Below are 144,179 nucleotides of genomic sequence, written 5' to 3'. Positions count from 1 at the left end.
GCTTTAAAAATAAATGACCACCTACCAAAATTCGTACCTAACTGCAGCCTGTTGAAAATGGCACAATGGTATGAATAAAATTAACAGTATAATACGTGCACAAATGTACACTACTTAAAAGTACTACAAAACGGTTTTTTAAATACATGTACATTTGTTCAATTATTAAACTACAATGTACTTTAGTAATATCCATTTCTATGTACTTTCCATTCTTAACTACTAAATAGTTGTAAATTGTTATACTTGGTAAGAACCTCGTAAGTTTTAAGAACTTGTGTTCAAACCTTTTGTAGGCCTATATGTTTATGCAATAAAATATGATCCAACAAAACAGGTTATGCTGAAGAACACCCTTTCCGCTCTTTTCTGCTTTTTTTTACTTGTCAAGATTTCGGATATAAGTCTGCGACCAGTTATGTTCTATAATTTATTTGTTAGAATAAATAACTTCAGAAATGACAATAGTTTTTGGCTGAATAAATCATATCTAAATTCTCAAGTACAGTCATGTAGATCTGACGGTTAACTTGTCGACCAACCAACATCCTTTAATCCTTTGATACTTCAGAATAGTGTATCAAAACAGTATCTAACGCTCAGCTAATTAACTCTTACCATTTTATTCTAAATAATTGCAAAACACGGATCTTTGATTAATCGTACACGTATATAGATTTTGTAGGTCCCTTTTCATTAAGTTATTGTTCCTCGTAGACGCATTCTAGGTGTTTAATTGATAGAAGCAAAAATCAAACGTGCAATTTTAGCATGTTTTTTCCTGCTTCTTAACTGCTTCAAAGACTTGGTGTTTATAGTCTATATGTAAGCAATCCACAAACGTTTAAGTTGAAGAAACTTGGACTATATGATCTTCATTACATTCAGGAAAATGAAAAATTACCATTTGAAGGATAAAATCTTTTTTGGAATATTTTTCCCATTTTAAACTAGTGTTTTCGTGCGTGTCTGTTTAAAGCATTATGAGCTGCAAATTTCATGCTGAATCTGTTTTTTACGAAAGTGTTAGTTTCTACTAAAATGACAAAAATATCATGATTTTTAAGATTTTGTTAGCTTTAATTTTTTGGGGAGAGCCGTTAAGAAGCCTTAATTGAAGTTGAATTATTGTCGTCCTGTACAAAAATTAAACTGCTATATATTCCGTAGAAGATAAATCTTTCCTCTGACAAAAAATAGTGATTTTTTAAATCTTATTTATCATAAAAGTTTAGGTTATATGCAGACTAAGTATACTAGCAGATTTTTGCAGCAAAATAAAATTCATAATAATACAGGTCATTTTGCTTTAAACCAACAGATACATGTATAGGGTTAAGCATTACATTTGTAACACTATCAGACAACAATTAGTCAAAAGAATACAGTGCTTAACCTACTAATATGTATTTCATTAAAGCAAACAATAAATTTTGCCAAGTAAACTAACTCAGATTTTTATTCTAATTTGCAATTGTATGTTTTTATTGCCGCTGATTCAAATATAAAGTAATGATGTATTTTCGATAAAACTTAACATTTTATTAAGAAAAAGTTGATAATGTTTATCGAAATATAAAACCTCGTTTAAACAGTCAAGTTTTATACTGTATTATTATAACTTTACTCATTATACTTGTTTTCAAAAACTTTCATATTGCCAATGAAGTTTTAAGTTACGATTTTTTTTCATTAAAAAAACCTGCTCAAAAAAGAAAAAAAGAATGAAATGCACAATTCATTAATTTATTGTTTTACTCATTTATCAAACCTTTTGTCCTGGGGTTCTAAAAACTAAAGAAATATTTAATGGAAAATACAGATTGGTTGACACGACTAAACAGTGCACCTGGTTAGCCTAGTGCTGAATGATACCAGGTAGTGTGACATGAAACAAAATCCCGAAAAACTTGCATAGATTTTGGGTGACGACAGAAACACGCCCCATTAAAAATATCTATGACTGACTTGTGTTTACAAAAAAAAAAATATTACATTGGAGAAAATCGAAGAATAGTTCTAAAACTAGAGTCAAGCTCGTTGCAAACAACGAGGAGGTCTTCCGTTACAGCTTCAAGTCAACAAAGGATTGTCAATCAGTCTTAGTAAAACCATCCCCCTTCTTCTTACACTTGTCAGGGTCTGACCATCTGCGCGAGCCAAGGGTGAGGATGAACTCTGCTACTCTTTTCAGTCTTGACAGATCGAGTCGACTTTTGTTAGTATCGATGAGCGCCCTCTAATGGAAATCGAATTTAGCTTCCGTCAACTTCAGCCAATCAAAGTTTACGTAACATGAGGAGCAATAATCAAAGATGGCTTCGCCCATAGAAAATAATATTGAAGGAGAATTTTTGCAAAAGATTTAGTATTCCTGCTTTCAGACATAATAAAAAGAAAGCTATTTATTCTGTCAGTGATAGAAAAGATGTTTTCGTCGGAACGAAAACAGGCAGTGGAAAATCTATGACCTACAAGTGCGTTCCAATACTTTTTACAGGAGCGTGTATCGTTATAATAACGCCGCTAATTTCTATTATGTAAAAAATAGACTGCTTAAGGTTTCAAGGCCACCTACAGAGGAAAAGACTCGGCTGAAACTAATGACATAATAAATGGGGAAAATGACTTTATTTATGCAAGTCTCGAACAGCTGGTTGGTGATATGAAATGGCGAGATATCCTTAAATCTGATGTCTACCAGCGAAAGCTAAGAGCAATTGTAGTTGATGAAGCACACACAGTCATACAATGGTAAGTGACTTAATTTTTTTAAAGTTAGACAAACAGTTAACAAGATAGCTGAAATTGTAAGAAATTATAACTATTGATCTATGCTGTATATAATAGATAATTTGGTTTAGAATTGAAGTTGCTCGCTAAAAAAAAGTTTACAAACATATAGTTATATAATGTTGTAAGGGAGAATCTCAAGACAAGAAAACAGAACCATTTTGAGAATGGTTTTTTTTAATCGGAGAACTTCGTTCACTGTGTTCCAGCGCTCAAATGGCGGCACTTACAGTAACAGCAGGGTCAAACAACAGAAGAATAATATTGAATCGATTAAGCTTTTCTTCCAATGTAGAAATTGTTGTTAAATCTCCTGACAGATTGAATATAAAAATATCATCTAAATGTATTCCTAATAATGCCCAATTCGAGAAATATGTTTTCACGGTTAATTTCTGACTTGACAGCACTAAAAGAAAAGATGTCGTGTCATGATATATTTGTGAATTGATTAACATGTATTATAATAAAACTAATAAAAAGTTGAAAGAAAAAATTCAGAGCTGACATGGCTGTTGATGGGAAAATTCGAATTCTTATCTGCAATAGTTCTGCTGGGATGGGCGTTAATTTTTTTGGTCTGAATAATATTGTTCATTATGGATCGCCCAGAAAATTGACACTATTGTGCAACAAATGGGGCGATGTGGTAGAGTTGGAATGCTGTCAAATGAACCCATACTATTAAAAAACCACAAGGGACACTTAAAGAAGGTTAAATGTGAACTCGTAAAATTGGCAAAAGACAGCAATGAATGCATGCAAAACAATTTGTGCAAAGCATATGCGATGGAAAAAGCTAATATCATTCCCATTCATAATTGCTGTGATGTTTGTGAGAAGAAATATAGTTGTGGTGATGACACTTGTCCCAACACCCACAAAGTTAACCAAGAGACAGAACAGGAAGAAGAAGCAGAGGAAGAAATGAGTCGAGAGGTGTCTGAAGAAGCAAATTTCTCAAACAAAAGTTATTAGCTTTGAAATATCAAATGTCGGTTGAATTTGACAGTGCTTTGCAATTTGAGTTAATTTATGGTTTAACAGATAAAGTTATTGATAGTGTTGTTGAAATCTGTCGTCTAATATTTAATCCAGATGATGTCATGAAGTGTTGTCAAATATGGTCATATGTATCAGCTGTAATTGTAAGTAATATTGTCAATGAAGTATTTGGAGGCATAGAATTTTATCAGATAGACACCGACTCTGAATAATAAAATATTGTATATAAATGTGCCCCACAACAGCTCGATATGCCAATCAATTATTGTCAAATTATAATAATTTTGAGATCAAGAGATTAGTCAACCATTTCAATGTTTGATGTACATGTACATACATCTCCTGTGGTTTAGGTATTATTATAACAAGTGATACATGCAGCTTTTGTTTATTGCATGGTTGATTAACAATGATACATCCGAGCAGATTATGTTTATTCTTTTCTTATCTTAGTAAAACATGACACTGTTCAATTCATGTAAAGATATCAAATTTATATGAAATAAAATAGACTTGCTGATGTATTTATTAATCTTTTTGAAAAAAAAAATGGCATTTTACAAATGTTGGGCTGAATGTGAATTGAAAAAAAAATTCATGGATAATTTTGTCTAAAATATAAGTGAAATACATGTACATGTATTACATATTTTAAAATATCATTCACAATTACAATAGGGACACATATTCATTTCTCTTTATAAAAAGTCTTATAAAAAATAAAACATCATAATCCAATTTTTTAAGAAGATAATATAAGAACACTGTTACAATAATTGAGACACATAAATATGACAAATAAATGCAACACTCTTACGGTACATAAATTCAAATTGTTGAACTATAATAAAATTGGAAAGGTCTGTAATTCATTTAATCCATCAACTGTTTCACTTTCTATAAACTTTTAAGTTTAAATACATTCATAGGATAGTCGCTCCTTGTTTTCGGAAAGCCATTTATGTAGCTCAGCCACTTTCACACGCGAATATACATCTTTAAATCCAGGAAAATTTGAAAAATTCTCTGCCAAGAGTTCTCTCAAAAATGTTGCTGATATAAGATCATTCACCATAGCAACAATGTCATTTAGTTTTGATGGTGGGGGTCTTTTGTGTCCAGTCTTCTTTTTTTTATTTTTTTCTGCATATTGATCAGTATTTCCTCTTGAATTTGCACGGACAATGCTGCGTTTCTAGCACTTTTGTAAGTTCCATTAGATCCTTGAGCATGGATCTTTTTCTTGACTGCCTGAACTAACAGTTCAACTAGGTTGTCATTTGGTATATTGTGACCTGTATTTCCTTGTATGTTAGCTGTACAGTTCCATAAGTATTCGTAAGCCATTTTTGGTGTTAGCAAAGCATAGCAGTAAGTCATAGACCTGAACAACTACAACTGGTACTTGCTATGGTTCCCCCCACGTGACAGTAACATCTGCAATGTGGAGTTTAGCAAAATTCGATTGCCATCCCCCATCTGGTTTGTATCCCTTAAAAGCAGGACACACTTCATAAATAAGGCAGAGTACACAGGAATATGATCATAGTCTTCTTGAGGTATATTCACCCCTGAGTTTTGTGTAATGTTCCACTGATGCTGGTCTTTCAGATGCCGTTGAAGGCCATTTTCAGTCTTGTATTGCCTGTCACAAACTTCACACACATAGCGCTGTTTCCGGTTGTCAAACATTGCCTCAATCTGTCGTTTCTGTGTGTCCATCGCAGCAGCTTCTGTTGATAATGTTGGCAAGTCTGAAAATTACATGAAAAATACATTTTTTTAAATTTTGTACTGCTGAGGCCTTAAATTTCATATAACTGCAAGTATTGTTTTTTAAAATTACAAATTAGTGCAAACACATGCAACAAACGCCATGCTTATAATTGATTAAATAAATCATCCATAAATGCTAAAGATACCCCACTACACCTAGACTTATAATATTTAAGACACTACGTCTCACAAGGTGGCGATTTAAATGTTGTTAAAATGTATATATCAGTCTATTGGGTTGCTTATGATCGTAGCTCAGTGGTTAAAGGTTAAAGTATTGGGCTTCTGAACCGCAGATCATGATTTCGAATCCGCGCGGTGTAATTTTTCTTGCCTTTTAGACTTACTTCTTACCTATTATGATATCTATAATAATCCAGTGGTTTTCTGCTGATTTGAGAAAATATTTCACGGTGTAGTGAGCCACCTTAACTTTGAAAATGATGTAAATACAATATACAAATTTGAAAGAAAAACAATTTTAACCTTAAAAGACTAGGGGTTTAGGAAATTTGCTATTTGAACAAGTGCCCCCCCCCCCCCCCTTTCCATGTTTCACAAATTCCGTTATTTAGTTAAATGTGTAAATTGTAAAATAAAATAAAATCAATGACACAATTTAACTCCTTGATTATAAAGATTTGTGTTATCCTAAAATTTTCTTATATAACGATCTCATATGTTGCTCCCCCTTTATCTAAAATCTGAGCTACTATATGGTGTAATGCTGACAACTGGTTGTTGTGAAATTCCAGGGCCACTGCTGCAGTGACAACAGTTCCCAAAATGGATCCTTTCACAGAGTTTTGCATAACTCCATGCAACCATGGAGCTTCCTTTGTATTTCAGTGTTTAATTTGTCCAAGTAGAAAGTTGCCACATTTTCGCCACTGAAATCTCTTATTACTGAAGGCAACTTTTTGGAACACATGGCAGCACAACCCTTCTCCACTTCAGAGAAAACGGCTTTGTTCAATGCTGCCTTTAGTTGTGTTTTGTAGATGATTCTTTCAATTCTGTCACATGAACTGTTGTTTGTTAATGTTTTGACAATTTTCTGGCAATGACCTAATGGAATAATTCTACTTTCACTTTTTTACTCTTGGTAGTTCTGTACAGCACCTAAAATCAACAGTTTATAAATTTTGAATACATATCATATTCACTTGTTCAAGTTATCAACATATTGTCAGCTCATCATATCATAAAATGAAAGTGTGTTCTGGTATTGAGAAAATAATAATAGTAATAATATAAAATGCCAAAATACCTTGAGTTCACAATGTATGAACGACTAAATGGTAATAGACATGGCTTTCTGATTTTTTGGAGTTGATTTAAATGTTTCTACACATGGTATCTCCATCTGATTTGCCTTTTGTAAACTGATTTTGCCATGACTTTCTCTGAGGTCGTTTTTCTGGGGGTGGACATTAACGTTCTTTTACTTTTCCTTGGAGTTGGTGAATGCACTAATGTCCGTTTATCTTTGGACCTTGGGGCTCTTACTTTGATCATTTCTAACGTTTTAGAATGTTTCTCCCTTAAAATCCCTAATACTTCACTCTTTTCCCCCTCCTGAGAGAGTCCATTTTGTGAATCTAATCAGTATCGATACTGCACAGTTTATTAAGCTTCGTAAAGCAAAACTCACATACGTATTTCGAAAGTCCATCGTTTGGACAGGCTCTATAATCTAAAACTTGTGTCAACTGTTGAAAAACGCCAAAGATTTCACCCAAAAATCACGTGTCTGTGTTTGATAGGCAGACAGTCATTACAAACATGACATACGTCCATGGGCGTAGCCATATTTGTTTACGAGGTGGTGATACAAGCGTTGCGTTTGGATCAGCTATGCATAGCTGCGTCCAATCAAAGAACAGATCGTATCACCTTCAAAGCGATTTGCCAAGGGCGAAAAGAGTAGCAGAGTGGATCGTCACCCTTGGTTAGCGAAGAAAGGGTCTGACCTGAATTGATAGGAGGTCATTTTCTCACTACCTTAACTTCTGAAAAATCAGGGTTTAAGAAAATCAATTTAAACTCTTAAAAAATTAGTTGATGCCTATTTTTTATGTATTAAATAAATGTAACCTCCAGACTACAGAGTAGTTAAGAGTTAGACCTCTCGTAAAACAGATAAAGGCATGTCTGTAATTTTATATTTAAAGTTGGGGATTTATTTAGACAAGAAAAATATTAACTGCGATTTAAAACACTATTACGCACAGTGTGATCCTTATGTTGTTATTCTTTAGACTTTTGAAATCATAAGTCAGTTCATGTTTATGATATTTATTAAGCACACTAATAGTATAATGGTATAACATCAATCTACAATTTCTTAATCAAATCATAAGCATAAAATTCAGTATATAGAATAAGCAATTGTTAATACATCCTTTCGGGTCACAGTTTATAAATGACTTATAAACAAAGTCCATTGTTAAAGGTTAATTACAATTAAGGGTCATGCATCCGTTGACCGCTTTCCAAAGTCCAATCATTATCGAGAGTTTTATTCTTTTTGATCATTCCAATGACTCCAATGACTCCACGAATTCTAACTACGCAGTTGTTCTTTTCGGTCAATGACTTTTAACATTTTACACCATACACTTATCTTGTATCGAGTGCACAACAAGCTAAATAACGTTAAGCAGAATACAATCACAAAATATATTTCATAGATATATGGCCATCTGGTTACAATAGGGAGCTATTCACCATAAGCAAAATGAAAGCGTGTATGTTCTGCCAATGTCTTCATGTGAAGCTGTCAACTCTCATATTACGCAATATTCAAGCAATACTATATTTCAATTAGATTGATAAGATAACGAAGAATAACTTATCCAGTGATATCAATATCGTAGCATGTATCGTTTTTTCTGGTTATACAGCAAAGACATAACGGGCGCCTAGATCCCTTATTTAAGGGGCAAGTCCCTTTTCTTTTGGTCTCATGATAGCCCTTTGATTTATGCACAACTTTTGTTCTACATGCATTTAGAAAATATTTTAAGCTAAAGTAAAAAAAAGCAATTTTTAAAACATAGATTTCGATTATATAATTCAAGCGGTATAATTAAAAAAATCTAAAATACAAAAATCAGAAGACAACATTCAAAGTGTCAATTTTGAAAATTTCTATCTTTTAATTATCAGTTACGGACCATTTCGGAGCCTTTGTCCGGAAACGAATGCCTTTAAAAATTTTAAGAAAGGGGAATAACTCGAACCAAGAAGTTACGATTTTTCATCCTTTTGTTTATAATTTCCAATATACCTTGCAAATCTGAATGAAATCGGATGACAAACAAAAACGTTATTAAGGTTTAAAAACCGTCTAGAAGAAGAATAACAATAATGAAGAATTACCATCATTTGATTATTATGAGGTGATAATTTCGGTCGGGGCGTGATGATAAATAGAGAATAATAAATACCTTTTTTCATATCACAGCCAGTATCAGCCCGAGATTCCAATATCATCCTGAGGGTCCAAGGCCTAAGGTATGATATTGGTCGAGGGCTGATATATACAGGCTGTGATATGGAAAAGGGTATTTATTATTGTATGTTATTATATATTTAGTAATAAAATTCTAAAAAAGTATCAAGTAGACCAAATTGATTTCAAATATTATTTGAAAGTAGTCTTAACATGTATTTAATGGAAATATGAGATCTTATTGTTTTACCAAACATGAAGCTTCAAAACCGGATTTTTTTTTTGTGGTTTAAAATTAACTTGAATTAAAATTGACTGTATAAAATGTTTTATTTTTCGTCTGTTAACATCAAAAATTCAGAAACGTAAAAAGGCAGAGGACTTCCGCACCAAATGTGATACGGATCCGTACTAGCACAGGGCTCGTACATGTAACATGGATCAGCCCCGGAGGCCGATACTAGCACAGGGCTCGTACATGTAACATGGATCAGCCCCGGAGGCCGATATGAGTTTTGCGGTGTCATCTGTATCACATATGCAAAAAAATACAATTATTACTAAGTATGTAATAAAATCCAAAGAAACCCGAAGGACTTTATGATAGATTATTATGAAAGCTCTTTTTTGTAAGGGAGATCAATACAGATCAATACAGTATAAAAATGACCATGACCATGAAGGCCTCTTACGATGCCATTAGTTGATTTTTTTTTCAAACATTTATTTAGTTATATATATGTAACAAAACAGAAGGCAGTGGGCCTTCGCAGAGGCTTAGTTCAACATACATTTTGAAACTTTTTTGTACTACAGTCTAGCACGAAAAAAAAGAAAATATTAATTTACAAGTAAATTTCCGCATTTGAAATGTTTTATGCTAAATATGTGATTTTTAAAAAATAAGAGAACATGAAAAGAAAACCTATGAGACATAATAACACAACAATTTAGTGAACAACACTGTAATTGTTTTTTACTTCAGCAGTATAAATTGAAGAGGCATTATATTAAAATAGTAAATAAATAAAAAAACACACACCCCCCTCCCAGAAAAAAAAAACAGAAAACAAAAACACCATACCACACCACAAAAACCCAACATACTGCACATTTCAAAGGATGAAGCTATGCTATTCAGCCATTTTTCAGTTACCTTTCAGTCACATATCAGTTGACTAAATGGCAGAGATTCATCCTGTGTTTAAAGATTTCTATTCAATATAAATCTTTGGGCTATCACTAAAACTGTAATCACGTAAATTATTTATCTAATGTAATGCAAACGAACGACTTATTTTGCAACATACCGGTAAAAACACGTAGCCCTTTTTTTCTCTTTAAAAATCTTAAGCGTTTGCGTAAGATTTTTACGGAAGAATATCTTACTAGAAATCGTTAGTGCTTATGACGATCCCATTTGTAACATGTTTCACTTAAATTTCACTTACGAGTTTTTCTTTCCCTAGCAACGATCTCTATTCATTTTGTTTGTTCTCATAAAAGAGTAGAAAAATACAAGTAAAGCAAAATTTTCATAAAAAAGACATAAAAACTGATACTATACATGACTAACATTCAATGAAATTAATGTGGTTTAGTATGAATCAAAAATGACCCACAATCACAATATGTCTTTGGTGTGATGTAGGACATTTTTTAAAGAAAATGATATTGCTGTAAAAATTTTTTGGGAATTAATTTCTTTGTTTTTCTGTCAATGACTGCTATATAATGCAGAATAATGGTGTAGTGTGTCTAAACGTTCTGTTTAGCTGTTTATTTTTGTATTTCACATCGCGTGATGAATTTTATTTTGTAACAGTTCTGAAATACTTACATGCCAGAGGATTCATTGTATACATGTGCTATAGAATTTTACGACAAATTTTACCTGTAAGAATCTCTTTAGAATTTTTAAGTTTTCACTTCAGAAACAAATTAATGGAATTTTACACGTAAGAATATCATAGGATTTTTTTTTTAAATAACCAAAAACATAACTTTTCACTTACGATAAAAATTAATCGTAATATTTTTTGTGAAAAGGGCAGCAATAAATATTTGCGAAGACGATGGTCCCGGTAGCCTCGCAAACTGTTCGCACGAAAACAAAAGTCAGTTGACAGTATTTCATTTCATTATGTGTCTATGTCGGTTTAATCATCATTCTGACTTCCGCTATGTTGCTGACAGTTGTTATGGTCGGTACCCATGGTTCTTTCCAATATTCCGGGGGCCAGGGTCCGTTAAGGAAGGCGTTAGAACAGGCATTGAACCACCATCCTCCTTTATAAGAAGTGGAGCAGTGACCACTTAACTGATCGTTGTCTCTGTCCACGGTACTGAACGACGTTCCATTCACATTGTCGGTTGGGAGGGGGTTGCTGATCATACTGTCTCCTGAAATCAAAAATAAGTACTGTAATCTGTAAACTTTAATGAGCGAATTGCAACTAAAAGAAAAACCCAATGAATTGGGTATGTTTAGCTAGTATTCCGTTCTGATATAAGATTACTGTATGGTCTTGGCCAATTTTGACATTATTGATTTATGGATTCCCTCTAAAAGTGGACTTTGTACAATGATATAATGGGAAAATTTTAAGAACTAATCTATCAAATTTCAAAGTGAATCTAATTAGTTATTTATTGTGAATTAAGCCTTACGGTTTAAGTGAATAATATTTAACAGTAATGAAAATGAGTTTCAAGGATTATGAACCAGTTTATCAAAAATATTTAGGATAACGTGAACTTCGCTTTTTCTCAATATCGGCAATTAAACCCAAAGAGAAAAATCAACAATATACATTGATTTAAATAAATATTGCATGGAAACAGAAAACTAATGCATGAGATGGCAAACGTTGTGAGAACTTTTAAGGGCCTCTAGGGCCAACACAGATTTATATTTTCGATTCGAATTTGATGCAAAGTAAGTATTCTGCATCAAATTTGAATCAAAAATGTAATTTTCCGAAAGATATATACACTATACATTTAGCCAAAAAAGCGAAATAAGTAGTTTGAATAAGCAATTTTAATTTCGTACCTAGATTTCCGGTGTTTGGTCCTCCCAGGTGGAGCGTGTAGTTTGTAGATTCATCACCGATGGAAAAGTTTTCGTATTTCTGGTGAAATATGCTTCCATTGTTCAATTTGAAAAGCACATACAAGAAATGCGGCTGTCGATTTGTTAGATGATGAATGACGTCGTTTCCTATTTGTAGAATGAGAACAAAATATTTTCATTTCCAACATAGGCATCATGAAATAAATTAATTAATCTCCTGACTTATTTTGAACGTTGTTTACATTATGTTAATTCTCTTAAAAAAAATTATCGATCATTCATTTTTTGAAATCAGAAATAAGAAAGGTATGTGACAAATATGTTTATTTACTTTATACAAAGTATACATTTTCGACATATAACATAAAGTTTACTTTATCAAAAAAAACAAAAAACAAAAACAAAAAACCCCAAAAACTACAAGCTGCTTTTAATAGTTGCATCGTTTAAATAAATCATTAGATAATTCATCATCTATTAAAAGTCATCTAAAAGCTTTGGCGTTAATTATTCTCAATTATCTGAAATCCATGTCAAGTATTACTTACAGATTGAAGAGAGATGCAGTAACTTATTAACTTTTGAATTGTTCCCACGATTATACATGTATTACGCAGTATCAAGTTTTTATACTTCCGCTTGCAGAAAAGTTCGTGAATAAAAAAATTCAATTGCGTTCTCACTAACGTACTAACACAGGCGTTGTATATCTAATTAGGATGGGGAATAATGAACGATCACGGGGATAGCAAACGTCCACTGTGTGAGACCAAAGTAAGTAAGCATGTTGAATACGGCCACAAACATACTGAAAAAATATGCTATTTACGCTGGTGGTTTTCTATGGTCTAACAATACGCCTGGGTGTCAAAAAAGCAGATGCATTTTTAACACACCAATGTTTTCAATTTTTAGAACGCGTGTGTTTAGGCTTACCGAAGAACTAGCATTAATCCCCCAACATTCCGCATAAATAACCACTTTTACTGACGTATAATAATTGTATGTACTCTTTGACATACTAGTATCAAACTGAGTCATATATTGATTGATGTTTTATTTACCCATTGAAAAAAATAATTCAATAAATTGTATTGGGTAATATTACTGACCAATCCAGTAAGCGTTTGGGGGATCGCCAAAGCCGTTCTTGAATTCCGTCCAAGTTTTGTCAAATTTCATGGTACCTCTTAAGCGGCGCTGAATGGCCTGTGGAAAATAAAGATATCATAATACACAACTGAATCAATATTATGTTTACTTTGAAAGGTAATCATTTTTTTTTAAAATAATGACTCTTCTTTGTCTGCAATGAGCAGTAAAAGCAATAATTCTATCGCTTTTCTTTATAAAGTATCAGCAAGAGATTACAGGTTTGAAAATGATAAAAAAAAAAGTCGACATAGATAGATAGATAGATCGATCGATCGATCGATAGATAGATGGATGACTTTTACCGTCCAGCCCCCATCGTCTGTTTCCATATCACAGTAGACAGTTGCAGGTTGCTGTCGACCCCCAAAAGGATCAATGACGTACAATCCTGAAGTGCGCTCTCCGGTTTCCATGACACCATGACAGTCTGGTGGCGCTTAAAGTTTTAATTTATAGAAATGAATTTGATATCTTTACATGTCATAAGAAATAATAAACAAAATATGAAAAAGTTTAAGAAAAAAATACAAATCATAAAATTAAAAAAAGTATTTCAACGTCCCCAGTTTCAACAAAATGAATTATTACATGTTATTTTTCCTAAACCGTTCTCTCAAGGTATCTCACTACTGACGTGCAGATTTCCTTGCGCAGATGATCATTATATTTTGATGAATATGATTTTATATTTATTGAATCATCTCAAAAAGATTACTTTTTCATTACTAAATAGCATTCATTTTTGTTTTGTTATTATTACATATTTTTCTTTTCTTTCTCATTTTTTCTCTACACTATATATACTTTTTTATTTTCAACCTTAGCAATTAACCATCATTTTTTTTTCTTTTTTTTTAATTTTCATTTTCCTATCATAAGCTATTTGTTTTGTTTTGTTTATTTTTTTGCACTGTACCTCCTTACAATGCTATTTATAATATCAATCTATTATACAAAATTCAGTTGCAATATATATGTATATATATCTTATATAAAACTATATAATTACTTATATTATACCTTGACTACAGGAGAGAAAATAAATAGGCATTATGCCTGCTGTTCAATCCATTTCAATGTATCTATATACTTGAATAAGATACTTCTTAAATTAAATAGCATTCATAATGAAAATTCTTTTGAATTGAAAAACCAAACAAACATAAACATTTTTCGAAATACCTTAATTTTCATACGGAAGGTTTTTAAGACAAAATTAAAATGACAAAACAAAAAATTGTATGAACTGTCAATGTAACTTTTTATTATACTTTATTCATTATTCATTTTTTTTAGAATTTGATAGGTTTGTAACGTATTATATAGTTTCTGTGTGAAATGTTCAAATTAAAATCTTGAGAAAGTTAGAGACGTTAAGCATAAAATCATGGCTATATATATAAATTGTCTAATTTTTTATAGCCAAATTTTGTTAAAATTTTACTTTTGAAGCCAAATATATCAAATTCGATATCACTAAATCCCTATGTTAAATTATGTCAATGGAAATCTAAATAACTATTTAGGCATACTGGATTAATCTGATGAAATTCATGTTATTCAAAAAGTCTTTATTCTTAATCAACTTGTAACTATTATGGAAACTGTCAATTTTTAGTGCAAAAATGTAAAAAAAAGTATGCAACTTCTTACATTTTCCCCACCAAATTCGTCTTTTCGGTGTGACCTTTGTGCATACTTTAAAACAATAAATGAGGAAATAAGTTTGCTTAATCAAAAATACAGAACACAAATCCTACTCAGGCTGAAATTGCATTTAAATTAGGTTCAGGAAGAACAAATTAAATTGGCTATAACTCATGATCAGAGGAATGACATCTCCCCCCCCCCCCCCCCATTATCTTTGATTTAAGTATGTTTGTCTGCATTTTGTAATGAAATACCTTCTTTAATAAATTCTTGATTAAAAAACAATTAAGTGTGGGATTACTTAAGAAAAAAAGTTTTAGTAATCAGAAATAGCTGTGATATCTATGAAGTGAAATTGCGTGCAAATCAAAAGTTTTTTTATTTTTCATTGTAATCTAAGTTATACAGTATCTAAATCATTTACTGTTATATTTAAGGCGAACGTTTACCGTTTACTTAACGAAATAACCCAATTTTAGAGTACAGTGAGAAATTTTTTTTGGTTATATTTATAAATTAAAATCTATCATCAGGCGGATTTATATATTTCCTTCTCTCTGACATAGAATGCTGTTTAAAAATTTCAATCTGTGCCAGGACATATATGTTTAACTAAAATTGCATTTTATCTACCTAATTTTAGGCCGGAAAAAGTACGATTGTCAGACTATCTTTAAAAAAAATCAGCTTGCAATCTCCAAGCTGAAGATTGTTAAAAGTTTTGCTTTTAATTGTTAAAGTACTTACCGCTTATTTGGTAATATCTCCAGCCATCTTCAGTTGAGATCATGTTCACGAAAACACATGACCGATGGATCCGACACTTTTTTACCAGTGAGTTAAACCCAAAACATCCACAATTAATGTCACACATAGCAGCGCACGAATGGCGCGATGGAGCTTGATGTTCTGCTACAAACTCTATGTTTGAGATTCTATCGTCACAGCTCGGTTTCGCTAAAAAAGATCGCTTCTTAACCGATTGTAGAGTTACTGGCATCCAAAGAATGGCGAAAACAACAAAATAAAGTAACATTCTCTTGCACGGGTCTATCAACAAAGAGTTAATGGGTTACAGTCACGATATTTTATGCTTTTGGAGATTGCAGTTTTTTCTAGTCCATATTCAATACGATATTACAAGTAATGGGAAGGCAATTGTTCTCTCTGTTTTTCACAAAGAAATTTCTCTTAGCACTTAAGAAAAGGATACAACAATCACTTTTCTAAAATAGAACCGTAACCACACATAAACGTCGTGTGTTTCGAAAGAGATATAAGGATTTGAAATGATTAACAGATAAGCATTGATTAACAACGGATGCGCATTTGATAATGACACTTATCAAAAGTTTTCACTGACTGATTATCTTTTAATGATATGTATTCACTCTGTGTAGTCATGTATGCGGTGAAACGTTTGCGTTTTGTTGTTAAATGTTGGTAGAACCAATCAGGATTGAAATGTTTTCTAACTTATCCCAGTCAATTATAAATAATATTCATTATTGAAAATACAAAGAACCAGCCAGCGACATTTACAGATCGATGTTTTGGAAAAATCAATTTTTTAACAAAGAACAGACAGGAAGATTTGAAAATAAATTTACAGCAAACTATCAAATTTTGATAAATATTTATTCCTTTTTGGAAAGTATGATAATAGGTTTATTCATAGGCGAAAAAATAATTATTCTATTCATGCATTTAAAAAAATGCATCCAGAAACTGTATTAAATATCTGCCGGTGTTTGATACTTTTTGGAAAGTTATATTTCAACGTTTGGAACATTGGAAAATCGCCATTTGTTTTTCCCCCTAATGTCCCTGTCCCATATTTCATGTATTGTTTTAATTTGCACTTTTGATTTTTTCTCTCCATCTAAGAAAATGTATACCACCACTTGCTTAGATTACCATGTAACATTTTTAGGGAGTAATATGTATACCAATATGTACATTTACATTATATTTAAATATCAAATATCACAGGCAAACAAATACTCTTATAAGATTTGCTATAAACAATAAATTTTGTGTGAATAATGACAAAACGATATAACAAATGACTACAGTAAAATTGAACGAGAAATTAACGTAACAATAGTGACCGAAAAAGGGCTCAAAATACTGAATTAAGCACAGTCAACCTGTGACACAGTGATATTGTGTGTGATTGCTTTGATTGTGCAGATCTATATGTTAATGTGTTTTATTGATATTTGACTGGATAACAATACTGACTGAACCAGTTGGTGTCCTAATGAATGCCAAACTTGTTCCTAAAATCCGTCTAAAGTTTGTCACGTTACCGTCAAAGCGTCGCTGAATGACATAGTCAAAAATTAAAGAAACACAAAAAACCAACACAAACAAAACAAAAAATATAACAAAAACATAAAGATGAATATTAAATGAATGGCTGAATGATGTGATCAACTGATAGTTAGATAGATAGATAGATAGATAGATAGATAGCTATATAGCTAGATAAATAGATAGATAGATAGATAGATAGATAGATAGATAGATAGATAGATAGATAGATAGATAGATATTCTATCATAAATGTCAGAATAGTTTAAAACAACATGGTCCTTGGCGCTTTGCTTCTGGGTTAAGAAACAAAAAAAGTTTTTAACGATCGTTTTCAATTGGTAACCATGAAATTTATTTTCTAATATTGATATTTGCGAAATTTTATGTTTAAGGTGTAAAATCCCTCTGCTATTAATTTGACCATATATTTTTCGAAAAAATTCATATTCATTTTTATCAAATTCAAAAGTGAAAAAGCGCTGCTAGATTTTTCAAAAAATGATAAATAAATGTGTTTAATCATGATATGAATAAAACTAAACATATTGATTAGAAAAAGGCAAATTTCACTATCGCAGCATAAAGTTAAAATATTAATTGTATCTGAAAATAATATATAGTTATATACATTGCCAATTCATATTACAAAACATAATGAAACGCTGCTTTTTTATTCAGAATTGCACTTTGTTGTTCAGGTTTGTAACAAAAATTGCTTCGATCAGCAAGAGTTATGTTTCTTTGCCAGAGACTATAGAAGGTTTTACATACATATTCTACATACAGTACATAATTAATTGCCACAGTTTCTAATTTTTCAAAAATGTTTTCTGTTTTTAAATTTGGATAAGATATTAATAAAAGGATCAATATATTTTAGAAATGCTACAAATGTAAACCATAACATTTTATTAAAACAAAAACGGATATCAAATAAATGATCTTCTAGTAATTGATATGTTCTCAATGCAACACTGTTAAGGTTTACTTTGTGGTCGCGCCGAAGTTTAGAACATAATAGTACATACTCTTGAGACTTGAATGTATACGGATAGTGTGTAATTTGAATTCTGCTAAAATTTAATGAAATAATTGATTATTACACCTGTTTTGTGTTGTGCATATATATATATATATATATATATATATATATATATATATATATATATATATATATATATATATATATATATATATATATATATAAAAAGCACTGAATAGAATCAACAACACTAGGCATCTTTAAGGTGTGGGACCTAATATATAGATACTAAGCCAGTAAACTGAATATATAAAGCACTAAAAATGGCTAACGACACGAACAATAGAAATTTCTATTGTTCGTGTCGTTAGCCATTTTTAGTGCTTTATATATATATATATATATATATATATATATATATATATATATATATATATATATATATATATATATATATATATATATATACTCAATTTATTACAGATTTATTAAATGGTCAGCTAGTTTTTTGCTTAACAGCTTAACATGTACCAGAATTTGTCGAATATAAAATATATGCACATTTTTTTCTAGAAAATTTCTTTCTGAGAGAGGGATCCAATAATACACAATTTTTGATACTTTTTTTAACAGGCAAAAAAAAAAAATGATGAATGTTGGGTACATATGATAGTTATATAGAAACGCTACCTGTGTTTGTTTACCGCATTTAAAGAATTCAAAATTATTGTTTGCCAGTGGGCAAATTTAGCAAAACATGTTTTGCTCTTAATCCATTGATAGATAAATTGAATCGGCCATTTAGAATTAATAAAACGATGTGTTCAAAAATCAAAACTGTGCATTGACCATCTCCGTGTACGTTGCCATTACATATGTTATTTATAAATTTGTGCAATAGAGCCAAAATGAATATACTCAGTGTTTTTTCTTCATTAATTTGAAACCTGGAATAAGAGGCCTAAACGGCTAGTTTGTCATTGTCCCACAAGTGTGGTCTCTTAATACAGGTGCATTTGTAATTTGCATACGATTTAAGTAGTTTGAATAGGCAATTATGACTACGTACCGAGATTTCCGGTGGTTGATCTCGTCAGGTTGAGCTGGTAGTTTGTAGCTGGTATATAATTGATAATTTGAATTTCATTCAAAATATGAAAATAAATACGCATATCAAAATACATACCTAAATTTCCGGTGTTTAGCGCAGCCAAATTGAGATGGAAGTTCGAAGATTCGTTTCCAATGAAAAAGTCATTGTATTTCTGGTGTAATATTCTTTAATTGTTCAATTAAAAAATCACACACAAGAAATGCGGCTGTCGTGATGTTAGATGAATAATATGTGTGAAATGATAAAAAAGTATTTTCATTTCTGACATAGTCATAATGAAATAAAAATATTAATCTTCTGTCTTATTCTGAAAATTGTATACATAATGTTCATTTTTTTTCATAGAAAAATCATTGAATTATATTTTTTAAATCTAAAAATAGAAATAGTATGTGACAAATTTCCTTATCTACGTCATCTATATTTTTATTATCTATTTAGATTTGACAGCGCAAAGTCTACTTGAAAAAAAACCCACTTTATTTTTAATTCTCACATCTTGATTAATCATTATGTGTGACGCTATCTATGTACATTTATCTGAAAGGTGTGGCGCTATCTTTTTGTATTTAAAATTTGGTGTATCTGAAACCCACTCCAGTATCGCATAGTGGCCGTTGAGTGTCTTCCCATTGTCGTTTCATTGATTTATCACGCAGTATAACATTTTTGTGAATAATCTCTTTTCAACTGCGTTCAGACTAACGCAGTACAGTACCTGCAAAGTGTTTTTTTTTTACAATTCTATCGTGTCGTGTATCAACCTATCGTATCGTGCATATATATTTTTCTATCATGCGTTAAACCTATCCTTTCGTGCGTGTATACTATTTTAGCGTGCGTTTATCATATCCTATCGTGCTTTAATCCTATCAGGTTTATCGTTCAATGTTAACAGTTTTCCCTTTTATCCTATCGTGTAAATCGTTTCGTACCTTTTCAAAAGCAAATTGATTTATTTCAAAGTTGCAAGTTGTTCAGTGCACCGTATACGAATATTTTTCGAACAAGAATTGTAAAATAATATTTAGCATTTTCCGTGTGATTTGATCTAAGGCTGAAATATTTGCAGCGATCGGCTAGGGTGTTCATTAATGAAAACAATGTTACAATTACAAATACAGAAAATCTATTTATCATTTTAACTCATAAATTTAGTCAGTATTTGTTTTTGTGATTGGTTATCATTTATTCAATAAAGTTTAAATTTTTTAATAATAATCCCCTTAGATCTGCAATATAAACTTTACTTTTATGGGTTTTCTGTTCAAGGAATCGGCAAGTGATTACAAATTAATAAAAAATAATTAAAAGAAAAATTGAGGTAAAGGAGCCAAATATTATAAACTCAAAACCTAATACAATGGCAAATTCAAAGATGGTAAGAGAGGAAGAAAGAAAGAAAGAAATAAAGAAAGGGTAAAAAGGTATTGAGGACGGAGGGTGGATAAAAGTAGAGAGAAAAGAGAGATAGATAGAGAGAGAGATTACAATTTGTACCGTCCAGCCTTAATTTTCTGTTTCCATATCATAGTAGACAGTTACCAGTTGCTGTCGATCTCCAAAAGGGTCAATGACGTATGATCCCGATGTGCTCTCTCAGGACTCCATGAAACCCTGATACTCTGGGTGTGCTGAAAGTTTTAAAATGATGGAAATAAACGGTTCATTTGTATAATTATCAGAATAATTATATAGAAAATAGAAATAAATGCAACTATACATTTATGATATCCCGCGCAAGCGCGGAAATTAACACTTTACACATTAATGTTAACAATGTTTATATGTTAACCATAATTTGTGTTCATTGTTGTACTGTGTGTTAGCAGTAACTCTAGTGTAAGCATTGTATAGTTTATTTGCAAAATATCTCGATTTAAAAGTAGATGTATAAATACGTCATAATGATTGACATTACTTCGTAAAGTTCAAAACGCAATACGGTCACGATGTATAAAAATAGTAAAATGTCTTAAAATAATACAATTTTAAAAATACTAGAAGAACATTTGTTAAGAATCTTTTTTATTTAACTAAACGTGATAGTCGATTTGATACTATTTAATATTTTTTTAGTTATAATTTCATTTAGAAATATAAAGTTACTATTATCATACTAAATACTAAAATTATAGATAAAAACAAAAATTGAAAAAAGATAAAAATAATATCTATGCTGTTCAATTTTAACATAATATACATTTACATGCTTTTTTAGAGTAGAAGGTTTTCTCAAGTTAACTCCGTCATATGCAATGTCATATGCTGTGTAGTTTTATGTTTTTCAGTCTTTATGACAGATTAAATTTGTCTCGCAAAATACCACGTATTCAGCATGGAATAAAAAGGTTTTTTGTTTGCTCAAAATTCAAAGGTTACTTTATACTTAATACCATTGGCATCCTACTCACATCGTTTAATTTTAAATCTCTTTAACTTAAACTTTCTAAAACTTTGCATTCAACTTCACATCGTTCTTTTAATTGAAATCGCAATCGAAAACCTTCAGCGTACAGATCCAAGATTGTTAAAAATATTATTCATATTTTATAAAATACTTATTGTCAATCTGGTAATATTTCCAGCCATCATATGTTTAGTTCATATTAGTAAGGTAACATGATCGTTGGATCAGACATTTTTTCAGAAAGAATTTGAACCCAAAACATCCACAGATAATGTCACACATAGCAGCGCATAAACAGCGCAATAGAGCTTGGTGCTCTGCTACAAACTCTATGTTGGAGATTCTATCGTTACAGCTCAGTGGCGCTAAAAAAGACCGCATCTTAACCGATTGTAGAGTTACTGACATCCAAAGAAAAACGACAAAGTGGACTAACATTTCTTCAGCATTGGTAAAGCGTTTTGAGAAAAAATTTATTTGTTACAGTCACAATATGTTATGCTTATAGAAGTAATAGTTAAGTCGAGTCTATTTCAAATTCAATTTTTTTGTTGAAACCAGTTGCTGTCTTATTTTTAAATGCAATCCACTAGAGCAAAACCATCGGAACGCTTCTTGCTTGTAGCATTGAGTACCAAACAATTTTCACCTATATCTAAGCGGTTTTTATATTTTTAAGAAGTTTCGATGGTTTATGGGTAAACGAATCATATATTATAATTTTGGATAGATCTAATGGTTAATTTGTTGACCATGCAGCCTCATTAAAGAGGTATAACAGTAAACAGTCTTCTAAAATGAAAGCCACATTTAATTTTTTTTAAGGAAAGGTTAATGACTTAAAACGATATACAAGAATTGATATCCCACGGATGCTCACTGAAAGGCAACTACTTAGTACACTTTTGATAAATTGTTTATCTTTCAGAAATATAAATTTACTTTGTGTGACCATATAAACGCTAAAGTATTCAAAGCAATTTTAGTGTTAAGAGGGCATGATATAATATCTGACTTTAGTGTTAACAGCGCTTCAGTAAGGCGTTTTTAATAGGCAATCCAACTTTGAAGTCTTTCTTTGAGTTAGAAGCGAGTTCCGTAGTTTACAATTTTTTGCAATGTAACCAAATCGTTTTAAATTTAAAATGCTATAGTGAAAATTCAAGTTTTAAACCTAAAATGAATGTTTTAACCATTGGAAACTGTTTACTTACGCTTAAAATTAATAGGAAGATAGACAAGTTAGATTAAAATAGATTCGTTACTGGTATATCGAACCTATGTAAACAAAAACACGACCCATGGGGAACCTTGTTTACATGATAAAGAAATGTGAGCTATGTATATCTCGCATATAACTTAACTGACTCTCAAATCTCTTTGATCATCTGGATTGAATTCCTGACGCATTGTAAAAAATAAACACCAAACAATAGAATTTGATCAAAATCAATTGATATCGATATTTGTTTGTAACAATGTTTTTCTGTGTTTTTAAAACATCTTTTCACTTCATGTATTGAAGTTTGTTAAGATATGTTCGCAATCACAAAACTTCAGTAAACGTAATCATTAAAATTTATTAGTTGTTAATATGTCGAAACACTGATAAACTCTATTAACAAATCAGGGTTCGCCATGTACTATTCTAACTATGAAATAAAGAAAAACAAATTCATTTCTTTTCTTGATTTTTTTCTCCAAATAAAGGTAAGAATGATGTAGAACCATTTATTGTTTTAAATAAACAAGTCAATTAGGTTATACATGTAATAAGCAATACTTATTAAACACGTTTAAAGACACTCTTCATTATAAGAAAAAAATATGTTCTTTAAAATAAAACCAACTTCTGATTTACAGAGTATAGACAATTTTATGATTAAGCATTTGCTGGAATTTGTATGTGTATGCCAATACAATTGAGCGTAAGTTTAACTAGTCTATTTGCCACCGTTTTATAGCAAACCCCTATTCAATATAATCCAGCGAATGACCAAACAAGACTTATTCCAAATCAAATTACATTCAGAGTACTTATAAAAGGTATACCCTTGACAATTCCGTACGCATTAGTCACCTTTTAGTCACCTTTCGGTCACCTTCTTTGAGTCACATTTTTTCACTCACTCTTTAGTGACTGAGTCACATTGAGTCCCATTTCAGTCACCTTTCTGTTACCCGTCCGTTGATTGAACGACACTGTTTTATCCTGTGCAGGAACAACATTTAACACATCCCCATGAATATAACATGCAGCTCACAACGGAGGTTAATAGGCCTGGAAGGGTGTCTGAATGGCATCACCACACGCAGTACGCATCAGTTTCCACATCTGGTCACTATTCAGTCTTACTTCAGATGACGGAATAGCACAGTTTTATTCTGTGATTTTTTTTTATAATAAAGCGCTGTGCTTTGTTGAAATGCGCTACTGAAATCTCACTTTTTCTAAATAATCTTAACACAAGAAACTTTCAGAGAAGCAGGCAGACGTAAACTTTAGAATTACACAAAACAAGTCAACTATTGCCAAACTTTCCAGTCATTTCAGTGAATAGATTTTGTTTTTCATCTTCCTCTTTAAATTTAAATACATAAACGTTTAAGCAATATTCTTTTTTTATGATTTTATGGAAAAAAAATGTAAGCATTGAATATTTTTTTGAAATCAGATATCAAGATGCTCTTATGAGGTATGAGACTGAATAAGTATATTTCTTGTACTTTTATAATTTGTGTTTATTTTTAAATTAAATTTTTTTGGTAAATTGGTATTACAAATTCTGTGTGAAAGTAGTGTTTTTGTAGTAATTGTACATTGATAGTTTGTCATTTTCTAATTTATTACAATTTGAAAGTTAAATAATTATAAACATTTTTTTTTATATATATAACCTTTTGTTAAACTTATTTATATTAATTACATCATTTCTTTTTAATTTCATTTTTGTGTGTCTTTGTCCTTGTGTGTCTTAGTCTTTGTTTGTCTTTGTCATTGTGTTTGCATGCATGTTATCTTACTGTAATCAGCCTCACTTAAAATCATTTAAATGTATATAAATGTATATATTGCCCGTGTTTTTGTGTGTGTACACAGTTACAAGTGCTTTCATGTATGCATTTTCTTTTACTGCTTAATTATTTCTCTTAGTTTTCAGATGTAGTTTGCTCTTTCTTGCACAAAAAATATGCCAAAGATAACCTACAATACTCTCAGTATAGTCTTCTTTTGAGAGAATGAAATTTCTCACATGAGACAACAAATTTTAATAAAAATTGCTCTATTTATTGTAATATTTTTAATAAAAGTACCATGCTTTTTATGCCCTGGTAAATCAAGAAAGATAACTCTTCAACCCGGACTTTCCAAGCAAGAGATTTTGATTTATGTTTTAATTTTCCTTATTTTTTTTCAATTCAACGTCTTTAATTTATTGTAGTTAACATGTACTTTCTATTTACAGATTTTGGTACGGATCTAACCACCAGTTTTCAAGATATTGAAATTGTAGATTTTTTATCCTCATTTTTATAGATCATTTAAAAACAATCTTTGCGTTGTTCTTTTAAGCAGCAGTAGTAAATACATAGATTTAAATACAACCAATTAATTTTATATAGTTTCTTCATTTAGATTAAAGATATTCAAAAAATAACTTTATAAATGTTAGACAAATCGATACTTAAAAAATTGTTCGGTGTGTTATTCTACCTTAAAAAGTTATCAACTTTGGGACCTGGTTTTGTTATTTGGTATCAAAATATTTTACAAGAAAAACATCTAAACGTGCTAAAATAATTTGAGCTTAGACTTCATCAAAGTATTGTTGTTCGTTTGTAAAACATCTCCTAAATAGCCAAATAAAATGCCGAAATAGTAAAATAAAATGTAGGCGTAATTCATTTAAAACATTAAAAAAATATCAGACATATTTCCCCGCTTTTATGTTTAAAATTATTACTGTATATACATAAAACTGTTTTAAAACTTTGTGCTTGCACATGTCATTTCAAATATCAGCTCTCGGAGAAGAAGAGTTCTTGTTTTATATGAAGCTAATAAAGTGGTTATTTACGCGTGGGGAAATTTGCTAGGTAACTTAAAACGCATACATGTACTTAACCGTCAGCTTAAATAACCACATTTACTGTGATTTACCAATGGACATACAAATAAATGTATATACATCAATGTTTTTCTAAATTTCAACTGTGCTTCAGAATGGAAACATTTTCGTTATTTTCTATGTTTGTTTCAGATTCAAATTGATGAAAAGGTACATAGTACATAGGACATTAACGTTGCATATGGAACATTTTTTTTCAATAATTTGAAAAACCCATGAAACTTCGGTGAAAAATATATAAGCTCTGAACTATGTGACAATAAATGATGACGATTAAACGAAATGGAAACTGAAAACGTTTTCGAAACATAAACAGTCGACGTCTAATTTTCTCCACACTTGTCCCATTCTACCCTGTAATCATCACTTCTTTTTTGTAGTTTGCGATTGTGGAGAACCTTGGGTGAAAATGAAAGGAAAATTCTTTAATTAATCAGTCATACAACTATTTCGGTTTAATCATTAGATGAACTTCCATTACGTTGCTAGCGTCTGTCATAGAAAGGGCGCCAGGGATACAACTCATTTAAGATTTTAAACTAGATAAAACAAATACCTTCTTTGACAATCATCATTTTTGCATGAAATATTAATGTTTTTAAATTTAATTTCTCACCTTTAGGTAAAAATGACCAAAATTAAAAGTAGTGAAATAATCTTAACAATTGTTTAAGATTTTGTATAGATGGTCTTTTATAAAACTTGATCTTAAGCGGCACTGACACATTGTTATTGCATTAAAATATGGACAGGCATCTAATGCACTCAATTTAGTAAACGTCGTAGGAAACAATTGGTCTCCAATAGAGAGTAATAGTATTGAGGGTATACATGTAGATCGAAATGAAAATAAGGAAAAAATGAATGTATATCTGTTCAATTAAACATACCAATCATATCTTAAGTAAAAAAAAAGATAATGATATTAATGGTAAAAAGAAAATTATTATATTGATTTAAGGTAGCCGTATACGGTCCTTATCATATAGATTTTATTGATAAAGTCGGTTTATATACAGGCATGCATGCAACAGAGATTGTTATATTTTGTGTTTTATATCGCAAATCAAAAATAAAAGATACTTAAGACAATTTGATAACAACTCTAGCCATCTCCAGCTGATATCATATTAAATAAGTAGAAAGAACAGTGGATTTGACACTTCTTCATTCGTAGATTCAACCCAAAGCATCCACAATTAACTTATAACATGCCACAAAGCCGAGCATTGGCATAACGAAGCAGCTTGATGTTCCGCTAAAAGGTATGTTGGATATTCTATTGTCACAATCCATTCTGGTTAAAAAGACCGAGCCATAACGAATGGTAAATGTCCGGTGGGTGGCAGAAAAATAATGGCAAATACGATAAAGTACAAATTTATTTCTCTTGCACAGGAAGAAAATTTGAAAAATCAGACAAATACATTACAATCAAAACCATTGAAGTGTTTCAGAGATTGTAGTTTTTAAGATTTTTATTTGTACCAAAGAAATGTTAACTACAACTTGTTAATTACGTAGTAAAGGTACCGAAATTACAGATAAGTCTTGAAACCCTTTAGCTAACAAAATCACTCTACCTACGGAAAAAAATCCTAGAGCGTCACAATGATTTAAAAATAGATGTAATAGTTGTCATAAACTTTATCATTCAGGAAAGAAAAATGGCTTCTATTTTAATTTTTAGTTTTGAATGTTTCTTACATATAAATACAAAGCTCTCTATCTAAAGGAGATGAAAATAGTCATTAAGTGGTCACGACCATCTTATTTGCAGCTTCCCGGAAGAGCTCGTCTTTTTATAGAGCTTGGTTTTTCTGAGCTCTCCAGGAAAGGCCAGAGAAGATGCGATTGCAACATTTCATCTGTCTTAAATTGGACTATCTCAGGTGAATCAACAACTTAAACATATGATAAAATTTAAGGACAGGCTATGGATGTCTTAAATACAATATTTAACTGATGCACTTCTACCTGTGTTCGGTAAAAATAAAAAAAAAACCCTGGCAAAGGTAAGAGAAGCAAGTCCGACTGTCGACTTTCGACGGTAGATTATGTCGCAAAATCATCAATTGCTTAATATCCAATGACGGTGTGAGATGATGACCAAGATAAATAGAAATTTACTACACTAGGGTAGACGTCTAAGTTCTTGTGACGTCAGCCTTGGAATACATACACTTGATATCCTAGCTACTCTCTTTGAAACGTCCCTATGTGGAACAGCGGTAAATTTTATCTACTCATAAATGTGTTATGTGTATCCACTGTAAAATTAAAATTGATCCGGTACATGCATTATCATTCAAACAAGATGAAAAGTTCTGAGCTTCCGTTCACGTGATGGTAATAGCCTAACGTCTTTTAAGCGCTCCGCAAAAATTGCCCTTTTCGTCACTTAAAAACGTTTCTAAAGCTTCTAAATATTTCTACAACAGTAGAAAAGGTAGTGATTTGTATTTTGTACATGGTGTGTGATTTACAGTCTGTGAATCCTACTGGAGAGTTGTAAAATTCTTTGTGACTGTGACGAAGCTTAACCGCAAAACCGTGAGTACCTACTCATCGAACTTTCTTAGTCATTCTTTTTTTTATTTGCAACAAATGTCCGTAAATATGGAAGGAAAGAACAAGTCAGAAAAATCAGATAAACCAGAAAAAAAGTTAGAAAAAAAGAGTGAAAAGGTTTCAGACAAACGACTGGTGCAATTAAATTTACAATCGGTGTCGTCGTCTATTAAAAGCGCCCATATTTCGGACAAAAGGCCGTCCAAAGTACAAAGAACCAGTAGCTCCGATACTGAACCCATTAATACTGATGTCTTTGATGAACTTAAATCTATTCAAGAAAGTCTGTTGGAAATCCGAGCAACAATGATGAAAAAAGACGACATTAAAAATATTGTTACGGACATTGTCTCGGAAATAAAGGGGGAGCTCAAGAAAGAAATCATAACAGAGGTGATCACAGAGGTGAAGGATACACTGACAAAGGAACTTTCAACTACCGTTACTACACAGGTGAAGGACGAGTTTATCAAAGAGATAGATGAAAAATCCAAAATATTCGAGTCGCGCACGAAAGAAATAGCCGACGGGATGAATATGGATATGAATGACCTGAAGGAGAAATTTCACGAGCAGCTATCAGAATTACGATATCTAAAAGCCAACCTACAGGAGTATAAATCGCTAACCGTGACAGCATACACTCAGGCAAACCAAAATATGCAGTACTCTCAGAAAAACAACATCAAGTTTATAGGGTGGAAGGAAAAGGCGCAGGAAGACTTGCGCTCCGACTTGATAGCCATCATGAAACAAACGACAGGCGAAACCGTAGAACCCAGCGATATCCTTGAAATACACCGCATCCCAGGGGAACAGGGAAGGATTCGCCCCGTTATTGCCAAACTGAGGAACAGTGATTCGAAAATTAAAATAATCAAACACAGATCAAAAGATGGTGTGAAAAGCCACTTTAAAATGTACGACCACATTACCCATCAGAACGCAGAACTCCTTCGACAACTGAACAAGGACGAACGGATACAAAGTTCCTGGTACTATAACGGCAAGATCTTCGCGTTAGATAACCAAGGTGTGCGACATAAATTCGACATACTTGATTCGATTGACAAGAAGCTGAAAAAACACTAGAGGTTGGTAATGCGGCGGGGTGAGGAAATTCGATCGGGATCGAAGTGAACTGAACTGTGAATGTGTATTGCCTAACGAGATCGGGATCGTCATACTTAAAAAACGATGATTGTGTGTATGGTGTGTGAATGTGTGTTTATGTATTTGTCAAATGATCGTCTGGTAAGTGGTTACTTGCTTAATTTTAAATTGTCATTTTTATTTACTTTCTGTTTCTTCACAATTTTCCTAGGACACCACAGTCGGGTAATATTACAATAGCAACGGTGAACTGCCAGGGGCTAGCAACTTTTAACAAACGTCAAGATGTTTTAAATTATTATAAACAAAAACAATACTCTATTATTTGTTTTCAGGACACTCATTTTATACATGAAAACGAACCATTCATCGAATCCCAGTGGGGATACAAATGCGTTTTTAATTCATATTTGTCAAATTCAAGAGGTGTCTGCATACTTTTTAACAACAATTTTGAATTCAAAATCCTAAGAGAAAAAAAGGACACAGATGGTAACTTGCTTGCATTGGATCTAATCATTGAAGAAAACAAAGTAACACTTATCAATATATATGGGCCTAATATTGACACCCCTAGTTTTTATGAAAATATAAGAGATATTTTCTTAGAATTTGACAATGATTATTTCATACTGTGTGGTGATTTTAATCTAACTCTAAATCCTTCGCTTGATACTTGTAATTACACTGGAATAAATAACCCTAAGGCTCGTAGTTAAGTCTTAGAAATTATGGAAGATTTGCAACTTATCGATTATTATAGAGTTCTAAATCCAGACAAAAAAGTTTACACATGGCGTAAGAAAAATCCTTTGAAACAAAGTCGTCTTGATATTTTTCTTATTTCTGATAGTCTTTCAAATTTAGTTGAAAACTGTTCCATTAAGCCGGGTTACAGGTCTGATCACTCCATTGTTTTACTTGAGATAAAATTTAATCCCTTCACCAAAGGGTGTGGGCTTTGGAAGTTTAACAATTCTCTTCTGTCAGACAAAGAATATGTAATAAAAGTTCAAGAAACTATTCAGTCAATTAGTAAACAATATCTAGATAATATAGAGAGTTGTGATTTTCAATGTAAAAATGGTATTGATGAAAGTCTTTTTTTTGAGGTGTTAATGATGGAAATAAGGGGGGTGACTATTTCTTATTCAACATATAGAAAAAAGGTCAGAAATAACACTGAAAAAAATCTTGTCCAGGAAATAGAATGTATGGAATCAGATTCTACTGTTGATATTAATATTTTGGATGAAAAAAAAAGTGCTCTTGAAAAGCTACGCAATGAAAAGTTGTTTGGACATATGATAAGGTCTCGTGCCCATTGGATTGAGGAAGGCGAAAAACCTTCAAAATATTTTTGCAATTTGGAATCTAGAAATTATATAAACAAAACAATAAAAAAAATTGAAGTTGAGGGTATTGGAAGGGTATATGAGCAAGAAAAAATACTAGATTATGTAAAGAAGTACTATGAAAATTTATATGCAAGTGAGGACACAAATTTAGTAAGGATTGATTTAGATAATATTATTTTTAATTACAATTCACCTAAGTTAGAAAATGAGTTGTCAAATGGTCTAGAAGATGTTTTTTTAGAAAAAGAGGTATTAAATGTCATAAAACGTATGAAGAACAACAAATCTCCTGGGAGTGATGGGTACACTGCTGAATTTTTTAAATTTTTTTGGAAAGATATTAAAAATTTTGTTGTACGAGCCATTAACTGTATATTTTTGAAGAAGGAACTCCCCATCTCACAGAGACTTGGAATTATCTCATGTCTACCTAAAGGTGATAAGCCTAGACAGTTTTTAAAAAACTGGCGACCAATTACTCTTTTAAATGTTTTGTACAAGATTATTTCAGGGTGTGTTAGTTTTAGAATTAAGAAAGTATTAGATTATTTAATATCTGATACACAGTCTGGATTTATGAAGGGAAGATACATTGGAGAAAATACCAGATTTATATATGACCTGTTATCTTACACTGAGTTCAAAAACATACCTGGTCTTTTAATACTTATAGATTTTGAAAAGGCTTTTGATTCTATGTCGTGGTCATTCATATACCAAGTCCTTAAATATTTTGGCTTTGGAGAAAATATTATTCAGTGGATTAAGATTTTAAATACAAATTTCCATGCTGCTATTTTACAGTGCGGCCATTTATCACAACAGTTTGTTGTACAAAGGGGATGCAGGCAAGGAGACCCTGTTGCTCCATATTTATTTATCATGTGTGCAGAAATTTTAGCAATAATGATTAAACAAAACAAAGATATTAAAGGTATTTTTATTAATGATATTGAACATAAGATATCACAATATGCAGATGACACTTCACTAGTCCTTGATGGTTCACCAAAATCACTTTTTGCAGCTCTTGAAACCATAGAATTTTTTTCGAGTTTTTCTGGTCTTAAAATAAATACATCTAAGACAAAGATTATTTGGATTGGATCAAAAAAATTTTCAGATCAGGTTTATCATCACACAAGATGGAAATTGGATTGGGGGTCAACAACATTCAACCTTTTAGGAATTCAGTTCTCAGTAAATCTTCATAATATTGTCGATATGAATTATAATTTACAAATTCCAAAAATTATAGCTATGGTAGAGCAATGGAAACGACGAATTCTTACTCCCATTGGTAGAATTACTGTTATTAAAAGTTTGCTCATACCGAAACTAAATCATTTATTCATTTCACTACCAAATCCAAAGAAAGAAACAATTTCATACCTTAATAAAATTTTGTTTGAATTTCTGTGGAAATCTAAGATTGATAAAGTTAAGAGGTCAGTCATTACACAGGACTATTCATCAGGAGGGTTGAAAATGGTTGACATTAACAATTTTATAATATCTCTCAAATGTTCATGGATAAAAAGGCTTACAAAATCACACAAACCATGGATGGATTTTTTATTTACCATTTATGGAAATGAGTTTTTACAGAATTTGTTTGATTTTGGTGATAGTTTTGTAATTGAATGTTTACACAAGGTAAACAATGATTTTTGGAAAGATGTGTTAAATTCATGGTTATGTTTTATTATTACCTATATTGATCACCCAAAGGCAAAAGATAATCTTTTAAATTCTCCGGTGTGGTACAATTCAAATATACTCATAGCAAATAAATATGTTTTCATAAAAACCTGGTACAAGAATGGTGTAAAGGTCATACAAGATTTTTATGATGAAAATTGTAATTTTTTAAGTTATGAAGAATTTAAATGTAAATACAATCTCAAGAATATATGTATAATGCAATACAACAGTGTTAAATCAGCAATTTTTAAGTTTTTTAAAATGTCTAACATTGACAGGACTTCTGTTCAAAGAAATCCGAATCCATGTATACCATTTTTTTTCCAAACAATCATACTCCATGAAAAGTGTACAAAAATTATTTACAATGTTTTGAACGAAAATGTGGTTGTTCCAATTGCTGTAACCAGATGGAAAACAGATCTGGTTGATTATAATGTTGAAGATCTTACTGTATATGATATTTTTAAGATTTGTTTTAAAACTACCAAAGATTCTTCTGTACAATGGCTTCAATTTAGAATTTTACACAAAATTCTTCCAGTTGGATACTACCTTTAAAAAATCAATATTAAAAATACTGACACATGTGGGTTTTGTAAAAACAATGTGGAAACAATAATACATGTTTTTATTTCCTGTGAGAAAATACATACCCTGTGGAGTGAACTTAGTTTATACATTTATAGAAAGACCTCTGAAAGAATTGGATTTAATATGTTTAATATTATACTTGGCCAACTTCCATTGTCATTTCATAATAAAGTAATTAATTTTGTAATTCTGTATATGAAACAATATATTTTTTGTTGTCTTATGTCAAATAAGACACCATGTCTGATTGGTTTCCTTTATCACTTAAAACTAAAATACAATATTGAAAGATATGCTGCAATACAAACTGGTAAACTACAATATTTTGAAAACTTATGGGATAGTTGGAAAGATATCTTGGCTGCTGATATCTGATTTATTTTTATTACACTGTATCATGAATATTTTTTTTCTATACTTAATTTTTTTCCATATAAGCAAGTAACCACAAAATAATAAATTTCAGTGTTTATTCATAAGTGTGTATGTGTGTGTGTATGATTGAATGTCTGTTTTGCATGTCTGTTTCTTTGAAAAAGAAATAAATTATAAAAAAAAAAAAAAGATGAAAAGTTCTTCTACAGTTAAAAAAATAACCAACATTTTTGTGCATGATAAAAATGAAAAATATTTTATAAGTGCTGTGAAATGCTTACATAACAAGTTTATAACAAACAGTATTGCTTCAAACAAAGATTATTGGTAAATAACGCGTGTAAAATGCCCTCATGAGGAATGATAAGGCACTGCAACGTTAAAAATCATGACATTTGATAAATAAATTAAAGAGAAATAATAAAAACAATATATATTTAACGTAACATCGGTTTGTAACCTTTACATAATTTAAAAGTAATAGGTTGATTCAAACTGGCGGATGCATGTCAAAACTTCTAAATAGTGTCATTTTTATTACTTTAATGCTTTTCCTTTAAAAGAGTGGGGCTGAGCTCCATATTTTAGTCTAAACGCGGTTTAATCGAATTTAAACCAATTCTAATGAACAAAAATGTGGAGAGATGACCAACAATACCTAAAAATTGTCGTTTTGTACCCAAACAATTGATTGTTTGAGAAAAAGAATACAAGTTCGTAAATTCGTGACCAACGTTTCAAAAGCCTTTAAACAATGCAATAATTGAATGAAATGGCTCAGTGGTTAGAGCACCAGACATTAGGTAACTTTATAAAACTTTGGGTTTTAGGTTGTGGGTTCGATACCATCAAACTTTTGATTTATTATTTTTTTCTTATCTTTTTTGAAATATTTCAAACTTTATATAGTAAGTGTTAGTATAGAATAAGGGGGTACCATTTTAATGTACAAGCAAAGAGAGGTAACTCCAATTTATGTTTACGCTTTGATTGGTCCTCTGTTATTGGAACTTTTTACATTTGAGGTACCCCGCTGAATAAACGCATGTTTTTTCTATCTTCACTCTCTTCTTTCCAGGTAATTGTTACATATTTTTAGACTTGAAATGTATTTGTAATGTTGAAAAATTATAATGTTTGTATTCACAATTTGTGGTGTCACGCAATAATATTATTTAATTGGAATGTTACTGGGTTTGGCCAAGCACATATGTGGTGCATGTTCCCGCCATTGGTATTTTTGTTGTTTTTATAATTTTTAACTGGAATTTAGACTTATCTGTCAATTGGAGATTAACATTCTTTACCTATCTATTCATGTTCATGAGATTGTTACATACCTAAAATGCTGTAGGAATGATTTTTGAGAAATTACCGTATTTATCCTTATAAGCCACAGGCTACTTAAATGTTGATTTGTGAAATTACCGTAGTTACTCTAATGTAAGTACAGTGAACATTAGAAGTCAGTATCTGGTACCCAGCTGAAAAAACCGCATGTTTTTCTATATTCACTCTTTTCTTTCCATGTAAAGTGGCAATTGCTACATTTGAAATCACCCTTTTGTAAACTTGTATAAAAACATATCAAATATATTTAATTATAAAATGTGAAATGTGTAATTGCATTTTACAACCAAATTGGCAGTTGCACCATCTTATTCCCCCACCTATTTGTAAACCATTTTGCATTTGCTGGACTTTGTTTTTGTATATGTGAGGTCGTTCGTGGTCGGATACAGGACAGCAAGCAATTGAAGGAATCCATTGAAACACAATATAACGTAAGAAATGTGTTATAATTTGCAATTACATGTAGTTTGCATCGTTAAAACGGTAATGACCAAATAGCTTTTAAACTTAGTAAAAATAAGTTAACTCCTGTCACTATTCCTATCTCATTGCAGCTTGTTGCAAATGGCACAAGGGTATGAATGAAATTATAAAAGTACTTACAGAAAAAATGGTTATGTTGGAGAAGAAAAAATGAATACCCTTTAATGCGTTGGTTTGGTTTCTGTATTTACATTGTCTCTTAATTTCATTATATATATTAAAAACTGATCGTTGAACAGGTGCTTCCTACCTCCTTTTTGCGAGCATGTTAAAAGTACACTTCAGTATAGTACTACGGAAATAAACTAAATTGATAATATATTTTTTTTTGTTTAAGTTTAGGTACTTTTCACTCCACCCTCCGCTTTCAAACACGTTGCTGCATGTACTCAGTACGACACATATTGCAATGAAAACACTCCAAAAGTAAAATCGTTCTTTGTGGCATAATACACATATATTGCAATTTCATAGGAATACAAGTAGGTTTAGAAGACTTGCTTAAACGTATACAGTTGTATCTTTCACAACAATATTATTCTGATAAAAAACACAATACATGTAGTGATCTTAATATTTTATTTACACCAGAACTAAATCATTAACATAAATTAATACACATTGGCTCTCAACAATAACTGGGGGGGGGGGGGGGATTAAGGGGAACATATCAAAGACAACGTTCACACTTTTTTAATTAAACGATTAAATGAAATGTGGCTAAAACAAACAGTGTTCTATATAAAAAGTCCATAGGAAAAAAACAAGGAGCAGAGCAAACACGGACCTCTATAAAAATAAAGAAGATCCGGTGCAATCGAGGAGTTAGCAGCATCTGCTGACCGGTCACTCCCACTTTGCGCTCTTTGTCGTAATCGGGAAAATAATAATACTCTAACAATAAGTATGAAAAACGTCAGTTAGAATTCTACTTAGCAAACGATTGTATTTACTGAGATGACCGTTGTATCGACCACAGAACTTGTGATGCCTTTAATCGAGACTGTTTATGGTCTTGGTTTATTAAGTTGTTTTTGACGTAGCTTGCCTCGTTTTAGAAATTGTTCATGCGTAGATCATGCCCTTGCGTATCGAATCAACCGTGAGACAAAACTCCAAATGCAGGTGATGAAGGTATATTGTTACAGAAGTAGGAAAAGCTGCGATAGTATCATTGAAGTCATTGCGTTTATCATAAAGTTTTCTTGCTGAGATAGTATCATTGAAGTCATTGCGTTTATCATAAAGTTTTCTTGTAAATTTACCATTAATGTCTCTTTTTAGTTATTTATCTTTTTGTAGAACAGATGACTCAGACCCTGTGGTATCTTTCATTTTAGGATATGTTAATCTGACTTACAAAAAAAAATTAACACTGATAAATAGGCATAAATTTGATCAGTGTTACTTAAGTTGCCCTCGGTACGAAGATAAAAGAAAAACCCTCAAAATTAAAAACTAAAATTTATGTAATTGTTCTTCCCTAAATTAATAGTTTGTAACTAAATAAATCATGTATTAAAATAAAGGTACATGTAGATCTTATGGTTAATTTGTCAACTGACCACCCAGCCACCTTAAGTACTTTAATGCTTCATAAAATTGTATTAGAAAGTTTCTAACGCTCAGCTAGTTAATCTTACCATTTTATTCTAAATAATTGCAATACACGGATCTTTGATCAATCTTACACGTATATAGATTTTGTAGATCCATTTTTATCAACTCATTGTTTCTTGTCAACGTGTTTATGTGTGTTTTGTAACTAGTGTTTAAGTACATATCTGTAATAACCAATAGATAGATATAAAGTTAAGTGCTAAAGACGATCAAATCAACAGTTAGTCACAATAGTACAGTCCTTAAAAGCAAACACAACGTGTTATGCTCAGCAAAACTTACTCTATTTTACTCTATTTTGCCATTGCTGATTTGTTTCTTTTCAGATGTAAAAAGTAAAGATGCATTCTTTACAAAACATAACATTTTATCACGAGACTGTGATTTATTTAGATATATATTTAGAAATATAAAACCTCATTTAAACAGTCAAGTTCTATACCATATGACTAAAACTAAATGCTCCATTGTTTTCGAAAACTACTTAATGCATTATTTTAGCCCATTTGTTTGTGCCAATGCAGTTTTAAGTAACGATTAAAAAAAACTGCTTCAAGAAAATTTGAAAATGTCTATTACACTTTCCACTTTTTACTTAATTATCCAACATTCTTTTGTCAGAGGACTCTAAAAAAGTAATCTACCTAATTGAACGTACAACAATACAACATACAAGCGCGGTAAAATCTGTATAAGATGTTGTTTACACGACTATAAAGTGACTAGCCTAGTGCTTTGTAATAGTGACTATACTCTGTTCCGAGTTTTTGCTTCCACCACTTTTCGCTTGATATTTCGATAATAACAAATATCTTTGTTCTCAAACAGGCAAATGTGAACAAATACACTTATATGAATAAAGTCCAAATTATCTGTGCTGAAACGACCACCTCTATCGCTTCATGCTTCAATACACATCTCAAAATAGAAAGTTTACGGGGATTTTGCTTTGCATCAGCCATTAATAAGCCTGGATGATAAAGTTGAAAAATTGCGCAAGGTGTCCCGAGTACTTGCAAATGGAGAAAATAAAACGAAATTTGTTTTCATTCCGATGATATCTTCTATAGTTTCCATATCATTGATTTCAACTGTGTTTCTTTCACAGGTATGTGCATTTTTAAAACAAGAGGCCCATGGGCCACATCGCTCACCTGAAAAACAATAGGTATGACAAAATCAGCTTAATGGAGTCATAATACAAACTATCTGGACAATGTTCAATAATACATAATACATACTTTGAATTTACACTACCTGAGGATGCTTCGATACAAGTTTCAGCTTTCCTAGCTGATTAGTTTCTGAGAAGAAGATTTTTAAATATTTACTCTATATATTCCTATGTAAAACTTCGATCCCCCGTTGTGGCCCAACCCTACCCCCGGGGGCCATGATTTTCTAAGCTTTGAATCTACACTACCTGAGGATGCTTCCACACAAGTGTCAGCTTTGTTGGCCGATTAATTTCTGAGAAGATTTTTAAAGATATACTCTATATATTAATATGTTAAACTTCGACCCCCCATTAGGATGCTTCCACACAAGTGTCAGCTTTGCTGGCTGATAAGTTTCTGAGAAGAAGATTTTAAAAGATTTACTCTATATATTCCTATGTAAAGCTTCGACCCCCCCCCCCACTGTGGCCCCATCCTACCCCCGGGGGTCATGATTTTCACAACTTTACATCTTCACTAACTGAGGATGCTTCCACACAAGTTTCAGCTTTCCTGGTCATATGGTTCATGAGAAGAAGATTTTTAAAGATTTTCTCTGTATATTCCTATGTAAAATTTCGACCTACCATTGTGGCCCAACCTACCCCCGAGGGGTCATGATTTTCACAACTTTGTATCTACACTACCTGAGGATGCTTTCACACAAGTTTCAGCTTTCCTTGCTGATAAGTTTCTGAGAAGAAGATTTTTAAAGATTTACTCTATATATCCATATGTTAAATTTGACCCCCCATTGTGGCCCTACCCTACCCCCAGAGGTCATGATTTTAACTTTGAATCTACACTACCCGAGGATGCTTCCACACAAGTGTCAGCTTTGCGGGAGATTAGTTTCTGAGAAGAAGATTTTTAAAGATTTACTCTATATATTCATATGTTAAACTTCGACACTCCATTGTGGCCCCACCCTACCCCCGGGGACCATGATTTTTACAACTTTGAATCTACACAACCTGAGAATGCTTCCACACAAATGTGAGCTTTACTGGGTTATTAGTTTCTGAGTAGAAGATTTTTAAAGATTTACTCTATATATTCCTATGTAAAACTTTGATCCCCCATTGTGGACCCACCCTACCCCCGGGGGTCATGATTTTCACAACTACGTATCCACACTACCTGAGAATGCTTCCACACAAGTTTCAGCTGTCCTGGCTGATAAGTGTCTGAGAAGAAGATTTTTAAAGATTTACTTTATATGTTAAACTTTGACCCCCCATTGTGGCCCTACCCTACCCCCAGGGGTCATGATTTTCAAAACTTTGAATCTACTTTAAATGAGGATGCTTCCACACAAGTTTCAGCTTTCCTGACTGATTAGTTTCTGAGAAGAAGATTTTTAAAGATTTACTCTATATATTCCTATGTTAAACTTCGACACCCCATTGTGGCTCTACCCTACCCCCGGGGATCATGATTTACACAATTTTGAATCTACACTACTTGAGGATGCTGCAACACAAGTTTCAGCTTTGCTGGCTGATTAGTTTCTGAAAAGAAGATTTTTAAAGATCTACTCTATATTTTCATATGTTAAACTTTGACCCCCCACTGTGGCCCCACCCTACCCCCGGGGGTCATGATTTACACAACTTTGAATCTAGATTACCTGAGGATGCTTCCACACAAGTGTCAGCTTTCCTGGCCGATTAGGTTCTGAGAAGAAGATTTTTAAAGATAAACTCTATATATTCATATGTTAAACTTCGACCCCCATTATGGCCCCACCCAACCCCCGGGTGTCATGATTTTCACAATTTTGTATCTACACTACCTTAGGATGCTTCCAAACAAGTTTCAGCTTTCCTGGTCTTATGGTTCATGAGAAGAATATTTTTGAAAATTTCTAGAAAATTCTCATAAATTCCCAATTATCTCCCTTTGCAAAAGGGCGTGGTCCTTAATTTTCACAACTTTGAATTCCTTTTGGCTAAGGATGCTTTGTGCCATGTTTGGTTGAAATTGGCCCATTGGTTCTTGAGAAGATGTTGAAAATGTGAAGAGTTTACAGACAGACGGACAGACGGACAGACAGACGGACGACAGACAAAATGTGATCAGAATAGCTCACTTGAGCTTTCAGCTCAGGTGAGCTGAAAAAATCATCGAAAAGTAATGGAAGGAATAACTTGGGACATACTTTAAGTGAGTGTGGCATGAAAGAATTCTATTAACTAAGAATCATTAGACTATAACTAAAAATGTAAATACACAGAATCTGTTTATCTTTCACAACCTTTTTCAGAAAAAAAGTCTTGAGATTTTACGTAAAATTCTAACTTAAGAATCTCTTATGATAAATCGTATGTGCTTTTCACAAACGCATTCGTATCTGGTTTCACTTAAGATTTCACATACGAGCTTTCCTTTCCTTACCAATGATCTCTATTCACTTAATAATTCTAAGAGGAGAAACATATGAAAAAAAAACCCCAAAAATTCTCATACACAGGACGGCAAACTGAAATTATACATCACTTACTATTACATTGAGTGAAATCAATGTGGACAGGTGTAGTAGAAATTAAAAACGTGACGTCACAACTACAATGTGTGTTTGGTGTAACGAAGGAAAATCTTGGGAGAAAAATAAATTGCCGTCAATTTTTTGAAAAATTATTTGTGTATCTTTCTGACAAAGACTGCTAAATAATACAAAATAAAGGTACATGTATAGTTTGGCTTAAAACGTTAAATTTTGCTGTCTTGTATATTTTTCTTCACTTCACGATTGTTTACAGTTTTGAAATACTCACGAGATGATGTATGCTATCGTGAAGTTACTGAATTTTACATGTAAGAATCTCATTAGATTTTTTTTTGAAAATGAGCAAAAACTTAAGTTTTCACTTATGATATAAATGAATCGTAAGATTTTTTTGCGAAAAGGGTGACTTGTTAGCAGCGAGAAATATATGCAACGACGAGGCGTGTGGAGACCAGGCTCCAGGATCATGAAGCAGTCTTGGTCTCAAGTCAAAACTTGTACACTCTCATATTTCATTGTGGCTGAATACATCAAAAAAATAAAATGCTTTTAAAATGTGTATTTATATTATGTTGAAAGTTATTAATTCTGAATATAATCTTATGAGAAGTATTCATTTTATCAATAATTGAAATTTGGACATAAGTCTGAAAATGCTTCATGATCCTAGGGCCTGGAACAAATTTCTTGCATGTAAATAACAATTTACATTCTTTCATTTCAGCATGCATCTATGTCGGTTTAATCATCATTCTGACTTCCGCTATGTTGTTGACATTTGTTATGGTCGGTATCCATGGTTCGTGCCAATACTCCGGGGGCCAGGGACCGTTAAGGAAGGCGTCGTGACAGTAATTTAACCACCATCCTCCATTATTCTCAGCGGCGCAGTTACCACTCCACTGATCGTTGTCTCGGTCCACGGTACTGAACGACGCACCATTAAGATTGGTGCTAGAGGAGCCAGTGTTGATCATGCTGTCTCCTGAAATTTAACATATACACGTAGTGTTATCTAATCTTTATTAGCAAATTGCAATTAAAAAATCCTAAATGAATTGTTTAACTAATTTTACCATTATATAATGGGGTACTGGATAGTCTTTGCCATTTTAGACGATATCGAATTATGAATATCTTTTAAAAGGAAGGGTTTTGTACAAAGACAGAAAGTGGTAATTAAATTTTAAATGCAAATTATAATGTTTTAATAACTTTAAAGCGTATGACTTAAAAACGATCATTCCATAATTCAATCGCGGTGGAAATAAAGCTATTGTTATAGGAAGTAGAATAGTGGCAGGCAGTAAAAATTGCTATTGTACGAATGATTACATGTATAAGCATGTTCAGTGGGAAAATATAGTTGAATTAAATCTTACAGATATTGTGATGGCAAACGTTGTGAAAACACTTAAAGGTCTCTAGTGCCAGCAAAGATTTATATTTTTGATTCGAAATTGATGCGAAGTAAGTATTTTGCATCAAATTAGAATCAAAAATGTAATTTTACGAAAGATATATACACTATACATTTAGCAAAAAAAAGCGATATAAGTAATTTGAATAAGCAACTTTAATTTCTTACCTAGATTTCCGGTGTTTGGTCCTCCCAAGTGGAGCTGGTAGTTAGTAGATTCGTCACCGATGGAAAAGTCTTCGTATTTCTGGTGAAATATGCTTCCATTGATCAATTTGAAAATCACATACAAGAAATGCGGCTGTCGATTTGTTAAATGATGAATGACGTCGTTTCCTATTTGTAGAATAAAAAAAAATCATTTCTAACATAGTCATCATGAAATAGATAAATTAATCTACTGACTTATTCTAAACGTTGTTTACATTATGTTAATTCTCTTCATAAAAAATCATTGATTATTCTTTTTTTTAAAATCAGAAATAAAAAAGGTATGTGACAAATATGTTTATTTACTTTATACAATGTGTACATATTCAACATATAACAAAACGTTTACTTTATCAAAAAAAAAAAATCAGGCTGCTTTTAAATGCTGCATCTTTTAAGAAAATTATTAGATAATTCATCATATATTAAAATGTTTTCTAAGAGCTTTGGCTTCATCTATTCATAATTATCTGAAACCCATGTCAAGTATTACTTACAGATTGAAGAGAGGTGCAGTAACTTATTAACTTTTGAATTGTTCCCACAATTATATTACGGAAGTTTTTACACTTTTGCGTGCAGAAAAGTTCGTGAATAAAAAAATCAATTGCATTCTCACTAACGTACTTACACAGGCGTTGTATATCTAATAAGGATGGGGAATTAAGAATAATGAACACAAACGTCCACTGTGTTGTACCAAAGTAAGTAAGCGTTTTGAATACGACCACAAGCATCCTGAAAAATATGCTATTTACGCTGGTGGTACACGTTTTCTATGGTCCAACAATACGCCATGGTATAAAAAAAACCGGATGTATTTTTACACTCCAATGTTTTCAGTTTTTACAAACGCGTGCGTTTAGGCTTACCGAGAAACTAGCATTAATCCCCCAACCCCCCGCATAAAAAAGCCACATTTACTGACGCGTAACAAAGGTATGTACTTGACATACTAGTATCAAACTGGGTCATATAGAGATAGATGTCTTCCTTATTCATTTAAAAAAAAATTAAATAAATTCAATTGGTTAATATTATTGACCAATCCAGTAAGCGTTTGCGGGAACGCCAAAGCCGTTCTTGAATTCCGTCCAAGTTTTGTTAAAGTTCATGGTACCACGCAGGCGGCGCTGAATGGCCTGTAGGAAATAAAGATATTATAATACACAATTGAATCAATATTTTTTTTTTACATTAAATGTTAATCTTTCATTTATTGAATTTAATTTTTTATTAATGACTTTTCTTTGTCTGCAATGAGCAGTAAAAGCAATAATTTTATCGATTTTCTTTTCACAGTATCAGCAAGAGATTACAGGTTTGAAAATGATAAAAAAATTGATATAGATAGATAGATAGATAGATAGATAGATAGATAGATAGATAGATAGATAGATAGATAGATAAATTTTACCGTCCAGCCCCCATTATCTGTTTCCATATCACAGTAGACAGTTACCAGTTGCTTTTGACCTCCAAAAGGATCAATGACGTATAATCCTGAAGAGCTCTGTCCGGACTCCATGACACCCTGACAGTCTGATGGCGCTTAAAGTTTTAAATTATAGAAAAGAATTCAATATCTTTACATTTTATAAGAAATAATAAACAAGAAATTAAAAAGTTTAAGAAAAAAAAAATCATAAAATAAAAAAAAAACCACCAAGGTTTTTCCTCGGTTTCAACCAAATGAATATTTACATGCTATTTTACATAAATCGTTTTCTCATGGTATCTCACTACTGAAGTGCTGATTTCCTTGCGCAGATGATCATTATATCTTAATGAATTTGATTTTATTTATTTAATCATCCCAAAAAGATCACTATTTCATTGCTACACAACATTCATAATGAAAATTCTTTTGAATAAATAAACAAACGAAAAAGAATTTTTTGGAATGTCTATATTTTCATACAGAAGGTTTTTTAAGCAAAATAAAAATAACAGAAAGAAGATATTTTATGAATTTCCAATGTACTTTTCTTTTTATTATGCTTTATTTGTTTTTTTTAATTTGATAGGTTTGTAACATATAATATAGTTTCTGTGTGACAATGACACAATTAAATCTTGAGAGAGATAAAGACGTTAGGCATATAAGCATGCAAATATATATTTATTGTCTAATTTTTTATTGCCAAATGTTGTTAGAATTTTACCTTTGAAGCCAAATATATCAAATTTGATATTACTAACCCCCTATATTTACTTATGTCAAAGAAAATCTAAATACCTATTTAGGCATACTTGATTTATCTGATAAAATTCATAATATTCAAAAAGTTTTAATATTGAATCATATTGTAACAGTTACTACTATTGAAATTGTCAATTTTTAGTGCAAAAAGGTAAAAAAAAACTTATGCAGCTTCGTATATTTGTTTTTACCAAATCCGTCTATTTGATGTCACCATTGTGCATACTTTAGAACAATATCTGAAGAAATACGTTTGCTTAGTCAAAAATACTGAAAGCAAATCCTATTCAGGCTGAAATTGCATTTTAGGTGCAGTAATGTCAAATTAAATTGGCCAAAACTCATGATCAGAGGAATGAAATCTCTCCCCATCGTTATTTTTAATTTTAGTATGTTTTGTCTGAATATTGCAACGATGTACTTCTATAAAAATTCTTGTTTAAAAACATTGAGGTGTAGAATTACTTAAGAAAATAAGTTCTAGTAATCAGAAATAACTGTTATATCTATAAAGTGAAATTGCGTGCAAATCAAAAGTTTTCTATCATTCGACTTTGTCCTTATCTATGTTTTAAAGCATCTTAATCATATGCTGTATATTGCTGTTTTGTATAGGGCGTAGTTACTGTTTACCTTACGAAATAACCCAAGTGAGAAAGGTGTTTTGTTACAGTTCTAAATTAGAATCTATCATCAGTCCGATTTATATATTTCCTTCTCTCCTAGTATTCTGATTAAAAATTTCAATCTGCGCCAGGTCATACAAGATTGACTAAAATTGCATTTTGTCTTCCTAATTTTAGGCCGCAAGTACAGTTGTTAGACGCTTTTCTTAAAAAGAAAATCAGCTTACAATCTCCAAGTTTAAGATTGTTAAAAGTTTGGCCTTTAATTGTTTAAGTACTTACTGTTAATTTGGTAATATTTCCAGCCATCTTCAGTTGAGGTATTGTTCATGAAGTCACATGACTGATGGATCCGACACTTATTCACTTGTGAGTTGAAACCAAAACATCCACAGTTAATGTTACACATAGCAGCACATGAACGGCGCGATAGAGCCTGATGTTCTGCTACAAACTCTATGTTGGAGATTCTATCGTCACAGCTCGGTGTCGCTAAAAAAGACCGTATTTTAATCGATTGTAGAGTTACTGGCATCCAAAGAATGGCGAAAAGGACGAAGTGGACAAACATTTCTACAGCGTAGGTAAAGCGTTTCAAAAAAGTCTATGAATTACAGTCAAAAGAGTTTGAGCTTAAAGTCTTTTCAGTTTAGTCTTGTCTACTTTAAATTCAAAATTTTGTTGAAACCAGTTGGTGTTTTAGTTTAAACTGCAATCAAGAAGAGCACGAAAAGTCGGAACGCTGCTTGCTTGTAGCATGCAGTACCAAATTATTTTCATTTATATTTAAGCTGTTTTTTATAGTCTTAAAAAGTTTCATTGGTTCATGGGTAAACCAATCATAAATTAGAATTTTAGATATATCTAATGGTTAGTTTGTTGACCATCAGCCTCATCAAAGGGAAATAAAAGTAAACAATCCTCTAAAATGAAACCCACATTTAATTGTGTTTTTAAGGAAACGTTAATGACATATAAAACGATAGATAAGAATTGATATACAACGGATGGTCGCTGAAAGGCAATTACTAACATTTTTAAAAGATTGTTTATCTTTCAGAAATATAGATTTTATACTTATCGGGACAATTTAAACGCCAAAGCAATGAACGCTATGTATCTCCTTAAAGATAATGATTTTTGCTTAAAATATATAATTTCCGAATTCAATGTTAACAAGGCATTTTTAATAGGCAATCAAAGTTTGAGTATCTTTCTTTGAATTATATGCGAGTTCCATAGTCTACAATTCTTTGCAATGTAAACAAATTCCTTGTTGACATTTTAAATCTTTTAGTGTAAATTCCAGTTTTAGACCTAAAATGAATGGTTCAAACGTTAGGAACTGTCTACTTACTATAGGCTTAAAACTAATAGGAAGATAGAAAAAATTAGCTTGAAATCAATTCGTTACTGGTATAACGAACCTATGGAAAAAAAAAACTAAGCATGAACCATGACTAAGGAATGTAAAGTATATATCTCGCTTATAACCATGACTGACTCTCAAATTTCATTTATAAATTTGGAATGCATTCCTGAAGTATTGTAAAAAAAAAAATAGACAATAAAAAATGATCAAAATCCTTACTATGCCAAATCTAAAGGTCGATAAAATTAATTGAAAATTGAGTACAAACATGATTGTATGAACTGAGTATAATTACATACATTAAGTGTTAACGAAAACGTAAAGAATTCGAAACGTTGCTCATTGTTTCCTTATTATTCGTTTAAGTTTTACAGTATATATTTTAATGATATATGATAAAAAGAGAGAGAGAGAGAGAGAGAGAGAGAGAGAGAGAGACAGAGAGAGAGAGAGAGAGAGAAAGAGAGAGAGAGAGAGAGAGAGAGAGAGAGAGAGAGAGAGAGAGAGAGAGAGAGAGAGAGAGAGAGATATGGGGTTTGTTTATTAAAAAAAAAATTTTTATTAAAAAAAAACTTTTTTATTAAAAAATTGAAAATACATGATTATGACTTCTGTCACAGGATTAATTATTTTAGTTAATTAGTAATATTTGCGTTCATTTATTTCAACATTTCATGTTTTTATTTCCCATTGTTCATTTGTTTACATTTACGCCGCTTCATTCATTCATACAATCATTCATAGTATGATAGTAGTACGAGAGGTCAGGTGGTTACGTTTGGCGGGTTGATCAGTGAATGAATGGGTGTGTTTTTCGGGTTTGAGTGAGTCAGTGCGCATTTCCGCTTGTGTAATATAATTTTTAGCACGAATTTGGATTTAATATCTACAAGTAAAAGCTTTTCAACCCGACTATCATATTAGTTCATTTTGCTGTTATACTTAGTGAGTCATTTTAATTAAATATATGTAATTTAAATATTATTTAACTACAGATAAATTTGATGAGTGAATGTAGAGAATGAGGGTGTTTCAGAAATATTATAATAATTTGTATATGATTATAAATCACCTAGCTGTACTAAGTCTTGTGGAAAGATTTATATGATACACAAATACAACAATAAATATCCAAAGCGTCATTTCCACAAAAGGCCTTGGAGTTCTTAATTGTTCCCAAATGTAGCCAAGAATATAGCATATCAGCTACTCCTTGACGCTTCGATTAGTCTTTCTTTAAAATCAGAATGGTTCTTAGTATTAGAGTTACTCGGGTGCAAAACAATTCCACTAATAGTAGGAAACACTTTTTATTATGCAATGGAGCCCTAGTATAGTGATGCTGTTTTTTTTTACTTTCAAATAACTAGGTCAACGAACGACCTACTTTTTATCCTAGTAACATCTAAATATTTATTCAAAAATTGTCAAAATTGTCTCAAACCAAGGTTTTTTTTAAAAATTATCAGAAATCATGACACAATTTGGTGGCTGGAAAATAAACAAATACAGACAGCTTTCATTTTCGATATTTTTATGAATCGTTTCAAGTTCATAGTTTAGTCCGAATTTCCTCTATGAAATTTTAAATTTCTACCCATCTTTGATCGAGTATTACATGTACAAAAAACTGACTAGTAGAAGTTCCAATTTAGATAGGATCAGGTGCCTCGGAAGAGTTAGCATCCTCTGCTGACCGGTCACGGCCGCCGTGTGCCCTTTGTCTTAATCGGGGGAAAAACGGACAATTCCATAGACAATTAGATGAATGATTATGGTCTAACAATAAGTAAAAACGTCAGTCAGCATGCAACCATATGGAAGATTGTATTTGCTGACAAGGTCGTTGTATCGACCATAGAGCTTACGAAAAGATTACTTCGAACGAGACTGTTGATAGTCCTGTTTTATCAACTCGTTTGTCAATAGCTTGCATCGCCTTAGAATCTATCAATACGAAGACCATGTACCATGCAGCTCAGAAGGGAGGTTAATTGGTCTGGTTATAGTTAGAAATTAACATTTTGTAAACTTGTATTATAACATATCAAATATATTTAATGAAAAATGTTAATTTTGAAATTGTATTTTACGACTAAACCAAATAGGCAGTTACGCCATCTTATTTCCCCATCTTCTTGTAAAGGATTTTGCATTTCCTAGACTTTGTTTTTGTATATGTGAGGTCGTTCGTGGCCGGATGCAGGACAGCAAATATTTGATAGAATCCATTGAAACACAATATAAAGTAAGAAATGTGTTATAATTTACAATTACATGTAGTTTGGATCGTTAAAACAATGATAACCAAATAGCTTTTAAACTTTAGAAATAAGTTAACACCTGTTGCTATTCCTTTCTAATTGCAGATTTGTTGCAAATGACACAAGGGTATGAATAAAATTATAATTATTGTACTGACTGAAAAAAAGGTTATGTTGGGGAAAACAAATGAACACCCTTTGGTGCGTTAGTTTGGTTGCTGTATCTACATTGTCCCTAAATTTCCTTGCATATATTGAAAGTGATTGTTGAATAGGTGCTTCCTCCCTATTTTTGGAACCATGTAAAAAGGTAAACTTAGATTACGGAAATGAACTAAATTGACAATAGATTATTTTTTTTTAAATTTAGGTACTTTTGCACTCCACCCTCCGCTCTACTTTTCAAGATTTAGGAGATTAGTCTGTCACATTCCCTTAGGCTTTGTACTTTTAAAAACGTCACTACATGTACGTGCTTGCCTCAATGATACTCAGTACGATACATGTTGCCTTGAAAACATATACACGTATATTGCAATTTCATAGGAATACAAGTAGGTTTACAAGACTTACTAAAATGTATACAGTTGTATCTTGCACGGCAAATTTATCCTAAAAAACCACAATACATGTAGTCATCTCAATATTTTATTTACAGTAGAACTAAATCATTAACATACAATTAATACATCTTGGCATTAAACAATGAGAATGGGAAGGGGGGTATTAACGGGAAAATATTAAAGACAACTCTCACACTTTTTTTAATAAACAGTGTTCAAAATAAAATGCCAAAAGAAAAAAAGAAAAAAACAAAACAAAACAAAACAAAAAAGCAAAAACAGAAGAGGGGCAGAGCAAACACAGACCTCTATAAAAATACAGAAGAATCGGTGCCACGGAGAAGTGAGCAGCATCTGCTGACCTGACACACCAACCGTGCGATCTTTGTCGTAATCGGTAAAAAACGGACGAATAGGTGAATAATAATACTCTAACAAAAAGTATGAAAAACGTCAGTTAGCATTTGACCAAGCAAATGATTGTATTTGCTGAGATTACCGATGTATCGACCACATAACCTAAGAACTGATGAGTTTAATCGAGACTGTTTATGGTCTTGGTTAATTAATTTGTTTTTGACGTAGATTGCCTCGTTTTAGAAATTGATCAAACGTACATCATGTCCTTGCGTATCGAATCAATCGTGAGACAAAACTCCAAATACAGGTGATTAAGATATATGGCTATAGAAGTAAGAAAAGCTGATGATAGAATCATTGAAGTCGTCGCGTTTATGATAAAGATTTTTTGTAAAGTTACCATTAATATCTTTTTTAGTTATTTATCTAAATATAAAACAGATAACTCAAGATTTGTTAATTTGATTTACAAAAAATAAAAATAAAAAAAACGATGAATTAGCATAAAATTGATCCATGTTACTTAGGTTGAACTCGGTACGAAGATAAAGGAAAAACCTTCAAAATTAAGTTAATAATGTTATTTTTCTTCCCTATATGATAGTTTGTACTTTACAGTTTTTTAACTCCATCATCAAACATACTTTTGTCAAAGGATTCTAAAAAAAAGTATTTAGAAATGAAAATACAACAATACAAATATATAAGATGTTGTTTACACGACTATGAAGTGATTAGCCAAGTGCTGTATGAAAGTGACTATACTCTGCCCCGAGTTTTTGCTTCCCCCACTTTTCGCTTAATATTTCGATTATAATTAATATCTTTGTTCTTAAACAGCAAATATGAATAAATACACCTATATGAATAAAGTCCAGATTATCTGTGATGAAACGCCCCCCTCTATCGCTTCATGTTTCAATACACATCTCAAAATGGGAAGTCTATGGGGATTAGGCATTGCATCAGCCATTAATAAGCCTGGCTGATAAGGTTGAAAAATTGTGCGAGGTGTGGAGTGTTTCCGAATGGAGAAAAGATGTAAACATTTCCATTATAAATTGTTATTTGTTTTTTAGTAAAATGGGATAATTTGTCAATGAAGATTTCTTGTATAGTTTTCTTTTCATTGATTCAGCTGTACTTCTCTCACGGGTATGTGTATTTTTATCAAAAATCACCAAAACGTGATGGAAGCAATAACCTGGGTCATACTTTAAGTGAGTGTGACATGAAAGAATTATATTTACTATGAATCGTAAGACTATAACTAAAACAGTACTGTAATTACATTGAATCTTTTTTTATAATGTACTGCAAACGAACGACTTTATTCCACAGCCTTTGTCAAAAAAAGTCTTTAGATTTTACGTAAAATTTTATCTTAAAAATCTCTTATGAGAAATCGTAAGTGCTTTTCACGAACGCATTCGTAGCTGGGTTCACTTAAGATTTCACACGAGCTTTCCTTTCCTTAGCAATGGTCTCCATTCATTTAAACATTCTAAGAGGTAAAAAAGAGGATGAAACCCCCCTAACAATTCACATACACAGGACGGAAAATGAAAATTTACATCATTTACTGTTACAATGATTGAACTCAAAGTGGTGTAGTTAAAATCAAACACATCACGTCACAACTCCAATGTGTGTTTGTGTGACGAAGAAAAGTCTAACGAGAAAAAAATTGCTGTCAATTTTTTGGAGAAATTATTTGTGTATCTTTCTGACAATGACTGCTAAATAAAACCAAATAAAGGTATATGTAAAGTTTGGCTTAAAACGTTAAATTTTGCTGTTGTCTTGTATACTTTACTTCACTTGAAGATTTTAACAGTTTTGAAATACTAACGAGATTGTGTGTGCTATCGTAAAGTTACTGAAATATTACATGAAATAATCTAATAAGCATTTTTGTGAAAATGAGCAAAAACTTAAGTTTTCACTTATGATAGAAATGAATCTTAAGATTTTTTTTTTTTTGCGAAAAGGGCTTCTTGTTCGCAGCGAGAAATATTTGCAACGACGAGGCTCTCAGAGACCTTGAGAAAATTTCTTGCATATCAATAAAAGTTTACAGTATTTAATTTCAGCATGCATCTATGCCGGTTTAATCATCATTCTGACTTCCGCTATGTTGCTGACATCTGTTATGGTCGGTATCCACGGTTCGTGCCAATATTCTGGGGGCCAGGGACCGTTAAGGAAAGCGTCATGACAGGCATTGAACCACCATCCTCTATTATCTGCAACGGCGCAGTGACCACTGTACCGATCGTTGTCTCGGTCCACGGTACTGAACGACGCACCGTTCAGATTGGTGCTAGAGAAGCCAGTGTTGATCATATTGTCTCCTGGAATTTAACATATACACATACTGTTATCCAACGAATTGGGTTTGTTTTACTAGTTTTTCCATTTATATAATGGGGTACTGCATGGTCTTCGCCATTTTAGACTATATCCTTTAGAAAAAAGGTTTTGTACAAAGATAGAAAAGGGTACTTACATTTAAATGCAATTTAATATGTTTTAATAATTTATAACAGATGACTCTAAAAAGTATATATCAATTTTTATATTAAATCTAATTAGTCATATATTGGTTATTCAATCTTATAATACTAAAAAAATAATATTAAACAATAATTTAAAAATGCGTTTTAACAATTTTGAACCGATTCATCAAGAAAAAAATGATATTTATTAAGTTAACTAATTAAAAACATTCCATATCGAAAACGAAAGTTCTTTTGTTTGAATGTTGATTCAATACAAACGGGTCAAACTGACAAAGATAAATTTGTCTGTTGTGCAGTAGTTTACGTACAAAGGGATATTTAAAACAAGATAATATATTTGTGCCGATTTCGAGAAGTGATTTGAGGTAAAAATTTTCAAAGCGTTGACCGTGTTTTTATATTGTTTTGAATTTTGTTTATGCTTTATGGAAATATCGTCTGTATTTTGGAATGTTTACGTATCGAATCAAATATAGACCTCGGTAAATCAGACAGTTAATTGTTTACCTGCGTAAAATGAGCAAAACCTGATGCACTAACAACATATTATATTATAAATACTATACATTCTATGGGTAATTCGGTATGATCTCTACGTTATGGTTGATTATAATGAAACGTGTTTTGTTGAAATGCTCTGCATTTTCAGTCTAAACGGAAATTGTTTTTGCTGCTAGAAATATATAGGTATAAATGTATTATGAAAAATAAATTGTACTCTTTCCTTGTTTTTGATTTAGTGCAGTGGTGTTTCTTTTGTTTTAATTGTTTACAATTTTCTCTTTCCTAACCATATTCAGCTGTGTCAAGTTTCGAATTATGAGCAAGATACAGAGCTGTGCTCACAGAACTGAGGCCATGCTTTTGTTCATTCTGAATAGGAAATACCAAGTTATGTACCCGGTATCTTGCTTATAATTATACGATTGACGCTAAAATTTTGATTGATCAATAGAAATGTCTTGCCAAAAGGATGATATGCTACTTTTTGGTGCACCTTCCTCAACGATGAATTGCATGAAATCTACATTTTTGGTGCACCTTCTTCAACGATGAATTGCATGAAATCTACATTTTTGGTGCACCTTCTTCAACGATGAATTGCATAAAATTTATTGCATAAAATTTACACTAAAAAGATGGGTGAATAAGGCGTGCAAAATGCCCATATGAGGAATGATTAGATACTGCAAAATTAAAATATCATTAAATCTAGTAATTGGTTTTAAAGATAATTAGAAACAATGTATATTTAACGTAACAACAGTTTGAAAGCCTTCAGTAAATTCAAATACTTGTAATAGGTTGATTCAAACTGGCATATGTGTCTCAAAACCTCCAAATAATGTCATTTCTATAACTTCAAAAGCCTTTTTTTATAGAGTGGGTCTGAGATTCATATTTTTGGTATAGTCTTAACGCGGTTAAATAGAATTTAAACCGATTTTAATCAACAAAAATGTGGAGAGATGACCCACTTTACTTTAAAAATGTCATTTTGTAGCCCAACAATTGAACGGTTTAGAAAAATAATTCAAGTCCGTAAATTCGTGGCGAACGTCTCATTAAGCATTTAAACAACACACTCTGTTGCGACAAAAATTGCTCAGTGGTTAGAACACCTGACATTAGGCAACTTTATAGAACATAAGTTTTTAGGTTGTAGGTTCGATACCACCAAAACTTAAGTATTTATTATTTTTTTCTTATCATTTTTTAAAAATTTTTAAACTGAATATATTTACAAATTACCCTTTTGTAAACTTTTATCATAACATATCAAATATATCTAACTGAAAAAAGTTTTAAATTTGAAGTTGTATTTTACGACTAAACCAAATGGGCAGCTGTACCATCTTATTCCCTCATCTTCTTTTTTATAGTTTTTCGAACACAGGCATATGAAAACGACGCCTTTTAAACTGTTTCCATAGGCCTGACACATTATTATTATAAGAATAAAATCATTATCGCTGTTCTCAAAAAATTTTTGCAACGGAAAATCATCTTTGTAGACATTTGTTGTTTTTTAATAAATATGAAAATAATGGTTGGGCCTTGATACAAAAGAGCAACATGCCTGCCAAAACATTGATTTTAATTATAGCTCTTTATCATATGTGACAAAATTTTACAGTTAAGTTTATTCTTCAATCAAGAGAGTAAGGATATGAAACGTCATACGAAATGAATTCATGCCTGGTAAATATCATCGTTTATAATGGAGAAGGCCAATTAAATTTTCATTGTTTTTAATTTGAGATATTGAGCGCATTTATTCTGGTGCATTGAGGTACAATTTTCTTCTTTCACATATACGATTATTAAAAATAAAATAGAAATGGTGGAGGGAGAAAATGTACCTTTATACTCTAATGTATTTAAATCTTTATATAAAGTGATGGTGGGGTGGGGGGGGGGGTGGGGGGGGGGGGGGGGGGGGCTAAAATAAAGGGAACTGGAAGTTAACCGTGAACACCAACTGAAAATTTAGTTATTTATAATACATATAATCTTATTTTCGGTAAAAATGTTATTCCATAAAGGTAAATATGTCAAAGATTAAGTATATGCTAAAGTAAGTGTAAAATTCGGATATTCATTTTGGTTAATCTACCGAGGGGCCACATAGCACAAAATCCTTTGAACGACCATATAAAGCCGGTGTTGCTCAGGTGAGCGATGTGGCCCATTTGGCCTCTTTTTCTATGTACGTGTGGTTGAAGTCCTGGATTGTTTTCTACTGTAATAGAGTGGAGGAATAACCTTAACTAGCTTCAACCTCAAAAATGATTTCAAATTCATCAAGCTAAACTTTTAGAATACTATGAAATTGAAAGTAGGTTAGAGGAGACATAAGCGATTATAACTGATAAAATAAACTACTGAGCCATTCTAACTTTTCTAAACAAACAAATGATATAAATATATAAACAAAGATATCCACTCGTGCTATTTGAATAAGGAGAATCACGTTATATGAAAGAAAGTAAGTAGCAGAAGTTTGCTTTTGGTTTTTTTTGAAAACACATTGAGAGGAAATTGGAAAGACTAAGACTCAAACTCAACAACATTAAGCGTTTATTCAAGATGATTTAAAGCATATGTTTACATGACAAAGAACTGTGAGCCCTGTATATTGCTTATAAGTATATGACTGACTTTCAAGTTTCATTTGATCATTAACAATGGTTGTATATAATAAAAACAGAAAAAAAAGAATTATTTCCAAATCCTGACTATGCCCATTTAATGCATTGCAAGTGATTGTTTCATTTCAGGTTTTGGATGACTTATACTTGACACTAAGTGTCTATCACGATAGCTTTGAATTTGAATAAGGAATGTTATTGTGAATTTCTCTTTATCTATAATAAGACGATTAAGGCAAAAAAGTATTTTAACAATAAACATTGATTGAAATAAATATCACTTGTGTATAGAAAACCAATACACGCGATGAAAAACGTGGTGGGGACTATTAAGGGTCTCTAGAAATAATAAAAGATAACATTTTTTTATTAGAATTTGATGCAAAGTAAGTAGTTTGGATCACATTCAAATCAAAAACGTAATTCTGTGATGCAAATGTACATTATATTTTAAGCAAAATAAATGCGTGGTAAATAGTTAAAAAAAGCATTTTGATTACAAACCTAGATTTCCAGTTGTTTGTCCCGCCAGGTGGAGCTGGTAGTTTGTAGATTCGTCACCGACAGAAAATTCGGTGTATTTCTGGTAAAGTATGCCTCCTTTGTTCAATTTGAAAATCACAATCATGGAATGCGGCTGTTGATTTGTAAAATGATGAATGATGTTGTTCCCTATTTCAAATTATAAAATAAAAAAAAACAAACTATTTTCATTTCTGTAATTTTTGTAAATTTGTAAAGAAAAAAAAGACCACACGCGTTTTCCCGAAGATGTGGTTGTGTAAACTGTGATCAACATACTTACTTTTTGAATTATTTAGCTTAGTGATATAATGATTGATTTTTGTTTCATTAAATGAATAAAAGAAAATTCTTAAATTTAATTACAATATATTACTGACCAATCCAGTAGGCGTTCGTAGGATCGCCAAAACCGTTCTTGAATTCCGTCCAAGTTTTGTCAAAGTTCATGGTACCGCTCAAGCGTCGCTGAATGGACTGTAGGAAACAATAATACAACTGAATCAATATTTTGTTTACTGTTGTTGGCAAACTCCTATTCAATTAATTTATTTTTTTGTCATGATGACTCTTTTTTGTCTGCAGTAAGAAGAAAAAGCACTGATTTCTTTTATTTATATTTAATGTATGTACAAGGTATTAGAGATTTGAAAATTTAAAAAAAAAGTCATAGATAGATGGATAGATAGATGGATAGATAGATAGATAGATAGATAGATAGATAAATAACTTTTACCGTCCAGCCCCCATTGTTTGTTTCCATATCACAGTAGACAGTTACCAGCCGCTGTCGACCTCCAAAAGGATCAATGACGTATAATCCTGAAGTGGTTTCTCCGGACTCCATGACACCCTGACAGTCTGATGGCGCTTAAAGTTTTAAATTATTATAATAGAAATGAATTTGATATCTTTACATGTCATAAGAAAAAATAAAAAAGAAATTAATGAAAAACAAATCATAAAATTAAAAAAAACAACGTATTTTAACTTCCTCGGTTTCAACAAAATGAATATTTACATTTTATTTTACCTATACCGTTATCTCGGGGTATATCACTACTGACGTGCTGATTTCTTTGCGCAGATGATCATTATATTTAAATGAATATGATTTTATTTATTTTATCATATCAAAAAAAATATTATTTCATTACTACACAACATTCATATTGGAAATTCTTTTGAATCAAGAAACTATCGAACAAAAAAGATTTTTTGGAATACCTATATTTTCATACGGAAGGTTTTTTGGACAACATAAAAATGACAGAAACAAGATTTTTTATGAATTTTCAATGTACTTTTCTTTTTATTATACTTTATTCATTGTTCATGTTTTTTAATTTGATAGGTTTGTAACATATTATATAGTTTCTGTGTGACAGGTACAAAATCAAATCTTGAGAGAGTTAAAGACATGAAGCATAAAATCATGCAATATATAGAAATTGTTTAATTTTGTATAGCTAAATTTTGTTAGAATTTTTTTCTTTCAAGCCAAACATATAAAAATTGATATTCTTAACCCTCTATGTTTACTTATGTCAAAGAAAAACTAAATACCTATTTAGGTAAACTGGGTTAATCTGATAAAATTCATGACCATTGTGCGTACTTTAAAACAAGAAATAAGTTTGCTTAGTGAAAAAATGCTGAAAACATATCCTATTCAGGCGGAAATTGCATTTTAGAAGCTGGAAGGTGATGATAGATTTAGTACTGTAACAAAACACTTTTCTCAATGTAATCTAAAATTAGGCTATTTTGTAAGGTAAACGGCACCTGTCGCCTTAAATATAACAGTAATGTACAGCATATGAATCAGATACTGAAAAACTTTGATAAAGAAGTGCTGGATGTTCAAACTAAATTGGCCATCACTCATGATCAGAGGAATGAAAACTGCCCCCCCCCCTATTTTTAATTTTAGTATGTTTTGTCTGAATATTGCAACGATATACTTTTCAAAAAATTCTTGATTAAAATCATTGAGGTGTGGGATTACTTAAGAAAATAAGTTCTAGTAACCAGAAATATGTTATATCTTTAAAGTGAAATTGCGTGTAAATCAAAAGTTTTCCATCACTCGACTTCTTTATCTAGGTTATACAGTATCTAAATCATGTGCTTTACATTACTGTTATATTTAAGGCGACAGTTACCGGTTACCTTACGAAAAAGACCAATTTTAGAGTACAGTGAGAAAGGTGTTATGTTACAGTTCTAAATCTATCATCAAATGGATTTCCTTCTCTCTGATCTAGTATACTGTTTAAAAATTTCAATCTTTGCCAGGACATACATGTTTGACTAAATTTCATTTTATCAATCTAATTTTATGCCGCCAAAAGTACGGTTATCAGACGCATTTATTTAAAACAAAATCAGCTTACAATCTCCAAGCTAAAGATTGTTAAAAGTTTGGCCTTTAATTGAAAAAGTACTTACGGTTAATTTGGTAATATTTCCAGCCATCTTCAGTTGAGGACATGTTCACGAGGTCACATGACCGATGAATCCGACACTTTTCTACCAGTGAGTTGAAACCAAAACATCCACAGTTAATGTCACACATAACAGCGCACGAAATGCGGGATGGGATGGAGCCTGATGTTCTGCTACAAACTCTATGTTGGAGATTCTATCGTCACAGCTCGGTGTCGCTAAGAAAGAGCGCATCGTAACCGATTGTAGAGTTACTGGCATCCAAAGAATGGCGAAAACGACAAAGTGGACAAACATTTCTACAGCGTAGGTTAAGCGTTTCCAAACAAGTGTTTTGGTTACAGTAACAGTAGTTTGTGCTTAAAGTCTTTTCAGTTTAGTCTTGTCTATTTTAAATTTAAAAAATATGTTGAAACCAGTTGCTGTTTTAGTTTAAAATGCAATCAACAAGAGCACGAAAAGTCGGAACGCTGCTTGCTTGTAGCATGCAGTACCAAACTATTTTCATTTATATTTAGGCTGATTTTTATTGTCTTAAGAAGTTTCGATGGTTTATGGGTAAACCAATCATAAATACGAATTTAATTATATCTAATGGTTAGTTTGTTGACATGAAACCCACATTTACTTTTGTTTTATTTAATGAAACGCTATTGACATTTAAAGCGATAAATAAGAATCGATATACAACGGATGGTCGCTGAAAGGCAATTACTAACACTTTTAAAAGATTGTTTATTTTTCAGAAATAAAGAGTTGACACTTATTGTGACCATTTAAACGCCAACGCAATTAACGCTATGTAAATCCTAAAAGAAAATGATTTTTTGTTAAAATATATAATTTCCGAATTTAATGTTGACAAGGCTTCCGTAAGGCATTTTTAATAGGCAATCAAAGTTTGAGTGTCTTTCTTTGAATTATATCCGAGTTCCATAGTCTACAATTCTTTGCAATGTAAACAAATCCCTTGTTGACATTTTAAATCTTTTAGAGTAAATTCCAGTTTTAGACCTAAAATGAATGTTTCAAACGTTAGGAACTGTTTACTTAGTATAGGCTTAAAACTAATAGGAAGATAAAAAAAATAGCTTGAAATCGATTCGTTACTGGTATATGGAACCTATGTCAAAAAAAATTAAGCATGAACCATGATTTAGAAATGTAAACTATATATCTCGCTTATAACCATGACTGACTCTCAAATTCCATTTGATCATTTGGAATGCATTCCTGAAGCATTGTAAAAAAATAAAAAATAAACAATAAAAAATGATCAAAATCCTTACTATGCGAAATCTAAAGGTAGATGAAATTAATTGAAAATTGAGTACAAACATGATTGTATGAACTGAGTATAATTAGATACATTAATTGTTAACGAAAACGTAAAGGATTCGAAACGTTGCTCATTGTTTGCTTATTATTCGTTTAGGTTTTACAGTATATATTTTATTGATATCTGATAAGAGAGAGAGAGAGAGAGAGAGAGAGAGAGAGAGAGAGAGAGAGAGAGAGAGAGAGAGATGGGGTTCGTTTATTAAAAAAACCCTTTTTTATTAAAAAATTGAAAATACATGATTATGACTTCTGTCACAGGATTAATTATTTTAGTTAATTAGTAATATTTGCGTTCATTTATTTCAACATTTCATGTTTTCATTTCCAATTGTTCTTTTGTTTACATTCACGCCTCTTCATTCATTCATACAATCATTCATAGTATGATAGTAGTACATGTACGAGAGGTCAGGTGGTTACGTTTGGCGGGTTGATCAGTGAATGAATGGGTGTGTTTTTCGGGTTTGAATGAGTCAGTGCACATTTCCGCTTGTGTAATATAATTTTTAGCACGAATTTGGATTTAATATCCAAAAGCTTTTCAACCCGACTATTATATTAGTTCATTTTGCTGTTATACTTAGTGAGTCATTTTAATTAAATATATGTAATTCAAATATTATTTAACTAAAGATAAATTTGATGAGTGAATGTAGAGAATGAGGGTGTTTTAGAAATATTATAATTGTATATGATTACAGATCACCTAGCTGTACTAAGTCTTGTAAAATGATTTATTTGATACACAAGTACAACAATGAATATCCAAAGCGTCATTTCCACAAAAGGTCTTGGAGTTCTTAATTGTTTCCAAATGTAGCCAAGAATATAACATATCAGCTACTCCTTGACGCTTCGATTAGTCTTTCTTTAAAATTAGAATGGTTCTTAGTATTAGAGTTACTCGGGTGCAAAACAATTTCACTAATAGTAGCAAACACTTTTTATTATGCAATGGAGCCCTAGTATAGTGATGCTGGTTTTTTTTACTTTCAAATAACTAGGTCAACGACCTACTTTTTATGCAAGTAACCTCTAAATGTTTATTCAAAAATTGTCAAAATTGTCTCAAACCAAGGTTTTTTTTTTAAATTATCAGAAATCATTACACAATTTGGTGGCTGGAAAAAAACAAATACAGGCAGCTTTCAATTTCGATATTTCAATGAATCGTTTCAAGTTCATAGCTTAGTCCGAATTTCCTCTATCAAATTTTAAATGTCTACCCATCTTTGTTCGAGTATTACATATACAAAAAACTGACTAGTAGAAGTTCCAATTTAGATAGGATCAGGTGCCTCGGAAGTGTTAGCATCCTCTGCTGACCGGTCACACCTGCCGTGTGCCCATTTGTCTTAATCGGGGGAAAAACGCACAATTCCATAGACAATTAGATGAATGATTATGATTTAACAATAAGTAAAAACGTCAGCCAGCATGCAGCCATATGGAAGATTGTATTTGCTGACAAGGTCGTTGTATCGACCATAGAGCTTACGAAAAGATGACTTCAAGCGAGACTGTTGATAGTCCTGTTTTATCAACTCGTTTGTCAATAGCTTGCATCGCCTTAGAATCTATCAATACGAAGAGCATGTACCATGTAGCGCAGAAGGGAGGTTAATTGGTCTGGGTATAGTTAGAAATTACCATTTTGTAAACTTGTATTATAACATATCAAATATATTTAATGAAAAATGTTAATTTTGAAATTGTATTTTACGACTAAACCAAATAGGCAGTTGCGCCATCTTATTTCCCCATCTTCTTGTAAAGGATTTTGCATTTCCTAGACTTTGTTTTTGTATATGTGAGGTCGTTCGTGGCCGGATGCAGGACAGCAAATAATTGATAGAATCCATTGAAACACAATATAAAGTAAGAAATGTGTTATAATTTACAACTACATGTAGTTTGGATCGTTAAACAGTGAGAACCAAATAGCTTTTAAACTTTAGAAATAAGTTAACACCTGTTGCTATTCCTTTCTAATTGCAGCTTTGTTGCAAATGACACAGGGGTATAAATAAAATTATATTTATAGTTCCTACCGAAAAAAAGGTTATGTTGGAGAAAACAAATGAACACCCTTTGGTGCGTTGGTTTGGTTGCTGTATCTACATTGTCTCGAAGTTTCCTTGCATATATTGAAACTGATTGTTGAAGAGGTGCGTCCTCCCTATTTTTGGACCAATGTAAAAAGGTAAACTTAGATTACGGAAATGAACTAAATTGACAATAGATTATTTATTTTTAAATTTAGGTACTTTTGCACTCCACCTCCGCTCTACTTTTCAAGATTTCGGAGATTAGTCTGTCACATTCCCTTAGGCTTCGTACTTTTAAAAACGTCACTACATGTACGTGCCTGCCTCAATGATACTCAGTACGATACATGTTGCCTTGAAAACACTTCAAAGGAAAGGTCGTTGTTGTAGCATAATACACGTATATTGCAATTTCATAGGAATACAAGTAGGTTTACAAGACTTACTAAAATGTATACAGTTGTATCTTGCACGGCAAATTTATCCTAAAAAACCACAATACATGTAGTCATCTCAATATTTTATTTACAGCAGAACTAAATCATTAACATACAATTAATACATCTTGGCATTAAACAGTGAGAATGGGAAGGGGGGTATTAAGGGGAAAATATTAAAGACAACTCTCACACTTTTTTAATAAACAGTGTTCAAAATAAAAAGTCCAAAGAAAAAAGAAAACAAAAACAAAAAACAAAAACAAAAACAGGGGCAGAGCAAACACGGACCTCTATAAAAATAAAAAAATCAATCCTATAAAAAAATTACTATATTTTTTACCAACCATATTATTTGTAAACATATTATAGATGTGTGTGCATAATTTTTTCTTCAATGGAGTGGGAAAGGGGGGGGGGGGGTAAACAGCAAAAATATCTTTATAAAAGGCCTAATTATCTACATGTAGTTATATACGGTTCATTCAGATCATCTTTTGTCTTTTGTTCAAATTAAACGCATCATATGTGTCAAATAAATGCATACATATAGTTGCATTGTTAGGAAATATATAATACTGAATGACTAGCTATTAATCAGAAATTTAAATTCTAATACTTAGGTATTTATAATGAATTTTTGAAATATTGTAGGATTTCCAAATGTGCTAGGTTGTGTGGATGGCACTTTCATCAGGATTCAAACACCCTCTGAAAATGAGCCGGATTATGTCAATAGAAAGGGATACCACTCCCTAAATGTCATGGTAAATGTTAATTTTGGTTCTAGGCATTAAATTTAAAATGATTATATATTGATGAAAATACAAGACCACTAACAAGTGACATATATATCTATTTTGATGATAAGTGTATTGATCTCACTTTTTGTTTTGAACAACATATATGACAAAACAGGTGCTAATTAAATTATATAATTCCAATCCACAGGACAAGGCTAAATATAGGCTGTGTTGGCTACCTTATCATATTCAATAACTTATACTGAATAAAATATTGTTTAGAAATGGAATAAAAACAAATCAGTATTTGATTTTGTTTTCAGATGACATGTGACACCAATTTTTTGGTAACCAACTGTGTGGCAAAATGGCCAGGATCTTGTCATGACTCAAGGGTCTTCAGAGAGAGTACTTTATGCCATCAGTTTGAAAATGGTAGGTGCCTAAACATAAATTATGGGGGAGGGGTTATAATATTTTGACCCATTCAACAGCTAGTCTATCTTTAATTTCAGTAAAACACTCAATGTCAGCTAGTCCTCATGCATTTCTTTTTTGTCAAATTGCTGGACAGCTTTCAGAAATCTTTGTAGTCATTCAAAATTAAATACAAATGTATATACATGTAAAACTATATGTGCTTAATTAAAGGAAGTTTTGATGTGCATGATGACCAAAATGACTTAATTACATAACTAACATGCAGCAGAGAGATATATTATATATATATAATTAACTTCCTCACAAGTCACAACATAATCATTCTTGGATTTGAATGATGAAATTGTGGCATGATGAATAAAAAACTTAAACCAAGCATGCAGTACATGTTTTATGAAATTTTGGTTAGTTTAATTTGATATTTAAATAATTTCAGGTCAGCATGATGGATTACTCCTGGGCGACTCCGGATATCCCTGCAGGACATACCTGATGACCCCATTCAACACCACCAACGATATGAGGTATCGGGAGAGGTACAACACAGCCTTGTGCCGTACCCGCGTACTCATAGAGCAAACATACGGAATTCTCAAGAGGAGGTTCCCCTGTTTAGCAGTTGGGTTGCGGACAGACCCAGGTAGAGCATGTCAGTATGTTGTCGCTTGTGTGGTTTTGCATAATGTCGGCATCCTGCGACAGGACATTGTAACTCTCAGTCTAGATGACCTGACAATAGCTGGACCAGACATCCAGGAGATTGGAGACCCAGCGAACAACAACGGCTTTGGTTACCGTGAATTCATTGCTAGGCAATGTTTTGATCATTAATCTAACTACCAGTATTTCTGACTAAACATTTATCAGTGACAAAATAAATATAATTAATTAGGCTTATTTTCATTTATTAGTTTATTCCGAATTGAAAGATCTCCACTCTCTCTATCCATGCACTCCTCTCTCTTTATACCCTTTCTCTATCTTCTCATTCTCTTAAATTTCTTTATACTTTTCCTCTTTATCTATAATACTATCTCTATCTACTCTTCTCTCTCAGACACACACACTCTCTCTCTCTCTCCTCTTTATCTACTCTTTTTCTCTCTCCAACTCTCTCTCTCTTAACACTAGCTCTTTCTATATCTATTCCTCATTCTCCTAAATTTCTTTATACTTTTTCTCTTTATCTATTATACTCTCTGTTTACTCTATTTACTCTTCTCACTCTTGGATTTCTCTCTCTCTCTCTCTCTCTCTCTCTCATTTCCATAACAATATAAATAAATCACCCATCTTCCTGTTTTTCTGTAATGTGAAAGCTGTAGAAATTAATTACTATCAGATCAATCATTGTGGTCATCCTCTAGCTGACTTTTACTGATGTTGTAAATTAATTGTCACTTATGAGTTGTACTTGTCTTTTATATACATGTACATTATAACTTTCAATATCTTCATTTTTAATTTAATAATTAGTACTTTGTAATTTGATTCCATAAAAAAAAGAAAATAAGACAATTAACTGATAACAACGCTTGTAATTTATTGTATTAACATTATGTCATTTAAATTTCATTTGAAAGCAAATGTAATGAAATGTAACATTGAATAATTTACTTATACATGTATTAGTTCACAGTAAAAAATATATATATATATATACACACAATGTATATCTTATAATAACAAATTAGTTAAATAATTGTATTAATCTGTTGAATTGTGGAATTATTATACATGTCCTTAATAATCAATGAAGTTTAATCAAATTCAATCAGTTTTGTTTGTTATTAAGTTCATTTCTTCTCACAGGAAAAAACTTCTTATTGTATGAACAATTACAAAAGTGTACATATAAGATTAAGAACTAATTTGACTGTTTATGGAAATCTTGTCTTATTTTCAAACTAAAGTGAATTAATTTACCCAAATTACATATACCGTAAGCTTTTTTACATTTTCAGCATTAAAAATCTGCAAAAGTTTACACATAAAAGGTTTATCCTAGTAACAAGGCTTAATGTATTTTTGCGATTGACACATATATAAGATATATTAGAACTAGATATCATTGAGATGGTGGCCATCTCAAAGGGCCCTGCTTTTAGAAGTATGAGCCTGATGGGGCGAAGGGGAAAGAAGGTACATGTATGCTCCGGACAAGAAATGTAGGATGGACAGATGGATGGATGGAAGGATAGATGGATGGATGGACAAACGAACTGATCACTTATATAGGGCATCCGCTGAGCGGGGGCCTAATACAATGCAATTCACATTCAACAGAATAGAATATAGAAAATGCTTTCTAATTTGTCTATCAAACAAATATGGTAAATTTCAAGATATAATCGAACATCAGTGAGAGAAGAAAGTTTTTTTTAACAGTGTCTCTCTGAGAGAGAGAGAGAGAGAGAGAGAGAGAGAGAGAGAGAGAGAGAGAGAGAGAGAGAGAGAGAGAATAAATGCCCCCAACAGCATCTGGCCCTGCACATATATTTTTAACTAAAAAATAGGAAAATATCAGTAAGTCAATCACCATAAACTAAGGAACTGCATGAATCTTGAAGATTAAGTATCACTGGTATATAGGTAAATTAAATATACATGTAATTAAATTCAAAACAAAAAGTCCATAGCTCAAAGGAGAATTAAGTCAAATTGAACAGCTGAAAGTTTGATAAACAAAATGCTAAGCTGTGGGGACATGAATATAAGTTGTTAATTACAATATGATTAAATTACCCTTAAAAATTAGATTTCATTTAAGAAATCTAAATCAAAAAATGGGTCTCTCTCTTTGATCTTCAACATAAGGTAATGTTTCTGGAGAAGAACTAGTTGCTGCTGATCTTTGATCAATTTTCTTCTCTCTCTGATGTTCTGAAGTTCTTCATGCAGCAGCGTTTCTGCTGTAATTTTCTGTGATGAAGGCGTCGGTCTAGTTGGTAGAGAGGGCAGAGTGGATGCTGACGATGGCCCAGGTTGCTGATTCACTGAGCTGGTAGGATGCTGTGTAGGACACTCTATGCCGGGTGTCAGTTGTGGTGTCAGACAAAGTAAACTAGCTGGCTCTAAAAAACATAAAACATATGATACTGAGTTATCCTTTAATTTAGCTTTTTGGATTTGTACATTCTTTCCATAAATTTCAACCACTATTTGTCATAATCATGATATATTTGTGTGTGTGTGTGTTTCCTAAGGATCCTTGATTGGTGTATAAACAAATTAAACATAGTTATGAATCTGATGCATGTATCATCAATTATATATATTTACCACTAATTGCAGTGTCTATTCCACATGGAAGGCCACATAAACTTGGTCTGCCTTCCAAGTTATCCAACAAAAGTTGTTCACTTAGGTTGGGAGAGGAGGGCTTCTTCCCACCCCCAGTCCTTGGATGCAAGATGGCGCTTCTCTTTTCTTTTGCTGCAATTATATAAGTTCATCAAAATTGATGCAATTTAATTATTTAAAACAATATAAAACAAACCTACCTAAGTTATGTTTGGATTATTGGATATAATTTAATCATTATTTTGTGTAAGCAATACTGTGGTTTCATTAATGTTCGTGGTTTTCAATTTTTTTGGATTTTTTGAAAACCACAGTTTCAAGGATACGTAATATCCTGGCCAATGATCCTATCAACACAAAATGTTATACTCTGTCCCAAGATATTCTGGATTTACATTTGGCTTAATTGCTTGATATTTATAAATACCTCAGGATTCAAACGATGTTCATTCAAAAGTATGAAAAATTTCCAAGATTTCTCAGTCAAAACGCCCCTGTTAGCTTATCAGGTTTCAATACAATGCTAAAAAATGTGATGTCTACGGAGATTTTGTATTGCAGCAAGCCCGGATGATAATGTTGAAAAATTGCGCTATGTATTCCGAGTGTATTCCGAATGGCGAAAATATGTAAACATTCCCCATTATAAATCTCCGTAAGGAATCTGTTTTTGTTCCTGTGAATTTTTCCGAGTGAAAGATGATAATGTGTCAATGATATTATCTTGGAAAATATCCCTTTCAATTATTTCAATTGCACTTCTTTCACAGGTATGGGGTGCGTCTTTTAACCCCAAGGAACCCCAAGGAAACCCCAAGGATACCCTAAGGAACCCCAATGATAGAAATTAATAACTATTAATACCCAAGGGGTCTCATTGGAGTTCACGGGTCACCTCTTAGTACCCCAAGGACACCCCAAGGAAACCCTAGGATACCCCTACGAACCCCAATGATAGAAATTATTAACCACTGAAAATCCAGGGGTCTCATTCAAGTCCAAGGCTCACCCCAAGGTACCCCCAATGATAGAAATTAATAACTATTAATACCGAAGGGATCTCACTGGAATCCAAGGGTCACCTCCAAGTATCCCAAGGATACCCCTAGGAACCCCAAGGATACTCATAAGAACCCCAATAATAGAAATTAGTAACAAGTGATACCCCAGGAATCTCATTGATATCAAGGGTCACCTCAAGGAACCTCAAGGATACCACAATGATAAAAATTTATAACTATTGATACCCAAGGATACTCATTGGAGTCTACGGGTCAACTATTGGTACCCCAAGGATACCTGTAGGAAGTTAGGAACCCCAAGGTACCCAAATGATAGAATCTAATAACCACCCCAATGGTTTTACTGTAAAACATATTTCTGATTAATACCGAATGACTCAATGGAATATCATAAAAACATCTATGGGTAACCTTATTTTTAAAAATACTTTATTTTTCAGCTTGTTACCATAGCAACGGTTTTCAATTTTTATTTTTGAATTCTGAATTGAAAAACCATGATAGTGTGTACCAAAAAACAGAGATTTACAATTATTATTCATATTTAAAGATAAAATCATATTCTGAAATTTCTCTTTAGTTACCATGGAAACACTTTTAAAAGATGTGTTTCCCCATAAGTGTTTTACTTGAAAAATGACAATTTTGTTCAATAATTTATTCATTCCTAAAAGCCCCAGGTTATGTACATTACTTACAATAATATCTCTAATAAGCATTAAAATGTCATTTTTATATCTTTATGCTCTGTTACCATGACAACAGGACCACATAGCAACAAATAAATGTTGTTAGGCTTTATTACTTATTAAAATCTATCAAATATTAAAGTACGAAGATAATCGGTGACTATGTGTGGCCACCGAATTTTGATTCTTGAATAGAATTGATCTTAATATCAAAATTGATTATGTAAATTGACCTTTTTAACTGATCAATGATTAAAAATTGTTCATCTTGACAACACTATTAACAATGCTTGTGCAAGTTGTGTATACACATCAGGTATAAACCATCTTATAATTCAAACTGTTTTGAAGCAATATAGAGAATAGATGAATTCATCTTCCTAAGTCAAGGGTTTCCGATCCCTCCACTACTCGGAGTATGCCAGAAGCACTTGACATAGGGAGATGAAAAGAATTAGGCGATGAAAGGAAGATATGATGGAGCAATGCAAGTTTTGAGGGATATTCTACTTTGAGTTCATTTGCAGCATGTATACTAAGTTTATCTGACTTAAGGTACTTCACTACACCTTCAAATAGTTTCTCAAATCAGCAGAAAATTACTTGATTATGATAGAGAGCATGACGGATAAGAAATATTAATGTCAAATAGGTGAAAAAATGTGCGATTTTGGATAAAAACGATATTTTAAAAAATTTCTTTTGGTAAACATGAACTAAAGCCACAGGCGGATTCGAACTCATGATCTGCGGTTCACAAGCCTGATACTTTAACCACTAAGCTATGACAATATACATCTGAATGGATTGATACAAAATTTAAAAAACATTATATCGCCATCTTGTGACTATAGTGTCTTTAAAGTATAACTTGTTAAGTCATAGACATGTAGGCCATTGATTGATAATTGATGATATCAAACAATTTTATTAATACTCTCTCTCTCTCTCTCTCTCTCTCTCTCCCCCTCTCTCTCTCTCTTCCTCTCTCTTACTTAAAATCCTTAAAAAGGGGTTTTTTTTTATAAGACAATAAAAAAATTTAAATAAAATTACAAGGAGAAAGAATAATAAAAAGTATATACCAGCCTGGTTGTATTTGAGGTACATTAAACTTATGATGTGCATAAAAATCAAAGGAAAAGAGGATCCAAAAACTTGGAAAATATGTTTCAAGAAATGCTGTTTAAAAAACTGAACTTTATTTATTTTACAACGATTAATAAGCAAGTTTTACAACTTATATTAATATCTCTCGTTGGCACGGATGTTAGCGCGAGGGGTCATTGGTGTGGGAAGAAGCCGGAGTACCCGGAGAGAACACATGTGTCCAAGCGGGCGACCGCTATACCCTATCACATACAACCACTGTCGATCACTGGGATCGAACCCAGGTTGCAGCGGTGAAAAGCGTGTGCAAGCAGTGCTGTTTACTGTGTATATAGGTAAAATCTCAGCCCTTAGTCTAACTTGCGAAAAAATACCCCCCCCCCCCCACTACATAGTAGAACTTTACATACTAAACTAAAAATTAGGATTAAAAAAAACCACATTGATTTATATCAACCATTTTAAGATTTTTAAAGCTTAAACAGATATCATCAGTAAATAACTTGTGTAAAAAGACCCAGAGCTAGTTGTTCCTTTTTCCTAAAAGGAGTCATTCAAATAATCAATGCACCTTGTTTTAGTTTATCAATTTAGGTAATACTAGGTACATGTAAATACCATACAATTGGAGTGTTGTTCGAGTACATTAGAGTATATTTAAGGTTCTTTTGGTTAACAGTTTTTTGAGAATGTCATTTTTTTCATGTGTGTTTATCAAATACTGGAAACCAATTAACTTTTACTTGCGGGCAAGAATTTTTCAAGAGGTCCCGGGAACCTCATCCTCACAAATATTTCTTGCTAAGAATCAGTCCTTGCCCTATAGGTGTAAGAACAACGCAGTTGTAGATTAGGGTTGATCGCAAAATTAAGTCACCATAGATGAGTTTATCTTAGGTTATTTGGGAAATAAAGTCGTCACTAATAGGCATTGAAAAACAATGCATATAAAGCATATGATGTATTATGGTCTCCAATTGAACCAAATTACACAGAGTATTAATGGTATACACTAAGTGCCCTGGTGTATCAAAGGTCATAAATGTATGGATGTATCATTGGAGTTCCAAAGGGTTCCTTGGGATACCTAGTGATGACCTATCAAGTGTTTTAAATTTGTATTATTAGGGTATCCTTTTCTATGGTGTATTAAGATTTATAAGTCTGTTTTATTAGGGTATATTTTACAGTTTCTTGGGATTTCCGTGGGGTTCCCTAGGCTTTTTAGAGGTAAGTCTGGGATACCAATGAGTCCCCTGGGGGTTCCATTAGGTTCTATGGGGTATCAACTTTTATGAATCTGTATCAAAAGGGTATCATTTAAGTTCCATGGGGTATCCATGGGGTTCCGTGGGATACCATATGGTGTTTGGGATATCAAAAAGACCCCAAGGTGTATCAAGAGATATAAAATTGTGTTATTAGGGTATCCTTAGGGTTCCTTGGGATATCCAAAGTTATAAAATTTAAATTACTGGTGTACTGGTATCCTTGGAGTTCATTGAAGTATCTGTAGGATGTGTAAGGGATAACAATGAGTCCCAAGGGGTATCAAGAATTTTAAATTTGTATTATTAGGGTATCCTTGGGGTAATTTTGGGGTTCCTTGAGATATCTTTGGGGTTCTATGGTGTATCAAGAATTATGATTCTGTATTATTGGGGTATTCGTGGAGTTCCTTGGGATATCCCTGTGGTTCTTACAGGTGTGTCTGGAAAGTCAATGAGTCCCCAGGGGTATCAAGAGTTTTAATTTTGTATTATTAGGGTATCCTTTGGGTTCTATGGTGTATCAGAAGTTATAAATCTGTATTATTAGGATATCCTTGGAGTTCCTTGGATATCCATGGGATTCCCTGGGGTTCTTAGAGGTGGGTCTTGGATACTAATGAGTCCCCAGGGGTACCAAGAGTTTAATTTTTTTATCATTAGGGTATCCTTGAGGTTCCTTTGGGTTCTATGGTGTATCAAGAGTTATAAATCTGTATTATTTCGGCATCTTTGGGGTTCCTTGGGGTATCCATGGGGTATCCTTGGGGTGTCGAGGGGTGACCCTTGCACTCTAATGAGACCCCCTAGGGTATTAATAGTAATTAAATTCTATAATTGGGGTTCCTTGGGGTATCCTTGGGGTTCCTTGGGGTTTCCTTGGGGTTCCTTGGGGTTCCTTGGGGTTAAAAGACGTGCCGCAGGTATGTGTATTTTTAATAAAAATCGTCCAAATGTGCTGCATAAATATCTTGGGACAGACTATAGTTGAAATTGAACTTCAATGAACATTTAATTTCGTGGATCAATTTAACTTAACAACGAAATCCACGAAAAATTGGTATTCAATGAATATTGATGAAACCCCAGTATACTGTATAAATAATGTAAATAAAACTTTCAATTAAATTTAGCAAGATATACTAGTATTTTACCTTTCTGCTTGATGTTCTGATACTTTTTTTTAATTTCTGCTACAGTTCTTTGAGAATTTACATTTCCGCTAAGAAAAAAGAGCAATGAATTTATCTAACAATTATACACATATTTTACTGCAATTTAATGAAGAAAATATATTTATGCAAATCAAATCAATCTATTTCCCCAAATTAGGGGCCCTAATTTAATTTATTCATTCTTTATTCACATTTGGTTTAATAAATTAATTTATATTCTTTATGTATGTATAAAAAATATACATGTCAAATTACAAACAAATCTTAAATAATTTATCACAATAATGAGAAACTATAATATTTGAAATACAAATTATGGCAAAGTATGTTGTAAAGAAAATTTTATTTTATAAATCTTAATTTTAAAATCCTTGAAAAAAATATCGTTTTGGGTTGCAAATCTTCTAATTGAAGTGTTACAGCTATATACTTATGCATATATCAATTTATATATGAATGATCATAGTTAACTGAATTCTTGAATACCACCCTCACGTAAAGTATGTCCCAAGTTATTGTTTCCATTACTTTTTGGTGATTTTTGATAAAAATACACATACCCGTGAAAGAAGTAAAGTTGAAATAAATGAAACGAAAATTATCCAAGATATCTTCATTGACAAATAATCCCTTTTTACTCATAAAAGTTTACAAGAACAAAAACAAATTTCGATTTATAATGGGAAATGTTTTCATCTTCTTTCTCTTCAGAAGTTCTCGGGACACCTCGCACAATTTTTCAACTTTATTTTCCAGGTTTATAATGGCTGATGAAATGCAACATCACCGTAGACTTCCTATTTTGAGATGTGTATTGGAACCTGAAGCGGTAGAAGGGGCGTTTCAAAACAGATAATCTGGACTTTATTTATATAAGTGTATTTATTCATATTCGCTATTTGAGCACAAAGGTATTTATTATAATCGAAATATCAAGCGAAAAGTGGTGGAAGCAAAAACTCGGGACAGAGTATAGTCACTATTATAAAGCACTAGGCTAATCACTTAATAGTCGTGTAAACAACATCTTATACAGATTTTACCGCGCTTGTATTTTGTATTGTTGTAGTTTCAATTTTAAATACTTTTATTAGAATCCTTCGAGAAAAGAATGTTTGATAATGGAGTTATAAAATGTAAAATACAAACTATTATTTACGGAAGAAAAATAACATCAAGATTAGCTTAATTTTGACAGTTTTTCCTTTATCTTCGTACCGAGTTCAACCTAAGTAACACGGATCAATTTTATGCTAATTCATTGTTTTTGTTTTGTTTTTGTTGTTTTGTTTGTAAATCAAATTAACAAATCTTGAAATGAGAGATACCATGGAGTTTGAGTTATCTGTTTTATATTTAGATAAATAACTGAAAAAGATATTAATGGTAACTTTACAACAAATCTTTATGAAAAACGCGACGACTTCAATGATTCTATCATCAGCTCTTCTTACTTCTATAGCCATATATCTACAGCACCTGCATTTGGAGTTTTGTCTCACGGTTGATTCGATACGCAAGGACATGATCTACGTTTGATCAATTTCTAAAACGAGGCAAGCTACCTCAAAAGCAAATTAATTAACCAAGACCAGAAACAGTCTCGATTAAACTCATCAGTTCTTAGGTTATGTGGTCGATACATCGGTCATCTCAGCAAATACAATCGTTCGCTTGGTCAAATGCTAACTGACGTTTTTCATACTTTTTGTTAGAGTATTATTATTTACCTATTCGTCCGTTTTTTACCGATTACGACAAAGATCGCACGGTTGGAGTGTCAGGTCAGCAGATGCTGCTCACTTCTCCGTGGCACCGGATCTTCTGTATTTTTATATTGATTTTTTTAAAACGTTAACATTAAACTATTTAAAAAAAAAAAAAAAGGTTGGGACGATAAGTATGGACCGAAATGCCTATGGGCTGAAAGGTATGGACCTTATCGAAAGGGGGCGCTATTGTTTGTCTACAATGTGAAGGTCACATCTTAGTTGAGGAAGTCGACTCACTCACTGTCGAGAGAATTCTTACCTGCGATGGCATGGAACTTCCTTTTCACGTTTAATGCCTCCTGACCGGTCGGAAAGCGGATGAATCTTCCGACAGCATTGGCGATGGCCGAGGCAACTCTCCGGATACATCGTCCAGCCGTGGCCTTTGACACATGCACGGCATCTCCAAGGAGCTGGTGGAAAGCCCCAGTCGCCACAAACCTCAGGAACACCAAAAGTTGAAGCATTGGTGGGAGAGCCATGGACCTCCTCGTTCCATGACTCACCGTATCGGCAATCATATCACAGATATATATTATAGTGGGCCGACGAAAACGATACCTCTCAAAGAGTTCGTCGTCTGTCCGTAATTCTAATGGATTGAGACGGTCTCGAAACATACGCGGACGAGGGAGCCGCCTTCTCTGATCATTTCTTCTTAAAAATCCAACAAGTGCCGCCATTTTGAAGTTACTTAGTAACAATCTTTATTATACTTAAGTCTGCCTAATAGCAGTCTTAAGATTTAAGACAATATTTAAGACTTAACCCTAAGTCATTTTTTTGTGATCCACTTTAAGAACAATCTTAAAATTTAAGTGCAAATTTATTGACTTAAGTCTGACTTAAGATTTAAGACAGTTTCATGATCCCGGAGCATGAAACTGTCTTAAATTTAAGTTAGAATTTTGTCTTAAATCTAAGATTTAGACTTAGTTAAGATTGCTTACTTAAGTGGATCACAAAATGAGCTAAGAAAAAACTTAGCTAAGATTTGTCTTAGCTTAGACGTCATAGTAACGCACGCGATTTTTCGACCGAATTGTTAAAAGTGGAACTCTTCTTCGTTTGAAGATTCCTATCGTCTGCATCGTAAACATTATCATGGATAGCATAAGCATTAGCGATAACGAGAAAGCAAAACGACAGCGGAAGATGAACTGGGACCCCAAGGAGGAGGTAGTTTTAGTGGAGGAGGTGTCCAAGCGAGAACAGTTGTTGTTCGGGAAGCTGGACGGGCCAGGGAGAACCACGGTCGACAAGGGAAACGCCTGGAAGGAGGTCATGGATTTATTGAATGCGTAAGTTTTTTTTTCTTCATGCCTATCGAAATATGTTAGATAAGTTATAAAGTAATAAAATCATATTTATAAGATGCTTCAAACAAATATTAGTATAGTTTCTTACTGGATAACATGACAGTCATACAGACGTGTTTACACTCTTTCACTTTTACAAAGGGAAATAACTTCAATAGCAAGTCCACAAAGGGAAAAACCTAGACTATAAATAGAAATACATGTATTTACATGACCAAACTCATATAATTTTATAACTCGTCAATTTTCATGCCATTCATATATAACCTAAACTAAAATTACATAGACATTTTTTTTATAATGTTCTGTAAACGACAACTTTATTTCACAGCCTTTTTTGTAAAAAAGTCATGAAATTTTACGTAAAACTTTAAATTAAGAATCTCATGAGAAATTGTAAGTGCTTTTCACGAACGCATCCGCAGCTGGTTTCACTTAAAATTTCACTTACGAGCATCCTTTCCTTAGCGATGATCTCGATTGACTTAATAATTCTAAGAGGAGAAACATATGAAAAACACAAAAATTCTCATACACAGGACGGAAAACTGAAAATATAAAGAATTAACTGGTACATAGTGATTACACTAATAATTATATAATCAATGTGGTGTAGTAGAAATCAAAAACATGACGTCCCAACTACAATGTGTGGTTGATGGAATTTTTGTAAACATGAGCAAAAACTTCAGTTTTCACTTATGTTAGAAATGAATCGTAGGAGTTAGTTTACAGTATTTCATTTCAGCATTTATCTATGTCGGTTTAATCATAATTCTGACTTCCGCTATGTTGCTGGCATTTCTTATGGTCGGATACCATCCAATTTTCCGGGGGCCAGGGTCCGTTAAGGAAGGCGTTAAGACAGTCATTGAACCACCATCCTCCATTAAACAAAGCGACGCAGTGAACATCTTTCCACTGATTGTTGTCTCGGTCCACGGTACTGAACGACGTACCGTACAGATTGGCGCTAGAGTAGCCAGTGTTGATCATACTGTCACCTGAAATCAAAAATAAGTTTTGTAATCTGTAAACTTTTATGAGCGATTTGCAACTAAAAGAAAAACCCAATGAACTGGGCATGTTTACCTAGTATTCCGTTCAAATATTAGAGTACTGGATGGCCTTCGCCATTTTACACAATATTGATTGATGGATTTTCTTTAAAAAGCAGGACTTTGTACAAAGATATTATGGTACGATTTTTTGGAACAAATCTATCAAATTTTAAAGTGAATCTTATAAATCATTTATTGGCAATTTAGCTTTATATTAAAAGTGAATAATATCTAACATTAATAAAACGATTATGAACCGATTTATCAAGAAATATTTACGATAACGTGAATTACGCTGTATCTCAAAGTAGGCATTACGACAAAACAGAATATTCACAATATATTGATTGATTTAGATCAATATTGCTTGTAAACAGAAAATAAATGCACGCAATAGCAAACGTTGTCGAAACTCTTTAGGGTCTGTAGTAAAAGCAAAAAAAAATAAAATACATTTTTGATTTGCTTTTGAATCAAAGTAAGTAGTTTGCGTCTAATTTGAATTAAAATTGCAAATTACGAAAGATGTGTACACTATACATTTAACAAAAGAAAAAAAACCCAAACCGAAGTAAGTAGTTTGAAAAGGTAATTTTAATTACGTACCTAGATTTCTGGTGTTTGGTACCGCCAGGTGGAGTTGGAAGTTTGTAGATTTGTTACCAATGGAAACGTGTTCGTATTTCTGGTGAAAAATGCTTCCAATGTTCAATTCGGAAATCACACACATGGCATGCGGCTGTCGATTTGTTAGATGATGAATAACGTCGTTTCCTATTTGTAATATGAAGAAAAAACCTATTTTCATTTCCGACATAGTCATTACGAAACAAAATAATTAATCTACTGACTTATTCTAAACGTTGTTTATATAACGTTAATTCTTTTTATGAAAAAAAAAATCATTGATCATTGACCATTAATTCATACTTTTTAAAAATAGAAATAGAAAAGGTATGTGACAAAGTTGTTTATTTACTTTATGTACATTTTCAACAGATAACAAAAAGTTAACCTCATTAATTAAACTACAAAAGGCTTTTGATTGTTGCATCTTTTAAATAAATCATTAGATAATTCATCATCTATTGAAAATCAACTAAAAGCTTTTGCTTCATCTCTTCACAGTTATCTGAAACCCATGTCAAATATTACCTACAGATCGAAGAGAGGTGCAGTAACTAGTCAACCCTTTAATTTTTCCCACGATTATATTACGCAGTATCAAATTTTTATACTTTCGCGTGCAGAAAAGTTCGTGAATAAAAAATCAATTGCGTGCGTTGAATATCTAATTAGGATGGGGAATTAAGAATAATGAACGCAAACGTCCATTGTGTTGGACCAAAGTAAGTGAGCGGTTTGAATACGACCACAAACATGCAGAAAAAATATGTTATTTACGCTGGTGGTTTTCTATGGTCTAACAATACGCCTGGGTATCAAAAAAGCGAATGCATTTTTTAACACACTAATGTTTTCAGTTTTTAAAACGCGTGAGTTTAGGCTTACCGAGAAACTAGCATCCCCCCAACCTCCCGCATAAATAACCACTTTTACTGACGTGTAATAATTGTATGTACTCGTTGACATATACTAGTATCAAACTGAGCCATATATTGATTGACGTTTAATTTTTATCCATTGACAAAAATTGATTAACAAAATTCTATTGGGTAATATTACTAACCAATCCAGTAAGCATTTGCGGGAACGCGAAAGCCGTTCTTGAATTCCGTCCAAGTTTTGTCAAATTCCATGGTACCACTTAAGCGGCGCTGAATGGTCTGTAGGAAATAAAGATATCATAATACACAACTGAATCAATATAATGTTTGCTCTGAATGGTAATCATTTATTAATTGAATTTAAAAAAAATAAACAATGACTCTTCTTTATCTGCAATGAGCAGTAAAAGCAATAATTTTATCGATTTTCTTTTCAAAGTATCAGCAACAGATTACAGGTTTGAAAATTATAAAAAAAAGTCGACATAGATAGGTAGATAGATATATAGATAGATAGATAGATAGATAGATAGACAGATAGATAGATAGATAGGTAGATAGATAGAAGATTTAAAACAACATGGTCATTGGCGCTTTGCTTCTGGGTTAAGAAACAAAGAAGGATTTTGATATTTGCGAAATTGTATGTTTAAGGTGTAACATCCCTCTGCTATTAATTTTACCATATATTTTTAAAAAAAATTCATATTCATTTTCATCAAAGTCAATATCAATAGATTCAAAAGAAAAAAGTAAAAGTGATGAAGCGCTGCTAGATTTTCAAAAAATGATAAATAAATGTGTCTAAGCATGATATGAAGAAAACTAAACATATTGATTAGAAAAAGCAAAATTTCATCATCGCAGCATAAAGTTAAAATATCAATTGTATCTGAAAATAATATATAGTTATATACATTTCCAATTTATTTTACAAAACATAATGAAGCGCTGCTTTTTAGTTCAGAATTGCACTTTGTTGTTCAGGTTTGTAACAAAAACTGCTTCGCTCAGCAAGAGTTATCTTTCTTTGTCAGAGACTATTGAAGGTTTTACATACATGTTCTACATACAGTACATACTTAAATGACACAATTTCTAATTTTTTTAAAAAAATGTTTTCGTTTTTAAATTTGTATAAGATATTAGTAAGAGGATCAATATATTTTAGAAATGCTACAAATGTAAACCATAACATTTTATTAAAACAAAAACGGATATCAAATAAATGATCTTCTAGTAATTGATATGTTCTCAATGCAGCACTGTTAAGGTTTACTTTGTGGTCGCGCCTAAGTTTAGAACATAATAGTACATACTCTTGAGACTTGAATTTATACGGATAGTGTGTAATTTGAATTCTGCTAAGATTTAATGAAATAATTGATTATTACACCTGTTTTGTGCATATATATGGTTATCTGGTTACATATTACGTCCCCCTAACAAAAGAAATATTCCCGAGGGAGATTTCATTCGCCAAGTGACTGGTGTGAGAAATTACCCTGCAAACACCTGTAGGTCAGATGAACTTCCTGGTGACACACCGGTCAGAACATCTATGTCAAGATGTCGAATGAAGTGACCAATTTCCTATACCAGCTTGGGACACAATTATAATATGTCAAAAAATATGTATACTTCACACATGACTGTATATAATTTTTTGGCATTTCAAGCAAAAAGTCAATAAAAATCAATATACTTTTAACAACAATAATAATCAATACAAAAAAAATCAAAGTCAAATATGTCCAAAGTTCCATACACGTAACATATAATGTTCATAATTAAATGTTCATTCAAGCAAAAGCGTCGCTAGAATTATAATGAAATACATAAGCATATAAAGGTTACACAGTCCATCGTACATAAAGGTTACACTTAAGTTATTGGTTCTCTCACTAGCATCCATTTCGAATAATCGGAACGATAAATAAGAAAACGTTGCGTAATTCGGAGTTGATGAGTTCCATTTGCAGTTCACAGCTCACCACATAGTATTTCAAATATAACATTTCATATTTATATCAAAAACAATTTACATTATTCACACTTTGGAACATATTGAATACACCATTTTTATTAGCACATCAACGGCACTTCCTGCGCGGATGGAGAGTTCGCTCCTCGCAGAACATCGACTGCGTTCCTCTATTTCAACGAATTTTCTGCAAGGTATTCTCGTGCCAAGTCCGGGCCTGTCCATAGCGTTCATGCCGCAGACATTCGGAGTTCCTATTCTCTCCGGTCAACCGGTATGCTAATTCTTCGGTTATTGGTTCCATAGCGTGAGCGTCTGCAAGTGATCGTCGTGGCTTTCCATGTCGGCGAGGTTTCTTTGAGGTTGTAGCGTTCTCTACTAGTGATGTCATTTCAATAGTCTCTTGGGAATTTCGTTGATCAGGATTCTCACCAGACAAAACTTTTATGTCAGAGTTTTTCTCATCCCTTCACCACACCATTTTCGACAACCTGACCAGCAACCACGGCACATATATCCTAACTTTTAGATAGTTTTACGTTTTATAATACAAATTCCAAAAATAATCATTATTGCCAAAATTAAAAATACATAAAACCAAAGAATTCCCACACTTGTTGATGATTCCATAGGTTGTAGTTCATTGTTTACTGGCAATTACGCCATTAGTGTGTCCATAGGGTAAACTTTAATATCTTTTAATTCATCAGGAATCTTAGTGTGTTATATCCCTGGAAATTTGCTGTTAAGAGGATCCAAAAGTGTGTATGTATGCTATCGGAAAAAAAGAAACGGTGCATTATTTAATATATGAAAAAAAAAAATTAAAAATTACAATAAACACATTTTATTTTTGTGATTGGCTTCGGCCGTTCACTATTGTGTCCATATGAGGCATCCTGCAAATGCTTCCACGTGCGCACACATTCCGCTTGCATAAGTAGTTCTTATAAAAACTTGAAGATTGTTTTAGTATTTATATAAACATTTACTCGGTTTTATTTCAATTTTATTTACCTTAAGAGATGCAAACATACATAAAATAAAGTTCGACCTGTTAATTCAAGAATGCACATTTTGTCTCACGCGTAAGAATTTCAATCGAAAGGTTCATTCAGTTATGCAGGTGACCTCGATGAACTGACCTCAATCATAAGAAGATGCTCTATGAACTGACCTCGATCTATTGATGTTGCATAATAGTAGCTAGGAAGACGGCATGATTTATAAACAAGGTTACGTTATAATGCGGCCTCAATAGCAAGTTATATGATGGCATTCAATGTTTTTCAGTTGCATTAAATTATTTAAATACAACTCTTTCTTTGTATACGTGTTAATGCTCTTTTAGAGCCCTACTCAGTATTCTGAAGAAGATATGTTAACATTTAATAACTACGTTAAAAATATTAAAGTAGACAAGGAGTTTACGAACGGCTTTCCCCAAATGTATTTCAAAATTAAATTTGTTGACGGTTTATAATGATGAAATTATGGTGTACAGATTCAAAATATTCTATATTTTTTAAAAATACAATACTTTTTAAATTATTTTACATAAAACTAATCATGTTGATTGCTTCTTGCTATCAATATATCATTATTGACGATCATTCCTTTAAAAGGAATACTTGTTTGTAATACTGTTTACACATGTATTCGTAACAACATCTCATAACACATTAATGTTAATGTCGAATAACGTCAACTTCAGCACACTTGAAAGTCAATGTTATTTGAAATTGATAACGCGTGTGTCCACCAATTGCGTTCACGCATGCTTGACAGCGACGCCTCATTGATGCCACTAAAGTGTTCAGAAATGCTTGAGGGATGTTGTTCCAGATGTTGGTTAAAGCCTGGCCTAAATCAGACAATGTCACTGTCTGATTTGGTAAACGACGTAAACGTCTTTCGATTTCATCCCAGACGTGCTCGATCGGCGACAAATCAGGGGAAACAGCTCCCTCATTGATGCCACTAAAGTGTTCAGAAATGCTTGAGGGATGTTGTTCCAGATGTTGGTTAAAGCCTGGCCTAAATCAGACAATGTCACTGTCTGATTTGGTAAACGACGTAAACGTCTTTCGATTTCATCCCAGACGTGCTCGATCGGCGACAAATCGGGGGAAACAGCTCGCCAAGGCAAGACACCGAATGTCTGTTGAACAAACAAGTCCCTGACTACATGTGCAACTTGCGGCCTTGCTTTGTCTTGCTGCAGAGTGATGTGAGTTTGAAGTCTCTGTATGAAAGGTATCACATGACGCTGAATAATTTCATCTCGATAGCGTACGCCGATGAGATTTCCATTGACAATTTGTCGAGGGGCCCTTCCACGTGCTTATATTCCACCCCACACCAATACGCCACCTCCACCAAATTGTCGACGTTGCACAACACAAGCGTCCTGGTAACGCTCCCCAATGCGACGATACACTCTACAACGGCCGTCACTGCTATCCAAATGAAATATAGATTCATCAGTGAACAGAATATTGACCCAGTCCTGTATTCTGAATCGCAGATGTTGTGTGCACCACGCAATTTTAGCGATACGATGACGTTGAAGCAGCACTGGGCGCACCGCTGGACGTCTTGGTCGTATGTTTACGCACAGTTCTTGGACTAATTGGTCGAAGCCCTGGAAAGCTACGGGCAGTCAAACTTGCTGTCTGGAAACGATTTCTTAGATGCACAAGTCTAATGTGGTTGTCCTGGTGACGTAACGATTTTATTCTGAAACAGTATTGGCCTGTAAAACTCGTGCATTCAAATTTTTCAATAAACAACAGGTGCTCACTAACCATGAAAAAGCCGTGCACCCGGACGGTTACCATCTGATATTGTCAAAAACAATACCATTATCGATTGTTAACATTTTATAAATACAAACAATGGATATAAACAAATTATACTAAATTTTATAATGCACAGTTTCTTTTTTCCGCTAGTATATTTATTCCATCAATAAAATTCTGAAAGGAGTCAGACATTAAATTGACTTTCTCGATTGTAGTACGGAGGAAGCAATAATGAACCATGAAAACCAGAGCATCCCTGTCCCAAATTTAAGATGTTTATCCTAACATTTTTTTTTTTATTTCAAACATGATTTTAAATGACTATGTGCGGTTTTATGCATTGTTTGCCCCCCCCCCCCAAATTAAAGTTTTATAAAGCGCTTTAAAAATAAGAGTGAAGATAGTTAGAATCATAATAAAAGTAACGGTGCAAAAGGTTATTACCACAGTGACATCATAGTGTACAAATGACGTCATGAAGATTGCCTTATTTTGATAAATTGATGTTTTGAATAATATATGGGTGTTTTCCGATAATTTTTCGACTTGGAAACATTGAGCGCAGGCTTGCTCAAGTACCATTTTTTAGAATAATGTGTATAGTTATCTGAAGAAAAACATATGTTAAAATCTTACTTGAGCAGACCTGCGCTCTATTTTTCCGAATGCAAAATATAAAGACAAAATGAGAATATTTTCATCCGTTTGTAAATATGCGGGAATAAGGTCATAAAGATGACGTCATAGATAAATAGCCAATGACCAATGGTTGTTAAAATCAAGATTAAAGTGATAGGCATCTACTGTACAATGATTTATGAAGATTTGATTTATATATGACACCATTTAAAAATTGGTTAAAATTGGGGGCAGATATTTGACCATACCACACATAGTTCTTTCTTACAACAACTCGGTTCTACGGTTTCTTAACTTAGTTGCAGGTTCCGATATTTCAAACGTGTCATGTCCGCGGTAAATCATTATCAGTCAAAATGTCAAAGGGTCACACTATCGTCCATATTCACAAGCGAGCAATATATACAGTACCGATCAGACCCAACCTAACAGAAAGTAAACCCCAACTAAACCTCGAGTTTATTTTTGGGTTTACTTTGGGTTTACTCTGGGTTTACTTTTTAAAAATTTTGGTCAACTCGGGGTTTACTTTGGGTTTACTCGGGGTTTACTTTGAGTTTACTTTGAGATTGCTTTTGAGGTCAACTCTATGCACTGAAGTGTGAAGCAGACTAGCATTTTATCTTACCATCCTACTGCCTGTAATTCCTACCCTTTGTATATTCCAAATACACAGTTAGCGTCTGCTTTCAAGAGTATACTTCTAACTGGGTTTCCTCTCTGTGTCCACTGTAGGTTTACGTTGGGTTTACTCTAGGTCCACTCTAGTAAACCCGAAGTAAACCCAGAGTAAACCCAGAAAGTAAACCCAGGGTTTAGTTGGGTTTACTATCTGATCAGTACTGTTCAAAGCAAACAAACTCATTATTAATTATATTCACAACACATTATACAATTGCTTTAATCACATCGGTTATCATAGCAAGATTATTTTCTAAATGCTGTTGTTTGCTAACAGATATATTCTTATGAGGTTTTGGGGATTGGTTTACGCAGTTTCACTTTGGGGATTTCCTTACACTTAGAACACCCTTTGCTCCTCCTGTAGTCAACCTCCATTGGTTCTTCCTGTCTATTTTCTGTCGGGAAAAGTTAACCAATCTTTCATTTGATAAAGGCGTGATAGTGTCAAACCTTGAAACATTCTGTGTAGTATTTGTTATACTTGACCCTCTTATAGCTAGTCCCTATCTTAAGTTTTGCTCGGGCATGACTACCCGAATCGCTGACTCCAAGTATTTGGGGTTTTCTCTAAGGATTTTTATTCTGAGATAGTCAAAGGTCAAACCATCGCAAAAGATGTCTACTGGTATCTTTATCTTTACTGTATGCGTATTCCGAAATTTGCAACAACTGTTCCGCGAATAACTGTACACTTTCGTTTGAATTTTGCCGCGTCCTGCGCTTTACTGATAATGCATGTTGAGAGTCGGTGATCTCCACGAATCTGTTTTTTAAAGATTCTTTTAAATCGTTCCACGAGGGCATTTCTTCCGACGCGTCTGTTTCGTCCATTTATTTTTTTTTATAGTCCCCTACCCAACCTTTACTCGTAATATACGCGAGCATGGGCTTTCATGACCCTGTTTCCAAGACAATAAAATATACTTTCAATTTCTTTTATCCACTGCTTGAATTTTGTAGCATCTCCTTCGAAAGGAGTTATCATTGAAGATAGGGGCACTTAAAGTGCGGCTGTTCTAGCTTTAACTCGACCCATAAAAAATCTTTATCATTATCCTGATTTGGGACTCGGTGTCGAGGTTCATTAGTTCCATACAACCTTGTTTCATAATTTGTGTCAGTTTATTTTTCAAAAGTGTTTTGTATTACCTGACCTTTTTCTGAGAATTTTCGACCTCTTCCATGCCCTTCATTTTCTTCAATTTGACCTTACCCCGCAAATTGTATTTCCGATTGTTCCATTTCATTTTAAATTCTTTTATATCATACCCATTTCCAGTTGCCATATAGGTTACTGATCTGAATTATTATAGCACTTCGAATTATCCTGGTCACGGCACCATAAACATCTATGTGATCCTTTTGTTGTTATTCTTTAAACTTTTGAAATCATAAGTCAGTTCATGTTTATGATATTTATTAAGCACACTTATAGTATAATAGTATAACATCAATCTACAATTAATTAATCAAAAAGTAAGCATAAAATTCAGTATATAGAATAAGCAATTGTTAATACATCCTTTCGGGTCACAGTTCATTGTTAAAGGTTAATTACAATTAGGGGTCTTGCATCCGTTCACCGCTTTCCAAAGTCCAATCATCATTGAGAGTTTTATTCTTTTTGGGCATTCCAACGACTCCACAAATTCTAACAACGCAGTTGTCCTTTTCGGTCAATGACCTTAAACATTTTTCACCATACACGTATCTCGTATCAAGTGCACAACAAGCTAATGACTTATTAACGTAAAGGTGAATACAATAACAAAATTATATTTCATATATATAGGGCTGTCTGGTTACAATAGAGAGCTATTCACTATAAGCAAAATGCAAGCGGGTATGCATGTCTTCATGTGAAGCTTTTAACTCTCCTATTATGCAATATCCAAACAAAACTATATTACAATTAGATTGATAAAATAATGAAAAACAACTTTTCCAGCCACTTCACTATCGAAGGATATATATTTTTTAGCTACGCAGCAAAGACTTTTCGGGCGCCTAGATCCCTTATTTAAGGGGCAAGTTCGTTTTTTTTGGTCTCACATGAAAGCCCTTTTATTTATGCACAACTTTTGGTCTACATGCAATTAGAAAATATTTTAAGCTAAAAAAAAATACGAAGCAAAAACATGAGTAAAAATAAGCAATTTTTAAAACATAGATTTCAATAATATAATTCAAGCGGTACAATTGGAAAAATTTAAAATACAAAAATCAGAAGACAACATTCAAAGTGTCAATTTTGAAAATTTTTTAATTATGGCTTATTTGCAACGGACCATTTCAGAGCCTTTGTCCGGAAACGAATGCCCTAATTGTTTTAAAATCGGAGGGGTAACTCGAACCCGGAAGTTACGATTCCTCATCGTTTTGTGACTTTAAAAATTCATATAGTTTACAATACACCCTGAAATTTAAGTAAAATCGGTTGACAAACAAAAGAGTTATTAATATTTAAAAAACGCCTAGAAGAAGAATAACAATAATGAAGAATTACCATCAGAATCAGTAAAAGGTCTTCCGTTGGAAACGGTCCAACGGAAGACCTTAAATCAGTAAAAGGTCTTCCGTTTCCAACTTATTTATCGCTTAATCACAGTGTGTTTGTTTTTTTTGTTCATTCTGGTCATTTAGGGTATAAATTCTTATATACGTCAAACAAATACCAGTATGCCTTTTTTAGCATCATTTATATTTATGCAAAAATATTAAAACAATAGACATTGTTCGATGTTAAATTGTAGTCAATTTAATTCAATGATTTAAATCCTTTGCCTGATAACAATATAATTGCAAAACACTACAGCAAGACAGATTGTTTTGACCCTTAAGGATGTTCAATGGTCATCAAATTAACCATCAGATGTATCTAAAATTTTAGATATGATGTGTTCATCCATAAATAAACCCATAAATTTTGACCTTAAGATACGAAGAAGGAATCATTCTTTGAGTAGTAGGAGGTGATAATTTCGGTCGGGGCGTGATGATAAATAGAGAATAATAAATACCATTTTTCATATCACAGTCAGTATCAGCCCGAGATTCCAATATCAGCCTGAGAGTCCAAGGCCCAAGGTATGATATTGGTCGAGAGCTGATACAGGTTGTGATATGAAAAAAGGGTATCTATTATTATATTGATTTTATACTTATTTATAAAATTCTACGAATGTTCAAGTTGAACAAATTGATTTCAAATATTATTTGAAGTTAGTCTGTACATGTATTTAATAGTAATATGACTTCTTATTGATTTACCAAACATACAGCTACAGAACCGGAATTTCCTCGTGTTTGAAAATTAACTTTAATTAAAATTGACTGTATGAATTTTTGTTTTGTTTGTTAACATGCACAAATGCAGAAATGGAAAAGGGCAGAGGACTTCCGAACCAGGTGTGATACGCATCCGTATCAGCACAGGGCTGGTACATGTAATCTGTATCAGTCCCGGAGACCGATATGAGTTTTGTGATGTCATCTGTATCACATATGCAAAAAACATGTACTTATTACTAAGTATGTAATACAATCCAATAAAGCCCGAAGGACTTTATGACAGATTATTACGATAGCTCTTTTTGTTAAGGAGATAAATACAGTATATAAATGACCACGACCATCGAGCCTTCCTACGATGCCATTTTTTTTTTATTTTTTACAAAGAAAAATGAAAAGAAATCGTATGTGACATTATAACATAACAGTTTTGTGAACAACTCTGTAATTGTTTTTTTTTTATTTCTGTAGTATAAATTGAAGAGGAATTATATTCAAATAGTAAATAAATAAAAAAACAACCCCCCCCAAAAAAAATAAATAAATCAAAAACCAAAACAAAAACACCACACCACAAAAACCCAACAGACTGCACATTTCAAAGGATGAAGCTATGCTATTCAGCCATTTTTCAGTTACCTTTCAGTCACATATCAGTTAACTAAATATCAGTTGCAGAGATTCATCCTGTGTTTAAAGAAGTCGATTCAATATGAATATTTAGACTATCACTAAAACTGTAATCACGTAGAGTCTTTATCTAATGTACTGCAAACGAACGACTTACATGTATTACGCAACATACCGGTAAAATGCACTTAGCCTTTTTAAAAATAAATCTTCAGCACTTGCGTAAGATTTTAACTTAATAATCTTCTACTAGAAATCGTCGGTGCTTTTGACGAACGCATTCGTAACAGGTTTCACTTAAATTTCACTTACGAGTTTTTCTTTCCCTAGCAACGATCTCCATCCATTTGTTTGTTCTCATAAAAGAGTAAAAAATTACAAGTAAAGCAAAATTTTCAATAAAAAAGACTTAAAAACTGATACTATACATCACTAACATTCAAGGAAATTAATGTGGTGTAGTATGAATCACAAAATGACCCACAATCACAATGTGTCTTTGGTGTGATGTAGGAAATTTTTATAAGAAAATAATATTGCTGTAAATTTTTTTTGAGAATTAATTTCTTTGTTTTTCTGTCAATGACTGCTATATAATGCAGAATAATGGTATAGTGTGTCTAAAACGGTTCTATTTAGCTGTTTATTTTGATATTTCACGTCGGGTGATGAACTTTATTTTTGTTTACAGTTTTGAAATACTTACATGTGCCAGAGGGTACATCGTATACATGTGTTATCGTAATGTTGCGACAAATTTTACCTGTAAGAATCTCATAAAAAATTTTAAGTTTTCACTTCAGATAAATATTAATCGAATTTTTATGAATAGCATTGGAATTTTTGTGAAAATCAGCAAACACTTAAGTTTTCACTTACGATAAAAATTAATCGTAATATTTTTTCTGAAAGAGGCAGCAAGAAATATTTGCGACAACGATGCTTCAGGGAGCCTCGCAAATTTTTCGCACGTAAACAAAAGTTTGTTAACAGTATTTCATTTCATTATGTATCTATGCTGGTTTAATCATCATTCTAACTTCCGTTATGTTGCTGACACTTTGTATGGTTGGGTACCAGGGGTAGGTCCAATGTTCCGGGGGCCACGGTCCATTAAGGAAGGCGTTATAGCAGCTGTCGAACCACCATCCTCCATTAAACAAAGCGGCACAGTGACCACCTTTCCACTGATCGTTGTCTCGGTCCACGGTACTGAACGACGTACCGTTCAGATTGGTGCTAGAGTAGCCAGTGTTGATCATACTGTCTCCTGAAATAAAAAATAAATACTGTAATCTGAAAACTTTAATGAGCAAATTGCAACTAAAAGAAAAACCTTATGAATTGGGTATGTTTACCTAGTATTCCGTTCAAATATTAGAGTACTGGATGGCCTTCTCCATTTTACACAATATTGATTTATGGATTTTCTTTATAAAGCAGGACTTTGTACAAAGATATTATGGTACGATTTTTTGGAACTAATCTATCAAATTTTAAAGTGAACCTTATAAGTCATTTATTGGCAATTTAGCCTTATATCTAAAGTGAATAACATTTAACAATAATGAAAATGCGTTTCAACGATTATGAACCAGTTTATCAAAAATATATAGGATAACGTGAACTTCCCTTTTTGGGAGTTGATTTTAATCAACTCTCCTATGCAGTTACTCTGGCAAACCGAAAGTGAAACAATGTTTGGACCTAAGCACAAATCATTACCGCTGACAAGATTTAATTCTTGAAAATAATCGATAAATTCGATGTTATGTATCTTGAAGCTTTGATTTTTAAGAAACTTATTTATGAAAATAGTCAGATGTTAAATAGTACGAATAATTTAGATATTTTTTGCCGTCGTATGTATTCATACGCCAGAGTTCAATAAAGTTTCAGTCCGAGAATTCATATTATAAAAATGTGCTTAATTCAAAGACATATTATAAACTACTTGCCAAACAAAGTAACATATGGTTGATTTTAAAATAAATAAAAATCGATAAAATCAACTCACATGAGTACTTCAGTACTTTGATTCTAATTATCGGCAATTAAACCAAAATAGAAAATCAACAATATACATTGATTTGAATAAATATTGCATGGAAAAAGAAAACTAATGCTTGAGATGGCAAACGTTGTGAGAACACTTAAGGGTCTCTAGGGCCAGCAAAGATTTATATTTTCGATTCGAATTTGATGCGAAGTTAGTATTTTGCATCAAATTAGAATCAAAAATGTAATTATACGAAAGATATATACGCTATACATTTAGCCAAAAAAGCGAAATACGTAGTTTGAATAAGCAATTTTAATTTCTTACCTAGATTTCCGGTGTTTGGTCCTCCCAGGTGGAGCGTGTAGTTTGTAGATTCGTCACCAATGGAAAAGTCTTCGTATTTCTGGTGAAATATGCTTCCATTGTTCGATTTGAAAATCATATACAAGAAATGCGGCAGTCGCTTTGTTAAATGATGAATGACGTCGTTTCCTATTTGTAGAATGAGAAAAAAATATTTTCATTTCTAACATAGGCATCATGAAATAAATTAATTAATCTACTGACTTATTCTAAACGTTGTTTACATTACGTTAATTCTCTAAATAAAAATCATTGATAATTCTTTTTTAAAATCAGAAATAAAAAAAAAGTATGTGACAAATATGTTTATTTACTTCATACAATGTATACATTTCTAAAATAAAACAAAAAGTTTACTTTGACAAAAAAAACCCCGACAAGCTGCTTTAAATTGATGCATCTTTCAAATAAATCATTAGATAATTTGTTCTGTCCCGGCTTCCGTAGTTTGGGGAACTCTTCTGTTTCCGGTTTATATATGTCAACCGCATGGTTGCGGTCTGCAACGTTTTGATTTTGTTTACCATTATTGTTAGATACCCACTGCTGACCACAGTGTAAGTTCATTGTCTGTGTTATTTTTGTGTAATTGTGTAGCAGAAGCATTTCATCTATTTCTTGATAGCTGTTTACAGTCTAAATGATGAATTATCGTGTCAAAGTTTTAGTCATGATTATTCGTAAGGTCTACACTATCATTGATATATTTCAACCTGAGTTAATTTAAAACATCTTTATTGTATATCTGAGTTCTAAAGAAAGTATTTGATTGCTATTTCATTTACAATTGTACTATATCTATATTGCTATATGTAAGTAAACTCTCGCGCCAAAATTTATTCTATGGAAACCCGTTACTGTCACTAATGATTATTCATTCGGCTATGTACATGTAAACAACACTGTTAATTCAGTTACTTATATTGTTTATTTCATTTGTTACAGCTTTTTACCATCATACCAATAATAAAGAATGGAAACTTTATATTGTGTGGTTAACTGGCTGCAACCTGAGACAGCACAGTAAAAAGACTCATCCAGCAAAGTCAGGCACCTGCACCGTCACGTCACTAGGACACAGACATCGCAACAGCCTTCTACATTAACTACAACAATATGTCAACAGAGGACATGGACACGGAAACAGAACATGAACGAGAAACTGAAGAACCCAGAATCAGACAGTTGACCGAGAAGGCCTCCGATGTATACAGGGACAGGGTCAAGCATTGTACAGTTGAATTGTCAATTCTTTGGGATCGTGTGGATCATGTTATCCAGTGTATAGACAAAAACAAAGATGATCTTGACACTCTCCAAGAAGTGGAAAAGAAGCTAACCCATAATATTGAGAACTTCGACAAATACACAGACAGTTTTAGGGAATACCTCACAAGAACCAGAACCCAAGACAGCCTCAGCGAATTACATAGGCTTGATTTTCTTAAAAAAGGATATGATTTACTCGTAGAAAATGCTAAACGAAGACTAAAGACATACATAGGAAAGCAGAGCAGAAAAGAGGAAAAATCAGAATCTTCCTACCGTTGAGGAACCACCTCGACCAGTCAATCATCTATCATTGCTAGAAAGTCCGCTAAAGCTGAAGCAGCAAAAGTCAGTCTACAATTCGCTAAAGAGGCAGCAGAGTTGAAGAAAAAACAGGCCTTGATTGAGCAGCAATATGCATTAGAGACCGCCTCGGCTAAAGCACGTGCAGAGCGACAGAAGATTGAGACTCAGGCCAATCTGGAATTACTGAGAAAAGAGCAAGAAGCAGCAGAGGCCGAAGCAGAAGTCAACATGCTGAGATCGTTTGATGGAGATGAACAGAGATCATTGCCATCCTTACCAGAAAGTGACTCTCATACAAGGACTAAGAATTACGTAAGAAATCTGATTGATGTCCCTCAGCATGACCCTATTCCACCCTCAATCCCACCAGCTAGCATTCATCCTGAAGTCAGACAACGAGAAGAACTTCCAGCCAACGTCATGTCGTCTCTGGATCCAAATGCTCTACCTTACAGACCAGCCAACACTCACAGTCTCTCATCAGATTTTACAAAGTTTCTCCTTAAGAAGGATCTTCTTCTTACTCGTCTAACAAGTTTTAATGACAAACCCGAGACCTACGCATCTTGGAAAAATAGTTTTAAGAACATAATGGAGGAGCTAGGTGTTACACCAGTGGAGGAGATTGACCTACTTGTGAAGTGGCTTGGGAAGGACTCACAGAAATGTGCACAATCCTTGAAAACTTCTACATCAAGTGATCCTAAAAGAGGACTTCACCGCATCTGGGACAGACTCGATGAGAGGTATGGAGCTCCTGAAATGGTTGAGGCAGCCTTAAAGTGCAAAATCGACAATTTTGCAAAAATCACATCCAAGAACTTTAAGACTTTGTATGACTTGTCAGATGTATTGAGTGAAATAGAGGCAGTGAAAGAAGAAACTAAGTACAGCTCTCTTCTAGGGTATTATGATTCCTCATCCGGTGTAACCCCTATTGTTCGAAAACTTCCATTCAACCTCCAGGAAAAGTGGACAAATGTGGCTGTGAAGTACATTGAGGAGCATAGCGTACCATACCCACCATTTTCCATATTCGTTGATTTCATCAGGAAACTTAGCAGGACAAAGAACAATCCTAGTTTTATCTATGAACCACAAACCAGTGAGCATGTCCGTAGGAATTTTTCCTCTAACAGACAACATGAGAAAACTGGAATCTCGGCATTGAAGACCCAGTTCGTTGGGACGTCACTTGAGAAACCATCATCGGACCCCACAACCAAATGTCCTCTACACAACTCAAATCATGCTCTCAACAGGTGCAAGGCCTTCCGTTTCAAGTCTCTTGAAGCACGGAAAAGATTCTTGAAAGAAAATAGAATTTGCTTTCGCTGTTGCGCATCTACATCACACATCAGCCGTGATTGTAAAGTGCCCATTAAGTGTGAGGAGTGTGGAAACGACAGGCATCCGACCGCCCTTCACCTAGATTTCAGACCATCAGAAGGGATACCATGCTCTATCCGGTCTTCAGAGAGAGATCCCTTAGTTAAGAACTCTAGTCCTATGACTCCGTCATCTTCGCATGGTGGGGAGGAAAGTCTAACGACAGAATCTCATAAACCAGCCGCAAAGACACTATGTACCCAAATCCAAAAAGAAACCTTTAATGGAAAATCATGTTCAAAGACACTACTAGCTCATGTATATAGGAAAGAAAACCCAGAGGACCGACTGACATTGTATGCTATCATTGACGATCAAAGCAACAAATCATTAGTTAGCCCAGCATTCTTCCAGCACTTTTCTGATGTTGATGGGTACACTGCAAACACCCTATCTTCTTGCATGGGTCGTATAGATGCCTATGGCAGGAGAGCAACCGGTTTTGTCATAGAGTCGTTGGATGGAACTTGCACCCTGGACCTTCCCGCATTGATTGAATGTGACCAAGTACCTGATTCTAAAGATGAGATACCAACATCTGATGTTGCCTATCATTACCCACATCTGACCGAAATTGCTCATCATTTCCCTCCAATCGATGATAGAGCTCAAGTGTCCTTACTGATAGGAAGAGACTTACCTGAAGCACACCACGTGCAAGCCCAGATCACAGGACAAAAAGGAACTCCGTTCGCACAAAAGCTTGCACTAGGCTGGACTCTCATAGGCGAAACATGTATTGGTAAATTCCACAAACCTGACGTTCATACATACAAGACTTCGATTTTAGGAAACGGCCGAGCTACAATGTTAAAACCTTGTGATAGCGATTTTGAAGTGAAAGAGAAGTATGACCATTTTATCACCACTCCAGACACCTTTCAAGATTCTGACAATCTAGGATGCACTGTATTCCAAAAATCTCCGGATGATGAAAAACCAGGACTGTCTTGTGAAGACCGAGAATTTCTAAGATTAATGGATAGAGAATTCACGAAGGATTTTGAGGGGTATTGGACAGCACCCTTACCTTTCCGTTCTGACAGACCAAAACTCCCAGACAACAAAGTACAGGCTTTGAAAAGAGCCAAAAGCTTGCATATTAGCATGCAGAAGGATCCTTTGAAGAGGGAACACATGTTCACCTTCATGCAAGGTATTCTAGAGAATGGACATGCAGAGGTCGCTCCCCCTATTCATGGAGATAAAGAACGATGGTACCTCCCGATATTTGGGGTCTACCACCCCAAGAAACCGAACCAGATAAGAGGAGTATTTGACTCATCCGCTAAACACTGTGGCGTATCCCTTAATGATGTCTTACTCTCTGGTCCGGATTTGCTCAACAGCCTACTCGGTGTGTTGATGCGCTTTAGGCGTGAACCAATAGCCATTATGACTGATGTACGGCAGATGTTTTACTGTTTCCGAGTGAAGGATGAACACAAGGACTACTTACGTTTTCTTTGGTACCACAGGAATGACCCGAACGGAGAGCTTGTCGATTATAGAATGCGTGTTCACGTTTTTGGGAACAGTCCCTCTCCAACTGTGGCCTCATATGGACTGAAGAAGATAGCATATCTCAGTGAACAGACCTTTGGAGAGGATGTTGCAAATTTCCTACAGCGAGATTTCTATGTAGACGATGGTTTAACCTCTCTACCCTCCGAGGCTCAAGCTATTGACCTCCTTAAGAGAACACGCTCAGCTCTACATGAGGAAGGGAGGCTCCACCTTCACAAGATTGCTTCTAATTCCCGCGAAGTGATGAAGGCCTTTGGCACTGAAGACTTGGCCAAAGAACTCAAGGAACTGGATATTGGTGAGGGTACCCTACCAGTTCAAAGAAGTTTAGGAATCAGCTGGAACCTAGACACCGACTCATTCTTGTTCTACCCATCACCTGAGTTGAAACCAGCCACCAGACGAGGAGTACTTTCCACCGTTAATAGCGTCTTCGATCCTCTTGGATTTGTAGCACCAATTACTGTCCAGGGTAAGCTGTTCCTTAGATCACTCATCCATAGCTCCATTGACTGGGACGCCCCACTGACAGATGAACAAATCACCTGGTGGAATGAATGGAGGCAGTCCCTGGGCTTGCTTACTGAGCTGAAGATACCTAGGGTCTATACAAACATGTCATTCGGAAGCTGCGACTCAAAAGAGGTCCATGTATATTGCGATGCATCTGAACATGCTATAGCAGCTGTGGGCTACCTATTGGCTAAAAGAAAAGACCAGGAAGAGCTCGGATTCATACTCGGAAAAGCTAAAGTTGCTCCCTCGCACGGCCACACAATTCCCCGCCTCGAACTCTGTGCAGCCGTCCTGTCAACAGAAATTGCACAATACATATCTGAACAGTTAGATATCGATCTTAGCAAGTTTTGGTTCTATTCAGACAGCAGGGTAGTCCTGGGCTACATTTCTAACCAATCACGAAGGTTCTTCACATATGTGAGCAACAGAGTTGCACGTATACGACATATCACCTCGCCGGACCAGTGGAAGTATGTATCTACGAACAATAACCCTGCAGATGTGGCTACACGTGCGATTCATGTGTCAGACTTGGCAGATAGCATGTGGCTAAAGGGACCCCCCTACATCCCGACCTGTGGTGATTCATCAGAGGAGAACCTTTATGAATTGCAAGATCCTGACTCTGACAAGGAGATAAGACCACTTGTTACATGTCTGAAGACCAGCCATGTACCGTCAAATGTATCACTGGGCTCACACAGATTTTCAGAGTTCCTGGATTGGAAGAAACTCGTTGAGTCTATTGCGAGACTAAGGCATGTGGCACAGAGTTTCAACGGTCAAGGACCTTGTAAAGGATGGCATTCCTGTAAACTCACAAAATCAGTTTCATCTTACAAAGAGGCAGAGAAAATTGTCATCAAAGTTGTACAAAGAGAATCTTATCAAGAAGAAATCAACAGTATACAAGAGAGAAACATTGTTTCCATGAACAGCTCACTGAGAAAATTAGACCCCTATATGGACTTTGAAGGCATACTTAGAGTTGGTGGTAGGTTAAATAGAGGAGAACTACATCAAGATGACAAGAACCCTATTATCATCCCCTCACGACACCACGTAGCCAAACTCATTGTTGAATTCTATCACAGGAAGTCAAGACACCAAGGCAGACACATTACTGGTGGTGCAGTGCGCTCCGCAGGATTCTGGATTGTTGGTAGCAAGCGACTCATCTCTTCAATTCTGTACAATTGCGTAACGTGCCGAAAACTACGTAGGGATGTGGAGCAACAGAAAATGGCTGATCTGCCCATAGACCGCACTCAACCAGGTCCCCCATTCACATGTGTGGGCCTTGATGCCTTTGGACCTTGGAACATAGTGACCAGACGCACTCGTGGAGGAGTTACGAATTGCAAGAGATGGGCCATACTATTTACCTGTTTGACCACTAGAGGTGTGCACATAGAGGTTGTTGAAGAGATGAGTGCCTCTTCTTTCATCAATGCCTACAGAAGGTTTGTCGCACTTCGAGGTCCTGTGAAGCAGATAAGATCAGACCGGGGCACAAACTTTGTTGGTTCAACAAATGACCTCAACATCAATACTATCAACGTTGAAGATGGACTGGTGAAATCTGTTTTGTATGAGAATGGCACTACCTGGATTTTCAACCCCCCTCACTCCTCGCACATGGGTGGGGTTTGGGAGCGGTTGATAGGTGTCGCCCGACGTATCCTTGATTCTATGTTGTTGGAGAATTCTATGATCAAGGGACATTTAACTCATGAAGTACTGGTGACATTTCTTGCTGAGGTTACGGCAATCATTAACTCGCGCCCACTAGCAACATTGTCAACGGATCCTGACGACCCATACCCACTTAGTCCGTCGCTCTTAATCACTCAGAAACCTGACGTCTTAGTATCACAACTTGATATCGTTTTTGACCCTAAAGACATGTACCGTTCGCAATGGAGAAGAGTGAGACACCTTGCGGATGTCTTCTGGAGCAAGTGGAAAGCGCAGTACCTTCAGTCTCTTCAAGAACGTAGGAAGTGGCAAAAGGACACAAGGAATATTTCCGTTGATGACATTGTGTTAATGGTTGACAAACAGGCACCGCGCATTCAGTGGCCTATGGGTAAAGTTGTGAAAACCTTTCCAAGTGTGGACGGCAAAGTGCGAAAAGCAGAGATTCGCATTTCCAGGGATGGCAAGATATCTTCGTTTATTCGTCCAGTTTCAGAGTTGGTATTGTTAATTGAAAACAGTGAAGGGTGATATCTGGTGATATCAGGTGGGGAGTGTTCTGTCCCGGCTTCCGTAGTTTGGGGAACTCTTCTGTTTCCGGTTTATATATGTCAACCGCATGGTTGCGGTCTGCAACGTTTTGATTTTGTTTACCATTATTGTTAGATACCCACTGCTGACCACAGTGTAAGTTCATTGTCTGTGTTATTTTTGTGTAATTGTGTAGCAGAAGCATTTCATCTATTTCTTGATAGCTGTTTACAGTCTAAATGATGAATTATCGTGTCAAAGTTTTAGTCATGATTATTCGTAAGGTCTACACTATCATTGATATATTTCAACCTGAGTTAATTTAAAACATCTTTATTGTATATCTGAGTTCTAAAGAAAGTATTTGATTGCTATTTCATTTACAATTGTACTATATCTATATTGCTATATGTAAGTAAACTCTCGCGCCAAAATTTATTCTATGGAAACCCGTTACTGTCACTAATGATTATTCATTCGGCTATGTACATGTAAACAACACTGTTAATTCAGTTACTTATATTGTTTATTTCATTTGTTACAGCTTTTTACCATCATACCAATAATAAAGAATGGAAACTTTATATTGTGTGGTTAACTGGCTGCAACCTGAGGCAGCACATAATTCATCATCTCTTAAAAGTTATCTAAAAGCTTTGGCGTCATCTATTCACAATTATCTGAAACCATGTCAAGTATTACTTACAGATTGAAGAGAGGAGCAATAACTTATTAACTTTTGAATTGTTCCCACGATTATATTACGCAGTATCAAGTTTTTATACTTTCGCGTGCAAAAAAGTTCGTGAATAAAAAAATCATTTGCGTTCTCACTAACGTACTAACACAGGCGTTGTATATCTAATTAGGATCGGAATTAAGAATAAAGAACGATCACGGGGATAGCAAACGTCCAATGTGTGCGACCAAAGTAAGTTAGCGTTTTGAATACGACCACGAACATACTGAAGAAAATATGCTATTTACGCTGGTGGTTTTCTATGGTCTAACAATACGCCTTGGTATCAAAAAAGCGGATGTATTTTTAACAAACCACTGGCAGTGTTTTCAATTTTTACAAACGCGTGTGTTTAGGCTTACCGAGAAACCACCTTTAATCACCTAAGCTCCCGCAACAATATTATTTTACTGACGTATAATAATTGTATGTACTCCTTGACATACTAGTATCAAACTGAGTCATATATTGATTGATGTTTTATTTACCCATTGATAATAATAATTCAATAAATTCAATTGGGTAATATTACTGACCAATCCAGTAAGCGTTTGGGGGATCGCCAAAGCCGTTCTTGAATTCCGTCCAAGTTTTGTTAAAGTTCATGGTACCACTCAGGCGGCGCTGAATGGCCTGTGGAAAATAAAGATATCATAATACACAACTGAATCAATATTATGTTTACTTTGAAAGGTAATCATTTTTTTTTTAAATAATGACTCTTCTTTGTCTGCAATGAGCAGTAACAGCAATAATTATATCGATTTTCTTTTCAAAGTATCAGCAAGAGATTACAGGTTTGAAAATGATAAAAAAAAGTCGACATAGATAGATAGATAGATAGATAGATCGATCGATCGATAGATTGATGACTTTTACCGTCCAGCCCCCACCGTCTGTTTCCATATCACAGTAGACAGTTACAGGTTGCTGTCGACCCCCAAAAGGATCAATGACGTACAATCCTGAAGTGCGCTCTCCGGTTTCCATGACACCATGACAGTCTGGTGGCGCTTAAAGTTTTAATTTATAGAAATGAATTTAATATCTTTACATGTCATAAGAAATAATAAACAAAATATGAAAAAGTTTAAGAAAAAAATACAAATCATAAAATTAAAAAAAAGTATTTCAACGTCCCCGGTTTCAACAAAATGAATTATTACATGTTATTTTCCCTAAACCGTTCTCTCAAGGTATCTCACTACTGACGTGCTGATTTCCTTGCGCAGATGATCATTATATTTTGATGAATATGATTTTATATTCATTGAATCATCTCATAAAGATTACTTTTTCATTACTACATAGCATTTATAATGAAAGTTCTTTTGAATTAAAAAACCAAACAAACATAAACATTTTTCGAAATACCTTTATTTTCATACGGAAGGTTTTTAAGACAACATCAAAATGACAAAACAAAAAATTTTATGAACTGTCAATGTAATTTTTTATTATAATTTATTCATTATTCATTTTTTTTAGAATTTGATAGGTTTGTAATGTATTATATAGTTTCTGTGTGAAATGTTCAAATTAAAATCTTGAGAAAGTTAAAGACGTTAAGCATAAAATCATGGCTATATATATATAAATTGTCTAATTTTTCATAGCCAAATTTTGTTAAAATTTTACTTTTGAAACCAAATATATCAAATTCGATATTACTCACCCCCTATGTTAAATTATGTCAAAGAAAATCTAAATACCTATTTAGGCATACTGTTTTAATCTGATGAAATTCATGTTTTTCAAAAAGATCTATTCTAAATCAACTTGTAACTATTATGGAAACTGTCAATTTTTAGTGCAAAAATTTAAAAAAAAACGTATGCAGCTTGGTACATTTTTTTCCCAACAAATCCGTCTTTTCAGTGTGACCATTGTGCATACTTTAAAACAATAATTGAGGAAATAAGTTTGCTTGGTCAAAAATACAGAAAACAAATCTTACTCAGGCTGAAATTGCATTTAGAGTCCAGGAAGAACAAATTGAGTCGGCTATACTGTAAATTCCTAATTAAACGCGAGGAATTAATATCCGCGTAAAATCGCGAGAAGCCCGTCTCGCGAATTCTAAAATCTCGCTTTTAATTTTAGAAGACATGTGAACTACATGAAACTATGATGAAATTTCGCCATTCGCGATTTTATGTTCTCGCGATTTGAGGGCAAATCGTTGAATCGCGGAATTAAGTACTCGCGTAAAATAAGGAATCTACAGTAACTCATGATCAGAGAAATGACATCTGCCCCCCCCCCCCCCCCCATTTTTGATTTAAGTATGTTTGTCTGCATTTTGCAATGATATACTTCTTAAATAAATTCTTGACTAAAAAACAATTAGGTGTGGGACTACTTAAGAAAATAAGTTTTAGTAATTAAAAATAGCTGTAATATCTATGAAGTGAAACTGCGTGCAAATCAAAAGGTCTTTTTTATTATTCGACTTCGTCCTTATCTAAGTTATAAAGTATCTAAATCATATGCTGTACTTTACTGTTACATTGAAGGCGACAGTTTCCGTTTACTTAACGAAATAACCCAATTTTAGAGTACAGTGAGAAAGGTTTTTTGTTACATTTATAAATTAAAATCTATCATCAGGCGGATTAATATATTTCCTTCTCTCTGATAAAAAATACTGTTTAAAATTTTCAATATGTGCCAGGACATACATGTTTGACTAAATATGCATTTTATCTACCTAATTTTAGGCTGCAAAAAGAACAGTTGTCAGAGTATCTCTAAAAAAAATCAGCTTGCAATCTCCAAGCTGAAGATTGTTAAAAGTTTTGCTTTTAATTGTTAAAGTACTTACCGCTAATTAATAGGTAATATCTCCAGCCATCTTCAGTTGAGGTCATGTTTCCGAAAACACATGACCGATGGATCCGACACATTTTTACCAATGAGTTAAACCCAAAACATCCACAATTAATGTCACACATAGCAGCGCACGAATGGCGCGATGGAGCCTGATGTTCTGCTACAAACTCTATGTTGGAGATTCTATCGTCACAGCTCGGTGTCGCTAAAAATGATCGCTGCCTAACCGATTGTAGAGTTACTGGCATCCAAAGAATGGAGAAAACAACAAAATAAAGAAACATTCTCTAGCACAGGTCTATCAACAAAGAGTTAATGGGTTACAATCACAAGATTTTATGCTTTTGGAAAGTGGAGTTGTTTCTAGTCCATATTTAATACGATATTACAAGTAATTGGAAGGCAATTGTTTTCTTGATTTTTCATAAAGAAATTTCTCTTAGTACTTGTAAAGAGGATACAACAATCACTCTTCTAAAATAAAACCTTAACAACACATAAACGTCTTGTGTTTCGAAAGAGATATAGGGATTTGAAATGATTAACAGATAAGCATTGATTAACAACGGATGCGCATGTCATGACACTTATCAAAAGTTTTCACTGACTGATTATCTTTTAATGATATGTATTCACTCTGTGTAGTCATGTATGCGGTGAAACGTTTGCGTTTTGTTGTTAAATGTTGGTAGAACCAATCAGGATTGAAATGTTTTCTAACTTATCCCAGTCAATTATAAATAATATTCATTATTGAAAATACAAAGAACCGGCCAGCGACATTTACAGACCGATGTTTTGGAAAAATCAATTTTTTAACAAAGAACAGACAGGAAGATTTGAAAATAAATTTACAGCAAACTATCAAATTTTGATAAATATTTATTCCTTTTTCGGAAAGTATGATAATAGGTTTATTCATATGCGAAAAAACAATTATTCTATTCATGCATCTAAAAAAAATGCACCCAGTAACTGTATTAAATATCTGCCAGTGTTTGATACTCTTTGGAAAGTTACATTTCAACGTTTGGAACATTTATCGGCATCTTTTTCTCCCCCTAATGTCCCTGTCCCATATTTCATGTATTGTTTTAATTTGCACTTTTGATTTTTTCTCTCCATCTAAAAAAATGTATACCAACACTTGCTTACATTACCATGTAACTTTTGTAGGGAGTAATACCTATACCAATATCTACATTTACATTATATTTAATAATCAAATTTACAGGCAAACAAATACTATTATGATGTTTGTTGATGTATATATTACAACCATATGCACTATGCTTATACTCTGATATAAGAATTTAATTGTGAAAGTTCAATAAAACAAATACAGCAAAATAAGAACTGAAATGATTGCCACCTTTCGTTTAGATTTAATGATTGATGATTTCACTTTTAAAGATTTCGTTTAGGTATATGTCATGGCGCTGGTTGAACCAGTTGTTAGCTCTGCGTTTGTGGAACCAGCGTTGACTATACGTATAGTGTATATTGATTCGAAAGATATTGTATTTTTTAGACTGTGGTAGTGTAATCATATACATGTTACACACACATTGAGAATACAATAGTGTAAAACAATGCAACCATTAGTTAAACCAACATTCCATACGACACAAAGCACAGAGCAGTAGAATTAGAAGTAGGTAAATGAAGAATCGGAGATTGGAATTATATAATTTCTTATAATACATTTATCGCATTGTGTGTTTTGTTTTGGCTCTCAATACATGTATTAAAATTAAATCGCAAAAAAAGTCTTACTTTAGAGTAAAAGCAGAACTTCTTTTGATTTACCAAAACTTCGGGTGGTCGACCCCGGCAGAAATAGCAGAGAGAGCTGATAATGTGTAGATTTACCACTAATGAAAGAATCTTCGTATTTCTGATAAAATGTGCAAGTGTTTGTGTTTGAAGAAAATACAGTTTCTTTTAATATGTCCCCTAAAATTCAAAATGTATTTAAACCTCGTGAAAATACACATATAAAATTTTGAACATATGTGTATATAAAATGCCAAGTTATACACTTGTATCTAATCTATTGTAAATGATTATGATTTTAACATTTCGGCTAATGTCTAAGATTTAGTCAAAAATTGTGAAAAATGGCACATTTTCTCATAGTTTTTTGAAGAGGAAAATGTGTCCGCAGCCGTTGCCAACAACAACATTAATATATTTTATGTGTATTGACGTAATAAAGTTAAGTTATAATGTGAGTTTCATCGTGGGCGACGGCTGCGGACATAGTTTTCTATTAAAAAAACCATCAAGAAATTGGTGTCTTCTGCTCAGTTTTATTAAAATTACGAGAAAATGCACTGTTTGTGACGTTAAAATAACCCTTGTGAAAGTCGTATCAGGTAACTATTTATAGGATAATAATTTATGGATATTGTTGTGTAAATAAATGTTACATTTCCATTTTTGGTGATATTTCAAAATCACTCTTAAGCAGGGCAAAATATGATTGAAACTGTACCTAGTTCTTTGCAATACACACACAAAATTTAATTGTATTTTCGTACATTTGTGAATCACATCGTTTAATGTTATATTTAATATAAAAAAAGTAGGGAAATCCCATTCAATTTGATTTTCTTGAAAACATCATTAGTGTGATTTATCAAAAAATACAAACCTTTTTAACTTATTACTTTTTATAAAGTCCCTTTTTATCTTTTAAGAAGGAAATAAAATTTAATAACCTAACGTTACGTTTTGCATCCAACAATTTTGAATACAGTTGAACTTCGATATCTCGAACACTGATATCTTGAATGCAATGGATATTTCAAAGTAATTTACAAGTCCCAACCACTTATTTTCTAAGTATTTTATCTCCTCTATATATATATCAAATACGCGACATCTCGAGGATTTTAAACAGTCCCACATGGTTCGATACAACGAAGTTTGACTGTTTAGTATTTGACATATTTATACTCATTAACCATCAACAATAGAAAACTAAATCAAAAGTACATCATTACACGTATTTTCTCTTCTTGCAGAAAAACATTGATTTTATGATTTATTTCGCGAACAAAGGATGTCTGCCCTTAAGGACATTTAAAAACTGCGACAAAATAAATGTTTAATATGGGCCTCTTCTCTCAAATGTAGAAATGTAAATACATCAATATAAAGTTAATATTAACAAAGAACGAAGTCGTTTTCATAGGTAGGGGTCATTTTATTTTCTCGAATCTCCAGAGAATAATGAGGACGCTCACTGTTTTTTTTTTATATAATTACTGACTTAACACAGAGTCAGCGCATGTTCATCTACCGTTAACTCTTTTAATGGTAGCTGTATATTTTTTTAATGTAAGCTTATGTTGAAAGGAGAACAATAGATAAGCTTGCACCAATGTTAAAATAGAAAAAAACACTGTTTTTCCTTGGTTACGCGGTTTTCTGTTGTAAACGGTATACTTTGACCTCTTGAATATTATAATTTACCACGTGATTTCAAACCCCATGTGACTTTGTGAACACAAGACGTCCGATATTTAAAGTGTTAGATAGCACGTAATCAGCTAGGCAGTTTCTGTCCATATCGATTTTAATTCATTCTTATCGATTGATATTAAACGATAATCGGTTCAGTGCGTCACTGAAATATCTACTTTTTAAATCCTTTCGTACGTGTAAATTGTTAACATCAGTTACTGGATTACGACGATCAATGGCTACTTATGCTGACCTGTATTTTATGTTATATTAAAAAAAAGATGGCAACATGCAGAAAGAGAGAGAGAGAAGGAGAGAGAGAGAAAGAGAGAGAGAGAAAGAGAGAGAGAGAGAGAGAGAGAGAGAGAGAGAGAAGGGGAATACTTTTAATTATAACCATTAAAAACAATAAATTTTGTGTGAAAAATGACAAAACTATATAACAAATGACTACAGTAAAATTGAACGAGATATAAACGTAACAATAGTGACCGAAAAAGAGCTCAAAATACTGAGTTAAACACCGTCAACCTGTGACACAGTGATATTATGTGTGATTGCTTTGATTGTGCAGACCTATATGTGTTTCTTTGATATTTGATTGGATAACAATACTGACTGAACCACTAGGTGTCCTAATGAATGCCAAAATTGTTCCTAAAACCCGTCCAAAGTTTGTTACGTTACCGTCAAAGCGTCGTTGAATGACATGGTAAAAAATTAAAGAAACACAAAAAGCCAAAACAAATCAAAACAAGAAACATAACAAAAAGATATAGATGTATATTAAATGACTGGCTGAATGATGTGATCACCTGATAGATAGATAGATAGATAGATAGATAGATAAATAGATAGATAGATAGATAGATAGATAGATAGATAGATAGATAGATAGATAGATGGGTAGATAGATAGATAGAAAGATAGAAAGATAGATAGATATTCTTTCATAAATGTCAGACGATTTAAAACAACATGGCCCTTGGCGCTTTGCTTCTGGGTTTAGAAACATAGAAAATTTTCAACGATCGTTGATGACCATGAAATTTATTTTCTAATATTGATTTCTCCGAAATTTTATGTTTGAGGTGTATCATCCCTCTGCTATTAATTTTACCATATATTTTTCAAAACAATTCATATTCAATTTCATCAATGTCAATATCAATAGATTCAAATGAAACAAGTTAAAGTGATGAAGCGCTGATAGATTTTCAAAAAATGATGAATTAATGTGTCTTATCATGATATGAAGAAAGCTAAACATAATAATTAGCAAAAGCAAAATTTTACCATCGAAGCATAAAAATAAAATATTAATTGTATATGAAAATAATATATAATTAAGTACATTGCCAATTCATATTACAAAACATAATGAAGCACTGCTTTTTAGTTCAGAATTGGACTTTGTTGTTCAGGTTTGTAACAAAAATTGCTTCAATCAGCAAGAGTTATCTTTCTTTGTCAGCGACTATAAAAGGTTTTACATACATGTTCTACATACAGTACATAATTAATTGCCACTGTTTCTAATTTTCCAAAAATGTTTTCTTTTTTTTTGAATTTGGATAAGATATTAGTAAAAGGATCCATATATTTTAGAAATGCTACAAATTTAAACCATACCATTTTATTAAAACAAAAATTGATATCAAATAAATGATCTTCTAGTAATTGATATGTTCTCAACGCAGCACTGTTAAGGTTTACTTTGTGGTCGCGCCGAAGTTTAGAACATAGCAGTACATACTCCAGAGACTTGAATGTATACGGATCGACAAAAATAATGTATATTTGATAAAAGCAATACTAAATTTTGTTGTTAAAAGTTTTTATAAAATACTATATTGACAATGTCAGCAGAAAATTACGCATTTTGTGTTACTTCGTTTGCAGTTCAATTCAAGAGAATCTTTACAATTATATTTCACATGTTTTTAATAGAATAGTTTCAGTTCATTTTTTCACGTATATATCAATGTGTTCGTAAGACCATGGAGTGGGTAGGATGAAATAAACACCTATTTATAATGAAATGATAGGATTTCATTTGTACATTCTTAACTAAATAGCTAAGAGTTATGCTAAGAAAGTTCATATTAAGTTTTTCTTTTCCCCCATAAAGATAGCCAAAACGTTTTAGGCAAAGATATATCATAGTGTACTTGGTAGATCATTTTATGCTCCGTGCATATATTTTGTTTATATATTTTATATCATTTACAATGTCTATTTTTATTTAGATTTTATTCAGACAAGGAATATCGTACAATGCACGTAAGCTAGTTTTCCTTTATGGGTAAGTATCTTTATTATTAAACAAAGAAAACATACCGCTGTTTCGCCCACCTGTCTATATAGCCAGAAGCCGACGAGCTCATAGTTAAACATGAAGTTTCTAATAAGTGTTAACCCCTTACAGTGGTTTCCAATAAAGATTCTCATTTTACATCGTTCTTTTTTCAACTGTTTTTTTCTTTGTTTTCTGTCTTTTCGAACGCGTTATTCCAATACCAACGGACCGACCACGTTGTCGCGTCATGATCTTGTACATACGTTCTAATAAAAGCTTGTTACATCACGTGCCTATGGGTATATCAATGGATTGGCGCCAGAGAAGCCAGCCGTTAATTATCTCGGTGTAATTTTCTCAAGAACAGGATCATTTTTCAAAGCAAAAAACGGCTATGTGAGCAAGCACATAAATTCATGTACGGAGTTATAAGAAAGAAAGAACTTTTAATTTACCTATTGATTGTCAATAAGATTTATTTGATAAAATTGTTGTACCAGTTTTATTGTAAGCATGCGAATTTTGGGGTTATGAAAATATTGAGATTATTGAACTCGTCCATTTAAAATATTTGAAACAAATACTTAATCTGAAAAGTTGTACACCTAGTTACATGGTATATTTTGAAACTGGACGATTTCCTCTGTATATAACCATTTTTACTAGAACGATTTCGTTCTGTGCCAACATAATCAATAGCAGTGAAAACAAGTTAAGCAAAAGCATATTTATGTATGTTCGTATTCTTTTTGATAAGGGACAAATATTAAATCCATGGCTATGCTCTTTAAAAATTGTTTTAGATAAATGCGGGCTTTCAAATTTATGGTGTGATTTGAATCATACCATTATAACTCCAGTTGGATTAAGACAACTATAAACCAAAGGTTAAGAGATAATTTTTTACAAAAATTGCATAACGATATTCAGGAATCGACTAAGGGTGTTATATATAGAATTTATGAAACAAATTTTGAATGTGAACGCTACTTACTCTTGTTACCCAGTGAATTAAGAAAAATATTAGTTAAGTTTAGAACTACAGATCATCATCTTCCTGTTGAAATAGGAAGGTGGGATATTGTTGAAAGAAGTAAACGTTATTGTAATTTGTGTAATTGTAACAAAATTGGTGATGAATTTCATGTTATATTAGAATGCAAGGCATTAAGTAAATTACGAAGTCAGTTTTTAGATTCATATTACTGTTCTTCTCCTAACACTTAAATGTTCTATGAAATTATGTCTTCAGTCGATTATATCACATTAAGAAAATTGTGTTTCTTTATCTCAAAAATTAATCATACTGTTCATTCACCCCACTTACTTTCTTGAACTTTACAACTATATTGTATATACCGGTATGTAAACGTCATTAATATGTTTGTTCTTCTTATGTACCTCTTGTACCATTATATGGTGTTGAGTGAAATAAACTGAAACTGAAACTGATCACACTGTCTCCTGAAATTAAAAAAAAGTATCATCATGTACAGGTACTGTAATCTTTAGCGAATTGCAATAAAAAAGCAATTAAAGAGGTACGATTTCCCCGAGTTAAAATCGTCTAATTTTCGTTTGCAGAAGAGTTTTGAAGTAAATTTGCATCATATTGAATTTCCTATAGGGATTTTCTTTCATTAAGTTGGATTTTTGATTTATTTGAAATATATCTAGAAAACAATCATTTGCGGGACTGCTCTATTACTGAAAAGAGGAATAGTTCCCATATAGCTAAGAGTCATTTCATGCATTTCTTTTACAGTTTTATGCTATGCTATAGCTTGCGATTTTTATGAGTTGCTATGAGATTTCAATGCTTTATAGAATTTATTAATAAATTATTATTATTTATGTATTTTTTTTGTTATGAAACGCTGTTGAAACACAATAATGAATCGGTGTTTGCTTCTCGCTATACAAGCGAAGAGTTGCATATTTTTGTTGATGTGAGATGTTTATTTTTTTTTTAAATGATATCTTGTTTGGATTGACAAAAAAGTTATATTCTTAACCAAAATAAATGTTGAGTTCAACCTCAAAACATCCACCAAAAATTGGTAATTATTAAAAAGCAAGTGTGTCAAAAAAAACTTCGGATTCATGGTCAATTGACAATTAGGCAATAAGCATTACTGTCTACTGAAGATGTATAGAAAATCAATATATTTGCGAGAAACAAATATATTTGCAACCCTTAGAGATACCACCCCTACCCATTATATTTCATTTTATATTTAAACAGCCCTGTTTTCACATTATGTTTAAAATTTGAAATTCAGATTCAATTTAAAAACGTATAACTTTGATGACATTTACTACGCATCATATTGGCTTTGGGGATCTAAAGCAATGCTCTGCTAAAACCCACTAAACAAATCATTCCAAAACAAGAATAAAATGCTATAAAATTGCTGTACTTATTTAAGGCCTTTAATAAATCTTTTGTTTTAGCTATACAATTTTTAGAGTGTCCAGGGGCACTACAATGCTATGAAAGTATAAATACATCAAATATTAATGTAACTTAGTAGAACTGTCGCTCTCCGACTGCCGACTTAATGCAAAAAGTTAACATTTGTATAAAAAAATACGTAAACAAACACGGCGACTGGCATTGATTCTTTTTATATATATACAGCGATTTTTACTTTACATGAAATAGATTTACAGAGCACCATTTTATATTTCCACGACGTAAGGTGACATCAAGCAACTAAAAGGCAGACATGTCACCCTGTTTCAAAGTGAACACCATTTAGTTCCACACACTTTTCTTGTCATTTAACCCATTATTAACTGCATTTGTTTACAGTTACATGTACATGTCAAGTTTTTGTATAATGTCGTTTGTGGCATATTGTACATCATCTAGGTCAAACAATCTCTGTTCAGGCAGTTTTGACTTTAGATAAGAAAACAAAGCGAAATCGACAGGTGCTAGACCTGGGTGGTATGGGAGGGGAAAGGGGGGTTGCTTAAAATATCAGTTCTTCAAATTCCAATTGCAAACTTTTGTTTTATAAAAATAGTCACACGTTGTCCATCCCCGTTAGGGTCTCAACAAAGCTATTGCGGTACTCAAAACGCGTCATCAAACCTCAAGACAGCGTAAATTACGAGTTAAATATCGGCCAATTTTTGGCATAGCACCAGGGATGAAAAAAATTAAAGAGCATTATCAGATATGGGCAAACATTTTGTTTGATGAATCTGTAGGTTTAGCTCGTTCTTTTTCTCGTGCACATTGGTACTTAGAGCTCGCTGCGCTTGCTTTTACAAAAGAAACGGACGATACAATTTTAGCAATATTTAAGTGTAACGTAGAAAATGTTATTTATAATCACCTATAGAAATTTAAAGAAGAAAAAAACCCACTTGTAGTATTTTTGATCTGCTAGGAAGTGCAGAAAACCACTCATTTATTTTCATAGTAAATGTTCTTATATTTTGAGATGGTCCCTAAAAAGAACCAAAGGGTCAATTTTCTTGACACTTCGGAAATAAACTAGATTTGATATAAATGACATATGATCGAACAATAACGAGTTTAACTATTGTAGTTTTTCCGTCCAAAAAAAACCCCCAAAACTCAAATCGGCCTTTACTGCTTTAAAGACTTAATGTCAAATCATTAAGCTAAGCAGTCCACACAATTTCAAATTAAAAAGAAAACCTGGACCATGATTAAGAAAAAGAAACAATTATCTTATGAAGATTATTATCCTGTTTATTTTTCATTTTAGAGTAGTGTTTAGGTACATATCTGTAATGCCAACATATATAAAGCTAGTTAAGTACCAACACAAAAAAGTCAACAATAAGTCAGAAAAATACGGGGCTCAATTCATTAATTTGTATTTCATTAAAAAAAACCCAACAACTAAATATGCTAAATAAAGCTAAATGAACTTTATACTCGTTTTCCATTTATTATTTTTTTTCTATGTAGCTGATCGTAATATATAGTAAAGATGTTTTCTTGATATAATTTAACATTTTATTAAGACAAAGTATTCATTTTTAAGAAGTATAAAACCCGGTTTAAACAGTTAAGTTCTATCCCGTATGTTGACTAAAAAATAAATAAACGCACTTTTCTTCTCAAATACCGTTGGTGGTGTCTTTTGAGAAAAACATATTTTAGCCTATTAGTTCATAAGGTTTTAAGTGACGATTTATTCATGAAAAAATGCTTGAAAAGAAAAAAAAATAAATAGAAAAAGCAGATTTTTTTTTCAATATTTTATTTTTTTACTCATTTTTGAAACACTCTTTTTCCTCGGTTTCTAAAAAACCCTTATTTAGTCTATTAAAGTGTAATATCTCTCTCTGCTATTGATTTTATCATATATTTAAAAAAAAAGAATTGATTTTCATCAAAGTCAATATCAATAGATTCAAATGAAACAAAGTTTAAGTGATGACGCGCTGCTAGATATTTTTCAAAAATTGATAATGTGTCTTATCATGATATGAAGAAAACTGGACATAGCGATTAGAAAAAGCAACATTTTACCATTGCAGCATAAAATTAAAAAAAAATAGTTGTATATGAAAATAATATATAGCTATATACATTACATTGTTTAGGTTTGTAATAAAAATTGCTTCGATCAGCAAGATATATTTTTCTTTATCATAGACTATTGAAGGTTTTACCTACATGTTTTAAGTACAGTATATTATATAAATAGTGCCTGTTTGGGAGGGTAACAGTTGAAATTGACACCCCGAGGAAGGTTGACAATGGTTTTCGAGGGGTGTCTATTTCAACTGTTATATTCCCAAACAGGCACTATTTATCTTATTATACTGAATGTCTTAATATTAGAAAATGTTTTACTGCTTTTATATAGAAATGACGTGAATTCTACGGCGAACCATGCGCGCATAATTTACGCGCATGTAACAATTCGTTATGTTACCCGTTTCTAAGTGTGTAGCTAACGCTGAGGGTAATAGAACGGATTATCAACTGTGTGTTAACCAATCAGATTTCAGTATTTAACATGAAAGTATAATAAAATAAATTGCAACAGTTTCTAATTTTTCAGAAAAGGTTTTCTGTTTTTGAATTTGGATAAGACAATAAGTAAAAGTATCCATAGGTTTTAAAAAAGCTACAAATGTTCTTCTAGTCAACGATATGTTCTCAATATAGGGAAATATTGTCTTGAAGAAAATGCGATATTGATTTTTAAGGTTATTATTTTGAAAACAAAATCAGATTTCTTATTATTTTGTTTGCTACACGCAAACTTTGATCCTTGATATCTCGCTCGTTTGTTCACCGATTGATTTGAAATTTTCATATCTGATAACATGCCGTGCGATGTTTCATATTTAACTTGATGAAAAGAAATGAGTCTCGAAGATTGACTGGTTTAGAAGCTGATACATTGAATTGGTGCAAGACACATTTCACATTTCGTTTGTTATTTAAATAAGGAATAATGAATCAATCTTTGAGTATTATGAGGTGATAATTTTTGTCTGGGCGTGATTAAATTCAATAAATCCCGAAGGGCTTTATGATAGATTTGATCACGCCCCGACCGAAACTATCATCTCATAATATTCAAAGAATGATTCCTTATTACTTATATTTATATAATTTTAAGCCATCGTACGATTAAATATTTAAATATAAATAAGCAAGCCCCACTGGCACCTCAATTTGGCGACATTTGTATTATTGGTCATACAGTACAAAATTGATAGTTACGTAGTGTTATCACAGGCAAAGGCACTGGAAAATGTAAATATAAGCAAATAAAAGGAGTTTTACATTGTAGGTGCTGAAACAAAGGTTAAAAAAAATGCAAAAATGTTCACGTATTTACCGTTATAGTTTTATACTTGATAATAATTTGTTTTAAGATGTGTTTTAAAAGTTTTTGGTCCAACCCAGACCTTTCATTTGGTATACAGAAAAGGGGCTGGCCCCTATAATTAGAGAGTTAGAGGCGTCAACAGTTTTTTGTCAATAACTGGTAAAGGAATAAGAATTTCTGATGCATTTTTGAAACAAAGTTGTAAAAAAAATTAATTCCGAATCCTTCCTTAGTATTCAATTTAATGGTTTAGGAATTTATAGTCAGTATTTGCAGAAACAATTTTTGTCACTTTCGTCCATTTATGTGGGAGTGTGCACGTTTAGGAAGTTATGAAACGGCTTCTTGTACTGCACTTTCGTAACCGATCGATAGCAGAGTCGCTAGCTGTATTCAGGCCGTCGCGCAGACGACAGTGCATGTGCTTGTAGAGCTGGACGTACAATGTTTTACGCTCCACTGTTTTACTGTACATGTAACGAACACATCTTGAATTGTTTCAGTACTAAGAGATGTGTTAATAAAATGGTTCCAATGCATGGTAATTAAACTCCACTTTTCTACAATACACGGCCGTCATATAAAGCATAATATGTATTATGACTTGCCTCGCGTTTCGCGTGTTTTATTTGCGAGACATATACAAACGATAATATCAAACAACCTTTAGCAGCAATTTATAAATTATTTATTGCATACACAATTTTAAAGAGATAATTAAATAAATTGTGCTTTATAATTGCACTCGCTATCTTCTGTTGAAAAAAAAATGCATGAAAAAAATTGTTCAATGTTCATCAAATACGCTGTAGCCTTAGCAATCGAAAATAATTAACACACTGTTTATTGATAGATTGACACATTAACAAACATTCAGACCTGCAATGTATTTTTTACAAATTTTATAAATTGTAGACTCAATGACTGAATTCTTTACCGTTTTCCGTTTGGGGTATTTTGAATCACGTGTGTACGCTATGTGAACGCATATAGATTAATAGTCATATAGATAAACACGTTAAGTGTTGCATTTTTAAAAGATATTATGTACATACATTCGAACAATTTATACGGTGAGGGTCGGACTGATACTGGTTGTGCTTGTTCCACAAATAGCGAATGTAAGACGAAGTATTGGGGTGTTATTTTTTAAACAATTAAGTATTGCTTTCTTAAAAGATTGCATTACTAAACAAAATATTTCATCGGAAGCATTACTATTTACCTTAGCTGCATATATATGTAGCTCTCGTTCTGGAAAAATTGACTAGCATCCTAAAGTTTTCATACAAGGGCTAGCGACTTGCAGGTAACATTACCTTTAAAAATACATTTTAGAATTTGCGGCTCTTCATAAATTCATTAAAAAGACGCGCAGTTTCAAGTGGTAATTTGATATGGGATTTATGACGTCTATTAATATTGTTTTCATAAATATCATTTTATTATTTCAAGCTTGTGGGTGGAATGAAAACAGTTTCACATGTTATATGATATAAAGATGATAATATTCAAGGCCTTTCCGTCATTTTCAAGCTATGATAAAAAAGACTCTCAAAATAACAAAATAGACGCAAAGTAAACTGCATTCACGGTACATGTGCACATTGTATGATGTGTCTCAAAATCTTCTTTACTGGACTCATCCGCTATAACTGCGAAAAAAGTTAATGAATGAGATATTCTAGCGCAGAATCTTGTTAATGAAATTTCCATTGGTCAGAATGGATTCTTCTGTGAGGGTCGGGGTAGGTACAAAAACCAATTTAATCGTTCAAAGTTTTGAATTGTGAACAACTATCTATCAGCTGGAATGTTTTAGAACAATTTATTAATCCACATTACCGTTATTTTTGATCGGTTGACGCGAGAGCATATGTATTTAGTAGACGGGCATCCTTACACCCTATTAATTTAAGACGAATGAAATCGTCAGTCCAACAGATATAAAAAACAAAACTTTCTGGCATTTTAGTTATTCTAGTTAATTTTCCAGACTGCATGTTATTATAAATTTATGATTTTGTTTATTAATAATAATTTAACAGCAACTATTAAGTAACAATGTACACTCTAGTACGCTCGTACACAATCTTGTTGTGATGACCCCCCCCCCCCCCCCCACCCCGGCCTTGATACCTATTTTAAAATCAGGATTACACACGTGATTGCATGCGCAGAAGATAAACTGGAAATTAACTGTTAACTACATGTTACCGATATCATCTCTTTAGAAATGCATTTCTCCGTAAGTTAGTACGTGTAGTAACTGATACATGTAATTGTGAAAACTATAAAGGAATGCATGATCTGCGCATAATAACTAAACTGCTTAATACAATATTTATTTTTTCCAACATGCTTTAAGTCAATGATAAAATGAAAATATATGCTTGACTTTATATCGAAAATTACTAATTTTTTGTTCCCTTTTTCAATAATCAAAACAAACCAACAAACAAAATTGATCCAGATAAATATAATTATCAAAAATAAACCTCAAAAACAAACTACACATTCATCCTTCACCCACAATTGCCTTTTCGATATTTGTCATCATTGTAGACCTGTGTAACAATCTATTAAGTAGGTGTTTGCACGACATAGAACCCCTTGCTGATCAACTTTTTCATTAACGCATATAAAGAAAAAAAAATTAAATTTTTCCTGATTTATTTTGATGTAAAAAAGAAGAAATTAGTTCTCAGTTTGTCCTTATGCTTGTTTGTTAGCGATTAATCTAATTTCATTTTGCATATCCTTTTGTAATTTAAAAAATTGCGACGTAAATGTTTTTTACATGCAATGTATTGGATAAAACAATGAAAAGTAGTATCTTGAACTTCATACCAAATTTTATCAGACTTTTAAATTGTAGAATGCTAACATTGAAAATTGTGCCCAATTTATTTTTGTTTTTTAAGGTAAAACTTTATTGACTTAAAAAAACCTGATTCTTTGAGACAAAATAATTGCCATAATCAATAAGATTTTGACAATCTTTAACTGCAGGTCTGTAGCTCTAAGTCTGAAAAAGAATCGTCGATCCGAATTTCTTGAATATTGCCATTTCTTCCGTACGCGGACGCATGTTGGTCGAATACCTACCAAGACTAAATGGTCCGTATTTTAAGTTTTAACTGAGTTTAAAGGTCATATTGGCATTCCAATAATTTTGAAAATAAATATGTAAAAAAAAATGGTTAAAATTACCGTAAAATTACCGGCGTCGGTCTTCCCCATGCGCGGAACTAGAAAGGAAGGGGATGGGTTCCAGACCCCACCCCAACCCCACCCCTTCCCCGGAAAATTTCTTTCAATTACATGTATATTATAAAATTACCAAAAATATGTCTTGGACATCCCCTGGCAAACTCAAATAACTGTCAGACCCTCAACCCCCACCCCCCCCCGGAAAAATTTTCTGATCCGCACATCTTCCCCATCCTCAAAAGAACAAAATTACTCTCCAACACCCTTTGAAATGTCCAGGTACTCCGCATATATACTTAAAGATTCAATGACGCTTGCGTTCGATAAAAAAATGCGTGTAAAATGTTCGGTCTTTTTACCTTTATACAGGCATACCGACTGTGTGAATATAATCGTCGTCTATGTTCTGTCTATATTGAGTCAATTATGATGATTAAATACGTTTCTCAAGATTAAATGCACATGCAAAAAACAACATGCGGCGAATAAAACTATAGACAACTTTTATAGATCTTTATTTGCTTATATACATGTAGTATATATAGTACTTTTTTTACTCAGTGTTTATACATCTAATATTGTACCATGGTCAGATGATTTTTGTGTTACGTCACAAGTATGAGACAGCTGCGACTGAAGACCTAATCGTTGCTTGCAACGAGCTCGTCTCTACTTCTCTTCAATTTTTGTTGTCCCGTATCTGCTCTATCAGAATAGAAAACCCTTATTCAATTTTAAACATTTGAAATGTTATGTTTGAAACTAGTACATACAATTCCGTTTTATTTTAAAAAAATAATCCATTTGGGAAATGGCGAGGGATATTCATGGAGATTTTGCCTCAAATTTGATCAATTTGATTTGTTTCTTGCAGTTTTTGTAAAAGTTTTCTTTACTATTTTTTCCCTGCTAAATGTTGATGTTCAGTTCGTTCTGTTCAAATTTTCTTTTCTATATTCAAATATAAATAAATGTTGCCTTCCAACATAAATTGCGACCCAGCTTTGCGTCCCTTGTTGCTACATGCCTTAATAACTGTGAGTTAACAGAAACCAAGGGAGAGTATTTTCTACAAAAGTCACTCTCTTATCAGAGGGATATTCCACCTTAAATTGAAAATAGAACTAAGCGAGGTAACAACTGTTTTAGAAGATTATTACACGACCATGCATGAAGTCATCTAAAAATGCAATCTTTTCATTTTTTATTTTTATTTTTTTTTTACAAATAAGAGAAAAACAAAAGAAATGTATGAGATATTTTTACACAACAATTTAGTGACATGAACAACTTTGTTTTCTTTTTAAAAATAATGATATGAAAATAGGAAATACCAAATAAAAAGGATAAAAAAAACCAACAACACAGATACACTACTGCATATTTATAAATTCCATTTTATATGAATCTTTAGACTATCACTAAAACTGTAATCACGTAGAGTTTCTATCTGATGTGCTGCAAACCAACGACTTTCTTCGCAAAAAACCGGTTAAAAATCCCAGATCTGTTATAACGGATAGTCTAAAATATATGAAAAACCAACCTTTAATCGCAACAACTTTATATCATATAATGGGGACTAATTTTTGTGATCAGGATGTAAATTACATGGAAAACATTTAAGGTCTAGTTAGAGATGAAAACAAAAGTTTGCGCTGACGGGGCTCTCGTGAACCTTGCGAAAATTACTAGCAAGTAAATTAACGTCAGTTTACAGTATTTCATTTCAGCATACATCTATGTCGGTTTAATCATCATTCTGACTTCTGCTATGTTGCCGGCATTTCTAATGGTTGGGACCCATGGTTCGTACCAATCTTCCGGGGGCCACGGTCCGTTAAGGAAGGCGTCATGAGAGTTATTGAACCACCATCCTCCCTTATATGCTACGGCACAGTTACCACTGTCCCACTGATCGTTGTCTCGGTCCACGGTACTGAACGACGTACTGTTCACATTGGCGCTAGAGTGGCCAGCGTTGATCATACTGTCTCCTGAAATCAAAAATAAGTTTTGTAATCTGTAAACTTTGATGAGCGAATTGCAACTAAATGAAAAACCCAATGCATTGGGTATGTTTACCTTGTATTTCGTTCAAATATTAGAGTACTGGATGGCCTTCGCCATTTTAGACAATATTGATTTATGGATATCCTTAAACAAACTGGACTTTGTACAAAGATATAATGGGAAAATTTTAAGAACTAATCTATCAAATTTTGAAGTGAATCTTATAAGTCATTTATTGGCAATTTAGCCTTACGTTTTTAATTGAATAATATTTAACAATAATGAAAATGAGTTTCAACGATTATGAACCAGTTTATCAAAAATATATAGGATAATGTGAACTTCGCTTTTTCTCATTATCGGCAATTAAACCAAAACAGAAAATCAACAATATACATTGATTTAAATAAATATTGCATGGAAAAAGAAAACTAATGCTTGAGATGGCAAACGTTGTGAGAACACTTAATGGTCCATGGGCCAGCAAAGATTTATATTTTCAATTCGAATTTGATGCGAAGTTAGTATTTTGCATCAAATTAGAATCAAAAATGTAATTTTACGAAAGATATATACACTATACATTTAGCCAAAAAGGCGAAATAAGTAGTTGGAATAAGCAATTTTAATTTCGTACCTAGATTTCCGCTGTTTGGTCCTCCCAGGTGGAGGCGGTAGTTTGTAGATTCGTCACCAATGGAAAAGTTTTCGTATTTCTGGTGAAATATGCTTCCATTGTTCAATTTGAAAATCACATACATGAAATGCGGCTGTCGATTTGTTAGATGATGAATGACGTCGTTTTCTATTTGTAGAATGAGAAAAAAATATTTTCATTTCTAACATAGGCATCATGAAATAAATTAATTAATCTCCTGACTTATTGTGAACGTTGTTTACATTATGTTAATTCTCTTAAAAAAAATCATCGATCATTCATTTTTTTGAAATCAGAAATAAGAAAGGTATGTGACAAATATGTTTATTTACTTTATACAAAGTATACATTTTCGACATATAACATAAAGTTTACTTTATCAAAAAAAAAAACAAAAAACAAAAACAAAAAACCAAAAAAACTACAAGCTGCTTTTAATAGTTGCATCGTTTAAATAAATCATTAGATAATTCATCATCGATTAAAAGTCATCCAAAAGCTTTGGCGTCAATTATTCACAATTATCTGAAATCCATGTCAAGTATTACTTACAGATTGAAGAGAGATGCAGTAACTTATTAACTTTTGAATTGTTCCCACGATTATACATGTATTACGCAGTATCAAGTTTTTATACTTCCGCTTGCAGAAAAGTTCGTGAATAAACAAATTCAATTGCGTTCTCACTAACGTACTAACACAGGCGTTGTATATCTAATTAGGATGGGGAATAATGAACGATCACGGGGATAGCAAACGTCCACTGTGTGCGACCAAAGTAAGTAAGCGTGTTGAATACGGCCACAAACATACTGAAAAAATATGCTATTTACGCTGGTGGTTTTCTATGGTCTAACAATTCGCCTGGGTATCAAAAAAGCAGATGCATTTTTAACACACCAATGTTTTCAATTTTTAGAGCGCGTGTGTTTAGGCTTACCGAAAACTAGCATTAATCCCCCAACCTCCCGCATAAATAACCACTTTTACTGACGTATAATAATTGTATGTACTCTTTGACATACTAGTATCAAACTGAGTCATATATTGATTGATGTTTTATTTACACATTGATAAAAATAATTCAATAAATTCTATTGGGTAATATTACTGACCAATCCAGTAAGCGTTTGGGGGATCGCCAAAGCCGTTCTTGAATTCCGTCCAAGTTTTGTCAAATTTCATGGTACCTCTTAAGCGGCACTGAATGCCCTGTAGAAAATAAAGATATCATAATACACAACTGAATCAATATTATGTTTACTTTGAATGGTAATCGGTTTTTTAAAATAATGACTCTTCTTTGTCTGCAATGAGCAGTAAAAGCAATAATTTTATCGATTTTCTTTTCAAAGTATCAGCAAGAGATTACATGTTTGAAAATGATAAAAAAAGTCGTTATAGATAGATAGATAGATAGATAGATAGATATATGATAGATAGATAGATAGATAGATAGATAGATAGATAGATAGATAGATAGATAGATAGATGGATGGATGGATAGATCGATAGATAACTTTTACCGTCCAGCCCCCATTGTCTGTATCCATATCACAGTAGACAGTGACCGGCCGCTGTCGACCCCCAAAAGGATCAATGATGTATGATCCTGAAGTGCGCTCTCCGGTTTCAATGACACCATGACAGTCTGGTGGCGCTAAAAGTTTTAATTTATAGAAATGAATTTAATATCTTTATATGTCATAAGAAATAATAAACAAAATATTAAAAAAAATGACAACAAAATACAAATCAAAATTTTTTTTTAAAAAGTATTTCAACGTCCCCGGTTTCAACAAAATGAATTATTACATGTTATTTTCCCTATACCGTTCTCTCAAGGTATCTCAGTACTGACGTGCTGATTTCCTTGCGCAGATGATTTTTATATTTTGATGAATATGATTTTATATTCATTGAATCATCTCATAAAGATTACTTTTTCATTACTACATAGCATTCATAATGAAAATTCTTTTGAATTAAAAAACCAAACAAACATAAACATTTTTTTGAAATACCTTTATTTTCATACCGAAGGTTTTTTTAGACAAAATTTTCACACAGAGACTTTCTCTGTTTGTGAATATGATTAAGTTGGGGAATAGCTTGGTAGGATGCCACTCGGCTTTCTACTGGTTGCTAATGGAAAAGAGAAACAATTCCGTAAAATTAAAACAAGTTCTTTATTCTTTAAACGTCGGATGGAAAGTGTATTAAAACAAAAACATATTTCGACACACCCTGTAGTAAAACACCGCAATGCGAGAAAGCGAGATCGTTTTTACGCTTATAATCTAAGGATCGATAATTCCGCATAAGTATGAAAATGCATAACGCTTATCAAATGCAAAAAAACTAGAAAACAAAATATAAACTGTTGTCATTAAATATTTAAAGAGGAAATAACTTACAAATATTACTTAGCTGACAAATTTCTACCGATTCTTAAATTCACCTTCTCGCACTGAAGAGTTCACTACAGGTTTACAATAATTACGCGGCGAATTCAAACTTTATAAAAACAGCATTTAACAGCATAGAAGTTCAATAATAAAAATCACACATTTAAACGAAATAAAGCAAAATTATGTATCATGGCATAATAAACAATGACACGAAATATCTTTTATAGAAATGAAAACTAAAATTCTGGAATGACAAATTCATAGTTCCGCCGAATAATAAGAAATATATAGTTACCGTAATCATTGTTCTTAAGTATTTTAAACAAAACAAACTAAAATTTATCAAAATTAGCAACAGAAAAATATAATAAAATACTGTAATGAAAACCTAAATTACTGAAAATAGATAACATTTCATTCAAGCTTACCTAATGGAAAAGAGAAACAATTCCGTAAAATTAAAACAAGTTCTTTATTCTTTAAACGTCGGATGGAAAGTGAATTAAGTAAATTCACCAACCATCCGGCTTAACTTGGAATTGCTCTCATTGACCAATCAGGATACTTGATTTAAATGCTAGCGGGCTAATTTCACAGAATTTCTTCTATGAGCTGACACTGATTACTTAAGGCCAAAAAGGTGATAAAGTCAATTAGATGAATTTCGATGTACGTATGTCAACAAAGAGAAGATTAAGTAAAGCCGAAACGAGTAAATAAGTTTTCTGACGTAATGAAAATAGAATAATCTTCGCGAGTCGCTAAAGTGTCTCTCTGATAACATAAAGAATTTATCTTCAAAGGTTTGCCTGAACGAGGAATTTGTCAGTTTATTTAACAAATTAACTTATTGTCCGACAATCTGTCGTAACTAAATAATTTCCAGAAAAGTGTCAAATTATTTATATGCCATGGTTATACAATTAAAAAGTAAAACGATACCAATAAATTTCCTCGATTAAGAAATAAAGTTTAACTTTTAACAGTGAGAAAAACAAAGCATTTAAAATAAGTAAAATTTAAATGATTTTGAAATAAAAATTGTAACTCTAAAATGCTAAAAATAGAAAAATTAACTTGTGCTGAGTTAACACTCAGGTGTTATAGATAGTTTTAAATTCTCTGAATTTTAAAACTTTAATGTAACAAAATTAAAATTACAAAACGAAACATTTTATGAATTCTCAATGTAACTTTTTATTATACTTTATTCATTATTAATTTTTTTAAAATTTGATAGGTTTGTAACGTATTATATAGTATCTGTGTGAAATGTTCAAAACAAAATCTTGAGAGAGTTAAAGAACGTTAAGCATAAAATCATGGCTATATATATAAATTGTCTAATTTTTTATAGCCAAATTGTGTTAGAATTTTACTTTTGAAGCCAAATATATCAAATTCGATATCACTTACCCCCTATGTTAAATTATGTCAAAGAAAATCTAAAAACCTATTTAGGCATACCGGATTAATCTGGTGAAATTCATGTTATTCAAAAAGTTTTTATTCTAAATCAACTTGTAACTATTATGGAAACTGTAAATTTTTAGTACAAAAACGTAAAAAAAAGAATGCAGCTTCGTGCATTTTTTCCCACCAAATTTGTCTTTTAGGTGTGACCTTTGTGCATATTTTAAAACAATAATTGAGGGAATAAGTTTGCCTAGTCAAAAATAGAGAAAACAAATCCTACTCAGGCTGAAATTGCATTTTAGGTGCAAGAAGAACAAATTAAATTGGTTATAACTCATGATCAGAGGAATGCCATCAGCCCCCCCCCCCCTTATTTTTAATTTAAGTATGTTTGTCTGCATGTTGCAACGATATACTTCTTTAAAAATGTCTTGATTAAAAACAAGTAGGTGCGGGATTACTTAAGAAAATAAGTTTTAGTAATCAGAAATAGCTGTGATATCTATGAAGTGAAATTGCGTACAAATCAAAAGTTTTTTTTCATTATTCGACTTCGTCCTTATCTAAGTTATACAGTATCTAAATCATATGCTGTACTTTAGTGTTAAATTTAAAGCGACAGTTACCGTTTACTTAACGAAATAACCCAATTTTAGAGTACAGTGAGAAAGGTTTTTTTGTTACATTTATAAATTAAAATCTATCATCAGGCGGATTTATATATTTCCTTCTCTCTTACATAGAATACTGTTTAATAATTTCAATTTGTGCCAGGACAGACATGTTTGACTAAAATTGCATTTTATCTACCTAATTTTAGACCGCAAAAAGCACGGTTGTCAGATTATCTTAAAACAATCAGCTTTAAAAAATAAACCTTTAACAATCTCCAAGCTGAAGATTGTTAAAGGTTTTGCCTTTCATTATTAAAGTACTTACCGCTAATTTGGTAGTATCTCCAGCCATCTTCTGTTGAGATCATGTTTCCGAAAACACATGACCGATAGATCCGACACATTTTTACCAATGAGTTAAACCCAAAACATCCACAATTAATGTCACACATAGCAGCGCAAGAATGGCGCGATGTAGCCTGATGTTCTGCTACAAACTCTATGTTGGAGATTCTATCGTCACAGCTCGGTGTCGCTAAAAAAGATCGCTTCCTAACCGATTGTAGAGTTATTGGCATCCAAAGAATGGCGAAAACAACAAAATAGAGAAACATTCTCTAGCACGGGTCTTTCAACAAAGAGTTAATGGGTTACAATAACAATATTTTATGCTTTTGGAAATTGCAGTTTTTTCTAGTCCATATTTAATACGATATTACAAGTAATTGGAAGGCAATTGTTTTCTTGATTTTTCATAAAGAAATTTCTCTTAGTACTTGTAAAGAGGATACAACAATCACTCTTCTAAAATAAAACCTTAACAACACATAAACGTCTTGTGTTTCGAAAGAGATATAAGGATTTGAAATGATTAACAGATAAGCATTGATTAACAACGGATGCGCATGTAATGACACTTATCAAAAGTTTTCACTGACTGATTATCTTTTAATGATATATATTCACTTTGTGTAGTCATGTATGCGGTGAAACGTTTGCGTTTTGTTGTTAAATGTTGGTAGAACCAATCAGGATTGAAATGTTTTCTAACTTATCCCAATCAATCATACACAATATTCATTATTGAAAATACAAAGAACCGGCCAGCGACATTTACAGATCGATGTTTTGGAAAAATCATTTTTTTAACAAAGAACAAACAGGAAGATTTGAAAATAAATTTACAGCAAACTATCAAATTTTGATAAATATTTATTCCATTTTGGAAAGTACATGTATAATAATAAGTTTATTCATAGGCGAAAAAATATTTATTTTATTCATGCATCTAAAAAAAATGCATCCAGAAACTGTATTAAATATCTGCTAGTGTTTGATACTTTTTGGAAAGTTATGTTTCAACGTTTGGAAAATTCATCGCCATCTGTTTTCCCCCCTAATGTCCCTGTCCCATATTTCATGTATTGTTTTAATTTGCACCTTTGATTTTTTCTCTCCATCTAAAAAAATGTATACCAACACTTGCTTAGTTTACCATGTACCTTTTTAAAGGAGTAATATGTATACCAATATGTACATTTACGTTATATTTAATTATCAAATTTACAGGCAAACAAATACTATTATAATATTTGCTATAAACAATAAATTTTGTGTGAATAATGACAAAACGATATAACAAATGACTACAGTAAAATTGAACGAGAAATTAACGTAACAATAGTGACCGAAAAAGGGCTCAAAATACTGAGTTAAGCACAGTCAACCTGTGACACAGTGATATTGTGTGTGATTGCTTTGATTGTGCAGATTTATATGTGTTTCTTTGATATTTGACTGGATAACAATACTGACTGAACCAGTTGGTGTCCTAATGAATGCCAAACTTGTTCCTAAAATCCGTCCATAGTTTGTCACGTTACCGTCAAAGCGTCGCTGAATGACATAGACAAAAATTAAAGAAACACAAAAAACCAACACAAACAAAACAAAAAATATAACAAAAACATAAAGATGAATATTAAATGAATGGCTGAATGATGTGATAGATAGATATATAGATAGATAGATAGATAGATAGATAGATAGATAGATAGATAGATAGATAGATAAATAGATACGAGGGTTGTCCCAAAATAGCGTAGACAAGTGGCGTTATTCAATTAATCGTAGACAAAGGAAGATGGAATTTGTGCCACAAAGGGTTCAAGATATTTGCATTCAAATAATGTTTTAAAATCAAATATTGTTTGAGATTAAATTAATGAAATGAAAGCATGTTAGATCAGAAATTCGACATGCGGCGCAATGTCAAAAGCAAAGTTAAAATCAACATAATGAAATGAAAATTGCGAGGGAAAGTACGTTTTGAATGAAAAAATCCAAATAAAACATACATTGATATTTGATAATAATTCTATTAGTTACTCAGAAAATGATTTGGCTATAACAAAACTTTTAGATATTATATAGCGCGTTTTGTGACAAGTTGAAAAGTTAACTCGTAATAAAATGACGATGTCAGCGTTTAAGGCGGCGCAGCAGTAACTGACACAATTTTGTAAAAACCATGAAATAAAATCCTAAGCGGCTTTGGAAGTAAATGAAATTAACAAAATCAATCAGAAATGCGTTTTGCGAATAAGTAGTTAAACAACATTGAAAATATTTGAACAAGTATGATGACAATAAGTGAAAAAAAGAAACCCCAAACGATATCAATGGACGTTAAAATGCAGAACGACACATTTTGGTAAGACGGACGTTAGACAACAAGTAATACAGAACAAGTTTGGAGCCGACAGAGCCTTTGTACTTAGAAAATATTTTTAAAAAACAGAACTAGAAATATATGTTGAATGTACACTCAGGGTACATGTTCAAAGATGATATTTTTTCTAAGACATTTTCGGAAATAAAACGTAAATGTTATCGTAAAACGATGTGGAGGGTTTAGCAACAACGTAAAACTGGAAATTTTCAACGTCGCACATTGCGCCGCCTGACAAAACTTGTTGTTAATAATTATTTATTTTCTCGAGAAATAAATAAAGTACAGATTTGACTTTTTCAGTATTGTTTGCCAAAGAGTCATTGAAGAAAACATAGAAGTCTAGTGAAATTGCAGTGAACAAATTATAAATTATGTGTCCTGTCTACGTTATTTTGGGACAACCCTCGTAGATAGATAGATAGATAGATAGATAGATAGATAGATAGATAGATAGATAGATAGATAGATAGATATTCTATCATAAATGTCAGAATAGTTTAAAACAACATGGTCCTTGGCGCTTTGCTTCTGGGTTAAGAAACAAAAAAAGTTTTTAACGATCGTTTTCAATTGGTAACCATGAAATTTATTTTCTAATATTGATATTTGCGAAATTTTATGTTTAAGGTGTAAAATCCCTCTGCTATTAATTTGACCATATATTTTTCGAAAAAATTCATATTCATTTTTATCAAATTCAATATCAATAGTTTTAATCGAAACAAGTTAAAGTGATAAAGCGCTGCTAGATTTTTCAAAAAATGATAAATAAATTTGTTTAATCATGATATGAATAAAACTAAACATATTGATTAGAAAAAGGCAAATTTCACTATCGCAGCATAAAGTTAAAATATTAATTGTATCTGAAAATAATATATAGTTTTATACATTGCCAATTCATATTACAAAACATAATGAAACGCTGCTTTTTTATTCAGAATTGCACTTTGTTGTTCAGGTTTGTAACAAAAATTGTTTCGATCAGCAAGAGTTATGTTTCTTTGCCAGAGACTATAGAAGGTTTTACATACATATTCTACATACAGTACATAATTAATTGCCACAGTTTCTAATTTTTCAAAAATGTTTTCTGTTTTTTAATTTGGATAAGATATTAATAAAAGGATCAATATATTTTAGAAATGCTACAAATGTAAACCATAACATTTTATTAAAACAAAAACGGATATCAAGTAAATGATCGTCTAGTAATTGATATTTGTTCTCAATGTAGCACTGTTAAGGTTTACTTTGTGGTCGCGCCGAAGTTTAGAACATAATAGTACATACTCTTGAGACTTGAATTTATACGGATAGTGTGTAATTTGAATTCTGCTAAGATTTAATGAAATAATTTATAATTACACCTGTTTTGTGTTGTGTGTGTGTATATATATATAAATCTGGTTACATATTGCGTCCCCCTAACAAAAGAAATATTCCCGAGGGACTGTATATAATTTTTTGGCATTTCAAGCAAAAAGTAAATAATAATAAATATACTTTTAACAACAATAATAATCAATACAAAAAAATCAAAGTCAAATATAATCGCATAAATGCGTTCAGGATTGTCCAATGTCCAACGTTCCATACACGTAACATATAATGTTCATGATAGATGTTCATTCAAGCAAAAGCGTCGCTAGAGTTAAAATAAAATACATAAGCAGATAAAGGTTACACAGTCCAGCTTACATAAACGTTAAACTTAAGTTATTGGTTCTCACACTAGCATCCATTTCGAATAATCGGAACGATAAATAAGAAAACGTAGCGTAATTCGGAGTCGATGAATTCCATTTGCAGTTCACAGCTCACCACATTTAATTTCAAACATAACATTTCATTTTATATAAAAAACAAATAACATTATTCACACTTTGGAACAAATTGAATACACCATTTTTATAAGCACACCAACGGCACTTTCTGCGCAGATGGAGAGTTGGCTCCTCGCAGAACATCGACTGCGTTCCTCTATTTCAACGCCTTTTCTGCAAGGTATTCTCGTGTCAAGTCCGGGCCTGGTCCATAGCGTTCAGGCCTCGGATATTCGGAGTTCCTATTCTCTCCGGTCAACTGGTATGCTAATTCTTCGGTTATTGGTTCCATAGCGTGAGCGTCTGCAAGTGATCGTCGTGGTTTTCCATGTCGGCGAGGTTTCTTTGAGGTAGTAGCGTTCTCTACTAGTGATTTCATTTCAATAGTCTCTTGGAAATTTTGTTGATCAGGATTCTCACCAGACAAAACTTTTCTGTCAGAACTTTTCTTATCCCTTCACCACCCCCTTTTCGACAACCTGACCAGCAACCACGGAACATACATCTTAACTTTTTAATAGTTTTACGTTTTATGATACAAATTCCAAAAATAATCATTATGGCCAAAATTAAAAATACATAAAACCAAAGAATTCCCACACTTGTTGATGATTCAATAGGTTGTAGTTCATTGCTTACTGGCAATTCCGCCATTAGTGTGTCCATAGGGTAAACGTTAATACCTTTTAATTCATCACGAATCTTAATGTGTTATATCCCTGGAAATTTGCCGTTAAGAGGATTCCCAAGTGTGTATGTATACTATCGGAAAAAAAGAAACTGTGCATTATTTAATATGTAAGAAAAAACATTTAAAAATTACAATAAACACATTTTATTTTTTGTAATACTGTTTACACATGTTTTCGTAACAGCATCTCATAACACATTAATGTCAACGTCGAATAACGTCAACTTCAGCACACTTGAAAGTCAATGTTATTTAAAATTGATTAACCAAATCAATAACGCGTGTGTCCACCATTTTCGTTCACGCATGCTTGACAGTGACGCCTCCTTGATGCCACTAAAGTGTTCAGAAATGCTTGAGGGATGTTGTTCCAGATGTTGATTAAAGCCTCGCCTAAATCAGTCAATGTCACTGGCAGATTTGGTAAACGGCGTAAACGTCTTTCGATTTCATCCCAGACGTGCTCGATCGGCGACAAATCGGGGGAAACAGCTCGCAAAGGCAAGACATCGAAATTCTGTTGAACAAACAAGTCCCTGACTACAAGTGCAACGTGTGGCCTTGCTTTGTCTTGCTGCAGAGTGATGTGAGTTTGAAGTCTCTGTATGAAGGGTATCACATGACGCTAAATAATTTCATCTCGATAGCGTACGCCGATGAGATTTCCATTGACATTTTGTAGAGGGGCCCTTCCACGTGCTGATATTCCACCCAACACCATAACATCACCTCCACCAAATTGTCGACGATGACAACACAAGCGTCCTGGTAACGCTCCCAAATGCGACGATACTCCCTACAACGGCCGTCACTGCTATCCAAATGAAATCTAGATTCATCAGTAAACAGAATATTGGCCCAGTCCTGTATTCTGAATCGCAGATGTCGTGTGCACCACGCTATTTTGGCGATACGATGACGTTGAAGCAGTACTGGTCGCACCGCTGGACATCTTGGTTGAATGTTTACGCACAGTTCTTGGACTAATTGGTCGAAGCCCTGGAAAGCTACGGGCAGTCAAACTTGCTGTCTGGAAACGATTTCTCAGATGCACAAGTCTAATGTGGTTTTCCTGGTGACGTAACGTCACACGAGGTTGCCCAGAGCGCGGTCGATCCTGAGTATTGCCAGATTGTTGAAAAAGTCCCCATATTGACTAGATGGTGTTCCGATGATCTCTCAAGTGTCTTACCACAGTAATTTGTGCCATTCCAGCTTGCAGCATCCCAACAGCACGATTACGTTGGTTTTCGCTAAGTCGTTTGCATGACATAGGTACATTTTTTTGAAACTTAAGTGATTTCCTTACCAAAAAAAGTTTAAACAAATCTTTTACAGATTTTATTCCAGATTTTATTCCAAATAGTATTGGCCCGTAAAACTCGTGCATACAAACTCTTCAATAAACAACAGGTGCTCACTAATCATGGAAAAGCCGTGCACCCGGACGGTTACCATCCGATATTGTCAAAAACAATACCATTATCGATTGTTAAAATATTATAAATACAAACAATAGATATAGAAAAATTATACTAAATTTTATAATGCAGTTTCTTTTTTCCGCTAGTATATTTATTCCATCAATAAACTTTTGAAAGGAGTCAGACATTAAATTGACTTTCTCGATTGTAGTACGGAGGAAGTAATAATGAACCATGAAAACCAGAGCATCCCTGTCCCAAATTTAAGATGTTTATCCTAACATTTTTTTTTATTTCAAACATAATTTTAAATTTCTTACAACAACTCGGTTTTACGGTTTCTTAACTTAGTCGCAGGTTCAGATATTTCAAACGTGTCATGTCCGCGGCATTTCATTATCAGTCAAAATGTCAAAGGGTCACACCATCGTCCATTTTCACAATCGAGCAATATATACAGTACCGATCAGACCCAACCTAACAGAAAGTAAACCCCAACGAGTTTATTTTTGGGTTTACTTTGGGTTTTCTTTTTAAAAATGTTGGTCCACTCGGGGTTTACTTTGGGTTTACTCGGGTTTTACTTTGGGTTTACCTTGAAATTGCTTTTGAGGTCAACTCTATGCACTGAAGTGTGAAGCAGACTAGTATTTTATCTAACCATCCTACTGACTGTAATTCCTACCTTTGTATATTCCAAATACACAGATATCGTCTGCTTTCAAGAGTATACTTCTGACTGGGTTTACTCTCTGTGTCCACTCTAGGTTTACTTTCGGTTTACTCTGGGCCCACTCTAGTAAACCCGAAGTAATCTCAGAGTAAATCTAGAAAGTAAACCCAGGGTTTAGTTGGGGTTTACTATCTGTTAGGTTGGGTCTGATCAGTACTGTACAAAGCAAACTTACTCATTATTAATAATATTTACAACACATACAATTGCTTTAATCACATCGGTTATCATAGCAAGATTATTTTCTAAATGCTATTGTTTGCTAACAGATATATTCTTATGAGATTTTGGGGATTGGTTTACGCAGTTTCACTTTGGGGATTTCCTTACACTTAGAACACCCTTTGCTCCTCGTGTAGTCAACCTCCATGGGTTCTTCCTGTCTTTTTTCTGTCGGGAAAAGTTAACCAATCTTTCATTTGATAAAGGCGTGATAGTGTCAAGACTTGAAACATTCTGTGTAGTATTTGTTATACTTGACCCTCTTATAGCTAGTCTTTATCTTAAGTTTTGCTCGGGCATGACTACCCGAATCGCTGACTCCAAGTATTTTGGGTTTTCTCTAAGGATTTTCATTCTGAGATAGTCAAAGGTCAAACCATCGCAAAAGATATCTACTGGTATCTTTATCTTTACTGTATGCGTATTCCGCAATTTGCAACAACCGTTCCGTGAGTAACTGTACACTTTCGTTTAAATTTTGCCGCGTCCTGCGCATTACTGATAATGCATGTTGAGAGTCGGTGATCTCCACGAATCTGTTTTTTCAAGATTCTTTTAAATCGTTCCACGAGGGCATTTCTTCCGACGCGTCTGTTTCGTCCAAATATTTTTTTTATATAGTCCCCTACCCAACCTTTACTCGTAATATACGCGAGCATGGGCTTTCATGACCCTGTTTCCAAGACGATAAAATATACTTTCAATTTCTTTTATCCACTGCTTGAATTTTCTAGCATCTCCTTCAAAAGGAGTTATCATTGAAGATAGGGGCACTTAGAGTGCGGCTGTTCTAGCTTTAACTCGACCAATAAAAAATCTCTATCATTATCCTGATTTGGGACTCGGTGTCGAGGTTCATTAGTTCCATACAACCTTGTTTCACAATTTGTGTCAGTTTATTTTTCAAAAGTGTTTTGTATTACCTGACCTTTTTCTGAGAATTTTCGACCTCTTTCATGCCCTTCATTTTCTTCAATTTGACCTTACCCCGCAAATTGTATTTCCGATTGTTCCATTTCATTTTAAATTCTTTTATATCATACCCATTTCCAGTTGCCATATAGGTTACTGATCTGAATTGTTATAGCACTTCGAATTATCCTGGTCACGGCACCATAACAATCTATGTGATCCTTCTGTTGTTATTCTTTAAACTTTTGAAATCATAAGTCAGTTCATGTTTATGATATTTATTAAGCACACTTATAGTATAATAGTAAAACATCAATCTACAATTTCTTAATCAAAAAGTAAGCATAAAATTCAGTATATAGAATAAGCAATTGTTAATACATCATTTCGGGTCACAGTTCATTGTTAAAGGTTAATTACAATTAGGGGTCTTGCATCCGTTCACCGCTTTCCAAAGTCCAATCATCATTGAGAGTTTTATTCTTTTTGGGCATTCCAACGACTCCACGAATTCTAACTACGCAGTTGTCCTTTTCAGTCAATGACCTTAAACATTTTTCACCATACACGTATCTCGTATCAAGTGCACAACAAGCTAATGACTTATTAACGTAAAGGTGAATACAATAACAAAATTATATTTCATATATATAGGGCTATCTGGTTACTATAGAGAGCTATTCACTATAAGCAAAATGCAAGCGGGTATGCATGTCTTCATCTGAGGCTTTAAACTCTCCTATTATGCAATATCCAAACAATACTATATTAGATTGATAAAATAATGAAAAACAACTTTTCCAGCCACTTCACTATCGTAGCATATATTTTTTTTAGCTACACAGCAAAGACTTTTCGGGCGCCTAGATCCCTTATTTAAGGGGCAAGTTCATTTTTTTTGGTCTCATATGAAAGCCCTTTTATTTATGCACAACTTTTGTTCTACATGCAATTAGAAAATATTTTAAGCTAAAAAAAATACGAAGCAAAAACATGAGTAAAAATAAGCAATTTTTAAAACATAGATTTCAATAATATAATTCAAGCGGTACAATTGGAAAAAATTAAAATACAAAAATCAGAAGACAACATTCAAAGTGTCAATTTTGAAGATTTTTTAATTATGGCTTATTTGCAACGGACTATTTCGGAGCCTTTGTCCGGAAACGAATGCCCTAATTTTTTTTAAATCGGAGGGGTAACTCGAACCCGGAAGTTACGATTCCTCATTGTTTTGTGACTTAAAAAATTCATATAGTTTACAATACACCCTGAAAATTTAAATAAAATCGGTTGACAAACAAAAGAGTTATTAATATTTAAAAAACGCCTAGAAGAAGAATAACAATAATGAAGAATTATCATCAGAATCAGTAAAGGTCTTCCGTTGGAAACGGTCCAACGGAAGACCTTAAATCAGTAAAAGGTCTTCCGTTTCCAACTTATTTATCGTTTAATCACAGTGTGGTTTTTTTTTTTTGTTCATTCTAGTCATTTAGGGTTTAAATTCTTATAAACGTCAAACAATTACCAGTATGCCTTTTTTAGCATCATTTATATTTATGCAAAAATATTAAAACAATAGACATTGTTCGATGTTAAATTGTAGTAAATTTAATTCAATGATTTAAATCCTTTGCCTGATAACAATATAATTGCAAAACACTACAGCAAGACAGATTGTTTTGACCCTTAAGGATGTTCAATGGTCATCTAATTAACCATCAGATGTATCTAAAATTTTAGATATGATTTGTTCATCCATAAATAAACCCATAAATTTTGACCTTAAGATAGGAAGAAGGAATCAATGTTTGAGTAGTATGAGGTGATCATTTCGGTCGGGGCGTGATGATAAATAGAGAATAATAAATACAAGTTTTCATATCACAGTCAGTATCAGCCCGAGATTCCAATATCAGCCTGAGAGTCCAAGGCCAAAGGTATGATATTGGTCGAGGGCTGATACAGGTTATGATATGAAAAAAGGGTATCTATTATTATATTTATTTTATACTTATTTATGTTAAACCCCTTCTTTACTTTTCAAGGCAAAATTGACGCTTTTTGTTTCCATTTGAATAAAAACAGTAACACCTCTTGATTGTTAAAATTTTGTCATTTATTTAAAAATGACGCAAAATTATAGAACATATAAACATAAACAAAAGCGGCTGGAAGATCCCCGAACATTTGACTAGAAAACAAATTGGAGAGTAAAAAACAATAGGGGACTCCCAGCCGCAAAATTGCTAAAACTAGTTCACATGCTAAAAAACTACCATTAATGAAATACAATGGAAACAAAAGTGGTGCATAAAAAAGGCCAGTCATTTATTTAAAAATGATGCAAAATTATAGAACATATAAATGGTGCATAAAAAATGGTGGCTGGATGGGGAAGTTGGAGGTGTCTTGAACGATCAAAAATATCGGTGCAGCTTCCCCTAGCATAAACAAAGAATGTAAAAATAGCCCCAGAGTGTGCGGCTTTCTGATTGGCTGATCGGTCATAGAATTTGCATACGGTAATAGAAAATCTTTAAGACCGGATAAAAACGGTGATGTACAACAAAAAACTACGCAAGTCCTCAAAAATGTTACACAAGTATAAATAACATGGTATGTAATTAAAAACAATAAGATATAACAATTAACAAATCAAGGATTAACATAAATTGCTTTATTTACAAAATAAACCCTATTTTATAAAATTCTACGAATGTTCAAGTTGAACAAATTGATTACAAATATTATTTGAAGTTAGTCTGTACATGTATTTAATAGTAATATGACTTCTTATTGATTTACCAAACATACAGCTACAGAACCGGAATTTCCTCGTGTTTGAAAATTAACTTTAATTAAAATTGACTGTATGAATTTTTGTTTTGTTTGTTAACATGCAAAAATGCAGAAATGGAAAAGGGCAGAGGACTTCCGCACCAGGTGTGATACGCATCCGTATCAACACAGGGCTGGTACATGTAACCTGTATCAGTCCCGGAGACTGATATGAGTTTTGTGATGTCATCTGTATCAAATATGCAAAAAAGATGTATTTATTGGATTGTATTACTAAGTATGTAATACAATCCAATAAAGCCCGAAGCTCTTTTTGTTAAGGAGATAAATACAGTATATAAATGACCACGACCATCGAGCCTTCCTACGATGCCATTTTTTTTTAAATTTTTTACAAAGAAAAATGAAAAGAAATCGTATGTGACATTATAACATAACAGTTTTGTGAACAACTCTGTAATTGTTTTTTTTTACTTCTGTAGTATAAATTGAAGAGGAATTATATTCAAATAGTAAATAAATAAAAAAACCAAAAAAAAAACAAAACACCCCCCCCCCCCAGAAAAAAACCCACCCCAAAAACAAAAACAAAAACACCACACCACAAAACCCAACATACTGCACTTTTCAAAGGATGAAGCTATGCCATTCAGCCATTTTTCAGTTACCTTTCAGTCACATATCAGTTAACTAAATATCAGTTGGCAGAGATTCATCCTGTGTTTAAAGAAGTCGATTCAATATGAATATTTAGACTATCACTAAAACTGTAATCACGTAGAGTCTTTATCTAATGTACTGCAAACGAACGACTTACATGTATTACGCAACATACCGGTAAAATGCACTTAGCCTTTTTAAAAATAAATCTTCAGCACTTGCGTAAGATTTTAACTTAATAATCTTCTACTAGAAATCGTCGGTGCTTTTGACGAACGCATTCGTAACAGGTTTCACTTAAATTTCACTTACGAGTTTTTCTTTCCCTAGCATCGATCTCCATCCATTTGTTTGTTCTCATAAAAGAGTAAAAAATTACAAGTAAAGCAAAATTTTCAATAGAAAAAGACTTAAAAACTGATACTATACATCACTAACATTCAAGGAAATTAATGTGGTGTAGTATGAATCACAAAATGACCCACAATCACAATGTGTCTTTGGTGTGATGTAGGAAATTTTTATAAGAAAATAATATTGCTGTAAATTTTTTGTGAGAATTAATTTCTTTGTTTTTTTGTCAATGACTGCTATATAATGCAGAATAATGGTATAGTGTGTTTAAAACGGTTCTATTTAGCTGTTTATTTTGATATTTCACGTCGGGTGATGAACTTTATTTTTGTTTACAGTTTTGAAATACTTACATGTGCCAGAGGGTACATCGTATACATGTGTTATCGTAATGTTGCGACAAATTTTACCTGTAAGAATCTCATAAAAAATTTTAAGTTTTCACTTCAGATAAATATTAATCGAATTTTTATGAATAGCATTGGAATTTTTGTGAAAATCAGCAAACACTTAAGTTTTCACTTACGATAAAAATTAATCGTAATATTTTTTCTGAAAGAAGCAGCAAGAAATATTTGCGACAACGATGCTTCAGGGAGCCTCGCAAATTTTTCGCACGTAAACAAAAGTTTGTTAACAGTATTTCATTTCATTATGTATCTATGCCGGTTTAATCATCATTCTAACTTCTGTTATGTTGCTGACACTTTGTATGGTTGGGTACCAGGGGTAGGTCCATTGTTCCGGGGGCCACGGTCCGTTCAGGAAGGCGAAAAGACAGTTGTCGAACCACCATCCTCCTTTATGATAAGCGGTACAGTGACCACCTTCCCACTGATCGTTGTCTCGGTCCACGGTACTGAACGACGTACCGTTCAGATTGGTGCCAGAGTAGCCAGTGTTGATCATACTGTCTCCTGAAATAAAAAATAAATACTGTAATCTGAAAACTTTAATGAGCGAATTGCAACTAAAAGAAAAACCTTATGAATTGGGTATGTTTACCTAGTATTCCGTTCAAATATTAGAGTACTGGATGGCCTTCGCCATTTTACACAATATTGATTTATGGATTTTCTTTAAAAAGCAGGACTTTGTACAAAGATATTATGGTACGATTTTTTGGAACTAATCTATCAAATTTTAAAGTGAATCTTATAAGTCATTTATTGGCAATTTAGCCTTATATCTAAAGTGAATAACATGAAAATGCGTTTCAACGATTATGAACCAGTTTATCAAAAATTTATATAATAACGTGAACTTCCGTTTTTGGGAGTTGATTTTAATCAACTCTCCTATGCAGTTACTCTGGCAAACCGAAAGTGAAACAATGTTTGGACCTAAGCACAAATCATTACCGCTGACAAGATCTAATTCTTGAAAATAATCGATAAATTCGATGTTATGTATCTTGAAGCTTTGATTTTTAAGAAACTTATTTATGAAAATAGTCAGATGTTAAATAGTACGAATAATTTAGATATTTTTTGCCGTCGTATGTATTCATACGCCAGAGTTCAATAAAGTTTCAGTCCGAGAATTCATATTATAAAAATGTGCTTAATTCAAAGACATATTATAAACTACTTGCCAAACAAAGTAACATATGATTGATTTTAAAATAAATAAAAATCGATAAAATCAACTCACGTCAGTACTTCAGTACTTTGATTCTCATTATCGGCAATTAAACCAAAATAGAAAATCAACAATATACATTGATTTGAATAAATATTGCATGGAAAAAGAAAACTAATGCTTGAGATGGCAAACGTTGTGAGAACACTTAAGGGTCTCTAGGGCCAGCAAAGATTTATATTTTCGATTCGAATTTGATGCGAAGTTAGTATTTTGCATCAAATTAGAATCAAAAATGTAATTATACGAAAGATATATACACTATACATTTCGCCAAAAAAGCGAAATAAGTAGTTTGAATAAGCAATTTTAATTTCTTACCTAGATTTCCGGTGTTTGGTCCTCCCAGGTGGAGCGTGTAGTTTGTAGATTCGTCACCAATGGAAAAGTCTTCGTATTTCTGGTGAAATATGCTTCCATTGTTCGATTTGAAAATCACATACAAGAAATGCGGAAGTCGCTTTGTTAAATGATGAATGACATCGTTTCCTATTTGTAGAATGAGAAAAAAATATTTTCATTTCTAACATAGGCATCATGAAATAAATTAATTAATCTACTGACTTATTCTAAACGTTGTTTACATTACGTTAATTCTCTAAATAAAAATCATTGATAATTCTTTTTTAAAATCAGAAATAAAAAAAAAGTATGTGACAAATATGTTTATTTACTTCATACAATGTATACATTTCTAAAATAAAACAAAAAGTTTACTTTGACAAAAAAAACCCGACAAGCTGCTTTAAATTGATGCATCTTTCAAATAAATCATTAGATAATTCATCATCTCTTAAAAGTTATCTAAAAGCTTTGGCGTCATCTATTCACAATTATCTGAAACCATGTCAAGTATTACTTACAGATTGAAGAGAGGAGCAATAACTTATTAACTTTTGAATTGTTCCCACGATTATATTACGCAGTATCAAGTTTTTATACTTTCGCGTGCAAAAAAGTTCGTGAATAAAAAAAATCATTTGCGTTCTCACTAACGTACTAACACAGGCGTTGTATATCTAATTAGGATCGGAATTAAGAATAAAGAACGATCACTGGGATAGCAAACGTCCAATGTGTGCGACCAAAGTAAGTTAGCGTTTTGAATACGACCACGAGCATACTGAAGAAAATATGCTATTTACGCTGGTGGTTTCCTTTGGTCTAACAATACGCCTTGGTATCAAAAAAGCGGATGTATTTTTAACAAACCACTGGCAGTGTTTTCAATTTTTACAAACGCGTGTGTTTAGGCTTACCGAGAAACCACCTTTAATCACCTAAGCTCCCGCAAAAATATTATTTTACTGACGTGTAATAATTGTATGTACTCCTTGACATACTAGTATCAAACTGAGTCATATATTGATTGATGTTTTATTTACCCATTAAAAATAATTCAATAAATTCAATTGGGTAATATTACTGACCAATCCAGTAAGCGTTTGGGGGATCGCCAAAGCCGTTCTTGAATTCCGTCCAAGTTTTGTCAAATTTCATTGTACCTCTTAAGCGGCGCTGAATGGCCTGTGGAAAATAAAGATATCATAATACACAACTGAATCAATATTTTGTTTACTTTGAATGGTAATCATTTTTTTTTTAAATTATGACTCTTCTTTGTCTGCAATGAGCAGTAAAAGCAATAATTCTATCGATTTTCTTTTCAAAGTATCAGCAAGAGATTACAGGTTTGAAAATGATAAGAAAGTCGACATAGATAGATCGATCGATCGATCGATCGATCGATAGATAGATAGATAGATGGCTTTTACCGTCCAGCCCCCATTGTCTGTATCCATATCACAGTAGACAGTTACAGGTTGCTGTCGACCCCCAAAAGGATCAATGACGTATAACCCTGAAGTGCGCTCTCCGGTTTCCATGACACCCTGACAGTCTAGTGGCGCTTAAAGTTTAAATTTATAGAAATGAATTTAATATCTTTACATGTCATAAGAAATAATAAACAAAATATATGTATTAAAACGTTTTAGAAATAAAAGAAAATCATAAAATTAAAAAAAAGTATTTCAACTTCCTCAGTTTCAACAAAATGATTTATTACATTTTATATTTACCTATACCGTTCTCTCAAGATATCTCACTACTGACGTGCTGATTTCCTCGCGCAGGTGATCATTATATTTTGATGAATATGATTTTATGTTTATTGAATCATCTCAAAAAGATTACTTTTTCATTACTACACAGCATTCATAATGAAAATTCTTTTGAATTAAAGTAGTCCTAGTATCGCACTACGTCATAATACGGATTTTACAATATTGGTTCGACTTTTACACAGCGTTTTTGATACCCGGTATTGATTTTGCTGTACATCTCTGTTGTAAACAATGGCAATAATCAGCAATTAGAACGGTAATATATGTATTCTATGAGAGATAGAAATGATTAATGTTGAAAAACTCTATTCTGTGAAAGTAAAATGAAAAACGAAGTTTCTGATTAACCAGAATCTCAGGTATACTTATATCTTCTTTGTTTTGACCCCCCCCCCCCCCCGAATTTTTCTTTTTCTTTTACTAAAACCGGTTTAAATTTAGAGACAGAAGCTATTTCGAATTTAATCAATCGTCAATTAATTAATGTTTAAATGATATCTAACATTGTTGACAGATCTAGGCAGAAAACTGTAGCAAAATGTGACTTTTACGGATTTTTTCGTCAGGATCTACTTGGTTTAGAGCTTATAGCGTGAAAAGTAATCCGTCAACATATAATTTATTTTACCATATCTTTTTTCTAAGATGTCAATCTATAGAATAAACACCATAAATTTAAGTTTGAGTCCATAAAATAGTAAAACAATTACCAAACGTGATACTAGCATTGCATTTTTTGTATTCTATTTTGATACATCAGGTCTATAAAGCGTACTTACTTACAAAAATTTGCGCAAAATTATTGATAAGATATGGCTTAAATAATTATTTATACTCTATTTTGTATGTTCAGTTCTAATTTTCCCAAAATTTGTAATTATTTTTATGAAAAACGGACGTCTGGCAAATTTCATAATTGTCAATAATTTTCGCAAGGGGGTACACCCGTCCGAGAGGTGATAACAAACAAACTAGCATGTAAACATACATATTTTCTTTTGTATATGTATTGCTATAATGTATATTTATCATTTAAAGCTAAGCTTTTAATGATTGAGCCCATTAAGTGCCGAGTATAGGACTACCTTAAAAAACCAAACAAACATAAACATTTATTTTCATACGGAAGGTTTTTTTTAGACAAAATTAAAATGACAAAACAAAACATTTTATGAATTGTCAATGTACCTTTTTATTATACTTTATTCATTATTCATTTTTTAAAAATTTGATAGGTTTGTAAAGTATTATATATTTTCTGTGTGAAATGTTTAAACATGGTTAAAGACGTTAAGCATATAATCATGGCAATATATAGAAATTGTCTAATTTTTTATAGCCAAATTTTCTTAGAATTTTACTTCTAAAGCCAAAAATATCAAATTCGATATCACTAACCTCCTTTGTTAAATTATGTCAAAAATAATCAAAAAACCTATTTAGTCATACTGGATTACTCTGATGAAATTCATGTTATTCAACAAGGTTTTATTCTAAATCAACTTGTAACTATTATGGAAACTGTCAATTTTAAGTGCAAACAGATTTAAAAAAAAGTACGCAGTTTCGTACATTTTTCCCCACTGAATCCGTCTTTTCGGTGTGACCATTGTGCATACTTTAAAACATTAATTGAGGAATTAAGTTTGCTTAGTCAAAAATACAGAAAGCAAATCCTACTATGGCTGAAATTTCATTTTTAGGTGCAGGAAGAACAAATTAAATTGGCTATAACTCATAATCAGAGGAATGGCATCTGCCCCCCCCCCTTTTATCTTTAATTTAAGAATGTTTGTCTGCATTTTGCAATGATAAACTTCTTTAAAAAATTCTTGATTAAAAAACAATTAGGTGTGGGATTACTTAAGAAAATAAGCTTAGTAATCAGAAATAGCTGTAATATATATGAAGTGAAATTGCGTGCAAATCAAAAGTTTTTTTTTCATTATTCGACTTCGTCCTTATCTAAGTTATACAGTATCTAAATCATATGCTGTACATTACTGTTATATTTAAGGCGACAGTTTACCGTTTACATAACGAAATAACCTAATTTTAGAGTACAGTGAGAAAGGTTTTTTGTTACATTTATAAATTAAAATCTATCATCAGGCAGATTTATATATTTCCTTCTCTCTGACATAGAGTAGTGTTTAAAAATTTCAATATGTGCCAGGCCAGACATGTTTGACTAAAATTGCATTTTATCTATCTAATTTTAGACCGCAAAAAGCACGGTTGTCAGATTATCTTTAAAAAAATCAGCTTTAAAAAATAAACCTTTAACAATCTCCAAGCTGAAGATTGTTAAAGGTTTTGCCTTTAATTGTTAAAGTACTTACCGCTAATTTGGTAATATCTCCAGCCATCTTCAGTTGAGGTCATGTTCACGGAAACACATGACCGATGGATCCGACACTGTTTTACCAGTGAGTTAAACCCAAAACATCCACAGTTAATGTCACACATAGCAGCGCACGAATGGCGCGATGGAGCTTGATGTTCTGCTACAAACTCTAGTTTTGAGATTCTATCGTCACAGCTCGGTATCGCTAAAAAAGACCGCTTCTTAACCAAATGTAGAGTTACTGGCATCCATAGAATGGCGAAAACGACAAAATAAAGAAACATTCCTCCAGCACGGGTTTATGAACATAGAGTAAATGGGTTACAGTCACGATATTTTATGCTTTTAAGAATTGCAGTTTTTTCAAGTCCATATTCAATACGATATAACAAGTAATGGGAAGGCAATTGTTTTCTTTGTTTTTCATAAAGAAATTTCTCTTAGTACTTAAAAGGAGGATACTATAACCACTCTTCTAAAATGAAACTCTAACCGCATAATATTATAATTTTTTGTGTTCCAAAAAAGATAAAGGGATTTAAATCGATTAATAGATAAGCATTGATGCGAGTATAATGACAATTATTAACAGTTTTCACTAACTGATCATATTTTAATAATACATTATTATTTGTTGTAGTCATGTATGCGGTGAAACGTTTGCATAAATTGTTGTTAAATGTTAATGAAACTAAGCAGGATTGAAATGGTTGCTAATTTTACCCAATCAATTATTGAAAAAAAGTGACATGGTATATACATTATTAATAACACAAAGAACCAGACACATTTACTGATCAATTTTTAATCAAAACCAATGTTTTTAAACCAAAAACAGACAGGAAGATTGGAAAATAAATTTATAACAAATTAACAAATTTTGATAAATATTCAATCCTTTTTTGGAAAGTATGATAATAGGTTTATCAAAATTGGCTAAACAATTCAATCATTCTATTTACAAAAGAATGTATTCTGTAATGTAATATGAATACACCGTAGCTTAATGTAAACACTTTCAGAATTCAAAAACCAAACACTGTTTGTAGACAAAATAATCGCATCTATAAAACTGTAATATTCATCTGTTTGATAATTATTATTGACAAGTTATATTTAAAACTTTGGAACATTAATCGCCATCTGTGTTCTCCCCCTAATATCCATATCCCTTATTACATATATTGTGGAATTTGTACCCTTGATTTTTTCTCTTGCACCTTTTAGGAAATAATATGTATACCAATGTGTACATCTACATTATATTGAGATATGAAATCTATCAGGCAAACAAATGCTTTATTTGTTTATGTATGTATAGCAAGCGCATTGAATGACATACCGTTCAGCTCTGTGTTTTTGAAGCCAGTGTTTACCATGCGCCTCCCCCCCCCCTGAGATGGCAAACTCTTTTTAAAATATAATTATGTTTAAACTTTTTTTCGTAAATTAATGAAAGTTCGTTGGAATTGAACATCGTGGATACTATTGCATATGTGACACATTAGGAAGGAAAATACGCGAATAAAGTGTACCCACGAATTCCATATAAGCAAAACACTAGAGCACTAGAAAGTTGCGATTTGTTGGTAAATTACCTTGAAATGCGAACTTACATTTATTTGGAAGGTAATTACTATCTTTGTTTTTCATAAAAGAATTTCTTTTAGTACTTAAATTGACAATGAAACAATCATTCTTCTATAATAAAACCTACAACACATATGAACGTGTTGTTGTTAAAAAAAGATAAAGGGATTTAAAACGAAAAGATAAGCATTGTTTAACAACAGGTGCTTGTCTAAAGATAGTTATTTGCAGTTTTCACTAATTGATTATCTTTTAATAATATATAACCACTTTGTGTAATCTTGTGTGCGCTGAAACGTTTGCGTTTAGTTGCCAAATGTTCATAAAACCAAGCATGATTGAAATGTTTGCTAATTTATCCAATCAAAAAAAGTGACAATGTACATACATTATTGATAATACAAAGAACCGGACAGATCGACATTAACAGATCTATTTTTTGTAAAAATCAATATTTTTACCAAGAACAGACAGGAAGTTTTTAAAATAAATTTACAGCAAACTAACAAATTTTGATAAATATTCAATCCTTTTTTGGAAAGTATGATAATAGGTTTATTCATAGGCTAAAAAAAATAATCATTTTATTCACAGAACAATATATTCTGCATTGTAAAATAAACACGTCATGGCTTAATGTAAATAATCATCTGACAGTGTTTGATACTTTTTGGAAGATTATATTTGAACGTTTGGAACATTCTTTGCCATCTATGTTCTCCCCCTAATGTCTATATCACTTATTACATGTGTAATTTTTATCCTTGAATTTTTTTTTCTCTCCATATAAAAAAATGAACAAATAACATTGTAACATTTTAGGAAATAATATGTATCCAAATATGTACATTAACATTATATTTAAATATAAAATTTATCAGACAAACAAATACTATTATAATATTTGTTTATGTATATATTACAACCATATGCACTATGCTTAAACTCTGATATGAGAATTTGTTCAATAAAACAAATAGAGCAACATAAGTGTTGAAATGGTTGCCAATTTTCGTTTAGATTTAATGAACGATGATTTCACTTTTAAAGATTTCGTTTAGGTATATGTCATGGCGCTGGTTGAACAAGTTGTTAGCTCTGCGTTTGTGGAACCAGCGTTGACTATACGTATAGTGTATATTGATTCGAAAGATATTGTATTTTTTAGACTGTGGTAGTGTAATCATATACATGTTAAACACACATTGAGAATACAATAGTACGAAAGCCGAGAAGGATCATTCGAGATTCGAGATTCGAAATACGAGATTCGAAATACGAGATTCGAGATTCGAAATTCGAGATTCAATAT

General features: G+C 32.6%; 8 protein-coding genes and 1 long non-coding RNA gene across 9 annotated transcripts; 2 read left to right on the top strand and 7 right to left on the bottom strand.

The window, feature by feature from the left end:
- Window positions 1-11,082: 11,082 nt before the first annotated feature.
- LOC105334700 (fibrinogen-like protein A) lies at window positions 11,083-16,235 on the bottom strand. The gene is made up of 5 exons (XM_034466346.2): window positions 15,660-16,235; window positions 13,565-13,698; window positions 13,220-13,316; window positions 12,087-12,254; window positions 11,083-11,434 (listed from the first exon to the last, which is right to left on the bottom strand). Exons 1-5 carry the CDS (start codon window positions 15,946-15,948, stop codon window positions 11,181-11,183), a joined length of 942 nt encoding a protein of 313 aa, XP_034322237.1. The 5' UTR covers window positions 15,949-16,235; the 3' UTR covers window positions 11,083-11,180.
- A 25,260-nt stretch (window positions 16,236-41,495) lies between these two features.
- LOC136275688 (fibrinogen-like protein A) lies at window positions 41,496-43,922 on the bottom strand. The gene is made up of 4 exons (XM_066085400.1): window positions 43,812-43,922; window positions 43,440-43,536; window positions 42,353-42,520; window positions 41,496-41,749 (listed from the first exon to the last, which is right to left on the bottom strand). The coding sequence occupies exons 1-4, from the start codon at window positions 43,920-43,922 to the stop codon at window positions 41,496-41,498; spliced, it is 630 nt and encodes a 209-aa protein (XP_065941472.1).
- Window positions 43,923-51,882: 7,960 nt separating this feature from the next.
- LOC117688421 (angiopoietin-related protein 2-like) lies at window positions 51,883-56,825 on the bottom strand. The gene is made up of 3 exons (XM_066085399.1): window positions 56,715-56,825; window positions 56,359-56,455; window positions 51,883-52,136 (listed from the first exon to the last, which is right to left on the bottom strand). The coding sequence occupies exons 1-3, from the start codon at window positions 56,823-56,825 to the stop codon at window positions 51,883-51,885; spliced, it is 462 nt and encodes a 153-aa protein (XP_065941471.1).
- A 6,074-nt stretch (window positions 56,826-62,899) lies between these two features.
- On the top strand, window positions 62,900-64,988 carry LOC136275685 (putative nuclease HARBI1; the record flags this gene model as incomplete). Its single annotated transcript, XM_066085393.1, has 3 exons — window positions 62,900-63,019; window positions 63,319-63,430; window positions 63,873-64,988. Coding segments are annotated over 3 exons (627 nt in total), but the record flags the coding sequence as incomplete, so codon positions are not given.
- Window positions 64,989-65,156: 168 nt separating this feature from the next.
- Window positions 65,157-72,098, bottom strand: LOC136275441 (uncharacterized). The gene is made up of 3 exons (XR_010714002.1): window positions 71,983-72,098; window positions 66,719-66,871; window positions 65,157-66,510 (listed from the first exon to the last, which is right to left on the bottom strand). It is a non-coding gene; the product is annotated as an uncharacterized lncRNA (long non-coding RNA).
- Window positions 72,099-74,008: 1,910 nt separating this feature from the next.
- On the bottom strand, window positions 74,009-74,458 carry LOC136275683 (putative nuclease HARBI1). Its single transcript, XM_066085392.1, has one exon. It carries the CDS (start codon window positions 74,456-74,458, stop codon window positions 74,009-74,011), a length of 450 nt encoding a protein of 149 aa, XP_065941464.1.
- Window positions 74,459-87,647: 13,189 nt separating this feature from the next.
- On the bottom strand, window positions 87,648-123,170 carry LOC109619581 (fibroleukin-like). The gene is made up of 5 exons (XM_066085377.1): window positions 123,128-123,170; window positions 119,888-120,021; window positions 98,575-98,671; window positions 90,022-90,189; window positions 87,648-88,965 (listed from the first exon to the last, which is right to left on the bottom strand). Exons 1-5 carry the CDS (start codon window positions 123,168-123,170, stop codon window positions 88,709-88,711), a joined length of 699 nt encoding a protein of 232 aa, XP_065941449.1. The 3' UTR covers window positions 87,648-88,708.
- LOC117687628 (uncharacterized) lies at window positions 90,493-97,299 on the top strand. Its single transcript, XM_034464481.2, has 2 exons — window positions 90,493-90,617; window positions 91,006-97,299. The coding sequence occupies exon 2, from the start codon at window positions 91,864-91,866 to the stop codon at window positions 97,297-97,299; it is 5,436 nt and encodes a 1,811-aa protein (XP_034320372.2). The 5' UTR covers window positions 90,493-90,617; window positions 91,006-91,863.
- Window positions 116,952-119,557, bottom strand: LOC136273210 (ryncolin-1-like). The gene is made up of 3 exons (XM_066077533.1): window positions 119,477-119,557; window positions 118,341-118,508; window positions 116,952-117,687 (listed from the first exon to the last, which is right to left on the bottom strand). Exons 1-3 carry the CDS (start codon window positions 119,544-119,546, stop codon window positions 117,431-117,433), a joined length of 495 nt encoding a protein of 164 aa, XP_065933605.1. The 5' UTR covers window positions 119,547-119,557; the 3' UTR covers window positions 116,952-117,430.
- Window positions 123,171-144,179: the final 21,009 nt, after the last annotated feature.

The sequence above is a fragment of the Magallana gigas genome, chromosome 1 (genome assembly GCF_963853765.1).
Source record: "Magallana gigas chromosome 1, xbMagGiga1.1, whole genome shotgun sequence".
Lineage (NCBI taxonomy): Eukaryota > Metazoa > Mollusca > Bivalvia > Ostreida > Ostreidae > Magallana > Magallana gigas.
This window is presented reverse-complemented; position numbering and strand designations above follow the sequence as displayed.

Bases quoted from the DNA above. Each gene is read 5' to 3' on its own strand.
- LOC105334700 (XM_034466346.2), bottom strand. From the start codon at position 15,948: ATGTTACTTTATTTTGTTGTTTTCGCCATTCTTTGGATGCCAGTAACT. The intron at 13,699-15,659 runs GTAAGTACTTTA...TAAAACTTTAAG, and splicing joins GAGATATTACCAAATAAGCG to CGCCACCAGACTGTCATGGT. The intron at 12,255-13,219 runs GTCAGTAATATT...TTCTACAAATAG, and splicing joins CCCAAACGCTTACTGGATTG to GAAACGACGTCATTCATCAT.
- LOC136275688 (XM_066085400.1), bottom strand. From the start codon at position 43,922: ATGGAGTCCGGACAGAGCTCTTCAGGATTATACGTCATTGATCCTTTT. The intron at 42,521-43,439 runs GTCAATAATATT...TTCTACAAATAG, and splicing joins CGCAAACGCTTACTGGATTG to GAAACGACGTCATTCATCAT. The intron at 41,750-42,352 runs GTAAGAAATTAA...GTTAAATTTCAG, and splicing joins ACCAAACACCGGAAATCTAG to GAGACAGCATGATCAACACT.
- LOC117688421 (XM_066085399.1), bottom strand. From the start codon at position 56,825: ATGGAGTCCGGAGAAACCACTTCAGGATTATACGTCATTGATCCTTTT. The intron at 56,456-56,714 runs GTAAAAGTTATT...TGTTTCCTACAG, and splicing joins CAAACAATGGGGGCTGGACG to TCCATTCAGCGACGCTTGAG. The intron at 52,137-56,358 runs GTCAGTAATATA...GTTAAATTCCAG, and splicing joins TACGAACGCCTACTGGATTG to GAGACAATATGATCAACACT.
- LOC136275683 (XM_066085392.1), bottom strand. From the start codon at position 74,458: ATGGCGGCACTTGTTGGATTTTTAAGAAGAAATGATCAGAGAAGGCGG.
- LOC117687628 (XM_034464481.2), top strand. From the start codon at position 91,864: ATGCTGAGATCGTTTGATGGAGATGAACAGAGATCATTGCCATCCTTA.
- LOC136273210 (XM_066077533.1), bottom strand. From the start codon at position 119,546: ATGAAATTTGACAAAACTTGGACGGAATTCAAGAACGGCTTTGGCGAT. The intron at 118,509-119,476 runs GTCAGTAATATT...TTCTACAAATAG, and splicing joins CCCAAACGCTTACTGGATTG to AAAACGACGTCATTCATCAT. The intron at 117,688-118,340 runs GTACGAAATTAA...TTTTGATTTCAG, and splicing joins ACCAAACAGCGGAAATCTAG to GAGACAGTATGATCAACGCT.
- LOC109619581 (XM_066085377.1), bottom strand. From the start codon at position 123,170: ATGATCTCAACAGAAGATGGCTGGAGATACTACCAAATTAGCG. The intron at 120,022-123,127 runs GTAAGTACTTTA...TAAAACTTTTAG, and splicing joins GAGATACTACCAAATTAGCG to CGCCACCAGACTGTCATGGT. The intron at 88,966-90,021 runs GTAAGAAATTAA...TTTTTATTTCAG, and splicing joins ACCAAACACCGGAAATCTAG to GAGACAGTATGATCAACACT.